Consider the following 122,624-nt stretch of genomic DNA (forward strand, 5'->3'; position numbering starts at 1 on the left):
GGTTTTAAAGGATAACCTGAACATATGTGATTTCTAAAATGGCTATTCTTTTTGTAGTGTGGAGAACTGGGTGGAGAGCAAAAGGTACACGTTAGTGAAACTATTTAGATAGAATCAGTATTAGTCTAAGCAAGAAATGGTGGTTTTTGGCTTAGAGTGAAAGTGGTACTGATGTTGAAAAATATGAATGCCTTTGAGACAGATTTAGAGAGTAAACTTGAAAGATCCCAATGTGAATTATATACAGAAGAGAGGATTAAGGACAAGCATTAAGGACAATGCCTATGTTACTGTCTTATTCAACTGGATTTACTATGGGGTTGTTCATTAAAATGAAAATAGTGAAGAAAAAAAACAGCAAAAGAGAGAGATGAGTTTGGTTTAGGACTGGCTGACTTTGAGTTGGCTTTTATTTATCCATATGTAGATACTGATTAAGCAACTTTTGGTGATGTCTGATTCTCACTAGAGCTACTAATTTGGAGCCTATTTTTCTAGAGATGACATTTACAGCAATAAACGTGGATCAGATTACCAGGACAGAGAATGCAGAGTGAAAAAAAAATGGGGTCTCAGACCAGGTCTTAATTGCTCCGACATGTAACAGCTCAGGAGAAGAGGTAGGATTTTAGCGAAGAAGAGGTAGATCCCCAGCAAAGAAGAATATGAGAAAACACTATAAATAGTGCTGAGAAGAGTACAAAGATGAACATAACCAGATACTTAGGATAGAAAGCAGGATGAAGAGCTGTCAGTGAAACCAAGAAGAGATTGTTTGAAAAGAAAGGCCACAGTGTTGAAAGTTGCTAACAGTTCAAGCAGTTAGAAAAATAAACGAATGGCTCTTGGTGTCAGATATGACCTTAAAAACCAGTTATTCCAAATTTATTGTTGTTAGTGAGATCCAAAGAAATTGAGGAATATGAAATATGTATTTTATACCATGTTATACATAGTGGCCATCATTATTTTCTCATTTAATTATCTAAAACAGTTAAAGTGCTTACATAATCACATTAGGAGGCATATATTGTCCTTTATTAGGAAAAATTATCCACAATTTGCAAATAAGACAAAGGGAATGTGGTATGTCCTTTCAATGTCATGCAGGGGCATTGCTTAAAAGAATCACCCAAAGATTATGTAATTCTCCAGGAAAATGTACTTGAGTTAGATTTAGCTCTTTACTATTTGATTAGTGCCCAGACACCACTGTAAAGCCACGTCTTAGTTTACAGGTTTCTCACCAGCAAAAAAGAAAAGAAAAAAAAACAACATAAACCCAAATTTATGATTTTATTGCCCCAGAGAATTTTAATTAGTGTCATGTCTTTCATGGTATTATTTTTATTATTTCTTATTCCACTATTTATAAATGCCTTAAAATGTTCTTTGAACCAGCTCTACTATCTCTCTGCCCCCCAACAATGAAATAATTTTTAGTTACATTTATATTTGTATAAGTAAGATAATTTTTAAGTTATACTTTCGCATAATCAATTGGTTTACTAGATTAAATCACTGTTTTACTGTAGCAAATAGCCCAGTGGTAGCCTGAAAATTATTGGTTCACTACAGATTATGTGATGAAATATCAAAAAAAGCTTACCTGAGGGCTTCCCTGGTGGCGCAGTGGTTGGGAGTCCACCTGCCGATGCAGGGGACACGGGTTCGTGCCCCAGTCCGGGAAGATCCCACATGCCGCAGAGCGGCTGGTCCCGTGAGCCATGGCCGCTGAGCCTGCGCGTCTGGAGCCTGTGCTCCGCAATGGGAGAGGCCACAGCAGTGAGAGGCCCGCGTACCGCAAAAAAATAAAAAAATAAAAAATAAAAAAACTTACCTGAAAATATTTTTCTAGAAGTTACATTTTATTATGCATAGTAGGATAACAAAATCGAACTATTTCCTTCTCAGACTGAGACTGTAGCACAATAAATGCCAGTTGTTCCCACATCCCAAGTTGAATTGTGATTCGACTATTTGAAATGGAGTAAAGAGCAAACTTTTTTTTTTTTAATCTAAAGCTTCTCAACTACATAGAGACAACAAAAGTGTCAGGATTTAGAGATTAAGAGAAGATTTTAAGGGAGAGTTCTTGAAGTGCTGTGAGTCCCAATCGCAGTCCTCAAGGAAACAAAGTGGAAGGTACTTCCCTCTTCATATAATGTGAAAAAATAACAAGTTTAAGAAGACCACTCAGATAGCTTACCATGGCCCCCCCTTGAGCTTGAGGCGCACAGTGTATTCTTGTCTGACTCATATCCTCCTAAGGAACAAAAGACTGGATAGCTAGGTGGTATTAGGTCAGATCAAGGACAGAGGTGTCTGAGTTGAAATCAGCCTTCTGACAGTTTCTTCACACTGCCACTCTGGAGGCTAGAGGCTTCCAATGATTAGAGCAACATGAGCGCTGTACTTATCCTCTCTCAAAATCGCACAACCAGGTGAGATGTTACAGTGAAAGCAAGGCTTAGACCAAATTCTATCACTCATAGAAAAATGAATTGGCAAATAGACCCCAGACAGTCCTGAGCTGTACTGTTGCAGCCATATTCAGTCCTATATCCCATAAGTTCATCGGTATTCAGTTCTACATTTAGTACCTTTTCCTCTAGTACGATGACAGATTCCTTCATATCATGGTGGCACCGAAGGAATAAACACCTGGGCTAAAACCCCCACTTGGGAAAATGTTACACCTTGAGTTCTCTAGAACTTGTCCAAAGGCCAAGTATCTGTACAAATTTGCTAGTCAATAAACATATCTCAACCACTACCCGTTTAGCAAATACGTACATATTTGTAAATTCCCTTAGGCTGTTTAACAAGTCCTCTGTTGCAGATTGAGGCAATGATAGTCCAATCGTTTTTAGTTGAAATCTACCTCTTTATGATTTTTCCAGGGGTTCCTTATTTCTCTCAGTAGAAATCGAAAGTTCCTAATTTTCAAATGCTGACTCACTACCCTTAGGGTGAATATTCCTGATTAAAGTATTTCAAGTGTCAACCAAATACCTAGAGGGTATAATACAAATATGTATTCCATAAATGTCACACATGTGATGATGAGTTATTTTTAAATAAATTACTGACATTATAAGACCTAAATTTCTATAGGGTTTCCTGGCAATGGATTGGGTAGGCTGTTTGCATAGGACAAGATATAGGCAATGGCTAAAACTAACCATCCAGAATAGAGTTGCTCTTGGTAACCCTAAAGGGAACCACGTGTGAGAAATTCCCAGTGATGGGGCAGTGGGCTCGGAAGAACCCACGCACCATAAGAGAAAGTGTCAGCTTTAAGCATCTACCAGGCACACACAACATTATTAATCTAGTAAGAGCTTTCATGCCACGCTCCAACAACTGGTGTGGATTGAAAACTTCTCCCTTGATGGGGGATGGGTGGAATTTCAACTTTAAATGAAATTCATAATGTTGAAATTAATACAGTGGATTGAACAAAATAATTATTGAACTGAGACTGTGTGTGGAACTGGAAGTTACTGGTGGATTCTTGTTATCTGAAAGTGACCATGGCAGGTATGGGATGTGCACTGCTTTTCACCCAAGGAAGCAAAGGCAAAACAAGTCTCACAGCACAGGGGGAATGGACAGTGGAGGATAAAAATAAGGCTCCTTTATATATGCTCTCAGTGAGTCCCATTCTTCAGTATAATGATTCCTGTCATTCAGATGATTCAGAGTGAGGCACCTTTGAAATAAACTTATTTTTTTATCACTCAGTCTTTTATAGCATAACCATAATGAGTTAAAGGGAGATTCTCTTCCTGTAAGAGTGAGAAAAGGAAAGAAAGATAAAGTAAGTGAGGGAAACTGAAGACACCATCCTGCCTCGTATGTTTTAGGACATTTTATCTGCAGTTGTTCAAAATTTCAGATTTAAGATGATGTATCAACTTGTTGGCTGAATAATGTCATTCAATAAGCCTGCCCCTAGCTACCTATTGCATGTAGGTTTTCTCTGGGCTATAATTCCTCTCTCATAATCTCTAAAATGACCATTCTAAGTGCTTTTGGCTTAAAAGACTATATTCCAGAAAAAAGTATAATTGGAGGAAGGATTGCAGATTGGGTAGGAATTTGAATAATGTTATAATTTCTATATATTTAATTACCTTTTCTTTTTGCATCAGCTCCAATCTTCCACTATTTAACATCATTATGTTCACTTATCATGTACATTTCTGTGCAAATTATCAAATGTGCCAATCAAATTATGGGGAAAAAATTGTCAACTAATTTTAGAGTAAAATAAATGATTTATAAAATATTATACTTAACGTATGATCCTTGATAAATTAAAATTAGTTTTTACTATCCTCAGTGATTCTTTTGTTCACATAACATAGAACTACCTAGAGTGACCTGATTCTGCCATGGAACTAAGAGAATCATTAGATTTTCGAGGAAGAATGATGGCTGTAGGGAGACACAGTTGACTGGCTAAGCTGCTCAGATGTTCACACTACCTCCCAATAGGTGAAAAATTGTGCCCTGGAGTTATCACGTCAGAGCTGCCTAATGCCATCCTGACGTTGTCATAAACCAGTGTCATCAATGATCAAGTTTCCCTCAGTTAAGTATAAAACCCCCAGCTCCCCTCCATAAGCTTACTGAGTCTCACTGTACTCTCTCGCTTTGATATCTGTGATGAATTTAAAACCTTATAATCAGTAGAAAAGTGTGGTTTTGGTTGGGTGAAACAAGTTATAACTAGAGCTGAGTATAAATGCTGTTATACTCAGGATAGCTATCAGTAATACATGAACTATAAATGCACACATGTTTCCTTTGAGATCAACTCAAGGAAGAAAGGAAAAATGTAAATAACCAGATGATGTAATCTCCAAACAGTGCATCCTCAATTAAAATGAATATAGTACATAGCTTACCTTCCGTATAAAAGGATAATCAAGTTCCCTTAAGGAAGACTGCATGTCAACAAAAGCAAAAATTAAAATTGCAAACAGAATGAGCTTTCTCATGAATTTGTAAGATATAAAGGGAATGTGTGTGTGAGTGTGTGGTTGAGAAATATTAAAGGAAAAAGAAGAATCTGTGACCTTCTTGTTTTCCTTTCTAAAAAGAATATATTCAGAACGTTCTGAAGGTTCTGCACTTTAAAAATAGATTGATAGAAAGAACTAGTAATACTCCCAGTTATAGGAAATGTAATTTTTAGGAACTTCCCAGCAGGAACATAATAAGTAGGCGAAAACTTGCAAAAAATACAGAGAGTCAGTCTTGAGGATTAGTAATCATGTGATTTTTCCATGAAGACTTTGAGCTGCTGAAATGAGAAGGTTTGTATTTGTTGTAAATAAAACAAGTAAGTACTTATATTAAAACTTGAGAGAAAAATCACTTTTTCTTACAGCCTAGTAAGTTGCAATCAATAGTCTGCTTGCCTAATTGAAATATTTTTACCAATTTATCTGCAATTACCAAAGAAATATCATGTAGAGGTAATTACGTGCTGTTCTCACTTTTTGAAAAATATGTTTTATCAAATAGTGCTTGTATGTATCAATCGACCCTGCACAAATTCAAAGGGAATCTGGAGAAACTACTGAGGGAAATGCATTGTACTTTGCAGCTCCATTTCAAAGTTATAGAGAGTTAAGGATCCAGCTGCTAGTTATAAAACAGTTATGTGCATCTATTTGTCTGACATTTATTATTTTAACAATATTTCTGTGTAGAAGCAATATCTCTATATTTAAAAGATACATTATTTTACTTTTATTAACTAAGGTCTTTACTCCTTCTTTTTGGTTAATTATAAGCCTTGTCCTTTAGATCCATATAGTTTCATAGTTTATTGGCAAGCACAGAAGACAATATTATTATGGGTAATATCTATTGAGCATTTGCCAGGTGCTATGTGAAGGACTTTACATGAACTAGCTTATTTAATCTACAAAACAAATCTTGGAAGTAGATATTTTGTTATCATCTTAGTTTTTCCAATGAAAAGAAATAAGGCACAGAGAGGTTAAGGCATGCTGTTGGTTGCAGAGCAGGCTGGGAGCAGAGCTAGACTTTGAAGTTAGTAGTTTTCTCTGAAGCCTGATGCCTGACCACAGTGTCATGTTTCCTCTGTTACAAAATACTCAGCCAAATAAAAGGAGAAGAATGTTTCTTATCAACAGTCAGCCTTTCAGGCAAAATCACCAGCGGCTTACAAAAGATGATATTATTTAACATAAATAAGTAAAAATTACTACAAAGCAAAATGTTTCAAGTACCTTAGGAAAAAAAAAAAGGACAGGAGTATAAATAAAAAATTTCTGTAGATGTACCATATACTGAGATAATGCCGAAAGCTCACCAATGGTGTGCTCATAAAGCATTGTTTTAAAACACAATGCATGGAGAACTTAACACATTAGGAGGTTATTGTTCCTTTGACATGATGGCTGAGGGTAGGGCGGGAAGGTGACTTTATCCACAGGCAAACCATTGTTTTCCAAAGACTACAGAATTATTTGTTTCCATGTTATGGCATATAATTATTTTTAAACAAAAATACTCTATTTTTAATCCTGTGTTTGAAAAATGTTGGCACATTTTAGGACTTGAATGCTTTGCAAATATTGGAGAAGTAAGTGTGAGAGCACCTCTCTGTGGTGGGGAGTTATTACCGTTTTAAAAAGAGAAAAACGTTTTTAAAAAAGACTTTTTCAGGAGCTGACAATTATTTTGTGTCTTTTCCAAGCCGTTTGTCTTTCTCCTGACTGCAAAGTTATCCCTCTTTTTCTCTGTTAAGTATTGCTAGCAAATAAGTAACATTTAGGGTGTTATGCTACTTCTGACTTTCAAAGAAAAAGGCACAGCATAATTCTGGATCTTTAGGAAAGTTAAGGATAAGTTAATGACATCATATTTCTTTCTTCTATATTTCTAAGAAAGAATGTCTTAATATTCGTTTCCAGAATACAAAGGGAATATTTCAGTATAGGTCCCCCAGAAGAAGCAGAACTACTAAGAAATGAGGCCCATCTGTCTGTCTTCTCTCCCTGACTTCATGTCCTGTGGACTCCAAGCTCCAGTATCAGACACAGGCAACAGTCTGACCTAGACAATTGTGTAAGGCTGAATTCTTAGGACTGTGTCTGATCCTGGAGCTTGGGGGTCACAAAGTAGGCCGCGAGGGAGAGAATATGGATGTAAAGTAAAGTAGCAACAATCCGGAACCCATACACCAAAAAAAAAAAAAAAAAAGCTAGAGGCCACGAAAACAGAATGAAACCTATGTGAGCCCTTATTGCCTCTGACCTTGACTGTGTAGTTTTCCTGCAGAAGTCAAGCCCCTTCCTCATGGAACTAAATACCCACACTGGTCCCAGAGTAGAAGAAGCTGAAGGAAGGCCCAGTGGAAGGTGGGCAATGGCAGGCCTGGCCACTGTCTCTCACCAATGAGATGAGCCAGCAGACCAGTGAGGACATAAAATGACTGCTGCTTCACTTCCCCTCCAGTCCCCTGTAAGAAACTCTGCTATATCCCACCCTACCCAGAGACATACAGAAAAGGAATGCTGGAAAGTGTGGTAAGGCCTAGCCAAGTGGCCACATCAAAAGGCCACCATAGCTCACCCCTTGTCAACCCATGCAAATCTCCTTAAACTGTATTCATCTCCAAATATTGAAAACAGCCAAGTCGTGCTTCCACCTAACATGGTACAAATATCCCAGGTCCAACTGAAAACAGATGAATCCCTTCCTCAGAAGAGATACAAAGTCCCTTGTTTGTCTTTGCATGATAGTCATTTTCTATTAATTCGTTCATACTCTCTCATTGATATCCTGCAGCTTAAATACAGAGATATAGTTATGTGGCAATGGGTCCATTCTCATGGAATTAATTAGTCTAACCATGGTTTTCCTTACAGAGCCACAGATGTAATGGTGGAATGGTCTAAGGGAGACTCAGTTATGGTGCCAGCTAGATGGCAATACCTTTCAGGGCTGAGGTGATATCTCCAGAGTGTTCTGTATGATCACCATTCCTTCACATATAGTGCTATATCTCCCACAGTCAGAGTTCCTGGGTCAGGGAATCAAGGGAGGAAAATGGGAGAGGCTCCTCCACTATCACTGCAAGTGATCCACTAGCAAAATATTTGCTTCTCATCTCCATGATGTTAAGTCCAGTGAGATCTTAGTACCAAGGAAAATAATGCTTCTGCCAGGGAACCTGACAATACTTTCATTGAAATAGAAGTTGAGAGTTTGACCTAGCCAGATGGGACTTCTGAATTAACAGGCAAAGACTGGGGTTTCTGCACTAGTTGGAGAGATCCTTCTATCAAGATGAAATTGGGTTGCTACCAAATAATGTGGGTAAAGGAGGGTCTGTATGGAATGCAAAAGATCCTCCAGGGTGCCTTTTAATACTTTCATTTCCTATGATTAAAGTCAGTGGAAAACTATCATAATTCAGGTTGGGCTGCTATGGTCCAGTTCCTTCAGGAATAAAGGTTTGGGTAAGTTTAGCAGGCAAGAATCTATGACCAACAGGAGTGCTTGCTGAGGGTATAGGGTGTACAGGATGGTAGTGGAAGAAGCTTGTTATACATACCAGCTATGATCATGTGATCAGCTGGAGAAACGCAGGCTGTAATAGTTATGAGTACTTCTTCCTTATTTTGATATGAATATGTTTGTGTGTATGTGTGTGTGATAAATCTCCCCCCTCCCACATACACACATCACATCACACATTTTTTTTTCTTTTTGTTCTCCTCTTTCTCATACTCTAATCATGTAAAATAAGATATGTTAATAATATCTAACTCTGCATAACACAAAGAGCTATAAATGAGAATCCATAAAAAGTAGTATTTTATTGGCGAATATAAATGATGAAGAAAATTGAATGTTGACGATTTAGCCTATAAAAGAGAAAGCTAAAGGAACTATGTTTTAAGAAGATGTAAAATTTCTTCTAAAGTGAATCTAAAAGAAAAAAAAGGAAATAGAAAGGAAGTATGGAAAGGAGGAAGGAAACTCGGTCCAAGCTGGGGAGGGGAGGACAAGGGGCGAGGGGGACGCCACCCAAGTGGTCTGGGGTTCGAACCCAGATAGGCGAAACGCGCCGGGAATCGGCTGGGGAAACTCGGGCAAACCTTTTTGGGGAATCACCGCTCCGACACCCCACCGCCCAGGCGCTGCAACGGAGGGTGAGCGGAGGCTGAGCGGAGGCTGGGGGAGCTCAAACTTGCGACAGCTGGAGGAGGCGGCGGCGGGCGGGCGGCTGGCTGTCGCCCGAGCGCTGCGCCTGCGGGGGGAGGGGAGGCGGCTGCTGGGAGGGAGGGAGGCCGGGCGGGCGGGCGAGAGGGCGGAGGGAGGGGGAGGAGGAAGAGGAGGGAACCAGGGAGGGGGGACGCGTTGGGATCGCGGCGTGCGGCGGCAGACGGAGCCTGGGCTCCCAGCGGCGAGGGGAGGCAGAGCTACGCTCCTTGCTGAACGCGGACCGAGCTCGGCGGCAGCGGGGAAGACGCGCCGGAGCCCAGACCGCGACCGAGAGCGGGAGCGAGGCGGCAGCGGCGGCGGAGGGGGAGCCCGCGAGCTGCCGGGCGGTGAGCCCAAGCCGCGCTGTCGCCGCGCAGGGAAGACTTGGCCAACACACTCACACACACATACACACCCAGCCCGAGCGGGCGCTCGCGGCTAATCGTCAGCATGGCGCTGGGGCTCCTGCCCGAGCGCGGGCGGCAGCAGCGGCGACGCGAGAGCTGCTGAGCCCGGCCCAGCCGCCGGAGCCCGGAGGATCGCGCGGGGCTGTCGCCACCTGCCCGGAGGCTTTGAGCCCGCCCCCGCCCCCACCCGGCCCAGAGCCCACCCCTCGGCGTGGCCGACCCCGAGGGCAGCCGGCTGGCAGCAGACGGCGAGGGAGGCGAGCGAGCGCGGCGCCGCGAGCGGGTTGCGGGCAGCGGGGGACGGCAAACTTTGCTGTTCGCCGCGCTTCCCCGGCCCGGCCCCTTCTCCCATCGCCAACGTCGCCACCCCACTTTCCTCCAACCCCGCACACCTCTCCCCACCCACCCCACCTCCCGTCGCTCCTCCTCGCCGCCTCGACTCTGCTCCGGGGAAAACTTCAAAGCGCCGGATCGCAGGCTCCCTGCTTACTCCCCGGCTGGGGATTTCAGGTCAGTGCCCGGAACACCTTTCCCCGCGGAGGCCGCGCGGGCTGGCGGGCGTGCGTGCGGCGGGCTGCAGTCGGCCCCCTCCCTCGGGGCCCAGACTAGCGGCGGGTGGCTCCTCTGACTCTCTGGCGTACCCCTCGAAGCTTGTGCCTCGCGCTTCACTTTGGCTGCTTTGCTCGCTTTCGTTTTTATTTCCTAGCTGTAAGTTATTAAAAGTGCAGCCAACCTAAGCGGCCCGGCGTGGGCTTCGGGGAGGGAGGGGCGCGGCGGGGGTGGGGGGGCTGCCGCCCCGCTGGGGGCTGAGAGGAGAGCAGGGAGTTCGCGGATTGGAAGTTTGCAGGCAGTGTGTGTCTGTGTGCGCGGGAGCGCGGTCGTCGCTGAGTGCCGCGAGTCGGGCGGGGGGGTGAGCTGGGCTGGAAGCTGGGAAGCTCGGCTCGGCGTTAGCTCGCTAGCAGGAAGGGGAGGGCGGCGGGTTCCCGTCTGCTTTCTTTTTCGACTCGGGAAAGAACTGTAAAAACCTCCAGCCGCCGCTGCCTCGTCTCACCTCTCCGGGGGCAGCTCGTTCTTGCTCGTGGAACGACGGCGTGTGCGTGCGCGAGGGTGTGTGTGGCGGGCGCCCCGGGCCGAGCCGAGCTCGACCTGCCGCCGCTGCCGCGCGACTCGGGAGGGGAATCCCGGTTTTTTGTTTTTTGTTTTGGATTGCTCCAAAGCGTGAATCACATGGATTTAAAAAAAAATACTAGGAAATCGAGCAGAGCGAGGGGTTCCGACAAGGCCCGCCCGCCCACCAGCCAGTCAGGTCAGACGCTTTGTTTTGTAAATGTTCTTTAAAAATTTTAATCTGCCACCCTGGTCCACCCGCACCTTCCCCGCGACGTCGTGGGGTTGGTTTTAAGTTTAAGATCTACCCCCAGGGGTTGGGGTAGATCGTGCGGGGGCGGGGGCGGCGGCGGGCGCGGGGGCGAGACCTGGGTCCTCCTCTGGGTAGCGTGGAGTCTGGTGGAAAGCCCTGTAGGGCGTGTGCGAGTCTGCGGCCGGAGGAAGTTGGTCCCACTCGGAGGGCGTGCGGCGCAGAGGCTGAGGGCGAAGAGGAACTTGCGCACCCGGGCGCGATCCTCGGCCGAGGCGGGGAGAGCGAGGCGCCGCTGCGCCGCGGGGCCCGCGCTCGGAGCAGGTGGGCGGCTGCGCTGCAGAGCCTCCGCCAGCTAGGGGGCTCGGGGCGGCGGCGACGTGCTCCTGCTGTTGACCAAGCAAGCCCCGGGGCGCCGTGTGCGGAGTAGGGCGGCTCGAGGCACGCGTGGTCCCGACGGGCTTCCCGCCGCCTGCACTCTCGAGTGGGCACGTCCCCGGGTCCCTGAGACGGCTGAGCCTGGCCGCGTGTAGGCCGAAGCCGGGGCGAGGCTTAATTTGCAGTTAATGAATCTTTTCCAGAAAGTCCGCGATCTCCAGCCAGAGGCTGTGAGTGCCCGCGCGCACGAGGGCGCGCGCCGCCGGCGTCTAAAGGGTTGGGGGGTTGCGGGGATGGAAGAGCGAAGGAGGGGGGAGGGTTATGTGTATTTAAAAACAAACCTTAAAAAAAGAAACCAGCGCGCTTCAAATAGGTATTCGTACAGCCTCTTGTGTCTAGAGTAGACAGCTCAGGGTTTTAGCTGGGTTTTTTTGTTTGTTTGTTTCTTTTTTGAGAGAAGGCCAGAGGAGGGGTAGTGGTATTTGATTCTAGGGGTAGTCTCTGGAGAAAAATCCTTAAAATGACTTGGGAATAAAAACGAGGAGGAAATGGCCCACCCCAGAAGGTGGTGGGTGGTGAACGCAGACAGACTTGGGTATTTGTAGCCATCTGACACTTCCTGTGGCACTGGAAACGGACACCGCGGGCCGAAATCAATCCTTACGAGGTGTTGGATTCGGTTTGGCCAACAGAATTGCTTGTGTGGAAGTCATTTTAATTGTCGGCCTCCGAGACTCCTGTACGTGGACACTTGGAAAATACATTTGCTTCTCGACCCTTCCCACTCCACCCCCGACCTGTTATCTGGTCTGGGCTTTGCAGTGTTGGTTCCCGTGTTTATTTTGGGCATGATTTCACCGCGAGGAGGAAGGGGGGAGATGGCGGTGATTAATATGCCGTCCAGGTTTAACCCGAGGCTGGCCTTTAGTGTGCGGGTTTACGCCGCCACTCACCGGGATTGCCTGGGGTAGTGGAGGGGGGGGGGGCGCGCGCGCGGGGTTCGGGCGCCAGGCGCTCCGCGGGCAGGTCGGGGTTGGGGCTCGGACGGCCCCAGCGCTGTCCTTTGAGGCGCTGTCACCAGTAGGTGACTGAGAGTTAATTAGGAAGTGTTCTCCGGATCAATGGGCCGCACAGCTCATTAGCGATTCTCTCCAGCCCTTTGCAGGGCCGGCCGGGCCTGTGCCTCCCACAGAGGCCGGGGCCCCGCGGCCCGGGCTGCGGAGAGCGCCTCTGGGAAGTGGGGAGGGATGGGCGGCGAGGGGCGACCGGGAGGCGAGTGTAACTTGGCCGGGCGGCGCGTTGCGTGCGGCGCCTCGAGGCCCGCACAGCCCGCTCTTTCTTCCTGCTCTCGGTCGCCTCGACTGTGTCTTTAACTCGCTCCCGCTCGCGTCGCTGCCTGGCTGCTCCTCCCCGCCTCCCTCGCCTATCTCTTGTTCTCTAAGCACGACGCCTGTGCTCCCCGCCCAGTTTGGGATTAGACAAGATAAAAATAGGACTGCCCAGCGCACAGAGCTGTGACTGTGCCCCGGCAGCCGGGCTGGCGGGAGCGCTGTGGGCCGGGGCCGGGGCAGACCCGCTGTGCGCTCGGGGCAGCCCGAGCCCGTAGAGTCCCACCCCGACCCTGCAGGCGCGGTCACGCTCCAGCGTTCTGTCCGCCGGGAACCGTGCGGGCAGGGGGTCCTGGGTAGGGTCTCCGCGCTCTCGCGGGTGTTGTTGGTGTGCCTGTGATAGATGGGTCTAGACAGTCATGCAGGCTCCCTCCCGGCTGAAGGACGGGAAGCGGGGGGCGGGCCGCGGAGGCGGCGGCAGACTCCCGTGAGCGAGCGAGCCTTCGGGCCCAGCGACCAGGGTGGAGGGAAGGCTGCGAGGGTTTCTCTTAACCCTTTAAAGACGATAGGGAGAGTGGGGGTGGGGAGTGTAGTAGAAATTCCTGGAGGCAAAGTAGCCCCCTGGGGAGAGGAGGCGGGAGTCTGGGCTTAGGGTTTTCCTTTCTCTTCTGTGTATGCAGTCTCACATCCTGGTACATTGGGCTCGATTCTTCGACGAACCAAACGCAGCTGCTAGGTGATCTAATTTGACCCGATACTTCTCAATGGGGAAGGTGTGAACACACACAGTGGGCACCCTCACTTAAGGAACTGAGTTGGGGAGATGCAGAGGTTAGACCTTACCGTTCCCAGCGGCCCAGTATGTGAAGGTCTGCGCAGAGCTTTAGTCAGTGGGGCCTCTGACCGAGAGTGTTGCCTACCAAAGACCCAAGCCTGAAATGCCTGGCCAGTGCATACAGGTATGCGTCGGAGAGAGCAAAGGGGTCCTTGAGTTGTCTGTGTAAATAAAAACACTTTTAACCATGAACTTGTGGAGAGTTCAAATAAGATATGTGCCGGGAGGCAGCCTCCAAACAGGAGTTGGACAGTGATGTGTACAAGATCGATCATTTGTATACACATCCATGGGGTCAACATTGAATGGGTCTAAAAATTTAATACAACTCCGCAGGCATTGGTCTCGTTCTTTCCCTGAGGTAGAAATTGGTGGGTGGGTTACCCTATAGAGAAATGAATCATTAGTCACACTCCTCTCTCCTTCCCCCTCCTCTTCCTTTTAGGGTTTGGAGTCTTAGGGGATCCTCTAGTTACATTAAACTGCAAACCCATATTGGTCTGGGAACGAGCCCCATTATAGGCAAAGCAAGAATGTAAGTCGTGGGGAGGTGTACGTATTAGACAGGAATGCACAGATTAAGATGTGCGCCTGAATGACATGTGCTGAGACAAATCAAGACACTTGGGCTCTGGTGCCCACATGGAACAAGAGATACAGAAGAGAGAAAGAACTGGCCGCGAGGAATGTAAACATGGGTATGCAAATACTGAGACCTAGAGCGAGATTCTAGGAGAAAATCCCAGAGTTTGTTGAGCTGGAAACTGGAGCAGAATTTCTGTAAGTTCCTTCGAGAGACAAAAGCCCATTTAAAGGTGTGAAGAGGGTCACTTGGAAACACAAAAAGCATTCACATGCATACATCCATGCTTAGATACACAGGCTGAATGACAAAAACTCCTCGATGCCTGATGAAGATTTTCCTGCCCGGTGAGACAGAGCAGGGCACGGAAGTGTGGGCCACACGACCACATTCGCACACTCATTCACTGGGAAATACTGTGTCTTCGGCTAGAGGGAAACTGAGGGCGACGGTGCCTAGCTAAGGGTGGATGGCCCTTGGTTACTAAGATTGCTTCTGGTTATAGTTTCTTCGCATCTAGAGTGGGGAAGAGAGTATGTCTTGAGCAGGTAGGAGGATTTCTGAAAGATTTTTGAGTTCTGGACCCTGAGAGGATGGATGGTGGAGGAAAAAGAGGAGTAGCTTTGCATTCTGGGTCGGAAGCAAGGGATGTTGCGCTCCTCTAAGCCCTGTTTGCTAAGGTGGCGCAGGGCCTAGTGAACTGAGAGAGACTGAACCGAAAGAAGTGCGAAGCTCGGCCTCTGGGCGGAATCAAGGGGGGAGGTATGCTTTCTTTCCCCCCTTGAGGAGACCGTGCGGGGACGGCCAGCGTAGGGAGGATTAGCAGGCGCCTCTGTGACCCCAGACGCGCGCGTAAACTCGGCTTGGGTTTGATTTGCCCGCGGCGTCGATTTGCCGCGGTCCCTCTTTGTCTGAGCCCAGCCGGTAATTCCAGCTTTTATTGGGAAGACCGCACTCGGGTGGAGCCCGCGGGGCTGGGCAGGAGGCTCGCCGGCCTCCGAGCCGCCCGAACCCCAGGACGGTCCTCGGGAGTGCCCAGCAGCCCCGGCAATGCCACCTCGGTGGTTTCCTCGAGGGCGGCGGGCCCGGCAGACCCAGCCCGGCGGGGCGGGGGGCCTCACTTGGGCCGCCGTACCGCCCCTCTCCCCGCTGGCCCCACCGCTCCCCCGCCCGCCCGAGGAGCTCTGAAGGCCCTTTGTTAAGCTCCAGGGTCACACCCGTGCCCCGGGGGCCGCGCGGGGGCGGGAGGACCTTCTCCTGGCTGGAGGAGCCCGGCCCGACCGGGCTGCCTCGCCCGAGTGTAAGGCCGGCAGGATTCCGTCTGTTTGCAAGGCTGGCTGCGCTGCCGGGGCCTAGATGGTGGCGCTGGCTTGAGAAGCAGCCGGGGCAGGAGTGGAAGGTCTTCTCAGGCCACCCCCGTGGCAGCCAAGCCGCCTGTGCCCCGAGCACTTGGCCGTGGACGTCTCCCAACCTCCAGCCCGGCCCGACGGCTTTCGCTGGTTGCCCCCCATGTGTTCCTCCGGAAGGGATAGCTGACTTTCTGTTGGATGGGAATTGACCAACGAACTTCCCCCCCCCGCAACGTTTCTGTAGAAGGCCCCCTTTCCCAGCGCAGGCTCATTTCCGCCGGCCCCTAGTCGAGGGTGTTGGAAATGGGGGGGGGCGCGTCCCCGCACTTTGTTATTTCTTAGAACCATGTCTCCCCGGCCAGCCATCGCCCCTCAGCACCCATGGGCTCTGGCGCCCCGTGATTAGACTAGCGGGGAAGTCCGCTAGGAGAAGATCCTGACAGCATAAAATAGAATTTGATCTAAAAGACAGTTTCCAGTATAATCTCATTATGCATCACAGACTCCCGGTGTTATTTTGTGGAAGGCGGACAATGATCAATTTACATTGACCCGGGGCTGGGCGAGCTTTTAGATGGTAATTGCCATATTGATTTGCATGCAAAAAGGAGACCTGCTAAAATTAAAGACCGGAAGCTAAATGAAACTAAATTTCTTGTCTAGGTGCAAACCAGAGGAACTACTGGGGGGAAGAGGGTGAGTCAGGTCAGGGTGCCAGGGGCAAGAGCAGGTGAGAGGCCCAAGAGCTCCGGGAGGTCACAGATTTGGGAGCGATCTTTGCCCTGGTGATTTCAAAACGTGAGGAGGGGGCTTGTATAGGGTATGGGGACCCAGCAGGGAAAAGTTATAAACAGGCACTATTGCATTGAAGGCACTGGGATCTTTTAATGCTAATAGTAACTGCGAGGGGGGGAGGAGAGGTTTATAGGGTTATAGGGGTCTTCCTGCACCATTTCCGGCACCCCCCATTTCTATTGTTCTACCCGAGCGCTCATAACCGTGCCAAGAGCACCCAAATTCTTGCATCTGAAGAGTTAAATTTTTTTTTAAAGACAGGCCTTAAACTTCCCCCGCCCCCCCTCCCCCCGCGTCTGGTCTTTCGAAGAGAGCGAGAGTAGGGGGCGGTTCTGCATGCCGCTGCGGGCAGGCCTGGACCTTTGGAGGCTGCGGGAGTTCCTGCCCGGACGCAGCAGCAGCCCCAGACTCGGCCGCACGCCGATCGCTTTGGGAAGCGGCTCGCTCCAGGTGGCCCAAGTGGCGGGGGCGGGGGAGGGTCTGCCGGGGCCAGGGACTCACGGTGCCCGGGGGCGGGAGTCACCTCCCTGGAGGTTGGAAGGGCCTGCACGGAGGGTGTGGAGGCGGGAAGGCGGGGGCTGGAAATCCTGTCCCAATCGGCGGTGATGGCCAAGGCCGGAAAGTTTAAAAAAGAGAGAAAGCCACTGGCTGCGAGCCAGGGGCTGCCGGGCCGCCGGGGCGTGTTTGGCTGACTAGAGGGGTGAGGACCCGGCTCCGCCATCGCCTCGGTCCCTCCCGCTGCGGAGGCCCTGGCCTGCCCCAGGCGCTCCTGGAGCCATTTCACACATCCGGAGCCTCGGCCACTGGAGGAGCCACCCGCCCGGGGCCGGGAAGCCGCAGGGGCGGCTGAGTGTCCGGCGCTCCTGCCCGTTCCCCTTCCCACCGAGCTGAGCTGGAGACGGCCCTCGGTCGTGGAGCCTGTGGCGTCTGTGGCATCGGGTGTGGATGGTTCCCGGAGCTTCTGAAAGCCCGGGGCAGACCAGGAAATTGAAGATGGGGTGGGGAGGGGATGTTGAGCGCTGACCCTGCGCTGCTGGGATGAGAAGTTGGGGAGAGGAGAGATAACCCCAACCTCCGGCTTGTCTCGGGACTTGGCTTTTTGGGGGGACCCCCAGGAGTCCAGGAGGGTCCAGCATCTTGCAAGCCGCTTCCCCCTCAGTTGCCTCCCCAGCCCACTTTGGTCCCTGAGTTTTTCATTCAAGTCCTAGGAAAGGTAGATGTAGGCAGTCTTTCCAAAGGGCTTTTGCTCTGTCTAGATAATTTGATTTATTGCTTTATGTGGCAAGCCTTCTTCTAGTTCCAGGTGTCAGCACTTTTTATAGAGACCTAAGAGTAGCACCCACCTCCCACTGCCTGTTCTGGGCTCCTGGAGGAGGGGAAAGTGGAGCCTTGTTGGGAACCCCTGGCCTCACACCAGGGTGTTCCAGTGTAGGGAGATGGGTAGGATGTTGGCAGAAATTTCGAAAGACTTCACATGGACCAAGAGATTTCTGGGTGTAGGAGAAACTAGGGTGCGGGCTCCTTGTGGACCGAATTTCATAGGTGTTAAGTGCTATCCTTTTACTCTGTATTGGAGTACAAGGGCCAAGGAAGGCTTCCGAACTTCTTGTGGATTCTGGATGGCACAATTTGACCAATAATTGGCTCCTCTCCTCAACTCCAGGACTGAGTTTGACCGTGGCCCATTTTTACTAGCTGTGTGACCTTGGGGGCAGGTTATTTATGGCCTCTGAGCCTCAGTAAGTTTCTTCATTTGTAAGACTGGGAATAATTTTCCACCTTTAGGATCAAAGAATACTTGGCACATAGTAGGCCCGGAGGATTAGTAATTGCTTTGAATGACTGGTCAGATTCCTATAGGTTGCTTCTCCATCCCCTGCTGCCCCTGAGATGCCCGAGCCCCCCCCCCGCCGCAAGACCTGCGTAGGCCAGTGTCTGGGGGCCAACCTGCAGGTTAAGCTCCCCTCCAAGGGTATTCCTGAGGCTATTCCTCCAGGTCTGCCTCCGTGGGTTCCTCTTTCCCTTTGTTACAGTTCTTTGCATTCTGGGCTTTAAAGGAATCCATATGAAAAGGCTGGGATTTTTTTTTTCTCCCCCTAAGTGGGATCATTTATATGGTTAGGAATTGATTCCAGAACCGGTATCTAGGTGCTCTTTGGCAAGTCCTCCCGTCATTCTTTCGGGGAGAGGGAACAGCAGCGGCTGGAGGGGAGAGACCTGGTGGGAAGAGGTGAAAGGGTCTGGCCCACTGCAGGGGCCAGAGGTGCTGTGGTTTGTCTGATAGGGATTAAGTCTGGATGTTATGAGGTCTCAGTGTGGTTTTCAATAAAAGTCTGTCAGGGATTGCTTCTTTTCTATCGATATGTATTTTAAAAAATTACTAGCATGAGAAGAAAACCAGACCTGTATGGATCCAGGCCGGTAGTGAGCTACTGTGATCAGGTTTCCTACTAGACTCCCAGAGGGGAAGTCAGCGTTTGATTGAAGCTACACTTGGTTCTTGACTCTCTGGGGATGCCTGCTCTGAAACAGGAGCGCTCCCTTTCTCTCCTCCCCCACCCCATCCCCCTTTTCCCTTCTTCCCCTAAAAGCCTTTGTGCTGAAAGAGCTTCAGTAGGCATGAGTCCCTGGTACCTCTCTAAAGAATGCCTTTCAGCCTTTGCTGACATTGTTTTGTGAACAGTGGGTTTTACCAGGCCAGCAGTTTTCCCCCCATCTTAGCTCACTATTTTAGAGGTTCGAGTATGCGCAGGATGCGCCCAACTGCAGTGCTTTCCAGTGTGTGTAGCCAGGGCCTTGCCTGTAATCTGAAGACACCTTAACCTTTGCCCTAGGTGCCCCCCCCGGGGGTGGGGGTGGTGAAGGTGGGGAGAGCAAGGACAGGGGATCGTTGTTGAGTGTCTGTTTGTTTTCTCCAGCCACAGAGGCAGAGGGGTGGAGTGGGGCGAGGCCGAGAGTACGTTCCAGCCTTGGGTCTGATTTAAAACTTGGTTTAATTGGAGAAACTCTTAGGCATTTAACAGTTCTGTACAAATGCAAACTTGAAATAGCTCTAGGCCTACGTCAACTAGGAAAGAATAAATGAAGTACAGAGATGTCCAAACTATGTAAATCCTAGAGTTGTCTGCCCTCCCATAAACACATGACAAGTGCCAAGGCATTTCCAGTCAAAACACCCATGGAACCAGCAGCCTCCATCCTTTGTATTTATTATTTTATTAACAGCATTTTACACAGCATTTAACAAGCACAGCCTGCCTGCTTTCCACCACGGCTCTCAGCAGACTGAGGGGTGGAAAACAGATGGGGGTGGCGAGGAGTGGTCTCTAGAAGAGACTTCTAAGCTGGAGAGATCTCTTCAGATGGGCAAGGAAAAGGAACATTTGGGGTTCCTTTCTCCTGGCCCCAAAGAGAAGACAAAAGTAATGCTTTGGAGGAAGAAATCCCCTCTCCCTTTTCCGGAGGAAAGTTGTGCAGATGTGGTCTGTCTAGTCTCCACTTGGATTCCAGAAGGTGTGAAGCAGGGTCTTCTTTCCCAACACTCTGCCCATCAGTTATTGGTGCTTTTCAAAGAATAAGTATTTGTCTGCTATCATTATTCTATATCCTGGTGGAAAGTTTATAACGAAAACTGATGCCTTTCTTAAGTCATAAAATGAGCCTTGTATGATTATTTAATTAAAATCTATTTAAGGACCGATCAGGCATGTAATTTGCGCTAATAATGACGATTATGGAAATGTTCGACTTAACCAAAAATCATAAAAGGAGACATTTTGGTCAGTGGGGCGACCAGGAAGGATTCAGGGAGTTGGACGGTTTTCCGAAACGCACGAGGCTTTGGGCTGCAGAAAGTGCCGGGCTGCCTAGCCTCTGGGACCACGGTAGAGAGGGCTGCAGGACCCCAGGCCTGGCCGGGGCAGGCCGACCCACACTTTGCTGAGCAGAGAAACCGACCCTGGGAGTCTGAACAACCTTTATTCCCAGCTGAGGAAATGGGGGAGGGGGCCTGGGAGGAGGAAACTCTGGGAGAGCTGATGAACCGCACAGAACTCTGCGCGAAATGGCTGTGTTCTCTTGCTTTAACAATCAGCAGCGACACACGCATTGCTGCCTCGGCTAGCCTTGGCTGGAGCCTGGAGGGGTGGGGGGAGGGGGGTCTCTTGTTCCGGAGAAACCTGCCAGCTGCTGGGCTTGGTGCGAAGGCAGACACAATGCTGCTGTTGTTGGTTTGATCTCTAACTGGATTGTTAGTCTGGCTTTAACTGTGTGGTAAGGGGGGAATGTGAAGGCTGTTTACAGCGAGTGCAAATAATGTGACAGCTGTTGGTGCACGAGCAGCGCTGTGCCTCCTCGGCGCTCACACAAAGCGCGCACTATGCAGGCCCGCGGAGAGCTGCAGAGGTGGCCGCCCCTTGCTGGCCCGGGAGCCCTCGGATGCGCTGCGAGAGAGCCCTGGGCGGCGGCACCCGCCCCCCCCGCACCCCGCGACATGCATCTTTCTGGCTCCTGGGATCGTGGTGGACGTGCGCGCTGGTTGGTGTGTTGTGGTTTAGGGAACTTGTTAGGCAGAGGTGGCAGGAGAGGGCCTGCGGGGTCATGAGTGTCAACTGTCTGGAGGGGTTTGGCCGGGATCTGTTGACCTGGGGCCTCAGTGGCTTGTGACCGGGTTGTTAAGATTTGGGAAAATAACTTTCCGCCCTAAAGCAAGCCTGTTGGAAAGAATGTATTATTAACTGAAGGCTTTCTGGAAATTGCAGAGGCTCTGAAGGCCGTTGTTCTTCCTCTGAAATGGCCCTGTTATTCAGACAAGTTCAAGAGACGGGCGGCCGCTGTGTTCTATGCCCTCGGCCCTGTTTCCTGGATTGGAAACACAAGTGTGTAGGTTCAGGACCCGAAGGGGGGTGAATGGGGGTGGGGAGGGGTGCAAGTCGGCTTTTGATCACCCGCCTCCCTTTGCCTTCCCGGTTTTTAAGAGCGCGCTTGCCTTTCAGCTGCAGGACCAACGGTGCTGTCTTGAGGTCTGCCCACAGCGCCACCCACTCTGTGACTTAATCAACTAAATGCCCAGAGCCCGGCCTTCTCTGAGTTCCTGGTCCTCTGCCAGGCACTGCGGGGAGGCGCCAGGGTGGGAGGGAGAACAGTTGGTGGGTGGCAGCAATACCCCGCTGGGCCGGTCCAAGCTGGCGGGGCTCAGGATGGTCCAGAAGATGGGCCTGCCCCTGGGCTGTCCTGGGGCAAGCTGGGTGTAAACACCACTCCCCCCAACCTCAAGGTTGAAGGCTTCCGCAGCCCTGGCCCCCGGGCTTTGGAGGATCATTTAGAGCTGACTTAACTCTATATCCTGCCCTTCTGTGTGACTTCGGCCCCTGAGTGTACAGCTTGCAGGATATCTGCAAATTATGGGTCCACCTCCGCCCCACCCTGCCCCCAGATCTACTCTCTGGGTTATAATGTGGACTTCTACATCTAGTTGGGTTCCCTAGTGGGGAGCTGGGAGATGCTTCTGGAATGATACATGAACTTCGGTGCCAGTTCTGTAAACTGGTCTCTTTTTATGACGTGTGCCATTTTCTGTAGGAATGTTGCTTGCAAAACGAGTTTCGCCTTGGAGGAAAAGGGGAAAGATAAACAAGCCTGCAACGCCAAAGCGCTGGCAGTCTTTCCCTCCTTCCAGCTCTCTTAATGCAGCCGGGCTGCATTTCCAGGATAAGACTCGTGCTTGTGAAGAGGGACTCTGGTTGGCTTTTTTTTCCCCCGAAGCAAACGCAAATCAGAGAAAAGTAATTTTCTTTCAACGATATGCAACGTATTAGTCTCTTGTTATCGTGCACCGAGGCAGGCCTCATTTGCGCGTCTGCCAGCTCGCTCACATCTGCTCGGCGCTGTTTGGGGCATTTTAACCTTGGTGGTGTCGTGTCTGGTCCCACGGATCAAGGAGGAGTAATTAAGCTCTGAACAGCTAGAAAAATTCACGGGCCCCCACGTCTACCGCAGTTTTCCCACAGCTTTGTTTGGGGGTGTTCCGGGTTCCAAGATGAACAGACGTGGGGTTCCTATTGTTCCTCGTAAAGAAAGTGGGCGCCCCCGTCCTCCTCTGACCCTCACCCCCAGCCTTCCCAGGACTCCCAGGCTGCACACAATCAGCAGGGAAGCCGGGTGCAGATCACAGGACCCTGTGTTTTATGCATCTTTCATTCGTAAAAAGTTCCTTTGTGCTTCCTGTGTGTACTAATGATAGCTGTCGTTAATAGCTTTCTGGTATAGCGTTCCTTGTGGGGGGAGGAGTTTGCAGTGAGTTCACTTTATTTCTACAAAGCCCTGATGGAGGCTGCAGTGCAGTGACACCCCCTCTAGAGTCGTGGTCTATGGATCGTTTATTCTGGATTTGTTTCCAGGTTGTGTAGACTCCAAGTGGGATCCCAGCCTGTAGGGACCAGACCCGGGGGGGTGTGGAGGGTGGGTGGGCGGGGAGGAGTGGAGTAAGGTCGATTAATTGCATTCAACCGAGGTTTCCTGTCCTGGGCTGCTGCCTCCTGTTGAGGGACACCAGCTTCCAAATGGGGCCCCCTCTTGCATACACGCGTGGTTGTGTGTGGCACAACCGTGAAAGAAAGTGAAAGGAACAAAAAGCCGAGGCCTGGCGTGGGGGGGGGGCGGGTTGGAAGGGGGAAGGGGAAGTGTCTGAGGTTGGTCCAAGAACTGACGGGGGGCCACGGCTCTGTTTTGGGGGAAGGGGGTGTGTGGCGGGCAGCCCCGGTTTGGCAGCGGCTCTCCCGGTCGATCCTTGCTGGTGCCCCCCTCCCCAAGCCCCCGAGCCCCCTTTTACAGTTGGCTACACCTGGCTTGCATCTTTGAATCGGGGAAGGTGGGGGAGGCGTCCACGGAGAGAACACTGCAGACTGGCCGAAGGGAGCGCAGGACGATGGGCTGGAGCGGTCTCCAGTCAGTGCCCACTCCCCTGGGGCGCGCCGCCGCACATCCTGGGTTCTCCGTGCGCCCACCCAAAGTTGCTTTTTGTCAGAGATTCAGCGGCAGGCGCCTGGGAAGGGGGAGCCCAGAGGAGCGCGCGGGCGGGGTGAGCTGGGGTCGGGCTAGCCGAGAGATCCGGGGGTCCTGGAAGGTCGGGCGGGGGGTGCGTGTGGGGGGTCGGCCCCGCGCGGGGACCTGGCGGAGGAGGGGCGAGGAGCCTGCGGCAGCGCGGGTGTGTGTGGTGGGAGAGAAAATCCCTTTGTTGCCGACCAATCCGTGCTCAGGGCTGAGGCGGGGGAGGGGGCGCCCTTCCCCCACTCGCCGCCGCCGCTGCCGGCCAAGTTCACTCCCGACTGACCCGAGTGGCTCGCGGCGCTATCCTGGCGCCCTGGGAGGAGGCAGGGAAGGTTCTGGTTGCTCAAAAGGTCAGGGCCAGCCACGTGAGTTTCCCGTCCCCCACCCCGTCACACCCGCACTCCTGCTCCGCAGCTCTGTTACTAATGCAAAACTTGGGTCGTGAGTGGGGACGCCTCTGGAGGCGGCGACAGCCATGACTTGGAGTGTGCCAAGAGACAGCGCCTGGACAGGCTGGATCACTCCTCCCACCCCCCACTCCCCCCCAGCACCCATGCCCGGCTGCAGGACCCAGTCGGGCGACCTCCTTCAGCCACACCCCAGGAAGCCTGCGACCCTCCCCCCGACCTGGGGGCATCCTTGGGGTTCCCCTCTCCCCACTGCTACACATACTGGGGAAAACATCCCAGGAGGACTTGCCCCAACGCTGCACACCCTGGACCGCTTTTTCTCATCTCCCACCTCCTCGCGGCCCCCAATGCTAAAATAGGAACTTCTTCATCCCTCCCTTCCTTGACGCCAGTAGAGAAGTGCCTGTCTGTGACTCAGTCTGCGCTTGGAGCAGTCCCAGGAAGGGCTCCCGTGCCATCAGTTTTGGGCTTCCATGAAAGCCACACACTCTGCAGAAGATCACCCCTCCCTGGCCCCCTCTGTGTCCCTGCCTCAGCCTTCCCTCTGCCGCAAGGAAACTATATAGCCATTCTGGGGTTTGTTTGTTACGTAGAATGTTTAGTGGAGTCAGATGCTGTTTAATGGGTTAGATGTGGCCTGCACCAGCTATTGCCAGGCAGAACTCAAGTCCATAGTGCAGTTTAATCCTCTGGAAAACACGGTGCCAAAGATTTACAGATGAGGGGGCCAAAGTTGAAGAGGTCCGGCCACCTGCCCAGAGACACGCCATGGATGAGAGTGGGAGCTGGGAGGCTGTGGTGACTGCGCACGCGCGCGCGCGTGTCCTCCACAGAGAACCAGCCATGCCCGTGCAGTGAGAGACACCCCTTCCCCGAAGAGGTCCCCAGCCTACGGAGGGCCGTGGCACATGGCATGCTGGCTGGGAGCCCTGCCGTCTGCCCGGCCTTCTGAGCCAGAAGCTCCCCAAAACCCGTCCAGGTCTTCTTGGTCACTAACTGGATAAGTGCCTGATGCGGCATGGGGTGCCTAGAGAGTGAGGCCCTAGGAAGGGGCACCGTTAGTATTGGAGTGGAGTTGGGATGGTTTGGTGGCGCTGCTTCCCATTCCGACGCTGTCACTTGACAAGCGTGCTGTGCAGACTTGAACCAATCCATCAGCGCCTCAAGGGCGGAGGCAGTGGAAAGTGGCCCGGTGCCAGGAGGAGCTGGGGTGGAGAGAAAGGAGAGGTGGCAGGAGTGGCCTGGTGCTGCCTTCCTCCCTGCGCTCACGCCAGCCTCTCACGGCCACTGCTCCTTCCTTTGCAATCTGTTTGTTGCCTGGCAAGGGAAGTCGCCTTTAAAGAAAAAAAACAAAACAAACGTTCTCTCCTTCTCCTCATTCCATAATGGTGTCTTCATAGCAGGAATCGGCAGAACGGTGGTGGTGGGTACAGCTGGGGACCCGTGTGCCCCCTCGTGTCTTTTCACAGAGGGCCAAGGTGCCCTCACTCAGGGATGCCGAGGTTGGGGGGACAGCTCCTAATCTTGGTCCCTCTGACCTCTTTCTGCCAATCAGGCTCTTCTCCCCAGCGTCCAGGCCAAGCTCGGATGCTAATCATAACTCTTGGCTCCCGGACCAGATGACTGCCCAAGTCTGTCGAGGGAGACTCAAGCTCTCCTGTGCTTGCCCCTAGGGCCAGACCGAAAGCCGGAGACCACGCGGCGAGTCTGCGTTTTGCAAGCCGGGTCTCTCCCAGAACTGGGTGTTCAGCGGGCAGCCACCACAATTCCTGGTCTGTTCTTCAGAAACCAGACCCTCCTCCGTCTCCCCGGCTGACCCCTTCTCTTGGCCACCTTCCCTCTTCATCCCTATCCCACATCCTTGCCCCCTTCTCTCCACTGCTGGAAAAAAGGGTTAAAAGCCAGAGCCAAGGTGTAGCTTAGCAGCTCCCACTGGAAACAGGTTGGTGCTTGTAAAGTGCTTTTCATGGACTTCACACATCTTGGCACTTCCAGAAGCATCACCCACCTGTGGAAGAAAAGGGGGGGGGGTCGTTGAGAAATAAGGGCAGATGAGCCTCTTATATACAGCAGCAAAGCGCCTGCTCTGTCTGTCATCTAAATCACGTCATTTGCCCCCTGCAGCATGACCCACAGCCAAGGGTGAGGGAAGTCACTTTTGAAGAACTTTTCCTTGGAGGTTAAAAAAAGAAGAAGAAGAAAGTAAGAAAGACCCCCAACTATTTCAATAGCCGCTTCTAGAAGAGGAATGGGGTGAGCGTGGCGGTGTCTCTGACCCTATCTGTGTGTCCCTTGTGCCCAAGATCCCCTTAGTTAGTTCTACATCCCAGAGAGATGGGGGGTGGGCCCGTTTCTCAGTGATGGTGGGGTGTACGCAGTACGGCCTTTGCCCAGGATGAGGGTGTTCCTGCCCAGGATTTGGGCTGTCATTCTGGAGAAGGGCCTCACACCAGGCAGGGCCCCCGGCTCCTTGGCCCTTTCCGCTCAGGTCCATCTTTGGCCTGGAACCTGAAGAGTTAAGAGTCTTTAGCTCGTTGCAATGAAATTATGGCTGGCAGTGGCGCCGCTGTTTGTTCAACAGACCTCCAGTTTTAAACAGTTCACAAAAAGTTCATGGGGCAGCTAAAGATTATAAGTGTGTGTGTGGGTGTGTGTGGGTGTGTGTAGTCAGCAGGATCCAGTACTGAGCCTTGCCCCTCCTCCTCTTGTTTCTTCACGGCCAGCCCCCCGCCCCGCCCCCACTCCCGTGACACTGGACCACGCTCGGGGCCTCAACCCTCCATCTGACCCTGTGCACGTAAGAACACTTCATCCTGACACTGGGTGTTATTTATCTGTGCGGCGTTAATATTGAAAACCCCACCAGACAAGACCTGGAAGGGCGGGGAGAGGCTTTGAAAGCACCCCGTGGTCCCAGGTGTCTCTAAACTGCATTCCCCTCTCATGCTAAGTCCAGGCCGCCCTTTCTAAAGAAAAGCCCTTTCAAGGGAAGGGGGCTGCTGGCCCTTTTTGAGGGGAGGGGAGAGGGCTCAGTAGGATGATTGTGGCAGCGGCCTTTCTGTTTCCTCAGTCAGGTGCTCAGAGGTCCTTGTCCCAAGGTGACAACTAAAGGAGACATGTAAGAGGCAGCTTGTGTAAGTTTTGAAGACTGGAGCACCAGAAGATTGGGGCTTCGAGGGCACACATGCTTCGTCCCTCATCCTTTTCTTAAGGGTTTGGTGGAGTGACCCTTTGGCTTCTGGTATAATGTCCAAATTTCATCATGACACCCAGCCAGGGGGTGGCATGGTGTGGTCCTCCCACTGCAGCCACGGCCAGGACACTTGCACCGAGGAATGTTGCTCCTCCACCTTTTAGATGAGGCTTCCCTGGACATCTTCCTTTTGGTCTTCCTTTTGTTAGAAGGGGCTGCAGGGGTTAGGGAGGGGAAACTTTGTTGAACGTGCCTTCTGGTCGGCCCTGCACTAGTGGTGGCCTGCCCCCAACTTGATTTGTATGTTCGAAACACGGAAGAACAGCCCGTGAGCCCCGCACAGAACCTTCCTTGATGCCCAAGTCCATCTGAGTCCACCTTTTCGGGGCACTGTGGCCAGCCACTGGAAATGCCCCAGTCTGTCTGAAGAAAGGGACGCTTCCTAAAGAAATAGCTTCTCTAAAATCCCACCAGGCCGGACACAACTGGGAGATCCCTGCCTCTCCTCCAGCTTCATCGTTGAGCTCTAACTCCGCGCCGTGTGTCTGCGGCGTGGGGCTCTTGATGAACAGACGGTGTTCTCTTCTGTATAGGGGCCGACGGGGATGCTGGTGGACAAAAGCCTGTGTTAGGACAAAGAAATGCAGAGGGATAGCCTGGCTGGCTTTGGGATTCATAACATATCTTTGGGATCATAACATATCTAACAAGATATAGCAATCTTTTTTGATTTTTTTGAAGTTTAAACAAATAGTGTACTCTGCATGAATTTTGTCTTTCAACTGAATCATTCTAATGTGGAATTTATGATGCTATAGTACTAGTTTACAAAGAAAGTGGAGTAGGCTTCACATATCTCCATATCTTATATTGATGGCACTTAAATTCTAATACCAAACTGTTATTGTTTCATAAACTAGGAGAAAATTGAGCTGATAACGAGCAGGAGAAGCTGGCAGAAACAATAGATTTTCTACTCTTTCTTTCTATTGTGTGTAAGCCTAGTTACCCTAGTTGACCAGTTAATGACAACACATAATGAAATTTTCCTGGCTGCTAATTAATTAGCTCTAATTTCACTAGTTTTGTTACTGGTAAGGCTTCCACTAATTCTATGTGTGAATGTCTTCTTACCCTACTCATCCTATTTTCCTCTTTGAGCTTCCTCAAATGTAGAGAACCCATTTGATTGACTTAAGAGTCAGAAGAGACTTACAATCAGAGAAAAAGCAAAAAAGAATGACTATAATGCCAACTAGTATAACTATTAATTAGAACTTATGTTTTGAGGATTTTCAGACAGAAGAGGGGTAGAAATGATAATAGTTTAGTTTTAGGAAAGCTGTAGTACACAAATAGAACCCCAAATCACACCACAGATAATTTTCCAGGAATTTAATATATCTGATATACACTCAATTTGTGCCCATGAATGGTGAGCAACTGGAAGTAAAGGAGAATCACATAGTTACATTTCTGGACAAATCAGGTTATCAGAATGATGCAATAATGACAGTTTACCTCAGTCACTTCTTAGGCTTTCTTATTTACTATGCTAAATGTTAAATGAGATTCCTGAGTAAAAGCATTACAATGACTTCAGCATTGTGGGACACGAAACACAGTGAGAACTCAGAGCAGGGAAGGAAATAAGTCAGGTAAGCAGGAAAAAGAATTGAAAGAGCTGAAAGATGTATTACTTGGCTGTCAGGTGTTAGGAGAGTTTATTTGTGCTTCTTCTTAATCTTCATAACGCTCTTGTCAGAATGGTAGTAACATACCCATTTTTTTAGATGAGCGACCTTTAACTGTAGGTTGCACTTGATTGTCTGCCAGGTTTTCAAGTCTGTGATGGGGACAGTAATGTCAGAAATTTCAATCCCAGTCAAATCAAGAGCTGGTAGAAACACCATTAAGGAAGTGCATAGTTTTGACCCAAATTTAACCACATTAAAATGTTGTCCTTTCTTCTCCAGGATGATAGTCTGTATTTCAAGAAGAATTCTAATTCTTGCCCCATAACAATTTCTCTGAGTTCTTTGTGCCAACTAAAGCCTTTGATTGATTTTCGTATTAGCAAAGCCCTGGAATTCTATGCAAAATGCTATGAATAGTTATCTACCTATCTAATTATTTTTAGCAAAAGGATGCAGAGCCGTTATCAGATTCTCAAAACTCAATCAGATTATCTAACAGTGTACATTAAATGAGGTAATGAATGCCCTTTCTGGATCCAAACATTATAATATTTTTAATCCTTACCGTGGTGCCTGAAATGTCTATTATCTCTAATTATCAGTAAGGGAACTGAGGCGTCGTAAAGTCTAAGTAAGTGAGAGGTCTGGAATTCAAATCCAGGTCAGTTTCAGTCTTGAACACCCCTAATTCTGTAGCCTACACTGCATTCTATACTCTTACTGTAGATAATCAATAAATGTTCATTTATTTCCTTTACCCCAGTTGGGGACAAAGAACATGGGTGTGTGAAAGAAAGTACAGATCAGTTTTAATGTAAATGATATAATAATAATGCTTGTCAGCAGTTATGGAATATTCATATTGTGCTAGGAGTTGACCATTAAGTACTTTACAGGCATTCTTTTATTTAAAATCTCATATATATAATACCTACCTTAGGAAGTAGGTAATATAAATGTTGCCAAGGTGATTGAAATAACGTGGTCACGTACAGGCAATGAAACTGGGAAAGAGTTTTCTGGGCTGATGGTTGAATTTTGGCCAAGACATTAAGGGGAGAAGGGATGAGCACTGGTGGGGAGACTGAAAACTTATTCATCGTAGGGAGAAAGCACTGGTGGAAGCATTGTACTGCTTGCTTAAGAACTGTTACCCTCATAACCCCAAAACTGAGGTTTTGCTGAAAGCTGAAGGCAGATTTCTTGCAGTGTGAAAAAGAATTTACTGATATCTCTTCATCTCTTCACGTTTGAACACGACTGTTTTGCAGATTGGTTGAAATGACTCAAGTTCTCTTTCAGATCTGGACTAAATGTCTGTATCACAGCATCAGGGCCTATGAAGCAGCATTTGCAAGCCCATACTCACCTCCCCCCTTTTTAGTGTTTTGCACTCTGGAAAAGCAAACAACAGCAACAACAATATCTTACTTCCTTTTATCTATAGTTATTATTAATCTTGTCAAGAAACCCAATTTGATATATTTATGCTAAAATATAAATGAGATTTTTCCAGTTTTATTGAGATTGAATTGATATATAATATTCTATCTGTCCAAGGTGTACAATGTGATGATTGATATATATATATATATATATATATATATATATATAGTGTGAAATGACAACCACAATAAGTTTAGTTAACCTTAATTCACATAATTACAAATTTTATTTTTGTGATGAGAACTTTCAAGATCTACTCTCTTAGAAACATTCAAACGTAAAATACGGTATTGTTAACTGTAGTGACCAAGCTGTACATGACATCACCATTACTCACTTATCTTATAACTAGAAGTTTTTATCTTTTGATCATCTTCACTCATTTTCCTCACCTCCAACCCCCAGCTCTGGCAACCATCATTCCATCCTTTCTATCATGAGTTCAGTATTTTAGATTTCACATATGAGATCCTAAAGTATTTATCTTTCTCTGTCTGACATTTCATTTAGCATAATGCCTCCTAAATCCACCCATGTGGTGACAAATAGCCAGATTTCCTTCTTTATCATGGCTGAATAATAGTAGGTTGTATGCACCCCATTGTCTTCATCCATTCATCCACAAAAAAACACTGAGGATGTTTCCATGTCTTGGCTACTGTATTGGGTTGGCCAGAAAGTTCATACAGTTAATGAATACACTGTTCAATAAAACTAGGTAAAAATGAAAATTGTGTCTTTTATTTTTACTTCAAATAAATCTTTGACAAAGCCAGCTAGGCATCCCTTTGAGTAATGACTTATATCATGTTGAAATATTTTAAACATATGAACAGTAATAGCTTAAATGACAAATGTTACTAATATTGACACAATTGATCAAGGAGAATATGTTAGAATATGTTAAAATGCAGATGGACAGTGAAAGAACAAATATAACTTTTTTTTTTTTTTTTTTGCGATATGCGGACCTCTCACTGTTGTGGCCTCTCCCGTTGCGGAGCACAGGCTCTGGACACGCAGGCCCAGCAGCCATGGCTCACGGGCCCAGCCGCTCCGCGGCATGTGGGATCTTCCTGGACCGGGGCACGAACGCGTGTCCCCTGCATCGGCAGGCGGACTCTCAACCACTGCGCCACCAGGGAAGCCCCCAAATATAACTTTTAACTAAATATTGTCTTGATATTTAGACCATTGGTTAAGAACATGATAACAGGTTTCATCCATTTCAAGAAAGCAGAATATTTGCAGATCACTTAACATTTACTAGGTATGTTAGTCTGGAAGGATATATTTCATTTACATGTGTCATTTAATTTAACCCCATCCCTCTGTAATAGATAGTGTTATCCCTATTTGCAGATAGGAAACAGGCTCAGAAAGATTAAGAATGTTACCTAATTCTAGTAAGTAGCCAAACCTAAACTGATCTAATTCCGGGGCAAAGCTCCTTCTGACACATCAGTGTGGGTCTTTATCTCTTTGAGAATTGTTGAACATTAAAAACCTTCTTCCAGGTAAATGCATAAAGAAACAACATGAGCAATGATATAACAATACAAGTCTCACTAAATAATTAGTGTGTTTGGCCTTGCTTTTGCTGATAGATCTTTTGCAAAATTGCTTTTCTCTGAGATAGTGGACTTCAAATATTTTCTTTGAAGACTTTCCTAAATTATACCTATCAGAAAGCTACTTTGCTTTAAGGCTAAAGAAAAATGAAAGCTTACTTAACTACACTTAGGTACCAGAGTCATACTATGAACTCTACACCTGCCAGGATTCACGCTAAGATAGGGTGGCTCCACAAACTGTCCATAGTACTGTGATTTCTTTCTGATATTTTGAAGTAGAAATAATTTAATAACTATTCACAAAAGAGAGAAACACTGTTTCTTGGTCCTCAGTATCATACTGCTGTAGGCTAATTCTCTCTTGTTACCCCTTAGTATAGAGAGTGTGTTTTGGGGACCCTCCTTCACGATCTTCTCCATTGCAAGAGCATCTTACATAAATCCAGGACTTCTCAAGCAGCCAGTTTTGCCAGATGGTCTTAGGGTTGGTTGTACCCATATATGGATAATCCTGAACTTCTCGAGTAAGGTCCTTATAGAGCATAATGGCTAAGAGAATTGGTGCTGATACCAGACCTGAGTCCAAATACTGCCTATGCCCCTAACTAGCTGTGTAACCTTGGAGAAGTAACTTAAGCCCCTTAAATGGATTAGATTTCTCACCCGGAAAATGGTATAATAAATGCATCTACCCTATATGGTCAGTGTGTAAATTAATCTAACTTGAGATGGTGCATGTTAAGCATTAGCACAGTGCCTGTCTCTTATTAGGAATACCTGCTTTTATTATTAATTATTCTCTATATTCCCAGGTTCAGCAAGGTGCCTAACATATAATAGTTGTTCAGCAAATATTTACTGGATTGAACGAGCTCTGAAATTTAAGCATTGGGTCAACAGCAAAGTAGTCACCCCACCATCATTTCTCCCACAGAAAGGGAGAATAGATGGAAGCCAGCCATCATACTTTCTTTTCTTATTCTAAACTTCCCATCCAGGCCCAGCAATAAAATAATCTTCCTGAACCCCAACAATTTCGAGAATTTTTCAAATCACTATTTGAAAATAGTTGGGTTTCCCTAATCTAATATGCCCCAGGACCCCAAGGTCACCAAGCTTATATTAATGAAGTCTAGTTAAGAGAAATGATTACAGTTAGTAAACCAACTACTTATGAGCTCATTGGGCTTTTTAAAATTTACTATCTGCACTTCATAGAGACACAAGTAGTTTGCTTTTGTAGGACACTCAACAGTCAAAGTAGTCTTTTAAAAAGTACAAATCAGATGCTATTATTGCACTGCTTCTAACCTCTAAAGGCTGTCTATTGTAAAGAGATTAAAATTTCAACTACTTAGCCAGGCTCACAGGGACCATGTGGTCTGGTCACTTACTACATCTTTCCCTGACCTTCATGGGGTTCGAGGCACAGTTATCTTTTTCAGTCCCTCAGATGCAACAAGCTCTACTTCTTGCTCTCCCAGCTTTAGATTGGCTAATCCTTCTACCCAGACCAATTTCCCTCTGATCACTAAGGCCTCGGTTCAAACGCCACCACTACTATCTTGACCAAAGAGACCTGCCTCCTCACTGCCTCTCCGTCCCATTGTCCAGTCGTATTTCTGTCGCTGTACAAAATTTATTTACATGTTGACTCTGTCTTCCTCCACCACTGGACATTTGCTTAAGAGCAAGGACTTTGTAATTTTTTGCTCACCACTGAATCTTCCAAGGCTTGCAGCAGACACTGGCACATAGAAGGTGTGTAGGAAATGTGTGTCTAATAAATGAATAAATATGTGAATGGAAGAAAACTGTAAAACACTAACACAAGAATATTCTTCTTTCAAAAGAATAATGAAAAATAATTTCATTCAATAAGAATTATTCTTAGTTACTGATACATGACTTAGTAGTTCCCATTCAATTTAAAATGTTCCATTTTTTCCTGATACTTCACAAGTCATTAATTAAATGTTGCTCACATTTAAGGCCAATCTGTGAGACATTATTTAACTTGTCCAGCATTAACCCAGCATTAACTTAGGTGGGGCTCCACCAAGTACTGATCATGTGACCTTGGCCTTTCATTGCCTCAGTTTTCTCATTTGTAACATGGGTATAATAATAGGCTGATTTCATAGGCCTATGAGGAGGAAAACCTCATATATATATATATATATATGTGTGTGTGTATATATATATGTATTTAAACAGTGTCTTAGAATAGTGTCTGGCACATGATAAGCTTTATAGAGTATTGACTGCTGTTACTAGTACTGTTATTATGAGAACTAACTGTTGAGAATAATCCTTCATATACTGGTTTATTCCACTGAAGATAAAGGAAACTAATAGAATATTAGAAATCTGATTAAATACAGAAAGCCAGTAAAATATACCAAGACAGAAGATGATGAGAGTGTAAAAGCATAGAAGAAAAAAAACGGTTTTTGTTTTTCTTTTTCTTTTGTAAAGAAGGAAAAAGCCTAGAAATAGGACAAAAACTATTCATTGGCTATACTGACATGGAGATCGCTGGTGACCTTCATAAGTAAAATTTCAGGACAGTGGGCAAAGAGCTTACGGTGAGAGAAGTCAGATGGATGTAAATTCTAGAGTAAATGGGACGTGAGGACATGGAAACAGTATATGAAGATAACAATTTTGAAAAGTTCAGACAGGAATTGGCTAAAGAAGATATGCAGGGATTAGGGGAGGAGGGAGGCTTTCATGTTACACGTATAGTTTTTAACATTTTAAGTTGGAGTTACTAGTCTAGAATGAGGTTGAATTTTGGCAAGAATCATTCATAAGGAGTAGATGGGTTGTAGAAAATGCAGTGCTGTGAAGTACTTGAGAAGATGAGAGAAAATGAAATGCTATCTGTAGTGCACATGGCCTTTTAACTTTCACTCGTGTAGTAAAAGGGAATACAAAGATCAGCGCAAATGCTAATGAATTAATGGATTTGGCAGTGGACTATTTACTGACTTCTGAGTTCTTAATGAGCTGTGAAGCACCTCACCAGCTCAGAATGAAGGAAGTAGAGAGGATGGAGGGACATTTGAGGAGGGCAGGTAAAGCTTCTCAAAAAAATAGTCCTTAAGGAGAATTAGAAAGAACGTACTGTAAGTCAGAGCAGTATTTCCAGTCTTGAAAATCCATTTGAAGTTGGTGATTATTAATTTATTGGAATACCAATTTGCCCTGCCACATGATTTTTCTCCAGCTACCTGGATATAAGTTACACAGAGGCAGAAAAGAGTGAGAGATAACAATCGAGGGAAAATACAATTAGTATTTTTTTAAGCTTTTTCCACTTCCCCGCTCCAACTCTGGGGAGCCTTCCCGGACATGGCTGCCCTCCCAGCCTCCAGTGGCACTCTGTTATCAAAGAATTCAAAGAAATGGAACATAGGTTTCCAACTTATTAATTTAGCAAAATCGAAAATTATATATAATGTCTTCTGTTGGCAAAGTTTCTTGCAATATAATTTGGTTCCATCTTTTGACAAGTAATTTGGCAATGTCTAGCAAGATAAAAATGTTAATAGCTTTTTACACATTAATTCTAATTCTGGAAGCTTATGCCAATAAATAATTTATAATCCAGAAAATTATTATATAAAGATGCTCATTGTTATGTCATTTGTAATAACAAAAAATTGGAAACACCTTTAATTGTTAACAGTAGGAAAACAGTTTAGGAAATTATATCCACTTAGTAGAAAATTACACAGTTACTATATTATAATTACAAGATGATGGAGCAAAATAGAATAATGCTTAATAAAGAAAGAATGAAGAAAGCTGACCTAAATTTGTGTCTTCCTTATGACAGTAATTATGTAAACATATTTATTAAAACTTAAAACCAAAGTAAAGTTTTAAAAGCTCTGTACCAGTAATGGGGATTTTATGTTTGTTTCAAAATATTTTTTAACATAACTCTTATAATTATATTTTTTCTACTCCTTTTCTTAAGAATTTCTGATTATTACCTCATTTTTCATTTCATAGTTTCAAATAAAGTCAGCAATTTTATCATCAGAGAAGATTAGACTTATTTGACAGTTCATAATTCCAAGTTTTTTGGTATAAAAAGACCATATACACTTGTAGGTACTTTCAAAAAATAAGATTTTGAGAATTTTTTTTTTTTTTTTGCTTAGTCTTTCCTAGTATGGAGATTAAGCAAACTACCTAAAATTACCAGCCATTCTTTTTTCGTTTTTCTCATTTTATTTACAGAAATGATAACAAATGAGTCTGCAGTTGCCTCTGCCAATTTCTTAAATCCTCTATTATCCACATTATGAAATCATACTAATATGAATGCTTCCAGTATTTTCAGAGCTCTTTAGTTATTATACTTTAGCATTCTGTATGAAGTATCTTATGTAAGTGTAAAATTTAGACTCAACTTCTGGAAGCTTTTGATTTCTTGGTTCAAAAGTGAGAGATCCTTAGTTCAGCCATATGATTAACAATTACTTGTATAGTAGGAATCTCCTAAATTATTGTTTTATGGATACCTGGCAGTTTTCTTGCCATTTCTCAGAAGTTCTCTATTAAACACATTCTCTCTCTCTCTCTCTCTCTCTCTCTCTCTCTCTCTCTCTCATACACACACACACACACATTGTGATTAAAAGCACAGACTTTGGCATTATGAAGTCTAAGGTTCAATTTCTAGTTCTGTAGTTTCTGGGCCACCTCACTTTAGGCAAGTAACCTAATATCTCTTAACCTTGTTATTTTCATCTGTAAAATGGAGATTACAATTATATCCGACAATGCTCAAAACATCCGTAATGATTTTAGAGTTTCAGAGTCAGGTACAAGCAGGCACTCAGTAAATGGCTAGTGCTTTTATTACTTTATTATTATTTAGGTCTTGATTTTCCTTGAGTCTGTGAGTCCCCATAATGAAATGTAATTTCCAGTAGATTGAGTAACACCTGTGTTCACCAAAAATTGTAACTGAGTTCATTACTTTCTGTGCAACCCAGATTAGTTTTCTGCCTTTTTTTCTGTGCTGTATGTAGGTGTTCAATCGATTTATTTAATAAATGTGTGAATGCATGCGTGCGTAGATGAATTTTTAAATGTTTCTTTTTGAGAAGGTAGAACAGATGTGACACAGTTGAACAGATAAGAAAATAGTCCATGGAAAAAATGGCAAAGTCACGTATGTGCCCAGGGCCAGCCTAAGGAGAATTACTTTTTTTTTTTTAAGGGGAAATGTGTTGAATAGCTTATTTTAATTATTTTTAAAAGTTAAGTACAGGGACTTCCCTGGCGGTCCAGTGGTTAAGACTTCGCCTTCCAATGCAGTGAGTGTGGGTTCAATCTCTAGTCGGGGAGCTATGGTCCCACATGCCTCACAGCCAAAAATCCAAAACATAAAACAGAAGCAGTATTGTAACAAATTCAATAAAGACTTTAAAAAGTGGTCCACATCAAAAAAAAAAAAGTTAAGTACAAAAATTTGCTGATGATTAACATATTTAGCACCAATAAAATAATGTGAGATTAGCTGTACTAAAACAGAATGTTGAGCTACATTCACATTAAGTGACATTATATAGTCTAAATTTGTGGAAAACTTCTGAAATGGCTGATAAAAAGGAAGATGGTGAGTGATCTTTGAGCAGAAAAAGACAGAAAGAGAAATGGCCTTTTCTACATCCTATTGTGCCTCTAAGTAAAATGCTTGGTAATCTAGCTACAAAGCTATATGTCATTTGGCTTTAGGCACCTACTGTGATTTACCTTGTGAAGATCAGATTTTGCCATGGATAGGATCTGTAAAAGTATCACACATTCCAGTACCATTGGCAACCACAGCTACCAAAAACTCCAATTTAAATTGATGAACCTAATATCAGATGATAGTATCATTTCCTTGTGGGTGTTTTGGGAAAAGGTGGGTAGGAAATGTATAAAAGTGAATACTTTATCAACTGAAAAAACAATTCATCATTTTGAAAACATAAAATACATTAAAGTTGTTATAGCATCAGGCATTAATATTTCACTGTACTTTAGACATTGCCTACAATCAACATTTTCTGCTCTTTGAAACAAAATCATGCTTGTGGTATGCATTAATCATATAAAAGATTAAACACTGAAAAGAAATTCAGCCTTTAAAGACAATTTGCTTTGATTTATTCAGTGGGTTCTTCCAAAAAGTTTATACCAAGAATTATTGCTTGTTGCATTGGAGTTACAAATTCTTTCAGAGTTACTTAGTATTTTCTGTAATATCAGTATCAAGGAAGGTTAATCAAATTTACGTATTTATTAGGAAATACAGGCACATAATCATAAAACAAGAAAACACAGCCGTTTTTATAGACTTTATTTTTTAGAAGTGTTTTAATTTTACAGAAAAATTGAGAAGATAGTATAAAGTGTTTCCATATACACTATACCCATTTCCCTCTATGATGATCCACTTACATTAGTATGTTACATTGTTACAATCAATTAACAAATATTGATACATTATCATTTACTATAGCCCATCCATTAGTCCAGTTCCTTAGTTTTTACCTAATGTCCTTTTTCTATTCCAGGATTTCATCCAAAACATCACATTACATTTAGTTGCCGTGTTTCCTTAGGCTCCTCTTGGGTTTGATAGCTTCTCAGATTTTCCTTGGATGACCTTGACAATTTTGAGTCGTTAGGTTTTTGTAGGATGCCTACTACTAGAATTTGTTTGATGCATTTTTCATGATAATATTGGGATTATGTGTTTTGGGGAGGAAGACCACAGAGTAGAAGGGTTATTTTGTCAGATCACATCAAGTGTACAAAGTATCAATATGCATTATGAATGCTGAGGTGGACCTTGATCACCAGGCTGAGGTAGTGTTTTTCAGGTTTCTCCATCGTAAGATTACTGTTTTCCCTTTTTCATACTGTACTTGTTTGGAAGGAAGTCAATATGCTCAGCCCACAACTAAGGAATAGGGAGTTATGCTTCAGATGGAGTACTACATAAACTATTTGGAATTCCTTTGCACTGGAGATTTATCTATTCTCCTGCGTTTATGTATCCAATTATTTATTTATATCAGAAGAACTCATGGATTTTTATTTTATACTTTGGGTTATAATCGAATTCTACTTTAGTTACTTTGTTCCTCAAATTGCTCTAGTCCTGACCCTTGTGAACTCTTTTCAGTTGGCTCTTGTGCCACTCTGAGGTATCCCCATCCTATATTTTTTTTGGAACTTCCTTACTTTCTGACACTATAAGATGGTCTTGCATATAAATCTTGTATATTTACTGCCCCAGTCCTAGAATCAGCTATTTCTTCAAGGATAACTAGGTCTTTTTAGTGGAGAACGGTATTAGACAGCAGGATCTGGGTGTGGGGTGTGCTAATTGCTGCTAGGATGTCATTGCTTCTAGATCTTCTCAGCTGACAGAGCAAAGAGATAATATGTGTGCACATTACCCATGTATATGCACATATCTGTAAGTATCTCTCTACATGACCATGTGTATTAAGGTAATATGAAGCAATATTAAGCTAAACATGAATGTATATTGATGTTTCCAACTTTAATCTGTTACCACATAGATCATCTTAGCCTCATCTCTTGCTTATCTTTAAATTTCAACTCCAGCACAACACTTGGCTTTTAGAAGTATGAAAATCAAATTGTAGCAACTTTGGGAAGCCACATCATCTAGCAAAATAATTCTTAAAGGGCAAGGTGTATATCATCAAATTTTAATTTACAGTCAGCAGTACTTTTTAACATCAAAAGGCCTCCAGACCTCTGCTTCCAAGAAGATGAAGTAGCCCATTTCTCCCAGGTTCTCCCACTTAAAACTAAAACCCTGAACATAACAACAAACAAACAGGAAGACGCTGAAAGGTGGAAATGAGAAGGCAGACTTAACTAAGGACTTTGGGACTTGAGGAATGACATGGTGATGAGTCCCCTGTGTTTCCTGTTGCTTCCCATACATCCTGGAGAGGGTATTACAGGACCCCCAATCAATAACCACCAACAGAACAACAGACAAAAAAGCTTCAAAAAAACCCCTACAAAACCCTGTTCCCCCTAGCCAAAGTATGAGGAAAGGGGTTGCTAAAGACAGAAGACCATTTGGGCAATAATATACACACCACTCGAGCCAAGTGCCAGTGGAATATACACACTACTCGAGCCAAGTGCCAGTGGAATATTGCACCCATCCCCTACGTCCTGTTGTTTCAGTTGGGCCAAGGTAGGATTTGATCTTCCACACCACCCCACTCCTGCCTTCCAGAAGAGCCAGCGCTCTGATTCCCCACCAGGGTTGTTTCAGTGTGGTCCAGTGGTGAGCTGAGCTTCCAACCCTTTCCATGAGCAAACAGACTTTAAAAGGTGGTGCCTGACAGGCTAGTTAACACTGGGCTGCCCTCACACAGTCGTGGGGTCCACTGGTGGGACTTAGCATTCATCTCTCCCTGACATCAATAAGAATAGGGTGTTACAGATTGGAGGGAGTAGGCACCCCACTAACCCCCAACACATGATGTCAGTGAGACCCACTGGGGTGCTGAATCCCCATAACCGTCCTGAGGCAGTAAGACAGAATGAGGTGGCACAAGCAGGGCTAGTTGGCACTTCTCTTCCTCTTACCCTGGTGTCAGTGGGGCCAGCAGGTAGCTGACCATCTACCCACACCCGGCATCAACAAGAAGGAATGAAGCGGGAGGAAGGACAGCAAACAGTTCACTTCTCCCCTCCCCTGGTGTCAAGAAAACTACTGGGGAGATGAACTTCCACTCCTACTAAAAGGCAACACAATGATATTAATGTTCCCACTTTTGGGGGGAAGGTGTCAGAAGGGCCATAGGCTAGCTGAACTTCTACTTGATCTGTCTGCAGTGAGACAATGTAAGTGCCCACTTTTGCTGGGGTATTGTCAGTAGGGCCCAATGGAAATCTGTACGTCACCCCCCAGTCCTCATACTACGCCTCAAATAGGATGACTTCCATCTAAAAAGTAATAATAAAATTAAATGGGATACAGAGTCATATAATAACTCCCAATGTTTAGAATACAATGGAAAAATACTCATGACACCAAGAACCAGGAAATCACAGAATAAATGAGAAAAGACAATAAACATACACCAACACTGAGATAAAACGTCTATTGATATGATCAGACAAGGATTTTAAATAAGCTGTCACTTAAATGCTTCAATTAGCAATTATGCGTTCCTTGACAGAAATGGGAAAAATAGAAAATGTAAACAAAAGACGAAGTTATAACAATAAAAACAAATGAGAACAGTAGAACTGAAAAATACAACAATGAAAAAACTTTGCTCAAGAGTAGAGTGGAGATTACAAAGCATAGAATCATGAACTTAGAAGAGATTAGTACAGTGTACCATATGTACAGAGAAAAATAGACTGAGGGGTAGAGATGGGAGAAAGAACAGGATCTCAAGAACGTGTAAATAGTAACAAAAGCACTAACGTTCATATCATCAAAGTTCCAGAATGGAAAAAGAGAGCAAGTAGGACTGACAAAGTATTCAAAGAAATCATGACTAAAAAGTTCCCAGTTTTTTAGAAGACATAAACACAAATTCAAGAATCCGAACAAACCCAAAGAGGAAAAACGCAAAGATATCCTTGCCAAGACGCATCATAATTAAACTTCTGAAAAGTGGAGACAAAAAAAATCTCGCAAGTGGACAGGCAGAAACAATGCATCACTTATTGAGAAACACCAATTCCAATGACAGCATATTTCTTGTCTAAAACTCTGGAGTCAGAAGCATTGACATAACATTTTTCAAGTGCTCACAGAAAAGAACGCTCAGCCACAAATTCACACTTTTATCTCCACTTTCCTGTTTGACTTACATTAATGGACTACTAACTCATCTTTCTATATCCGGGACTGCCGTCACCCTTCTCCAAAAATCTAGTCACAGTATTTCCAGAGTGATCGTTCTGAAAATGAAACAAATGTTTCTTATAAAAATACCTGATTGTGTTATGAAACTTGTCTCTCTTCTAAGTTACCAGTTAAAATCCTTCAGTGGATTCCCATCTTTCTGGGAGTAAAATCTCACATCCAAACTCTCTTTGTCCTTTTGGGCTGCTGTAAGATTATACTGCAGGTTGGGTGGCTCATAAACAACAGGCATTTTTTTCTCACAGTTCTGGAGGCTGCAAGTGCAAGAATAGGGTGCCAGTACGGTCAGATGAGGGCCCTCTTGAGTTCCAGACTTCTCACTGCAACCTCACACGGCAGAAGAGCTTCAGGAGCTCTGTGGGGTCTCCTGTGTAAGAGCACTAATACCGTAATCATTTCCCAAAGGCCCCACCTACTAATACTATCACCTCCGGAAATTAAGATTGCAACGTATACATTTGGAGGGGAACACAAAGACTAGACCGTAGCACTTAGTGTACATGCAGGGACCATTCATGGTCTGGCTTCTACCACCCTCTCCATTGTCTTCTTTTCTTACACTCCAGTGAGCATTTCTTTTTTTTTTTTTTTTTGCGGTACGCGGGCCTCTCACTGTTGGGGCCTCTCCCGTTGCGGAGCACAGGCTCCGGACACGCAGGCTCAGCGGCCGTGGCTCACGGGCCCAGCCGCTCTGTGGCATGTGGGATCTTCCCAGACCGGGGCACGAACCCGTGTCCCCTGCATCGGCAGGCGGACTCTCAACCACTGCGCCACCAGGGAAGCCCCAGTGAGCATTTCTTATACTGATTATGAATGGAACTCCTTTCTGGACTGATCCTTAACCATTCATTTTCTGGCAAACATGAATTTATCTTCTCTTTTCCTCAAAAATTCACCCTTCTTTCGTGTTACATATCCATTTCAATTGCCTTCTACAGGAAGCCCTACTGATATCCCCCATATACTACTCTCCACAGCATGCATTAAGGTCTTACCGTGTCCTCCTATAGCACTCTATAATAATTTTTACGGTAACTATGGATTTTCTTATTTGAGTGTCACAATACATTGACTTCTAGGTGGCACGATAATGATTTTAGTAACAGTAACACTGGTGCCTAGTTTAACCCATGGCATACTTTAGGTGTTCAATAAATGTTGGTTGAATTAGTGAATGAATGAATGAATGAATGGTCAGTTTGAAATCTTAATCATGTTACTTTTCAAAAATCTGTTAAAAAGATACCCACATTTTTCCAGACGATTAGGGACTTAGGATCTTCAACTTGATTTAATAGAGGAAATTTTTACTCATACATCATGCTTAAATACCTCAAAGTAAAACCATTAACCCAGGAATTTAAGGTTATCCAGTTGGACTTGCAAGCCAGTAATTAATATCTCCTGCCCCGACTGTATTAGATGGTTTCACTGTTCCACTCATATCTCCCCAGCACTCATCATTCCACTATATGCTGATAGACTCATGCTACCACCTGCAATTATCCACCTTAAGGCAGGCCAGAAATGTACAGGAGTTAATGTATCTGGGTGTAGCTTTCAACCAAGGACAGAGGGGACTGGAAGATAAGTACTTCAAGTTTCTCACCGATTCTTGGGATAACTCTGAGACATGTTCTGTAGAGTTTCACAGAACTCCCCTGAAGTACTGGCAGCAGTTCCCTGCAGGAGTAATTTATTCAGCAATGCACCTCTGTTGTCTTCCTTCCATGCCTCCATTCTCAATTCCCGCTCCACTTCTGAGTTTTCTGGAAGCACCTCCCAGATGAACAGTTTACATTCAAATTATTGCCTCAGGTTCTGCTTCTAGGGGAATTCAATTTATAGCCTCCTACCAATCCAGTGCTCCTTACAGAGCCATCACTGGTACAAGTACCAAGGCATGGCACATTTGTATCACTCCTCCTAAATCCTAATATTTTTAAACAGATAGAAAAGAGCGTGACCTTGAAGAGAAAAATAATTTATATGAGAATAGCCAATGGATAAAGGGAAGGAGAGACAGTGCCATTTGTTTTCCATTAATGATAGTGTGAAATTTATGGGCAGATGGTCTAACAGGTGTGACTATAATTTGAGGAGCCTGCTCCCTTGGTTACAGAAGACTGCTATTGTTATTATTATGGAGGCACAACCTCATGACTTTATTGCTTCACTTGATGTAGCCTTTTCCTTTACCCTTAAATCTTTCTACATCACTGAATTGCAGCCAATAGCTTTATTTTCTCCCTATGGCTCCATCACAAAAAAGACACACATGTGCACACACACACACACACACACACACAGAGTTTTGTGTATGCCAGTGCTTGAAAAGACAAGCTCATGGTGCATGTATGCAATGGATATTGTACATTACAGGTCTCTGTGAAATAGTCTTCTGCAGGTTCCTATGTTTATTTTATGAATAATTAACTTTAGTAAAGTTAATTTCCTGAAGATCTTGATGAAGACTGAAGAAAGGAAGTAAATTTTAAAGAAAAAGACTTAGAAACTTGCCCTTTTTGCCCTCTCTTTGTATCTTAATGAACAAAGGATAACTGGGCCTTTTTTGAAGTCTTTGCTTGAGTTGAAGACACAAAATGCAACCTGTACTCTTATAATATGTTCAGTTCATGAGTACACAAACTTAGAAACCGTGAATTTCCCTAAAGTTATTATACCATTTAGAAGATGTTTGCTTGGACGTTTACTTAAAACCAAACAATTGAGGTCTATATGTCCAAATAATTTCCTTCTCTCTTGCTGTTTCCATTTCAGTTTCCTGAGTTTCTGGGAAGGCCTTGTTTCCCCAAAGGAACGATTTCTGGTAGAAGTCTGAAGGTCTGACCCAAGAAAAATAATCCAGTATAGCCAATGAATTGAGGACAAGAAAGTTTCCAATCAGGTAGGAACATTTAATCTCATACATTACAATCACCTTAAGTAAAGTGTGCTGATAGCTGGATATGATTTAACTTCTTGGAAAAAGATGCATATATAACCTACCTCACAAGGAAGCTGGTCTCAATTCCCTTAGAGGTTGTGGTGTTTATCAGAGAGTGCCTTGGGGGAAGACGAATACAATAACAGTATGATGCTTTGTTTTTTCATTTTTAGCTCATTGTTGCCACGTACACTTGGTGATCTTGGTGCCTGTGGTTTAATCCCAGGAGGTTAGACATGTGGAACAGCACATTAACCCTTTTTAGTATTTTCTCCCAAGACAAATCATTTTTATAGGTTGTCTCCATGGTCTTCTAGTTCCTTATCAAAATTAAGCATCAAGTCTTCTAAGTGAGCAAAGCCCCAGTCAGTGTGAGGAAATCAGCTTAGTTCTTATTGGGGCACATCTTCTTGGTCTTGGCACAAAGTGAGTTCACATAGGGAGTTAGAAGGAGGAGAATGGGGCATGCGAAAGGGGAGTTCTCTGTTCTCATTTACCTATGCATGTTGAAACTCCACTAACAGTTTTATTTTCATTAGCAATTTGTGATAAAAACTTAGGGTAAAGGGAATAATGAAGCTGTCCCATTATATGGCAGGACAAAAGATAGTAGTGACATCAAAATCAGGGCCTATCCATCTCATTTGCAGCTATATACTCAGTGTTTAGCATGGCATTTGACCCCTCATCAGTATTCAATAAGAAGATGCGTGTTGAATGACTTAAGGATGAATTAATGAATGAAGAAAGTTAATATGGTAGAAAATGTGTTTTATCCTTGTATTTTCGTGTGTTGACTTCTATATTCCAAGACCCAGAACTGTACGTGACACATAGCATATAATCAATAAAATTTTGTTGAAAGAATGAATGAGTCCCCACAATTCTAAGAATAATTTTAAGACCAACACAGACCCCATATCTGCCAAGGTCTATGACAGAAGTATCCAGAGATGAAAGCCTGGATCTCAGCTAGTGGTAGAGCTGACAGAATTTATCTAGTTTTAATAATTTACAGCTCATCCCATTACATCTAGGCATAGTACCTACGTGAGCCATACAATTAAATGTTGACTGAAAAAAAATGCACAACCTGAAAGTTGAGAATTATGTTTTATTTGGAGGACATACTGAGGACTTAAATCAGGAGACAGCCTCTCAGATAGCTCTGAGGGACCCTTCTGAAAAGGTAAGGGAGGGCACAGGATATTTAGGGGTTGTTGCAAAAAAAAACCCAGGTAGTTGGAACATCAAAAGATTACTGTTAATTAAAGAAACTAAGTTAAGTTAATAAATTTAGCACTTTCCTATATATGGTGAGATGCAGGAATCTGGTCTCATGGAAATCTTTCCCTTGATATGCACTTTAATTATCTAGGGCCAGTATCCTGTTTTCTCCATCCTGAATCCCCTCAGGGTGCTGATGGCTTGATGGCTGTAACATCCTTTGTTTCTGATACCGCAGGCTACATTCTTTGTCCACGTAAATGACTTGAATATGGATAGTAAATCTGTGGATTTGCAAAACGTAATTCTTGGAGCATTTTTAGAAGGGCAAAGTTAAGGGCAATTTCAGAATCACTAGCAGCTAAAATTGCTGTTTATACTTTTCCACCGGTAGGTAGTAATCTGCTGTTGCTATCTTCAGTATTCCCAAGGGATAACAAAAGCCATTTAATTCAAGAAAGAAATGTAAAATTTAGCACAATGCAACTTCCACAAAACCAAACACACAAACACACACCCAACTCTCGCAGATATGAAGTAATAATCTAAAATAGAATCCTGGAACTAATTGCAAAAAAAGAGCAAATGTACTCATATTGGATAATTTTATTCTTTTATTAATGTTTGATATATATACATATATGTATTTATTAATAAAATTCAGAGTTGCTATATGGAGAAATAGCTCTGTACCAATATTGTCTTTGTATGTGTTTATCAATAATGTATGAGATTGCCTCCTATGCTCCTTTTCCTTTATTCTCTTGCAGGCAGTAGATGTAGTTATCAGTTGTTTTTAAAATTTCTAGGCAGCCAAAGGACTAGTATCACTTAAATAAAGAAGGCAAATTGTCCCAAAGTAGGAACAATTTTCCTTCATTATGGAACATAAAGTCCTCATATGAAGGGGGAAGAATTTCATAGCTAAAAGCTTTCAACTACAGAAGATTTATGAGTAACTATGTATGTTGTTTCAAAGTGGACTCGCTATAATTAATGTCTAAGGGTTATCTTTGGTATACAATGGATTTTGATTTTTTAAATATTATTAGATAATATACAAAAGAATATATTTAATTGTATGTAAGTTATGATAAATAATAAAAACTCCTGCAAACACACCACCGAAACTAAGAACTACAATCAAAACTGCTGAGTCTTCTCTCTGTTCTCTACCCTGATCCCACCTTCCTGCTTTCACCCAAGAAATCACTCTGATCTTGGCTTTATGTTCAACATCCACATAATTTTTATCTGATTTTGCTTATTATTGAGATTTATAAAATTGATATCATACTTTAGTCTTCTGTGCTTGCTTTTTTTACTCAACCTTATATTTCTAAGGTTCACCCACTTTACTTTAACTAGTGTTCATTCATTTGTACTACTGTATAATATTTTATTGTATAAATACAAGAAAATGTCTTTATTATTCTATTAATGATATTTGGGTTGTTTTGGGCCTATTACGGACAGTACTTCCATGAACATTTATTTTAATGTTTCCTGGTAGACATGTGCAAGATTTAACATAAGTAAAAGAGTAGACATACTAAGAGTAGAATTGCTGAGTTGTAGGGAATTCAAATATTCAACTTTAAAAAATAACGTCAAAATGTTTTCCAAAGATATGGAATCAATTTTCAGCCCTTTTGCTCTATAGCTTCACCAGTTAGAATGGCCATTCTAGTCTTTTGTTCCTTGTATTAGTCTGCTCAGGTTGTCCTAGCAAAATACCTCAGATTCAGTGGGTTAAAAAACGAGATTTATCTTCTCACAGTTCTGGAGGCTGGAAGTCCAGGATCAAGATGTTGGCAGTTTTGGGTCCTCCTGAGGCCTCTTTCCTTGACTTGCAGGTGACCACTGCTTTCTTGCTATGTCCTCACATGGCCTTTTCTCTGTGTGTATACATCCCTCGTATCTCTTCCTCTTCTTACAAGGACACCAGTCATATCAGTTAGGGCCCCACCATTATGACCTCATTTAACCATAATTATGTTTTTCAAGTTCCTGTCTCCAAACAGCCACATTGGGAGATGGGGCATCAACATACCAATTTTAGGGAACACAATTCAGTCCATAACAATTTGTATTTGTATTTCCCTAATTACCGATAGGTTGAGAATCCTTTCATTTGTTTAATAGTTGCCTATGTTTCCTATTCTATGAAAGTCCAGAGAATATCTTTTGTCCATTTTTCTACTGTTTATCTTTTTCTTACTTATTTCTATTGTTTTTTAAATACAAGCAAATAATCCTTGGTCAGCTATATATGACACAAATAAGTTACTTCATGCCTTCTCACTTTTTCAATGTTGTCTTGTGATAAATAGCGGCTCTCAATTTTAATGAAATCAAATTTATCTTTTAGCTTAGTGTCTTTTTGTTCTACTTAAAATGTCCTTCCCTAGTTTAATGCTACCCAGATATAGTATATTTTCTTCTGAAAGTTCTAGTGTATCTTTGTTTTATATTCAAGCCATTAATTCACTTACAATCGACTTGTCTGTATTATCCAATTTCTTTGTTTTCTTATGAATAATTAAGTTTTCCAGGACCATTTTGGAATGAATGGATTTTTTAGGTGTGTCTGAGCTGTTCTTAAGCATTCACATAAATTTCAGAATTGGAAATCCTGTAAAACCTCTATTAAGTATTTTTATTGTAATTGTATTGACTATATAAATTAAGTTGGGGAAAATTTTACATCATTATGATGAGTCTTTTCTCTCCATAAACAAGATGTACCTCTCCATTTATTTAAGACTTCTTTAATATCTTTCAATAAGGTTTTATTTTCTCCATAAATGTCTTGCACATTTTTATTTAGATTTATTCCTAGATAGTTTTTTTTCCATTTTAAATAATTTTTAAGCTCTCTCTTTGTTCCTGGATTATAGAAATCCAATAGACTTTTGCATCTTGAGCTTATATCTAGCCATCTTGCTAATATTGTTTTTTAGTAAGAGAGAGGATTTTCTTAGCAAAGAGGAATAAATGTAAAATTAAATAAAAATGTTATGGGTCAGCTCTGGTCAATAGAACTTTCCATGATAATGGAAATGTTCTTAGTGCTGTCAAAAACTATAGCCATTAGTCACATATGTTTTTAAATTTTTAAATGTAAGTTCAATAAAATTAAAATTTAAGTTCCTAAGTCAAACTTGCCCACATTTCAAGTATTTAATAGCCACTTGTGACTAATGGACACTATACTGGACATTGTATCTCTAGACTATTAGACTGTGAAGCCATGGCGTCCCGGGATTTTATCTTTGTCAATGGCATAGTGAGATCTTTCATGTGACAGTTATTCTGTTATTAAAAAGAGAAGTTACTTAACCTAGTCATCCCTAACTTTTTGAAATAATCCAACATAGCTTTCACCATCCATGAATTTCTTGAATCATATTTATGTTTCTAAGCTATTTCTTGTGTCAAGTGTTCACTTTGTAGCAAGTTCATTGTCCTAAAATGGCACAAGAGGTTCCCTTATTCCTGATAAGCTGTGATTGGATGAAGAAGACCTTGTTACCCTGCCTATCTGGTTTTTATTATAATCAGATGTTAATCTGTATCAGTCTCCATATTCAAAATTCACCATCAAAATTATATGTTATTCACATGATGGTTGTCTTTATTTCATTTAGCTAGTATCATGACCTTATAAATGCAGTTTGGGTCATTTTCTCCTAAAATATCATATTTATCCATGTGGAAATACATCTCCTACTTCTTTGCCCCCTTTAAACTCTTCCTGTAATTTAACCCTCATGAGCTTTATTTCCCCTAATTTTAATTACTTAATATTTTGTAAACCATTTAAGAGATCACTGGTATGCTCTTTTTTTCAATCATCTATACATTTAAACAGTGTGTTGCAATAAGAAATAGTACTGGTAATCAGAAGACTAGAGTCCTAGTTTTACCCATAAAAATGAACTATATGTGCATTTAAATAAGGCTTGTATAAGTTTTATTCTGATTCTAAAATTGTTATGATTATTTAGAAAATTATGTTTGAAATATGACATTATTCAAAACCAATAGAGGTTTGAAATCTATTAAAAATCTACAAAGAATTCAACTATTTCACCTTTTTCCCTGATTTGATATTCAACTGTAATCCTTCATCTTTCACTTACAGCATGCTGTAGCTGCTGTTGACACAAAGACAAAATATAATGTCTAAATATTGTGTACTTGTTTTTTAAATGAAGACTTTTGTTTAAAGTTGTCTTTTACATAAATTCTTGATTCCCTTTTCACAACTTTTCCATTCCCCATGCTACTGCAATCAATCACTCATGATAGAAAATTATTCTCTTTTCTGTTTGCTAAAGCTCTTTTTAAAATACCAAGTTTCAAATGATCATCAATTCAAGAAACTTTGGAAAATGAACTTCATAATTTCCAGAATGAATATTTTGTTTCACTGGCTACCAGGACACCATCCTCTCCTAGATTTCTCCCCTCCTCACTCACCATTCCTTGGAAGTCTCCCTTGGTGATGCCTCCCATCCCTCAAAGTCTGTTAGAATGCCCTAAGGCTCATTCCTGGCCCCCTTCACTCTCCATCTACCTTAACTACTCATGAGTTTTAACCTAGTCCCATTACTTTAATGGGAAGATGACTTATGACTCCCCAATTCATACTTCTAGCCCTAACCACTCACCTAACCTCCAGACTCCTAATTCCAATTTCCCACTAAACATCTCCAATCTATGCATAATAGACATTTCAAACTTAGCAAATAAAACTAAATATTTTGCTTTGATCCATCCATTGCACTCCAGTTTTTCCTGGCTCCATAACTCATCCAGTTGCTCAGGCCAAAAATGTTAGATTCATCCTTAAACTCTCACTTTCCCACAATTCCTATGTCCAGTCCATCAGAAATTCTTGCCAGTCTAACTTGAAAATACATCCTGAATCCACCTACCTCTCACCTTACTCTTGCCATCTTTACTTACTCCAAGCCATCATTGCTTGCCTCATCTAATGCAATAGGTAGCCTCTTCCACAACCTCCTTGCTTCTTCCCCTCTTGCCCCAATCCTTATAGTCTATAAGCAATACAATAGCCAGAATAATAAAAAAACCCATAAATCATATCACATTATTTTGCAAAACCCGTTCCCATCACTTTAGAATAAAAATTAAACTTCTTACGTGTCCTACATGCTTTATTCAGTATTTCTTCTGCCCTACTCTCCAAGCTCGTTTACTACTACTATTCTCTCACACACATATCCAGATTTTCTTTCTGCAGTGGCTTTCCCAACATCAGCGCCTTTGCACTTGCTATTCCCTACAACCTGGAAGATTTTAAAAATCTGTAAGATTCCTCCAAGCAAGATCTTAGAAGGTATTTACATTTCATTTTGTAGAGATATTTGGTAGAAGACATATTTGCAGAAGATAGATAAATTTTACTTTGGCGGCTATCACACATCTAGCGATTTCCAAGTTGGTTAAATAACAAATGTGAATTGATGAAGCTAAAATAAAAGAACTGTAGTTGGTGAGACCTATGTGTTTTAAACCGTGAACTTTGAGGAATTGTAGACATGCAAACTACACCATGGTTTCAGTGTTAATGTGTGAGAATTAGCTAAGGTATTTTCCAAATACTCATTACTCTCTAAAGAGCTTCTGAGCAGGAAATCAGAACAGGGCCTGTGGACCTGAATTTTATCTAGTACCACAGTTGATTCTGTTGCAGATGGTTTTCAGTCAGCCCTTTGAGAGACACCAAGCTGGGGTATTTGCCCAGATATGATTAGCAAAGGTCATGCAAGTCACCAATGAGATACAATGGAGAATCAACAAATGACCGAAAAGAGTGACAAAAGAAGAAGAGGATCCAGTAGGACCAGTAGAGACGCTATCCCAAGCACTCTTGGCTAGGAGTTTTACAAATCCATTCATATAAATGGACTGATAGTTAACAGCCAAATGGCACTGCATATTTTTTTAAGTTGCTGAGTATTAAAGTGTATGGCTAAGCATCATAAGTTTCGTTAAATTATATTTTGGTTGCTATAAAATTAGGTGTACATTGTGTGTCATAGATGTAGGGATATAGATGTGTAAATATATGTCGTTGTTTCAGTTCTTCAGCTGATACTTCATAATGTCTTTGTAACTTCTAAATGAAGGACCTCTTCAAATATTGTTTAGAAAAAAAAGATACCTGTCCATCCCTGTCCACCTCCCTTCATCCCCTTCCTTGTCCCTTCCCTTCTTTTTTTTATATCTTTATTGGAGTATAATTGCTTTATAGTGTTGTGATCCCTTCCCTTCTTGAACAAATTAGTCCATTAAGTGAGGTAAAATAACCTTTGTCAACATGGGGTAGGTGGGCATTCAAGGAACCACATGACTTGGCATTGGGTCTCAGAGTCTGAGAAAGGGGAGAGGATGTCTGCATAAGGGAGCCTGGAGTTGACTGCTGAAGTCTGATTCGTGTGAAAGGGCATCCACGTGAGGAAGTGGCCTTGGCAACCACTCTGTACAGATAGTCATAACCCGTGCCAGGTGGAGAAAATGTGTGGATGGGAAAGTGGCAGCTACAAGAATTTACTTAAATACAGGAAGATTGATCAAATAAGTAAGGATATTAAGGATATGGTAATCAGTGTTATTTTAATATCTGTGGAGGGAGTTAAAATATGAAAAGGGCAAAAACTAGAATGAAAGGGTGTTGAAAGGGAATGGAGGATGTTAATGTGAACACATGATTTTCAATACAGAGACATTATAGAAATAAACATAGACAATATGTTTGCATATGTTTATGAATGTGTTTGTGAATATGTGTAAGTGGTTATGAATATGTGTTTTCATATGTGTGTATGTATATATGTACCTAAATCCCCTAGCTCTGCCTATTGAGAGTACCTGGGACCACTACTTCCCAAGAGCAATGAATACACCTAGTGTCCAGATCTTGGTTTCTAAATACAGCTCTCCAACTGAAGGAACAAAAGCTCTTTGGAGAAATGGCTGATTCTAGAACCACTACAGGGAAAATATAAGATGACCCTAGAACATATTATTGTTTCAAGAAGTAAGGGATCAGCCATAAAAAGAAACGAAATTGAGTTATTTGTAGTGAGGTGGATGGACCTAGAGTCTGTCATACAGAGTGAAGTAAGTCAGAAAGAGAAAGACAAATACCGTATGCTAACACATATATATGGAATCTAAAAACAAAAAATTGTCATGAAGAACCTAAGGGTAAGACAAGAATAAAGACACAGACCTACTAGAGAATGGACTTGAGGATATGGGCAGGGGGAAGGGTAAGCTGTGACAAAGTGAGAAAGTGGCATGGACATATATACACTACCAAACGTAAAATAGATAGCTAGTGGGAAGAAGCCACATAGCACAGGGAGATCAGTTCGGTGCTTTGTGACCTAGAGGGGTGGGATTGGGAGGGTGGGAAGGAGAGCGATGCAAGAGGGAAGAGGTATGAGGATACATGTATAACTGCTTCACTTTGTTATAAAGCAGAAACTAACACACCATTGTAAAGCAATTATACTCCAATAAAGATGTTAAAAAAAAAAAGAAGGGAGATATCACAGAATAATTGGGAAACATCAAAGGATATAGAAGCCAAACTGAAGGGGTTTCCACTGGACAAATCTTGAACAATCTAAGCCTCAAAATAAATAATGGTAGAAACGTATTATAGTCAATTGAATAAAATAGGAGTCTATGAGTTCATACTGATTTAAATAATTAAATTGAATAAATTATGTTTGATGAGGAACAGGATATTTACATAATTACAAAGTGCCTTACCACAAAAATTATTAATAATGAAGGAGAAAAAAATAACTTTACAATGGAGAAGACTGGGTGATACACCTTAATCAAAAGAGTAACATAATATTCCAGTAAGGTTACAAGTTAAAAGTTTGCCGAAATTGTTTGATAGGAAGCAGTGAGAAGAGCAGAGCTTCACCACTGTGTTATTCCTGCCAACGACACATATCCTGAATAATCATGAGACAAATACAAACAGCTAAGTCCTACAAAATAACTGATCCATATTCTTTAAAATTTTCTAGTTCATGAAATTCAAGGGAAGCCTGAGAAAATTTTCCAGATTAAAAAACTAAAGAGACAGGACAGCTAAATGCAACATGTGACACTGGGCTGATCCTTTTATTATGAAGGACATGATGGGGATAATTGACAAAACTTGAAAGGGGTCTGAGGATTAGTAGCTCTGTGGTCATGTGTCAGTGTTAATTTCCTGATTTTCATGATTATATTTGGATATATGTTTGTAGGAAATACTAGAGGATTTGGAGGAGACATTGCATTGTGTTGGCAACTACTCTCAAATGGTTTGGGAAATAAATTATTTTTATTGTCATTTCAATCTTTCTTTAATTTTCTAGATCGTTAAAAGAAGGCAAAGAAAGAGGAGAAGACCCCTGAGTCAGGTAACCCTCCTTTTCCTGGCGACTCCCATAGTTAAAAGCTCAGTTTACAATGGTGGTCAGTTTTTCAGTCTATTTGTGCTAATTTCTGTTACTAACAACATAGCATCTTATTTTCTCTTTGAGGTTTTTGGATTTTTCCTAATTATGCTTTTGCTTTTTATTCTATCAAATGTCTATGAATTTGATAAAGTCCTCGGTATTAACACAAAATCAGAAAGATTCATAAAAATAAAAATAAGTTCTTGGAGAAATTTATAAATTTCTACCTGCATTCAAATTGGAGTAAGTTGGCAAGAAATTTATAAGGGGAAAATACTATAAGGAGCACTCCCATTCAGAAACTCAAAATGGTTGCACATGTTTATCTTGTAAGAGGTCTGTGATGAAACAGCAGGATGAAGGCTATATGTCCAAACTTAAATGCAATCTTTTAAATCACCTTTCATGTCAGGCCATGTAAGAACTGGGCAATTCAAGAAGTAAATTAGAACAATTCTTACTTTCAATAATTTCTTAGGTCAACACTTAGAACAATGAAAAACTTATCTTTAACTCCAAGAAATCTGGACAGTTATTAAAGCAAATGTGTTGTCCTACTGGCCTACACCTGGTTATAAACAGCAGTACGACTTCAGAAAACCTTGGACACTGAGTGAACCTTCTAAATATAGCTTTTTCTTTCTATAAAGGTGTTTTACAAGAATGCTATTTTTTGTGAAAATGTGGCCTTTATAAAGGGTACACTAAGGTCTGTGACTTTTAGACCTGGAAAAGATTTGAAATATTTTCTTAACCTGGGAATCCACATTTTAGAGGCATAGAAAGAGAAACCCAATGAAATTAAATATTTTGCCCACCATCAAATGGCAAACAAGTAATAACGACAGCACTCAAGCCTCTGTCTTCTAAATCCATCAAATGCAGCATAAATAGATTGCAATAACTGCTTATTTTCATTGTCCTCAACACTACATTTCTTCTGTGCCTTATCCCTCTTCTTTTAAGAGGGATGACAACATTATCTGCAAACTTTATAACTATTTTTTTTTAATTTTGCTGTTTTGTAACTCATTTTTGAAAAATTCTGTTTCTATGTTGAAAATGTGTAAGGACATTTACCTTCTTTCTTGAAACACCTTTGCCTGCATTTATCACATTTTATTGTTGAACTATTGTGTAGCAATAAGTACAAAAGGGCGTCTAGTAGAGGAGATAATGTCGGAGGCAACAAGGTGTATGTATGGGGGGGTCGGGGTTAGAGTTGACATACCTTAAGGGAGATGAGGAGAGAGGGAAGAGAATAGAAATTTTATTTATTTGAAAAAATATGATGGCAAGTTAGACAATGTTTGGCTAAACTTAATACAATATAGCTTTCCTTAACTTAAATTCCGGGTTAACTTCCACTGTTTACATTGCCACAGACTAGGGAATAAACAAAGCCAAAAGATTTTTGGTACCACCATTTTGTGTTAATTTCATAAAGATTTCTACAAGACTTTTTAAAAATAAATTGAAAAACGAAAGTCTTGTCTTTAGCTTATTTTCCCTGCATGCTTGCACTTTAATAAGTTGATAAATGACATTTAAACTCAATAGTTATGATTAATTCTGTCCCACAATTTTTAAAAGCACTGGGGATTGTGTGCGCGTGCATGCACGCACCTTTACAACCAGTAAAATAAAGTTCTTGATCAAAAAATTATTATCACTTAGACTATTGAATAAAATCAGATATGATAGAGGGGCCAGCTGTTGGTAGGTTTAAAAGTCACCCTAGGTGATTAATTCATGCAGCAGTGTTGCACGTCTCTCTTTAGATGAAGCACTTAGAAATATAACCAAGCATGGCTCTAATTTCATATCTGAGACCTGTTTTATTTAGAGTTCTTTGGCAAGTGCTTGCTCGATGTGTTTTTATAGTCTTTGGTTGTGCTATAAAAATGTCAAAATTATGAATTAACAGATATGCAAAAGTGAAATCCTAGAAGATAGGATAAACATGAAGTCCTCTAATTATCACTCAAATAAGTTTGGTTGACACAGAACTGGGAATCAGATAAAGACATTAATAATTCATAATGCTGAAGTTAAAATCTTCTTGTTACAGTACAAAAGAAATCCTAATTTGTACCACAAGGTAACGAATTCAGTACTTTTCATTTGTTAAATATTTGCTTATTACCCTGCACCGTGCATATAACACTATTTCCAAATTTGGAGGGCAAACAGGAAAAACAAACACTCTCTACCCTCAAGTTGTTTATACTGCAGTCAGTGAAATTTCTCTACTTTGAGATCTTTTAATTCCTCAGTTCATTGTAACATCTTCTTCAGATGAATTGTTTTTTGTTACAACCAATGTTTAGCACTTTAGTTTCTTCAATGTTCCTGATAGTGAAATAGTCATTATGCTAATTTCCAATATTAATTATAGAGTTGATAGGAGAAATGCTCAAGATTGATAGTAAAGTGATTTCGATAATCTACAAAATGTCTTGAGGTTTCCCAGATAACAACTTGTCTCCCAGACAAAAATGCACTTATTATTTATATTCCAAGCTTATAAAAATTTTTGTACTTTAATCATATAGAGATTTTACAACATCTTTTCATTCTCATTTTAAGATATTTTGTTCAATAGATTATCTCATTTTGAAACTATTGATTTATATATACATACTATGTAAATATTATATATTTCTCAATGACTAGATTAGTGCTTTCTTAACTACTTAATTTTGTTTAATTCATATTGTTCTTCAGCATTTCTTTTACTCAGTGGAGCCTATCCTACTGACTTCAAAAAGCCTGAAAAATCTGAAAATCCCATTTGAAGTAACTGTATGGAAAATCGTTAAAATAACATATAATAATGGTAGAGAAGAAGAGTATTTAACATTGTGCTGAGATCATTCCATTCATAAAGAGATTAATCAATAATTCTAACATTCAGACATATAATAAAAATGAAAAATAATCATAATACTGAGCAATGACATTTTCAATAAAGGGAGATATTAAATATTGTATAGGAAACGAGTATGTGCAAAGCAGATAAGTTGGCAATGATTATACATATATTTAAAATATGTTGAAGCAGTCATAGACAGTTTTTCTTTTTGGCTGAAAAGAGGCATATTGCAGTGTTTAAGCACTACTTCAACTGGAATAGATATTTAGACACTATACAGAAAACACATGATTGCAGAAGAGCAGATATTAGCAGGTGTGTGAACGTGTATGTCTTTAATTAATGCATTTTCATTCATTCAAAAAGAAGAATGCCAAATTTACTTTAAAGGTGGCATTGTGATATGTTAAAGTTCCATTCTTAGACTTTTGCTGCTGTTGCTGTTCCTTTAGTATTCACCAACGAGTACCGTCCTGTCATTTATCCAAGTTAGAAATCTAGGAGCAATCCTAGGATTCTCATTATAGGGTCCACTACCTTCATGCTCCCCACTCAATAAGTAACAAATTCTTGGCTCTCCTATATAGGAAAGCTCTCTCCAATGTACGCCTGCTCTGTAACTCTCTGGGTCCAGCATCTCTGCCTCAGCCTCCCATTCAAGTCACTTCTAGTTCATTCTGTGCAGGGCCATTTTTAAACCTTCCTCAGTCCTAGGCAATTGCCCTTTTAGAAGCTTTACCCTAAATGTTATCAAATGCATTAATATGTGCCCAAGTCACATATCCAATATAATTTATAGATAACTATATGAAAGCTGAGTAACATTGCTGTTGTAGTAATATTAGTTGAAAATATTAATTACACAAGTTTTGATCTCAATTTTGCAGATTTTTTTTCATATTCTGGAGCCATTTTTTTCAGGTGTCAAACAATTTTCTAAGTCCTTCTCAAACTCCTAGTCCCTAGTGAGTGTGCTTTTACTGTCACAGGGTTGAACAGCTCAGACAGCAAGATGTCTGAAGATGAAGACCATCACATGGTTGAGTAAATAAGATACGTGGAAGATGGAATGCAAAGTGTTTGTAGAAAAAATATACAAATCAAGGAAGAAATTGCAGTGTCAATTAATATGATGTATATCAGATGATAGTATTAAAAAGCCAGGTTAAAATAAAATAACTTAATAATGTACATATTTGTCAGATTGTTCACTAGTGATATACTGCTCAGTGTAGGGTGAGAACCACAGATATTATCTTCTGGAAAAAAACCCTTTAAGCCCTAACAGATTCAGTTTATAAATTTCCTCTCTAATAAATGAGGAATAAAATAATTTACAATAAATTAGTTATTTCCTCTTCTGAAGGTACTAATAACACAAATTCAGTCAGAAGATGGATCAAGTTTTTCATACATTTCTCTCATTTCACATTTTTTAAATAAATGAGACTATATTTTGTCTAATGACTACCAGAACAACTATCTGGAAACTGTGCCTTCATTATATGTGAGACAGTATTTTAGGAGATATAGATGTATATTTAGATGGAGATATAAATACATAGCACATATACACAATATTTAATAAGACACAGGAAATGTGGGATAGCTCCAGACTGCTACACCCTATGTTCTGAGCTGCTCCGAAATGCAGTTCCTTTTTTTTTTTTTTCTTAACATCTTTATTGGAGTATAATTGCTTTACAATAGTGTGTTAGTTTCTGCTTTATAACAAAGTGAATCAGTTATACATATACACATGTTCCCATATCACTTCCCTCTTGCGTCTCCCTCCCTCCCACCCTCCCTATCCCACCCCTCTAGGTGGTCACAAAGCACCCAGCTGATCTCCCTGTGCTATGTGGCTGCTTCCCACTAGCTATCTGTTCTAATGGGAGTTCTCTGGGCACAAAGAGCAGTATTTTCTGTAATGAGATTAGAAGAAAGGATTTGCTAATAATTGCTTCTATAGCAACTAAAAATCTTGGAATCCCACCTTTCAGCATTTTGAAAATCTTAAAGGGGATGTTGTCAGTAACAGAAAAATTGAAGACTGATAATGTATTTAAATTAATCATTCTTTAAATTCATCTGCCCATTCGCCTTTTAAATTGATTCATGCTTCTCAGAAAATAAAATATGCTAATCCGTATATCATTTTTCCACTGCGTAGAGCAACTATATCTAAAAACAAAAATACTATTTTACTTTCCTTTACTATATTCCTCCACAACTTGTGGTGTACTTTCATATCTTCTTTTCATTCTGCTAGTGAGATATATATACATATATGTATATATACACATAATATTTAGATTTTAGATATTTGCATTATGCAGGGCAATCCATAAGATGGATAGATGCTTAATATTAATACCATTGAATACAATTTTCATAATTTTATACTTTAATTATTTTTGAAAGGGTAAAGCAAGGGTAAAGCAAATTCGAAATGAAAAAAGGTGACCAAGCTGGCATTTTTCATTTCAGACTTTATATTTGGACTACTCAGTGGGACAGATTATAATAACAAAATTTTGCTTTTGCAGGGAGGTCAATCTTTGCTTCTGCATTGCCTCATCTCTTTTAATCCCATCCAGTTTATTTTTCATCTCAGAAACTATATTTTTCATCTCTAGGAACTCAATTTGGGTTATTTTTATATCCTCTATATGTCTATTTAACCTTTTTGAACCTATGAAAATTAGTTATAATAACTGTTTGAATGTCTTTGTTTACTGATTGTACCATTTTTCAGTGTCTTTTCATTAATTAATTTTTCTCCTTGTTATGGGTTATATTTTCCTTTGTCTTTGCATCCCTGGTAATTCTAGATTGCATGTCAGATATTGTGAATTTTACTTTACTGGTTGCAGGGCGTTTTTGTATTTTTTAAAATATTTGTAACTTTGCTCAAAGAGGTAGTTAAGAAATAGTTTGATCATTTTGAGGCTTCCTTGTAAGCCTTATTAGATTGCAACTGAAACAATTTAGTCTAGGGCTAATTTGGTCCCACTACTAAGGCTATACCCATTGAATACTCTGTGTATTGAATACTCTAGTTGACGCTGCATGTATTAAATTATATCAAAACATATTTGTATAATCTTAAAGCAATAAATGCAACACATACAAATATTAAAAAAATTTTTAATTAACTTTTATTAAATAAAACAAAAATGTTTTCTTCTAGTAACTGTAGTATTTTAACATATTTAAATACTGTATCCCTATGAAATTCATTTTGTTAATAAATATGAAAAGAGAATCCACCTTTATTTTTTACAGGTGACCAGGGACTTGTTCAAACACCAACATTTAACTGTATTACACAAAACATTATGCCACTGGTTTTTATGGGTTATCATTATAATTAACAGCTTTATACAACCGTTGTCTTGTGCTGTTTGTTGTTCAATGTCTAAAATTATTGTTTAATATATATATATATTTTACTTTTAGCAGTTTAAGCCAGGAGAGTAAATCCAGTTCCTATTACTCCATCCTGTCCAGAAGCACAGGTCTTAAGTGAAATTAAATACCAAAGAAACAGTTCCAAATTTTACAACGGATCTATCACTGGTTGTTAGCATATCTTCCCACACCCAAGACACCAAGATAACTTCTACTCACTGTTAAAGCTTTATGATGAGCAAAACTTCCACCACTGTGCTTCCTTAACATGTGAGTATATTTTTAATTTACTGGTTATATATATTCTCTAATTATCCATTATTTTGTCCTTCTTTTTGATTAGATATTGATATCCACATGTTCTTTTCTAATAGCTCACAGAAATTTCTCTCATTAACAACACCAATAGAAATCACAATAAAAATCGCCTTGGGGGACCAAATTTATATCACATTACCAAGTTTTTAATTTGCTCCCATAAAACTTCTGCAAAATACAACCACTATCATCAGTATCATTAGAACAAAAACAAGGCATTCTAATCTCAAAAGCAAAATATTTTATTTAACTTAATAAATTTCACATTATAAAAATTTTCTCATAGCAGCATCCTTAATTCCTCAGTATTCACTAATATTGGGGGATTTTTCTTTCAGTTATTTGAGACTAAGGATGATTTTATTCATCTCTACAGCCTGGTACATATATGTACAATGTTTGTCAAAAGGTGGATATTCAAAAAAATTCTTGACTAAATTATGGTAATTCATGTGATCAGTTCTGCAGTTCTTAAAACTTTAAATTACTTGTTAATTCTAAGAGAAAGTCAGATAATTTTTAGAAGGATTTCCAAACCATGCTAAAGTGTCAGCCTTCATTTCCTTGTCTGAGAGAAACAGGATAGAAATAGATGGTTTTAAAGTTCTCCAAGCTTCTGTGTCCTTTATACATCCACAATTTTAATCCTTATCATTTTCAAGATTTGCTAAATTATTTGAGGTGATCCATTCTCTTATTAAAGTTACATATTTTATGGCACATACTGAGCATATTAACAAATAACTTACTGATAAATGACAATGCCCATAACACCAGGTTAATCTGATTTCCATGAAATGAGCTGTAACTTCAAGAATATTAATTCATCTAATAAGGGTGATGATTTACATAATGTTGCCTAAAATATTTCTCTTGATTATTTAAGAGAGTTTTCCTAGGGGTAAATAGCTGGGAAGTCAATAGAAAAAAAATACAACCATGATTAATTTAATTCCAGTCTAAAGGACTCCATATATAATGTATTTGAGAAAACCAAGTCACTATTATAGATTCAGATAAATGGCTGTATATATGAGATATTTTTAATGTAACCCAAATTATAAGAAATAGTTTTTTGGTATAGAAGCAACCACTCTTTTACCTAAAGGAAAATATAAAATCTGAGTTCATTGTAAATTTGCCTCATTGCCCTCTGTTAGTTTGTGCCTGCCCCATCCTTAGGGGCCCAGTTAAGGACTATTGTATCATCCATACATCAGAAGAGAATGTCTGTGTTCTATGTTGATAGTCAGTCTAAACAAATATTTATACAGTTGAGATCAGAGATATAAAATGTCAGTTCCAAATCCACCCATGATGGCACATATACCAGACAGATGACAAAGGTTATAAAGGCCTGTGAAATACTTGAATCATATTTTGCAACCCTTGAAAGAATTCAAGTCGGAGATTAGCAGAAACCAGGCTCAGTTCTGTCCATAATCCCCTTTATCTGTCTTCTAGCCAACAAAATGAAAACCTGAAGCCAAGCTGACAAATAGAGTGTGAAGGGCCTTCTACTGCATTTAAGAAAAAACTGACACTTGCTATAGGTAAAAATTATCTTTTCTATTACTATTATTGTTGATGTTGTTGTTATTCATAGAAATAATGAAAAAAAACCTAAATAACATTATTCTGCTGGATTCTTTACTATATGTAACACAATAAATTAACTCGCTTCATATTACACTGGGCATATAACATGAAAACATGTGCAGAGAACAGAAATCAGTATCTGTAAAGACAAATTCCCCTGTGATAGAGAAATCTATTATTTTAAGTCCAGACAATTAGATCTATTAAGGTGTAAGAGTGTTTCAGTACAGTCCTGCTAAAAGTAAAGCTTAGAAGTAAATCGAAAAAAAAACCGGAAAACTGATGCCAGTTAGATACAAAATATAAGATTATGCTATGTATATGGGACAGGATAGAACTCTGAATGAGGTCACATGTAGGGAAAGCAATATTAGTGACAAATCAACTAATGTCCTTATTGAGCATAGACATTCCAAGAAGGGTGAAGAGTACTGTATATTAGATGTAACACTCATAATATTCAAGTTAGTTGTAAAAGAAACAAGGTAAATGCTTTCAGTCAATACGATAGGCTGAACTGATATTGAGAATCCTTTCTTCCAATCTGAACACACAGTTTGTTATACTTGTGTTTTCTTTTATATGTTGCTTTTACATGTAGGAACACATAAAAAGCAAATGAACAAGCTTACAAAAAAGGGGGAGGATCCCCAGTCTCAGGATTTAAGGGGAAAAAACAAATTCAACATTAGAATAGTGAGGAGGAGTTGAAACCAAGAAATTCAAGGGGGCCCTGGAAATAATAAGCCTTGTTTTTGAGGGCTGGCTTTAAATATTCGTTGTCTTATCAGAAAACAGGTAGATGCCGTTGTCTTATCAGAAAACAGGTAGATGCTGGAAAACAATAGAATAATATCTTCAAAGTACTGAAGACATATAGCTGTCCAAATTAAAATTCTACACCTCTACACCTCATTTTAAAAAACTACTCAAGAACAAGAAGTAAAGAAATTTTCATTCATAGACAAAGAGGAATTACCACCCACAAACTGTAACAACAACAACAAAAAATGATTAAAGCAGTAGCAGCAGCTATTGGAATTGTCTGAAGGCATTAAAAAATATTCTGATGCCTAAAGCCAATACTTTGAGATTTTTTTTTTTAACCAAAGTGATCTAGGCGGTGTTTCAATAATGGGAGCTTTAAAAAGTTCTCACATAATTCTCATGTGTTTTAGGCAAGATTGGAGACCATTGTACAAAGAATGTCCTTCAGTAAGAAAGAAAATAAGCATAAAAAGAAGTAGGAAGGTGCACTGAACAGTGACCAGCAAAGAAATTTGTAATGTTGGAATGAATCTGAATAACGGTTGAGTGTAAAAAATAATAGCCAATGGGGGTATATACAAAGTCAAACTAAAACACTAGATAATATACTGAAATACTGGAGATCAGATTTAAAATTTGAGGGGTCCATGAACCGCTTAGGAGGAAGATGAGATAATTAGTTTTAGACTTTTTAAAGTTAGAAATATATGTCAAATTTTTCAGAAAACACTAAAAATGAATACTTCATATATGATTCATAAAAAGGTAGACCATAAAAAGAGAATGAAAAATGTGTTTAAACGAAGTTAGTACCGGGAGGGATAAAACATGGAAAAATAAAGGAGAAATAGATCAATAATCACAATACATTTGATCACAGAGACAATAAAAATAAATTCAAAAATTCCAGTTTTTGCTGCTTACAAAAGACATATATAAACTATTTTTAAGATGCAATGCAATACTTCACTCGAAATAATTAATTATATACATGATAAATGATTTTCAAGATTACATGTTTGGCATGATGACATGTATACAAATTTTTAAAACTCAAAGCAATCATGTATTTTTCATGGATTCATTTGCATATAGTAAAAACTTCAAGCATGGATTCAAAGTATTTATATTAAATTCATGATACCAGTTACCTAAGAAAAGGAAAAATGGGACTGAAATGAGAATAGAGAGGAGAGAAAAGAAATGTGTGTGTATCTGTGTGTTTGTGTGTGTGCGTGTGTGTGAACACATGTACAACAGTCAAATATGTGCTTCTTTCACAGCATGATTCACTGTATTCCATCACAATATTAATAAGATTTCATACGATATGGGCATCTCTGCAGAAATTAAAATTGTCACATGCTTATGTGTATTGGGCAATGAGCTCACCTTACTATTTCCATCCATTCTTCAATTAAAATCTAGAAATGTGAATGGGCTGTTAGAATTTAGTTAGTGAGCCAATTATCTTTACGGAACATGCTAGTTATGCATAGCTTTTCCTTGGCTTAATTATGTTTTAAAATAGCAGGCATTCATTTTACATCTTTAATTGATGGCTATCACACACAATTAGTTTGAAATTTCTTATCAATATGCTTGAAATATATTTGGTTGAATCATTGGAGTAATCTTTCTTGAACTTACCCAAAAGTATGTGTTTAGCCTTCCTAAACACAGTGGCACATTTCCAAATACAAAGTAGTTGCATTAGAATTATTCCTAATATGAAGACATTCAATATTTGTGGAAACAAATTTTCTCTTGAAAACTTAGCTTCCAGATGGAAGAAAAATAGGGGTAGAAATGTATTTAAAGGCAAATTTGAAGATGAGAAATCAACATTCACATTCCATAGTGAAAGAAAAAGGGTTAGTAATTACAGAGAGAAAGGCAAATACAGTGCAAAAATTATTGGAACATATTTTGCTCAATTACAAACAAACTTACATGGTAAGTTGTAGCTTCCATTATTGCACCAATTTGTAGCATATTTTAATATTTTCATTTTGAAATGAAAATTTTAAAAAGTCATCTATTGTTTTTTTAGAAAATCTCTAGAGTGGTTGAAGTGAAATAACTTTCAGAAAATGTGTTAAAATGGGGCTACAAAAGACTTAGGAGGACATAAGCTTGGTTCTTATTATTGACAGTTTGCAAATCAGCCATGGGGATACACATTATTTGCAATTTAAAATGAATGACGATTCTATATACATATAGATGCATCTTATCATATTGATTATAAACCAAGTAAAATCTCATGAAATCTAAGTATGTTTGAAAAACTTAAACCTATTTTTATGTTTTTCCAAACACTAGAAAATGAAAGCAATTTCTGTTGTTTATCATTTTCTTTTGGACTCTCTTGGCTTCCTGAAAATGATTATGTCAAGATATTGGAGAAATATTCATAGGAAGCAACAGAGGCCATGAGAATAGAGACCTACACTGCTTCCTCATTAGAAAAAATAAAATAAAAATTCCTGTCTATCCATTTCAAATTACACTCAGGGATGCTTATAATATAGAATTTGAAAGTTGAATACATGCTAGTTGTCAAGTAGTCAGCCCCGTTGATTACTCATGCATTCCCTCCTAAGTATGTTGTTCTTAGAATTCAGAGGGGTCCTTTAATCACACCCCCCATCTTGACCACTCACATCTCCAGATTTTCCTACTTCACGGCATATTGGTGTTTAACTTATTAAACAAATATTTGTTGAACAATTACTATGCATGCTAAGCAATGGGGATCAAAGATGAATGAATATTCATTTGTCTTTAAGGAGACACAGTCTACTGGAGAGAGGCAGAACTGTGAACAGATGACTGCATAAAGAGGCAAAGTCAAGTCTTATTTATTCAGAGGAAGAAGTCCCCATGATCAAGCAACAAGTAAAATCATTTCATTGTGCAAGACATGGATTTGTGATTGAAAATGCACAAGCATATTTATCTTATTATCCATCATAGATGATCACCTATTATAATCAGTGAGATTTCTTAATGGCACAGCATCTAGAGGAGGACGTCATGCATGAACCTGTCATATTCAGAAAGTAAGGAAGTGGCACAGTGGGAACAATTGAGGAAAGTAAATAAACATGACAGTAGATTTAAAATCTACTTTAACTGTTCTTACTATTATTAATCTATTTGGGCAAGTAGTAGTTTTCATTGATGTTAGCATTTTTTCATCCACGACTTGAAATCAGACATTAAATATTAATATTATAAAAAATGTTACTAATTGAATTCATTCACAAATTTATAAAAAGAGATCAGCACCAGAGACCTATTTATTGGAAACAAAGTAGGTAGAACAATTAAACTCACTTATAGTTCCTTCTCAACCAAAGTGGACAGAAGTTTTATATGTAGAGGTCAATCCTGGGCCAGAGGCTATTTAGTATTTTCATCAAGTCTAGGATGATAGAAACGCATGTGGATTTAGTAATTTACAGTTCTCTTTAGTTGATAAGACTGATGAATACTTTGTCAAGATCAAAATTCAACATGACCATAATATGACCTTGACAAATTGGAGAAGTGGTTTAAAACAATGCAATTTAATAAGTCTAAGGGTCAGATATGGGCTTTAAAGGGATTGGGAAGGAAATGGAATTTATAATAATGTAGGTGATACCATGCCAGTGAGAATGCATTTGTGTGTGTAATATAATATGTAACAAATAATATTGAGTATGACTTGAGTCAAGAATATAGCAATAGCTTTTTTTTTTCTCTCTCTCACCATGGCATAGTGCTTACTCACTCACAAATATTTCTAACACATTTCATCAAAATTTCATCATTTAATCCTGTATCCCTGCTGATAAAATTAAAAGTAATTCTAAGATATATAAATGAAGAGAAGGGTATAAAGGTACAAATAAGTGGGTGAATATTATGAAATTACTTTGTATTGTGCTTTACAAATACGATTTATGCATTTATCTTGTTACTAACACATTCGTTCATTCATTCATTCATCAATCATTACATATTTATAGAACTTCTACTATGTCCCAGGCACTGCATTAGGTGCTGGTAATACAAGGTGTGGAAAAGCAAGCATTGTCCATATTTCTTAGAGCCTGCAGTCTAAAGAATAATTACTAATTGTAGTAAATATAGACAGGGTACTATGAGCCATGGAACAGGGAGCCTTTCTCACCTGGAAGGATGAGGAAAGGCATCCCTTGTGAAATGTCTTCTTAACTGATGTATGACGTAGGTAGCCTAAGGGGACAAGGGAGTAAAGGAGTAAGTATTTCTTGCAAAGGGGAAAGCAAGTATTAAGAATTTGAGCTTCAAAAAAGGAATGCTTGGGCCTCCCTGGTGGCGCAGTGGTTGAGAGTCCGCCTGCCGATGCAGGGGATACGGGTTCGTGCCCCGGTCTGGGAGGATCCCATATGCCGCGGAGCGGCTGGGCCCGTGAGCCGTGGCCGCTGGGCCTGCGCGTCCGGAGCCTGTGCTCCGCAACGGGAGAGGCCACAACAGTGAGAGGCCCGCATACCACAAAAAAAAGAAAAAAAAAAAAAAAAAGGAATGCTTCACGTTGATATTACAGTCTCAACAAATACAATTAAATTTCTGGTTGTTAATACATTGCATAAAAGTGGAGGAGTGGATTTCTGCCAAAATTAGGGCATATAGTTAGGATTAGAAATGTGCTCTGTGATATCAGTGACTTTAACATTGCAGTGAGACTGGGAGAAAAAAACGTACAAAGAGGCTATCCTCTGGACCCAATGGCACTGATGTACATCAAGGCTTTTGCTGAAGTAGAAAACCTGCTATTGATATTGAGATGCTCTTGAATGAAACAATGACTTCAAATAAGAGCTCCAAACTGAAACTCAGAAAGACCACCAATCTGACATGACTTAAATTTGAACTGCTTCTCAGATAGGCGATTTATACTTTGGGGTAAATGGAAACTGGGCTTGGTTTCACTAATGATATCAATGACATTTTGCTATTAAATTTGGTTTAATATTTTCATTTTACAAATCCCTAACTTCAAAGACTCTCTAAGGGAAAGTAAGGGGAAAAGGATAGGACTAACTTGTTTAGTTACATTACCTTGAATTTTAAATTTAAATTGAGCTGCGCTATCTCCACCAATGCTTGACTAGAAGCCTGCACAGTGAGTAGCTGTAATGGAGGAGATTGGCTCATTTTAATGGCCACATCTGATGGATCTCAAAGAAATTCAGGTAAAACAACTCTCTGCATAGTTCATAGTCAATTATTTATACTTACAGAAAAATGCCAAAGCCTAGAAAACTTTAAATGGTGGATAATCAGCAACATTCACATTTTTCCTTGAGTTTTCAGGCTTGTACAAACACATTTAGGCTTTGAAAGACACGTTTTGGAACTTTACTGGAGGTATTCTAAGAAATATCTTCATGTTAAAACAATCTCCAAATATTTTAGGAATAACTAGTATCTCTCCGTAAATAATTCATGCCTTAATTAATTATTATCATTGTTAGAAATTAATACTGAAGTATTTCAGAAAAAGATGACATATTAAGAATGTGACACTGCTTCCATGTCGTATAAGAGCATGAGGATATCTCTTATGAAACTTACTGCATTTTGCTACAACATTTTTGTCTATCTTCTCTTCCAGATTACAAGCTTCTTAAAAAATAGACTGTGCACAGATCTAACTTTCTGGCCTATATTTGCAGCACTGGAGACTACTATGGAAATATTAATTCAAAGGATATTTTAGAAAACATTATAGACAGAACTCTACCATAAAAGAGCATATATAAATATAGCATATTTTCTGATGTTATTGAATCATCTTAAGTATTGGTTAATGCAAATTTCAATCTCTAAGGCACTTCTACAACATACCTGAAAAATGATCGTCATCTTGTACTTGAGTGTCCTCACTGAGAAAGAAATTGCAACTCAAAATAAGTTTATTTCATTTTTAGGAAGCTCTAATTGTTAGAAAACTCACTCTTAAAATAAGTTAAAATCTCTATTCCTCAACTTCTATGCATTTTCTTGGTTTTTAAATTAGGGGCAACTTGATCTTTTTTTGATTTTACAGCTCTAACATAGCTAAAGCTGGCGTTCAGGTCCTTTGCCCACTTACCTACTCTTCATAATTATTTTTATTAAAAGAAATATATTGTGGTATAATATAAAAAATATACTAACTTGAATGTACACTTTAATGAATTTTGACAAATGTAAATATTTTGTAACTCTGTTTCCATCAAGGTAGACAATTTTCCTATTACCCCCCTTTGCAGTTTTCCCTTTCCTCTTTGCAGTCACTCTCTACTCCATCTTTGATACAGGCAACTGCTGATATGTTTTCTGTCACCATAGATTCATTTTTCCTTTTCTAGAAAGTCATATAAACAGAAACATAAAGTACATACTCTTGTGTGTCTAGCTTTTTTCTCAGCATAGCGTTTCTGAGATTCATCCTTGTTGCATTCCTCATAATTCTATCCTTCTACTGCTGTATGATATGACATTGTATGGATATACCAAACTGGTTCACCCATATAAATCTTGTTGGAGATTTTCTGATGATGGCCATTCTGACCGGTGTGAGGTGATACCTCAATGTAGTTTTGATTTGCATTTCTCTAATGATTAGTGATGTTGAGCATCCTTTCATGTGTTTGTTGGCAGTCTGTATATCTTCTTTGGAGAAATGTCTATTTAGGTCTTTTGTCCATTTTTAGATTGGGTTGTTTGTTTCTTTGATATTGAGCTGCATGAGCTGCTTCTAAATTTGGGAGATAAACCCTTTGTCAGTTGCTTCATTTGCAAATATTTTCTCCCATTCTGAGGGTTGTCTTTTCGTCTTGTTTATGGTTTCCTTTGCTGTGCAAAAGTTTTTAAGTTTCATGAGATCCCATTTGTTTATTTTTGTTTTCATTTCCATTTCTCTAGGAGGTGGGTCCAAAAGGATCTTTCTGTGATTTATGTCATAGAGTGTTCTGCCTATGTTTTCTCTAGGAGTTTGATAGTGTCTGGCTTTACATTTAGGACTTTAATCTATTTAGAGTTTATTTTTGTGTATGGTGTCAGGGAGTGTTCTAATTTCATACTTTTACATGTACCTGTCCAGTTTTCCCAGCACCACTTATTGAAGAGGCTGTCTTTTCTCCACTGTATATTCTTGCCTCCTTTATCAAAGATAAGGTGACCATATGTGTGTGGGGTTATCTCTGGGCTTTCTATCCTGTTCCATTGATCTATATTTCTGTTTTTGTGCCAGTACCATATAGATGCTGGAGAGGGTGTGGAGAAAAGGGAACCCTATTGCACTGTTGGTGGGAATGTAAATTGATACAGCCACCATGGAGAACTGTATGGAGGTTCCTTGAAAAACTAAAAATAGAACTACCATACGACCCCACAATCCCAGTACTGGGCCTATACCCTGAGAAAACCATAATTCAAAGAGTCATGTACCAAAATGTTCACTGCAGCTCTATTTACAATAGCCAGGACATGGAAGCAACATAAGTGTCCATCATCGGATGAATGGATAAAGAAGATTTGGCACATATATACAATGGAATATTACTCAGCCATAAAGAGAAACGAAATTGATGTATTTGTAGTGAGGTGGATGGACCTAGAGTCTGTCATACAGAGTGAAGTAAGTCAGAAAGAGAAAAACAAATACCGTATGCTAACACATATATATGGAATCTAAGAAGAAAAAAAAAGGTCATGAAGAACCTAGGGGTAAGATGGGAATAAAGACACAGACCTACTAGAGAATGGACTTGAGGATATGGGGAGGGGGAAGGGGAAGCTGCGACAAACTGAGAGAGTGGCATGGACATATATACACTACCAAATGTAAAATAGATAGCTAGTGGGAAGCAGCCGCATAGCACAGGGAAATCAGCTCGGTGCTTTGTGACCACCTAGAGGGGTGGGATAGGGAGGGTGGGAGGGAGGGAGATGCAAGAGGGAAGAGATATGGGAACATATGTATATGTATAACTGATTCACTTTGTTATAAAGCAGAAACTAACACACCACTGTAAAGCAATTATACTCCAATAAAGATGTTTAAAAAAAAATCTTGGATATTTTGGTCATATCCAGTTTTACCTATTATGAATAATGGTGTTACACATTTTTGTGAACAAATTTGTGTGACATAAGACTTCATATCTCTTGGATAAGTATGAACTATTAGGTAATTGCTTGGTCATATGTAAATGTATATTTAACTTTAAAGCTTTCATGCTACAAGCCCATTCACAATGTATTCATGTTTCTCTAGGTCCACACCAAAACTTGACATTAACAGTTTTTTAAATTTTAGACATTATAGTGGTATGTAGTGGTATCTCATTATAATTATAATTTATACGTCTTTGATGGAGCAATCTCTAAATATATATAAATTATATATACTTAATATATATGTTGTATACAATATATGTAAATATTTTAATTAATTTTTATTGGAGTATAGTTGATTTACAATGTTGTGTTAGTTTCTGCTGTACAGCAAAGTGAGTCTGTTATACTATACATATATCCACTCTTTTTTAGTTTCTGTTCCCATATAGGTCATTACAGAGTACTGAATAGAGTTCCCTGTGCTATACAGTAGGTTCTTATTAGTTATCTATTTTATATGTAATAGTGTGTATACATATAAAAAATATAATTAGGCACTTAAAAATAAAAGGAAGACATGCAAATAGCCAATAGGCATATATTCATAGATACATATACTTTACATTTATATATATAACATATCCATAAATATATTTTTGCCATTTTCTCCCATTGGATTGTCTTTTTATTTTTGAAGTGTAAAAATTCTTTAATCTGTATATAAGTTCTTTGCCAGATATTGATATTGCAAACATTTTCCAAGTTTGATCTTTCCTGTTGATTTTCTTAATTTTGATTTTTATTCAGCAGAAATTTCCCTTTCCTCTGTGGTTGTCACTGCCTTGTCAGGGTTGGGTTCTGACCCCTAGTCGTTGGAGTAGAGGCCGTCAGATCTGTTTCTTAGCTGTGTTTCTGATCTGCGGTGTGAGGTCGGGAGGACTGGAGCACTCCCACTGGGATAGAAGCCATTGAGTATTCCTCCTCTGGAGGTGTTCACCTGTGGGTATGCTCTGTTTTGTCTCCTTTCGCCCATTGTGTGGGCTTACAAAGTACACGGCTGTTGGTACTGCTCTCAGTCCCACCTTAACCATGGTTATGCCGGCAACTGGCCCTGGTGACTCAGGCATCATTTTCACCAGGCCACTGGCTCAGATCCACTGAGGTCAGGTCCCAGGACTGCAGTAGTTATGTACCTGGACCCACTATGTGAGATATGGAGGCAGCTCAGACTCTGGCCTGGCCAAACCCCAGCATGTATGTGCCCACAAAACCCACAGCTGCTAAAGCCAGACCTGTCTCAGCTGCAGGAGCACTTGTCCATTGGGATGTTCCCAAGTGCTGAATTTAGGAAGCCATCAGAGGAAGTGTAATGCCATGATTTGCACAGCCATGAGGAGAGATTTCAGCTCTTCTTCCTTAGTTGCATGTTCCCTGGAACTCAGCTGTGGTTTCAGCCCCATCTCTGCATGTGGGCCACCCACTGGCGTCTGCTCCCAAGGGTGCTGGAGCACACGAGCTTGTCAGGCAGGAGGATGTAGAAGCGGCAATCAGGGCAGGCAGGCTGCCCAGGTGAGAGGGTGCTGGGTGGCTATGGGATGTACGAGCCTGTCAGGCAGGAGGGAGTCAAGGTGGCAAGCTGGGCAAATGGGCCACCCAAGCAGGAGAGTGCTGAGGTGATGATGGCTGGGGGCATGTGAGCCACTCTGGCAGGAGCCCTTCCTAGTGCCTGTGGAGGCAGGGGCCGGTGTGTGAGGAGAGAGGCTGCAATGGGGGCCCCGCCCTTTGTGCATCACTCAGCAGTGGCACTTTGCTTCTATGCTGGTCTGGGCTTCCTCCAGGAGCATTCCTTGTTGTGGAGCTCCTCACTCCTATCCCCTTGAGCTGTCTCCTCACAGCCAACATCATTCCCCTTCCTGGGTCTGCTCTTCAAACCCCACATTCCAACACTCAGCCCCCGTGTGCACCAGTGGTCACCAGTGGCTGGGGCATGCAGAGCTGTGGCCAGACCATCTGTGTAGGCCTCACTCTCTCCTGCCTGCCACAGACTGGCTGCTGCACTGTTCTCTGAGCCACCAAATTTCTCCTTCTGCCCCAGCTTCTCTCCCCGCTGCTTCCCCAGATGCGGGAACCTCTTCTCACCTTCAGCTCCGCTCCCCTGCCCAGGGTCACAGGTCACGTCCCACTTCATCTGCTCTTCCTTTTCCCTTCTTCTTTCTTTCGTCCTACCTGGTTACGTGGGGATCTTTCTTGTCCTTTCAGGTGCCTGAGGTCCTCTGCTAGTGTTTATCAGGCGCTCTGGGAGAATTGTTCCATTGTAGATGTTTTCTTGATGCATTTGTGGGGAGATATGAACTCCACATCTTCCTACTCCTCCGTCTTCTTGACTGACTAATCAGCAGTTTGAGTTTTAAAAGGCCACTTTTCCCCCTTTTTTAACCTTGGTTTCAGGTTCTACCTAATTTAGCTAATTAGGCTCAGTCTCAGGTCATTGTGGTCTGTATTTACATTTCTGATTTGTACCGATTTGCAAGACAAAGACAGTTGCTTTTAATTCCCCAAAGAACTGGCCTGTCACCTAAATAATATTGAAAGATTGATTTGCCCAACTACGTTTTCTTTAATTTGCTTTTCTGTATCAGTGAGAAGATTTCCAACTAGACTGAAATTTCAGAATTCTATAGTCTAGAACTTTATGGTTTAATTTATCATACCTTCAAAACTTGCATAAGGCATTCAACAAAGACCCTCTTTCTGAGTGCACAGATTAGACCCAGAGTAAAGTCTCCATTCTTTATTTTTATTATCCCTTAAATATTAGCTGTCAGTTTTTACTTTATATTGTATAGGCTCAGGTAATCCCACTGGTTTCCTTTAGTATGTTTAATTAATATTTCCTTCATATGCCGTCTTGTAATATCAAGCAGGGGAAGAATTTGCCAGTGAAACATGTCTATCCCACACAATATAATTAGGCAAAAGAGAGGTAATTATCTTATACAATGCCCATTTAAACATACCAATTTTTATAAAGACTCTGGGGTCCCCAGAGAGTGGTTGAGCCAAGGGACTCAGGCACTTTTGTCAATCTTTTAACTTGATTAATTGGTCTAACTTTTGCCCCAAGTAATTGTTGGTCAGGTATCTCAGTGTAATTTTACATGTATAAAATTTATATGTAATAAAATATACTTATTTTAAACTGGGGTAAATAGGGCAGACTTGTTTGGGTCTGGCCCTTTAATGTTGATGACAAGTAGGAGATCCCTTTGGCCCATCCAATCTTAGGTAGTATTGTATCCAATCTTTGATTTATCTCATTAATGTCTGTTTTATTTATCCCACTTTAAAATAACCATCTAAAGATTTCTTATTCATTTAGAAGTCCCTTTAAAATTTTCACCTTGTTGGGAAAAAGTTTTTAGACTTTTCCTTCAGTTTTTTTCCCTGTTACTTAACCTAATTAACAATAATTATTCTAATGTTTTTATTAGCATCTGTAAGACCCATTTAGGGGAAGCAGAGACCACAAATAAGGTTTCCCAAACCAATTTTTTGGGTTTGTTTGAAACTAAAGGAGTTTTTAGGTTAACCATTATATGTCTAATTTCCCACATTTCCCCCCATAGGAGCCAATGAAACAGCTGTTTATAATGAGAGCTCTCTAAAAATTTACCAATTTAGAAGTTTCTCCAATTTGAAGGATCCATGATCTGCCCATAAATGAGGTATACCTTAATAGTGACTCAAACCAATAAGACGCAAGAGGCTTCCCCACAAAAGAGTGTAAAGGATGCTGTCTAAATAAGATCCAGAAAGTTTACTCCCAAAAGTAGTTTAAGAAAGTAATGGTCTTTGTTGTACAGGCTGACACAATGAAGGTTAAGATGGCAAAAAGCCCCTGAGAGTCGTACAGTCAGACAAAAGACTGCTCAGAATCCCAGTCTATTTGACTGGCTGCCAAATGTACACCATATAAGTACTTTTGGATGGTAGTGACCAAGTTCTCAAAACACACACACACACACACACACACACACACACACACACACACACACTCTGAAGAATATCAGAACACTTACATTTCAAAGACACAGGAAGAGAAATGCAAGTTTCCCCTAGAAAGCCTTTTGTTTTTTTGAAGTCAGAATTCTGAAAAGATGTTTTTATCAAGCCAGCTTTTTCTAACTTAACTGCATATGCAATAAAAGAGTCCTATCTTAGTCATTTTTAGGGCAAGATTTTCTTTAAGTCCCAAGTAAGTAAGCACTTGTAAATGTAAATTTTGTATGTACATAAACCTGGCCAGGATATCCGTTGGAGGCTGGAAATCTGTTGTTCCTTTTTCTTTTGTATTGAAAGCTAAGTTCCCCATTCTGAGTTCAATTTGTGAAGATCACTTTTATTTTGACAAACTCTATTAAAGTAGCCAATTCAAGGAAGACAGGTTAGTCTTCCACCTAATTACCCAGTCCAACTTTACTCAGTGTCTTTCACCTGAGCAAAGTCTCCCCAGTGTTTCAACTGAGGATAAACCACACAGTGTCTAAACTGGGCAAGATCTTCCCAGTGTCTTTTAAGTGAGGCTAACCCACTTGAGCAAAAGTCTTCCTAGTGTTTTTCTACTGAGGATAAGCTCTCAGTGTTTAAAGTGAGTAAAAATCTTCCCAGTGTCTTTCACTGAGGGTGACCCAGGTACTTCTTCTTGAAACCAAGTTTCAAGGATAACCTACTACTCAAGAGAAGAGTTTAACACCACTGAATAAAACTTAGGATCATCAACCAAAACTGGAGATCCAAGAACCAGGAGATACTCACCCAAATTCGTCTGGACACTCTGAGAAAGCGGACAGGCCCAAGAAGCCTCTGCTGGCGCCAGGACTCTGGATCCTCATAGAGTTCAGGCAAAGAAGAAAAGTCTGCTCTGGGCCCCTTCATTGGTTGCCAAGACTGCTGACTGAAAAATATGCACAACCCAAAAGGAGAATTATGTTTTATTTGGCAGATTTTCTGAGGACTTAAGCCCAGAACACAGCCTGTCAGATCACTCTGAGGAACTGCTCAGAAGACCTAAGGGAGGAGTCAACCAAAACCAGGTAGTCAGAACATCAAAAGATTACTATTAATTAAAGAAAACTAGACCTCTCAAGTTAAGGACTTTAGCACTTTTCTATGTATGAGAAGATGAAAGAATCTGGGCTCCGTGAAATCATTCCTTTGAGATGCACCTTAACTCTAGAATCAGTACCCTGTTTTTCTCCATCCCGAATCCCCTCAAGGTGCTCAGTTGAGGGTTCCTGCTTTGACGTCTGACTTGATGACTGCAACATCCTTTGTCTACGGATATGGCAGGGAATATTTTTCATCCACGGGTAAGAAATTGAGGAGAAAATTAACATAATTCAAGATATAAAACCATTACAATATTAAAAATTCCCAAATGTCAAACAAACATAAGTACCCTTGACCTGTAAAATGGAAGATGCCAAAGAAGGGGAAAAAAGAAACACTAAAGAAAATGTAGAAAATAAAGCATAAAATAAGATGGCAGAAATCAATAACAGTAGAACAATAATTAAATAAATCAAGATAAATGTTATCATAAGATTTTTAAATTTCAAAAAAAACCCCCATCAAACAAAACATATTGAAAATAAAGTCATAGAGAAAATTTAGAGAGCAAATATGAATGCAAAGAAGACCTGTTAGGTAGTTAGTGAGACGTTAGCAGCAAGGAGGTGACAGTGGTGAGAAAGACAAGAAGAAATTGAGTCACACGCAGCCACCTGGGGACCCTCCCTTGACTCCACCCAGAACGGGAGAAACTATGGTCGGGTGGTGGGCAGCTTATCCTGATAAAGAGAGGCACAGCAACACCAGGGGACTTCTCCAGGCTGTGCATGCCCAGACCAGACAGGCGCATAACCTACAGTAAATCCAAACTCATTATACCATAATTACAATAAATTACATGTGGTTTTGCCCCTCCCCCCACCCAGTAGGAATCTCTTGGGGATTCAAGGATGAGAGCATGTGCAGCAGAAAGCTTGTTACATAGCTCAGGACTGTCAATCAAATAATGATCCTTGTCACTCACCCCCACCTCTCTGCAAAATGCTCCTTAAAAGCACTCGTAAGCCTTTCTAGGAATGTGCTTTCAATTTGCAGAAACAGTACACCCATCCCCCCCCCCACCCTGAGAGTGTACCTTTGCTTCGATATACTTTGCTTTGGGCCTGCTTCACTTCGCTGAAATAGCCTGTTCTCAGAAACAGCCTGCTCTTTCTCTCTCCTCTCTCTCCCTCTCTGAGAGTGTACCTATGCTTAAATAAACTTTGCTTTGTGCTTAAGCTTAACATGGTAGTTTGCGATCCTTTGCTTACTATCATGGAACCAAGATAGCTGGTCCAGGCCTTCCACTGACCTCCTCGGTTGAAGCTATTTTGTTACAAAGCATGTCCACATGGTGACAGACCTAAGTCTAAATTTTGATAAAAGGTTGAATTAAGGTGAGAATATCATATGGGAGGAAAAGACTGTAGGAAAAATAGTAGATGTAGGAGATATGTTTGTGAAAGTGCACATTCATGGCAATATAGCCAAATAAACTCACATGCTCACGTTCCCACTAAAACTGTATAAAATTATGACCAAGAAGCAGAGAATACACATTATTGTAAAGCCCTCATGGGGCATTAAGACATATTTACCATGTGAATCCTTCAGTGAATCTTGTGTTACTGCTAAGGGATAGAAAGTGGTGTCATAAGGGAATTTTGTGTAAGACTCAAAGCTCCCTTTCTATATGGTTCAGGCTGGACTTGAAGCTTCAGGGGCCTGGGAGGATGGGGCAGGAAAGGCAAGGCACACTCAGAAAAGAGAATACATACATAACACACTAGGAATATCTGAAGAGGCTGCTCAAGACCTGGCTCAGCCCCAAGGGTTTGACTCCTAGTCCTACTCTTCACCCTACAGCCCGTTAGGGTCAGGACCTTGGCTCCCCTAACCCATTCCTAGCTTCCGGGTATAGAATGAGTGCACGTCTGAATGTTAATGTTCTCTCAAAATTTACATGTTGAAATCCTACCTCTTAAAGATAGGAGGCGGGGCCATGCAAAAGTGCTTATGAGCTTTCATGAATGGGATTAGTGCCTTATAAAAGAGACTCCAGAGATATCTCTAGCCTCCTCCCATCATATGAGGATACAGAGAGAAGGCTCCAGCTGTGAACCAGGAAGAGAGCTCTCACTACGAGGTGGCCATACTGGTGACTTGATCTTGGGCTTCCCAGCCTCCAGAACTGTAATAATAAATGTCTGTTGTTTTTAATCTACCCAGTCTATGGTATATTGTTATAGCAGCCTTAATGGATTAAGACCACATATTTCAAAATTTATCTGGAGAGTGGGGACTGTCTTATCGTTGCAAACTAAGAAGTTGGGTTGAGACAACATATGAAAGATTTTTTTTTAAGTAGAAAATTATGGATTATTGGATTTGAAAGTACTAGATTGGTTAAGGAAAATGAGTACGTGTGTGTGTGCGTGTTTGCAGTGTGTCCCAAAAGTTTTTGTGCAGTTTAAAGATTTACTAACTCCAGAATTATAAACACTATAAACTTACAAAAACATCATTTGAAGGTTTAACTGTTACCAGATGCAAGTCTGTGTGCCTGATGCACAGTGAGGCTAAATACTGAAACATCAGAATTTGGAGCAGAGAAAGGTTTACACAGTGCCATGCAAGAAGACACGTGGCTCATGCCCAGGAAAAACCCCAAACTTCCTGAAGGCTTTCAGCAAAGCCTTTTTAAAGGCAAGGTGAGGGAGGGGCATGGCTAATTGTTGCAAATATCTTGGTGTTGGATCCTTTGTTCTAGCAGCTGGCCAGATGGGTCAGATCCTGGTCAGGTCACGTGTTCCTGTAAACCTCCAACAAAACAATTATTATTCTCTGTTCTGCAACTTTTTATCTCCATGAATGGGCTCTTAAAAGTCAGAGCCTTAGCAATAGGCTATCCTGTATATTTCAGGCTATAGGCAACATTGTTTTCCAAAAAGTGCAGAGCCAGCCTGGGTCACAGGGATGGACAGAGTTAGCTCCGGCAACAAAGCATAAAGATTAAAGTAAAAAAGATCTAATGTGGAGTCAGATTTGTTCTTCCCTATTACATAACTATTTATCATTCTTTCATACTTATGAATTTTGAAAAATAAATTATTTTAATTTTTGTGTGTAGTTCCCTCTGATAGAAAATGAGGCAAAACATACACTATTCAAAATTCACAAAACTAAATAAGTGTAAAAGAAATTCAAGTTCTATCCCTGGGTTTACACAAGACACAAACATGATGTGGGAAAGTTGGAGCTGAGGACAAAGGAAATCCTGAGTAAAAATGTCTGTGAAACAGCCAGTCTTCCAGGGTCAGCTTAAGATGTTCAAGAGTTATCAAATTGGTGGGCCTCAAGTAAAGGTCTCTAATGGATGAAGGAACCAGGTTCCAGATGCAATGAACAGAAAATTGGCTAAGGTCTCTCTGACAGGATGAGAGTAGTTGGAAGGAGGGATCTGGAAGCCCCAGGAGGGTGCAGGTGTCTGTGGGTCTGGATGGGAAGGCGGGGCAGTGATTCAGCCTGTTTCTCTTATTGCCCCTCCCCCACACTCAGGAGCCCTTTGTGACAAGGCCACAGCTCTGTGATGCAGGCCTGGGGTTCTGCCATCAAGTGAACTCCCAGTGCTCTGTTGCCTGAGGGCAGCAATGCAATTCAGAAGATGGAGAATCTCTTTTCTTCGAAAAACATTGTTGCTATCTGGCTGAGATGCAGCCCAACTTCCTGGGTGATTAATATCATCCTTGGGTTCCTGTGTGGACTGGTGCTCTTCCTAATGTTACTCCCCTGCTTCCAGAGTAATCCATTCTTAGCACCACCTAGGAAACATAGAAACATCAGGAAGGTAAGAAACCTTTGGCTTAATCCCAGCAGAGATTATCTCTTTTTTTCTTATTCTTGTTTCCACTTTTCTAAACCACCTAGAGAGACTCCTGAGATGGGAACTCTCAGAAAAGTATAGAACATCATCCTTCTAGGGAAAAGCCAGGCCAGAGAGGGGTTAGAGTGGGCATGAGGATTTCTAGCCTAAGATCGTAGACCAGGAGTTCAGGTATGGTAGAGGGCTCCAGGGCAAGTCCCAAATGCAGTGACTAATAATGGTCAAGGACTGGATTACTAAGAGTTCAATCTCTGCAGGAAGGCTGACCCCTGAGCCCTGGTTCACCAGCCACCTACCCACAGCGGGTGTCACAAGTGAGACCTTCCTCTGTGTTGGGGCTGAGCCCCTGAGAGCCTGAGAGAAGAGGCTGGAGTGGAGGTCTGGCCTTGGGAAGCAGAATCCTATCTGACAAAGCTCACGTGGACATTTAGGTCTGAGAATGTGTGTGTTTCTTGATCAGAGGAACAGTGACAGAAGAAATCTATGGTGATTAAAACTTAAAAAATCCTTCTTGGGCTTCCCTGGTGGTGCAGTGGTTGAGAGTCCCCCTGCCAATGCAGGGGACGCGGGTTCGTGCCCCTGTCCGGGAAGATCCCACGTGCCACGGAGCGGCTGGGTCTGTGAGCCATGGCCGTTGGGCCTATGCGTCCGGAGCCTGTGCTCCGCAACGGGAGAGGCCACAGCAGTGAGAGGCCCGCGTACCGCAAAAAAAAAAACAAACCTTTGCACGCTTCAAAGAAGAAAAACTGAAAATATTGTTATCCACTTTAAAAATAAGTAAAAGGGGAAGAAAACCCACAGAGTTTTAGTTAAATGTAGAAAGTCATGTTGTTCATGAACACAGCTTGCCTAGATAGAGGACAGTGAGAGTTGGGTGTTCGCCCCTCATTTTTTCTTCTCTCTCAGCATCAAGTAGAGCTGAAGGGGAGGAGCAGGAGTAGGAAGAAAAGTGGATCTTTGAAAGGTAAGCCTTTGCCATTCAGCCCTGCGCGCCCCCGAGAGTTAGCTTCCATCTCTCCTAACCCTGAGGGCCCAGCTTCACGGTCTCTGAGGATGCCAGTGGCAGAGCTTATTCCTCAGGAAACAGAGCCTGAGCCTAATTAACGTGGAAGCACTTTGCAAAGGACAAACCCTTTTCAAATGAGACTTACCATCACTGTCAGGGACATGTGGCCTTGGACACTGATACTTGGGCTCCAGAGTCTAATCCTCCAAAGATTTCCCTTAAAGGGCCATTGCACTCAGCCTCCTGAAAGACTCTTAGGCCTCTGCCTTCACCACCATGACCCAGTCTCCTGATTTCCAGCTTGCAGAGATTGCCTGGAAGAACTGGAGGGGACTCACAACCTGGTTTCACTTCTGCAAAGGTAAAGAATCTTTCCCCTTCTCTCCTGGGTCGTCCTTCCTCCCAGAGCCTATAATGTGACCCCAGCCCTGGGAGGGGGAGCCATGGGAGGGCGTGGCTAAGGCCCTAGAGTGAGGGAGAGCAGGAGCTTTATGAAGTCAGTGTGGGGGCAGAGGAGGGTTCTTGGGCTGCAGGTGCCCACCCCTGCCTGTCCTGTCCAGCCATCCTGGCCCCATCTGCTCTCCTACAGCTGCCTGGGGAGGCTTCCTGGCAAGGACAACTTTCATCAGCTCTCATGTCAAGACCCTCCTGGTGAGGCGTGCAAAGCAGTGCCTGCTGGAGCCTGTGGAAGACACTGCTTGAAGGGTCGGGAACCCTGCGTGAACACCTCCTGTAGGGTTTCCTTCCTTGATCCAGACACTCGAGAGGTGCTGGAAGCACATATTATACGGTTTGGGGTAAAGCACAGGTGGACCCTACCCCTCAAGGTCCTCAAGGCCATAAATGTCTTTAAGTTGAAAAAGTTCCAACCCTCCACCGTTCTGCAGTTTGCCTCTTCCCCTGCAGCTACCTGTGTGTCTGGGTCCCACTCAACAGTCCAGTTTGCTGAGTTCCTGGAGAAACCTCCTCAGGCTCATTCAGGAGAGAAGGTGATAACAGAAGAGTCAGTTCCTACCCTGAAGAGGCCTCTCCTTGTCCCCTCAACTGTGTGTAAGGAAATCCAGAGTGCCCTGGGAGCGATTCCATCTGGTGACTGCCATGGGCCCTCAAAGGCTTCTCTGACTGGACAGGAGGGCAGGCCACCTTCTCAGTCCCTCACACTCAGCCTTGTGGGCAGAACCTGGAAGAGTGAGACTGTGGAATGGGTCAAGAGGGACAGCCTAGAGCCAGGTCCAAGTTCAGCAATGGTCAGGAATGAGCCAAGAGAGGAGAGTGGTGGTCAGGCCTCAGGAGACCCCTGCCATAGGGTAACAGTGATGGAGGTGAACTTAGGATCCCAGTCTTTGAGAGGTGAAGAGGCCAGGGAGGCTGTGGAGGCCAAGGAGTCTCCTGCTCTTCAACCACAGTCTCGTGTTATCTTGGAAACCAAAGTGTTGACAAAATCCCAAACCACAAATGTACATATGAGGAGTTTAGAGGTGCCAGGGGCCAGTAAAAGTTTCCTACTACCTAGAATGTCTGTTTTCCAACATCCAGGTGAGCCATGCCTTAACATGGAGGTTGCTAGTGAGTTTAACTCCAAAGTAAAGGTACAGTCAGACAACCAGCTTCAGGACTTTCCCAAACACAGGTTCCCTGCTGCAGACAACTTGGCTTCTCAGGTGCCTCAGTGCCATCCCCAGAGAGTCCCCACCAGAGACAGGTTAGCTTCCCAGGAGCCAAGTGGCCTTATGGAAGCCCAAAGGAGCAACCTAGGGCAGCAGGAGCCCAAAACTTCAAAACTCCAAGACTCATGGAAGAGCCAGAGCAAGATGATTGCCCCTACTTACAAAAGAGAGGACTGTAGGGGGCATAAACCAGGAGAGCATGAAGAAAGGTTTAAAGAATTAGGGACCTCTCAAGCTGGAAGTATGCGCCACCCTGCCCAGGTCAGGGGAATAACGGACTCTATTGGGAGCAGATGTCTCCAGCGCATGCCAGAGAAGAAACATAGCCCTCCAGAAAGCCTCTTCAGAAAAAGGATGAGGCTATTTTTAAAGTGGATTTTCCCCAAGAAAAAAGTCAATGGTCGAGATGCTCTGCAAAAAAAAAAGCCCATATCAGCCACTGCCCGGAGTCACGGATCAGTCAAAAGCAGATCAATCTTGAAGAGTGAGACTGCTGAGGGTCAGGCACGCATGGCAGCTGTTGGACAGATCCTAGAAGAAAAAAGAGCAATTCACCATGGACTTCATGCCACAAAGTTAAATGAACACAAACTGGAATTCCAAGTCCCAGTATGTGGGTGTTTCTGCTACCATAGGCTTACCTCCTACCCAGAGCAAGGGAGAATGATGGGTTATACAGCCTGTAGTCATAAAGCCACCTCCAAGGGCCAGAGTTGTTCTATGAGGGAAAGGAAAGTCAGACACCAACATAGTTTGAAAAGTGTAAGGTTCGAAGATGAGCAGCTGGGCCTAAGGTGCCTCCCATCCTTGCCCCCCAAGAAGGGTTTGTTTCCAGTTAGTACCTGCCAGTATGGGCCAAGGATTCCAGGTGCCCCAGCCCGCCATCAACACTGTCCAAGGCATTGTCATCTTTGGGGAGGTGTCTTGCCTGGTCGACAGTAAAATCCTTCTTTAGTCTTCCCTTTAGTAGGAAAACATGTCTCCAAGTAAAAATTCAGTCCATGTAGAGAAAATGATTTTCTCATTAGCACATCCAAGATATTTAGTGTTCCCCAATACATGTATATATATATATATTTTTTTTTTTTCCTAATAAAAGCATAGTGTAATGGCTGCTGTCTGTGCTGTGCACTTTGTCTTCTAGAAGGGATGGGCATGGAGGGAGGTGGACAGTAGCATCACAAGCTTGCTCCTTGTCTCGTGTCCCTTCATTGCACCTTATAATACTGTCATTACACAAACCAAAATTACTCTAACAATGAGACGGGAAAAACCTATGAAACCCACACCCAAGGATCTGGTTCAACCAATCTTTCTCCTTCTTCTATGCTACTTTGAACTTTATGCAACTGTAGTGGATAGGTTTACACGATAGGGCTGGAGATTCCAATTCAGTCTCCAGGAAGTGTCAGAGCCAAGTGGATGGAAGTTTGGGGGGAATAGAGTATGGGCTCTGAGTTCAGAAACAGGAGAAAGCTTGCCCCTGGATCTCTTGGTAGGGAATATACAACATCTGCTCTTAAGAGTTCCTTCTCTCTCTGATGAAGGCTGGGATTGAGATATGCCCTATGAACCCCTTTTAGCTTAGCCATAATAAAATGTACAGCATCACCCTCCCCCACCTCTGTTTTTCCTACTTTAGAGCAGCAGCAAGGATGGCATTTCCAGCTCTGTGTGTGTAGGTGAGGGGAGTATCAGGGAGGCTGCTGAGGGCTGTGTTGAGTCCAGTCCCATATAAATGAATGGCTATGTTCATGGGTCACCTACCTTCCACTCTATGTTAACCCCAGAGAAGGAGTTTTGGATGAATGGAATAGGGGTGTGACTGTGGGTAGTAACTACCTGATGGTCAAACACTGTGAATTTAGGGTGGGATGTAGGTGTAGAAAAATCACTGGATCCAAGGAAGGAGGCAAAGTGGTACCAGATTCCCATAAATGTGCAGTTCTGAAAGAGCAGCCCCCTGACATACAACCACCATCTAAAGGCCTAAAGGGGAGGAAAAGTTAAGGGTCCAGTAGCTCATCATGGCCCCACCCCAGGGTCTCTACCCTATTCCAACTCTAAGATCACAGACCTAGAGAAACCACCTTTAGGTCAAAACAGAAAGTCAAACTTATAGAAGTAAAGCAAATCAGGGAAGGTTAATCTCTTAATACTATATTTAATAAGCTTACACATCATCTCCTCTTGACTTTTAGAAAGGATAACTTAACAATAGGTGTAAAAGCCAGGACTAGGGAACTTGGGATGTGACTCCTAGTCTGGTGACCTTCACATAAACACATGGCCCAAGGACTGCTCCAGGGGAGAGGTGGGGACTGGCTTGTGATTGTGTAGTAAGCCTTGCCTGTCTCCCAGTCCTTGATCACCCCAGAGCCTGGCAGGTGAAGAAGCAATCAGACAGGATTTGTGGTGGTGTGGAGGTGACCTGTGCAAAGTGGATGGGGCCGGGTGCAATCCAGGAGTGTTCCACTGATCTGCTTCTGGCACAGCTTTTCTTGTCTCCTGACCCCCATCCATATGGAAAAGCAGGGAGATGAGGAAGAATTTCTCTAGAGTGATTTGGTGCTTTCTGCCATGTGCAGGGCGCATGGTGGACACAGCTCCAGGTGGTGTCTTTCTCAGTGTGGAGATTTCTGTTCCAGCTGATGCCCCTGATCCAGATGACAACAGAAATGGACCCCATCCCCCATCCCTGTCAGGCCCCTCAACACGTGGAAATGCTGTGACCTGGGGTGGAGGGGGCAGAGTGAGCACAGGACTGCTCACACCCCTGGTTTCTCCCTGGAGCCAGGCCCTACCTCTGGGCCCCAATTCCCAAGGCAGCCTCCAGAATGGGCACAGCAGTGAGAGTGGAGCCAGGACTTGTGGGAGAGGTCGGTACCCAGAGGAAAGAGTTGACAGGGCTGGGACCTGAGCCTGGCTGCTGCTGGGTCCTCTCAGGGGCACCCAGAAGTGAGTTCTGGGAATATGGGGAAGCTGGACTTGGACCTCTCGGCTCCTGCTGGGAGAGTGCCACAGACAGGTGATGCTGATGGAACAGCAAGAAAACAGAAAGAAGCAAGTCCCTTTGCCCTTCTCTTGCTGCTCCATCTTCCATAAGGTACAGTAAGACAAGAAATTGAGAGACCAAAAGAAAAAAAGAAATGGAGAGACCCAGAGACAATACACAAAGACTTCACAGACACACCTCTCAAGAGAGACTTCTCACGCAAACACCTTTCTCAGAGATCACATACTGAGACCTCACACAGGGACCTCATGTTGCTTCACAGACCCTCAGACAGAAACCTAGCACAGATTTAACAGATTTCCCAGAGATACCTTCCAAAGGGACCTCATACAGAGACTTCACACAGAGATCTCACCCAGAGACAACACACAGAGACTTGGCACAAAGACCTCACAGAGACCTCACATCTATTCTTCAGTATCCATTGACAAGTCTTTCTTAGTGAATAGGAAACCACTTAGCAAACTGGCAGCATGATAAATATATCATCAGTTGTGCCCCTCTGAGATCCACCAGACACTCACTGTCAGCATTACTCTAAATGGGGAAATGTTTGAGAAGTTTTGTTCTTTTGTAATGTCACTGCCTCTGAACAAAAGAATTATACATTCCAAATGTAGATTTGCAAATTTCATTGTTAGGTGTTCATTAGCTTGAAAATCACAAATTACATTTTTTTATTTTTATTTATTTTAGAAGAATGAAGAAAATAATGTTTATTTCTTAGAAATGCATGTAGTACTCTATTTTTTATTTTTAAAAATTTTTATTGGAGTATAGTTGATTTACAAATTTGTGTTAGTTTCAGGTGTACAGCAAAGTGAGCCAGTTATACATATACATATGTCCACTTTTTTTAAAGATTCTTTTCCCATATAGGCCATTACAGAGTATTGAGTAGAGTTCCCTGTGCTATACAGTAAGTTATTATTATCTATTTTATATATAGTAGTGTGTATATGTCAATCCCAATCTCCCAATTTATCCTTCCCCCCTTATCTCCTGGTAACCATAAGTTTTCATTTGTACCCTTTTTTTTTAGGAGAATCACAAATTTTAAGCACAACTAGAACACTGTCAGTCTCCAGTGAGGGAAAATATTTGTCCAGTTTTAGTTATCATCCAGTCAAATGGTATCTGGCACATTTTTTACTTTATTGAGGACAAAACTTAAACTTGAGATGGCTTACTTGTTTCCTTTGGAAACATAAGAAAAACCTGCAACAAAGGTACTCTAGGAATGAAATAAACCAAGAAAGAAGCATCCGGACTCACATTCACTTCCCAGAGGGCTGTGTAACTAGCACATTATTTTGCACATAATAGCTTGCATCAGGTTTGTGGGGTTTGCTTTATTTTTTAACAGGCCAATAATCATGTGAGGATTTTTCACAAGTCAAATTTCTGGTTTTAAATTTTACATTCTGGCAAAATTATGCTTCTGAATATTATTTTATTTCTTAAAATGTGGTAATGCCCTAAAATGATATTACACAATCATAACGTTCAGCTAACATACTTAAAAAGATGGGCTATTAAGGCTTCATTCTTAAATAATTCTATGAAATGCACATTTTCTAAGACATGCAGTTAGGATCCATTTTATATTCATTATAGGGTTAACACATTGCTTTAAAAATTTTTGAAGGATTATAAAATATATGACTTAGCCTATGCTTGACATTATACATGTTACCTCATAAAATTACTGAGGGAAGGATACCTGAATATCTGAATTGAAGGTAGTCTACATTTAATCTACATTTGGCTTATAACAATGAATAATGAAAGGCTTTCATTTATTATATATCTCACACTTTCCAAAGGGTACACTTCTAAAACACTACTGATTTCTCACTGCTAATAAGCAACCTATTGTCCTTGCCTTGGTAAAATCTATTTTAATGACAGCTGGTTGTCTCCCAGATTATCCATTGGTATTACAGCATCACGGTCTTTTAAGAGGAGCAGGGCTGACACGAGGACTCTGGGCTTATTTCTACAAGAAATTTAGTTTTTCTATTCTCCTAATTAACAAATGTATAAGTATTAATTTTTCACTTTACTCCCTTTCGTCGTTGAATCAGAAAACAATGGACTGTGGTCACGTATGTCATCTAATACTCTATCAGATCACTTTGTTTTAATAGTGCAGCTTACTCAGGTAACTTTACTGATCCGAACCAAATGGAATCAATTAGGAAAAAGTTCATACAGGAAAATATCCTTTTCAAAGTTGACTATTTTAACACAGTTAAATAAGCGATTATTTTTTAATCCTTTGAGTTAAAATTGTTCAGGGTGGCCAAGAAAGTCTGGAAACATGAAAAATGTCCATAAAAGCACTTTATTACTATAATACGTTGAATGTGTTGCTCCTCATTATTAATTCACAGTTCATTAAGCTGGGCAAAATCACAATGAGCAATGTGCATTAAAGCAAAATTCCCATCAATCATTTTCCATCTGCCATACATTGTGTCAGATGATTTGTGTGTCTAATTTTCATGGAAAAACTTGTACTTTTACTCCAGAATAAGAAATCAAGGGGGATCAATCTATTAAAAAGATATTAATATTCCCAGACTCTGTGGCCTTCAGTATTTTCTTTTTAAGAAGATTCACCTACTGCAAATCTTATAAATATTTTTACCATTTAATATGCCCAGACAAAATGGATACAAAAATTAGATAAAAGAGAAAACAACAAAAACAGATCCCCTTTGTTTTCAAAACATTTGATGTTTACATCAAAATATTTTGTTGAAAATGAAGTGATTTTTAATCTATAGTTAAAAGACACTCTAATGATATTTAGAACATATTACAGATCTGGATTTTTACAAATAGATTTTTATTTAAAACAGGTCTCACACTGATATCAATAAACCAGGCACTCTAGAACAAAATGTGGAGATGGCAATTATGCGATGACTTTTTAATACTCCAAGGGAAAAAGAGTTTTTCCAAAGTAGTCCATCTACAATATTAACCCTTAAGATCTACTCCCCTTGATAGGTTTCAATATTATTTTCTGTTTTATACACATTTACTTTATAATTAACTCCTACAGGAGGACATTTCTGGAAATGTTCCCAGATATCTACAGCCACACTTTCTGTCATGATCACACCATGGAAAAAGTAGGGAACATCCAGATCCTGATGATCCAGGGGTTTCATAATTACCCCTTTGAGGTCAGTCAGAATCACAATCATTCCCAGAACAGGGTCGGTCTTTACATTTGTGCCCCTAGACATGCAGATTGTAACACTACCCACCCAAAGGCAAGTTGTCTTCCTTACTCAGGTTTGCAGGGGCACCACTCACTGTGGTAGCTAGAAGAGTCCGTTGCCCCCACCCCGGACCTGCATTCTGTACTCTCCACAGACACATCGTACTACAAATATACAAGTGGTGCTGATGAAACTTCCAGAAAGCTATAAAATAATGCATGCCAGGCATGGTAGATGAGGATTTAGAAAATGCTAACATCTTCTCTAGGAAATAAAGGTGACATACCTATGTGGCTTTAAGCATTTTTGTGCATTAGCTGGCCCCCTGGATCTGGGAAACAGCATCTGATTTTGAAGTTTCTCAGCCTCATTCTCTGCAGTGAAATCTGAAGCTCTTCCTTCCTTCTCTGAGTCCAGAAGCTGGAATTGATACAGTCTGCTCTCTGTGATTTCTCTCTACCATTTGTTTCCAATGACCACTTCAACTCAGATATCTCTCAAATCAGGGATCACTCCTAAACTTCAGGAGGAAGGTCACTGCCCTTTTTATTCCCACCACAATTTTATGCTAGTAACCCTTTACAGTGTCAATAAACTTATTTTGTAGAATGTGCCCCCTGGACTCCACCTGCTAAATCTGTTTTTTGGGCAAATCATTTGTTACTTACCTAAACAAATTTTATAAAATCATATTTCATAAAATTGTATTTTATAAAATGTTATTTTCTTATTTTATAAAATTGGTAAATCTAGGGATTTAGGCTTAATTATTATTTTTAAAAATGTTGGTACTCATTTTGCCAATTTTTCTCTTTTTACATATATCAGAAAATGTGTTAAGAACTCAACTGTGAAGATACCACTATTTTTATTTTTTTTCACTTTTCGTACTTAACTTTTATAACAAACCTTTATTATTGCACAGGAAACATGAAAGTTTGTTCCTTGGAAAACATCAGTCTTAAGAACGTAAAGCTTAGCATGTTAGATCTGCGAGTAGCCTTGCCTTTTTTTTTTTTTTTTTTTGCGGTACGTGGGCCTCTCACTGTTGTGGCCTCTCCCGTTGCGGAGCACAGGCTCCGGACGCACAGGCTCAGCGGCCATGGCTCATGGGCCCAGCCACTCTGCGGCACGTGGGATCTTCCCGGACCGCGGCACGAACCCGTGTCCCCTGCATCGGCAGGCGGACTCTCAACCACTGTCCCACCAGGGAAGCCCAACCTTGTCTTTTTTTTAATGTTTTTTTCTGAATTGTTAAAAAAAAAAAAAGCCTTAAGAGCTTAGGAACAGAAGCAAATTGAGAATTAAAATCCAACTCATTCAAATGAAGTTTGTCAGAATAGTTTGTGTGTGGAGAGGACAGCTTCTAGGCACTTCAGAGAAACCAGCAGGACAGAATTGAGAATATCCAGCACCTTACAGGGCTTCTCACAGAAATGCTTTAATGCAAAGAGGTGACTAGATTTCACAGGGAGACCAGGGAGAGGATGCAGAGATAATTAAATCACATTCAAGCACCTGTTTACCTGGGAGGTAAGTTCCTTCATATTGTGGTCAGATGCTGTTTAGGGGGACACTGGTGCAGGGGAGGTGTTGGGAGGATGAACTCTTTTCTGAGTGATTTTGCAAGTGTGAAAATTCATCCAACAGAGATGCTAGAAAATTTTGCTCCTAGTAGCGAGCGTCCAACATGATATTTTGGGACAAAAATATGTATTTGGAAGAATTTTTCACAAAAGAGCAGTGATGGGAGGAAAAGATACATATGGGCCTGGCTAGTAATATTCTTCCTTCACAATTTTCTTGTGGGTTCCTGAGGCCTGTTGTGACTGCTTGGAGACCTGGTCCCCAAGCAATGGCCCTCTTTGTCATACTCAGGGTAACCCAGGAAGTTGCTTGTCTGAAGCAGAAAAGGTTCTCCCTTCCACTCATGTCCTCTTGCTGATCAGATGAACACATGGCATAATCTACAGCTGAGAGGTGTTTGTTAACTAGCTTTGTTTCATAGGACACAACTCATATATACTCTACAGTAATGTTTATCACTGTCTTTTATAATCTCAAGGTAAGAAGTAATCAGTGTTAAAATCATTCTACTGGAATAACAAAGCACATGATTTTTTTCCCCTAATAGTGATTGTATTTGTTTGCTAGGGCTGCCATAACAAAATACCACACTGGCTACTAGGTGGCTTAAACAACAAAAGTATATTTTCTCATAGTTCTAGAGGCTAGAAGTCCAAGATCAAAGTATCAAGTTTAGTTTCCTTGAGGTCTCTCTCCTTTGATGGCTACCTTCTCGCTGTGTCCTCACATGGTTGCCCCTCAGTCTGTGCATGTCTGTGTTCTAAAATTCCCCCCTTATAAAGATACAAGTCATATTGGATTAGAGTCCATCCATATGATCATTTTACCTTAATTTTCTCTTCCAAAGCAGTATTTCCAAGTAGAAGTTAAGCTTACTGTACAAGCAATCAGGTATTTAATAAGAGGCATTGCTATGGAGACAAAAAAACAATGGTTAATAATTGAGGCAAATTTCGGATCAGTTTTTGAGTTCTGAGGGTAGACAGTTGAGAAGATCTCTAAATGTCAGGGTTAAAGCATCTTTTGTAGTTTGAATGTCCATCAGATGTTCAGGTAAACTTTCTGAGTGGTCCATATAGCAACAGGAACGAAGAAGATTGTCTAAACATGAGCTGCTGTGGAGATTTCTCTGAAGTTTATATTAAGGTATCTACCTTCAGTATGCAGGACTTCAGAAAAAAAGGCAGTTTTAGTTGCAATGATTCCAAGTCAAAAGGGTGGGAGAAAATTTGGAAACACTAGTTTGGAGAGTTGTAGTCAGGTAGTGGAGGAAACTAGAAAAATTCAGGATACAGTTCAGTTTTCAGGTAATTAACAAAACTTCAAGGAAAATTAATAGCACTAGAATCTAATATCCACAATACGTATTTTGGTTTCTATTGAAAGATAATTTTTCCCTCTAAAATCACCCTCATTTCTATCAAAGATAGCCAAATTAAGACAAATTTGTTTGCAAAATAAGTCTAGATTCAATAAACTTGGTCTTATTTATATAAGTATAGCAAGGATTGTGACTGACCATATAGGCTTGTTTTTTATTTTTATTTTTTGCTTTTATTAAGAGAATTTATTGCCTCTCTCTCCTCCCAATAGCTCAAACGTGAAGAAGCAACATCAGAGGAAGACAGACAGACAAATGGCTCTTTGAGTTTGTCCTTCTTGGCACTGGTGAAGGAAGAGGCAGCTTTCTCGAAGTTTTTATCTGCTTAATTGGATGTAGTGGAGAAAGGCAAGGAAAGTCAGAGGATAAGTGAACAGGCTCTGCACCTACCAAGGATGTGTTATCCTCCTAATTGTCCCAGTAGGAATATTCCATTCATGTTCTTTGATCTGATCCTTGCATTGGAAGACACTTCTTTTTTTAATCTCTTTTTTAAATTTAATTTTTATTTTATATTGAAGTATAGTTGATTTACAATGTTGAATTAGTTTCAGGTGTACAGCAAAATGATTCAGTTATACATATACATATATCCATTCTTTTTCAGATTCTTTTGCCATATAGGTTATTACAGAATACTGAGTAGAGTTCCCTTTGCTATACAGTAGGGTCTTGTGGATTATCTATTTTATATATAGTAGTGTGTATATGTGAATCCAAACTCCTAATTTATCCCTCCCCATACCTTTTCCCTTTAGTAACCATAAGTTTGTTTTTTAAGTCTGTGAGTCTGTTTCTCTTTTGTAATTAAGTTCATTTGTATCATTTGTTTAGATTCCACAGATAAGTGATATCATATGATATTTGTCTTTCTCTGAATTACTTCACTTAGTATGATAATCTCTACATCAATTCATGTTACTGCAAATGGCATGATTTCATTCATTTTTATGGCTGAGTAATATTCCATTGTATATATGTTCCACATCTTCTTTATCCATTCATCTGTCAATGGACATTTAAATTGCTTTCATATCCTGGTTATTGTGAATAGTGCTGCACTGAACACTGGGGTGCATGTATCTTTTGGAAGTATAATTTTCTCCAGATACATGCCTAAGAGTAGGATTGCTAGATCATATGGTAGTTCTATTTTTAGTTTTTTAAGGAATCCCATAATATTCTCCATAGTGGTTGAATCAATTTACATTCCCACCAACAGTGTAGGAGGACTCCTTTTCTCCACACCCTCTCCAACATTTTTGTAGTCTACAGTTTGTAGACTTTTTGATGATGGTTACTCTGACTGGTGTGAGGTGATACCTCATTGTAGTTTTGATTTGCATTTCTCTAATAATTAGCGATGTTGAGCAGATTTTCATGTGCTTTTTGCCCATCAGTATGTCTTCTTTGGAGAAATGTCTGTTTAGATCTTCTGTCCATTTTTTGATTGGGTTGTTTGCTTTTTTGATATTGAGCTGCATAAGCTATTTGCATACTTTGGAGATTATTCCATTGTCAGTCCCATCATTTGCAAATATTTTCTCCCATTCTGTAGGTTGTCTTTTTGTTTTGTTTATGGTTTCCTTTGCTGGGCAAAAGCTTTTAAGTTTTATTAGGTCCCATTTGTTTATTTTAGTTTTTGTTTTCTTTCCTCTAGGAGGTGGATCCAAAAAGATATTGCTGCTGTGAAAGAGTGTTCTGCTTGGATTTTCCTCTAAGAGTTTTATAATATCCCATCTTACATTTAGGTCTTTAATGCATTTTGAGTTTATTTTTGTCTGTGGTGTTAGAAAATTGTTCTAATTTCATTTTTTTTACATGTAGCTGTCCAGTTTTCCCAGCACCACTTATTGAAGAGACTGTCTTTTCTACATTGTATATTCTTGCCTCCTTTGTCATAGATTAATTGACCATAGTTGTGTGGGTTTATTTCTGGGCTCTCTATTCTGTTCCATTGATCTATATTTCTGTTTTTGTGCAAGTACCATACTGATTACTGTAGCTTTGTAATATAGTCTGAAGACAGTGAGCCTGATTCCTCCAGCTCCATTTTGCTTTCATAGTATGCTTTGGCTATTTGGGGGTTTGTGTTTCTATACAAATTTTAAATTTTTCTGTTCTAGTTCTGTGAAAAATGCCATTGGTGGGGGCTTCCCTGGCGGTCCGGTGTTTGGGACTTCACCTTCCAATGAGGAGGATGCGGCTTCGATCCCTGGTCAGGGAGTTGGGATCCCACATGCCATGCAACCAAAAAAAACCCAAAAAAACCCAAAAAACAAAAACCAAAAATCAAAGCATAAAACAGAAGCAATATTGTAACAAATTCAATAAAGACTTTAAAAATGGTCCACATGAAAAAAGTCTAAAAAAAAAATTCCACTGGTAATTTAACAGGGATTGCATTGAATCTGTAGATTGCCTTAAGTAGTATAGTCATTTTGACAGTATTGATTCTTCCAATCCAAGCACATGGTATATCTCTCCATCTGTTTGTGTCACTTTCGATTTCTTTCATCAGCATCTTAGAGTTTTCAGAGTACAGGTCTTTTGTCTCCTTAGGTAGATTTATTCATAGGTATTTTTTTCTTTTTGATGTGATGGTAAATGGGATTCCTTCCATAATTTCTCTTTCTGATCTTTTGTTTTTAGTGTATAGGAATGAAAGAGATTTCTGTGTATTAATTTTGTATTCTGTGACTTTACTGAATTCATTGATGTGGTGTATCACACTGATTGATATGTGGATATTGAAAAATCCTTGCATCCTTGGGATGAATCCCACTTGATCATGGTGTCTGATCCTTTTAATGTGTTGTTGGATTCACTTTGCTAGTATTTTGTAAATAATTTTTGAGTCTATGTTCATCAGTGATATTGACTTCTTTTTCTTTTTTTACAGTACCTTTGTTTGGTTTTGGTATCAGGGTGATTATGGCCTCATAGGATGAGTTTGGGAATGTTTCTTCTTCTGAAATTTTATGGAATAGTTTCAGAAGAACAGGTGTTTAGTGTTCTCTAAATGCTTGAGAGAATTCACCTGGGAAGCCATCTGATCTTGGACTTCTGTTTGTTGGGAGTTTCTTTTTTTTAAATAAATTTTTAAAAATAAATTTATTTATTTATTTTATTTTTGGCTGCATTGGGTGTTTGTTGCTGTATGTAGGCTTTCTTTTTTTAGTTGTGGCAAGAGGGGGCTACTCTTCATTGCGGTGCATGGGCTTCTCATTGCGGTGGCTTCTCTTGTTGCAGAGCATGGGATCTAGGCATGTGAGCTTCAGTAGTTGTGGCATGCAGGCTCAGCAGCTGTGGTTTGTGGGCTCTAGAGAGCAGGCTTAGTAGTTGTGACCCATGGGCTTAGTTGCTCTGTGACATGTGGGATCTTCCTGGACCAGGGTTCAAACCCATGTCCCCTGCCTTGGCAGGTGGTTTCTTAACAACTGCGCCACCAGGGATGCCCTGTTGGAGTTTCTTAATCACAGTTTCAATTTCAGTACTTGTGATTTGTCTGTTCGTATTTTCTATTTCTTCCTGCTTCAGTCTTCGAAGGTTGTACCTTTCTAAGAATTTGTCCATTTCTTCTAGGTTGTGCATTTTACAGGCATATAGTTTCTTGTAGTAGTCTCTTATGAGCTTTTGTATTTCTGTGGTGTCCATTGTAACTTCTTTTTTATTTCTAATTTTATTGATTTGAGCTCTCCCCATTTTTTTCTTGATGATGCTGGCTAATGGTTTATCAATTTTATCTTTTCAAAGAACCAGCTACTAGTTTCATTGATCTTTCCTACTGTTTTCTTTGTCTCTCATTTATTTCTGCTCTGATCTATATGATTTCTTTCCTTCTACTAAATTTGGGTTTTGTTTGTTCTCCTTTCTCTAGTTGCTTTACTTATAAGGTTAGGTTGTTTATTTGAGATTTTTCTTGTTTCCTGAGGTAAGATTTTATCACTATAAACTTCCCTTTTAGAAATGCTTCTGCTGCATCCCATAGGTTTTGGATCTTCGTGTTTTTGTTTTCATTTGTAGGTATATTTTTAATTTTTGCTTTGATTTCTTCAGTGATACATTGGTTGCTTATAGCATATTGTTTAGCCTCCATGTATTTGTGTTTTTTACAGTTTTTTTCTTGTAGTTGATTTCTAATCTCATAGCATTGTGTTTGGAATAGGTGCTTCATATGATTTCAATTTTCTTAAATTTACCAAGGCTCACTTTGTGGCCCAGTGTGTGATCTATCCTGGAGAATGTTTCGTGTGCACTTGAGAAGAATGTGTATTCTGCTGCTTTCAGATGGAATGCTCTATAAATATCAATTAAGTCCTTCTGGTCTAATGTGTCATTCAAGGCCTGTGTTTTCATATTGATTTTCTGTCTGGATGATCCGTCCATTGATGAAAGTGGGGTGTTAACATCCCCCAATACTATTGTGTTACTGTCAATTTCTCCTTTTATGGCTATTAGCATTAGCCTTATATATTGAGGCGTTCCTGTGTTGGGTGAATATATATTTACAATTGTTGTATCTTCTTCTTGGATTGATTCCTTGATCATTATGCAGTGTCCTTCTTGGTCCTTGTTACAGTCTTTATTTTAGAGTCTATTTTGTCTGATATGACTATTGCTACTCTGGCTTTCCTTTGATTTCCATTTGTATGGAATACCTTTCTTTTACCCTCCCACTTTCAGTCTGTGTGGGTGTCTAGATCTAAAGTGAGTTTCTAGTAGGCAGCATATATATGGTTCTTGCTTTTGTATCTATTCAGCCAGTCTATGTCTTTTGGTTGGAGCATTTAGTCTATTTACTTTTAATGTAATTATCACTATGTATGTTCTTATTGTCATTTTGTTCATTGTTTTGGGTTTGTTTTTGTAGCTCTTTTTTCTTCCCTTCCTCTTTTGTTCTCTTCCCTTGTGGTTTGATGACCATCTTTAGTGTTGCATTTGGGTTGCTTTTTCTTTGTGTATCTATTGTAGATATCTGGTTTGCATTTCCCATGAGGTTTTGATATAGCAGAGTATATATATATATATATATATATATATATATATATATATATATATATATATATACACACACACACGAAAAGTTGTTTTAAGCTGCTGGTCTCTTAATTTCAAATGCATTTCCAATATCCTGCATTTGTACTCTCCTCTTCTCATGATTGCTTGTTTTGATATCATATTTGTGAGTAGATGATTTCCTACCTTTACTGTATGTTTGCCTTTAATGGTGAGCTTTCCCATTCATAATTTTCTTTTTTTCTAGTTGTGGCATTTTCTTTTTCATCTAGAGAAGTTCCTTTAGCATTTGTTGTAAAGCTGGTTTGATGGTGCTGAATTCTCTTAGCTTTTGTTTGTCTATAAAGCTTTTGATTTCTCTGTCAGGTCTGAATAAGAGCCTTGCTGGGTAGAGTATTTTTGGTCGTAGGTTTTTGCCTTTCATCACTGTAAATATAGTGGGCCACTCCCTTCTGGCCTGCAGAGTTTCTGCTGAAAAAATCAGCTGATAACCTTACTGGGGTTTCCTTGTATGTTATTTGTTGTTTCTCTCTTGTTGCTTTTAATGTTTTCTTTGTCTTTAATTTTTGTCAATTTGATTCATGTGTGTTGGCATGTTCCTCTTTGGGTTTGTCCTGTATTTGACTCTCGGTGCTTCCTGGACTTGAGTGACTGTTCCTTTTCCATGTTAGGGAAGTTTATGGCTATTATCTCTTCAAATATTTTTTCAGCCCCTCTGTCTCTCTCTTCTCCTTCTGGGACCCCTATAATGTGAATGTTGGCACATTTAATGTTGTCCCAGAGGTCTCTTAGACTGTCCTCATTTGTTTTCATTTTTTTTCTTTATTCAGTTCCAAAGCAGTGATTTTCACCAATCTGTCTACCAGCTCACTTATTTATTCTTCTGCCTCATTTATTCTGCTGTTGATTACTTGTAGGCTATTTTTCATTTCAGTTATTGTTTATCTCTGTTTTTTAAAACTTCTAGCTCTTTGTTAAAAATTTCATCTATGTTCTTGGTCTGTGCCTCCATTCTTTTTCCAGTTACTTGTATCATCTTTACTATCATTACTCTGAATTCTTTTTCTGGAAGATTGCCTATCTCCACTCCACTTAGTTGTTCTTCTGGAGTTTGATGATGTTCCTTCATCTGGAACACATTTCTCTGCCTTCCGTGTTTGTAGCCTCCTTTCCTCAGGCTGCAGGATCATGGCTCCTCTCACTTCTGGTGCCTGCCCCCTGATGGGTGAGGTTGGTTCAGGAGCTTGTGAAGTCTTCCTGGTGGTAGGGACTGGTGCCTGCCCACTGGTGGGTGGAGCTGGGTCTTCTCCCTCTTGTGGGCAGGGCTGTGTCAAGTGGTGTTTAGAGGCGGCTGTGGGATCAGAATAACTTTAGGCAGCCTGTCTGCTCATGGGAGGGTCTGTGTTCCCACCCTGTTGGTTGTTTGCCCTGAGGCATCCCAGAACTGGAGACTGCAGGCTATTGGGTGGGGCCGGGTCTCAGTGCCCAAATGGTGACCTCCAGGAGAGCTCACAACAAAAAATATTCCCTGGGTCCTCTGCCACCAGTGTCCTTGCCCCCACAGTGAGCCACAGCCAACTTCTTCCTCCCCAGGAGACCCTCCAAGACCCTCAGGTAGGTCTGACCCAGGCTTTTACAGAGTTACTGCTTTGCCCTGGGTCCCAGTACACATGAAACCTTGTGTGCACCCTCCGAAAGTGGAGTCTCTGTTTCCCCCAATCCTGTGGAGCTCCTGCCCTCAAGTCCCACTGGCCTTCAAGATCAAATGCTCTGGGATCTCCTCCTCTCATTGCCATGTCCCCAGGCTGAGGAGCCTCACGTGGGTCTCAGAACTCTCACTCCTGTGGGAGAACCTCTGTGATATGATGATTATTTTCCACTTTCTGGGTCGCCCACCCAGTAGGTATGAGATTTGATTATATCACGAAAGCACCCCTCCTACCATCTAGTTGTAGCTTCTTCTTTGTCTTTGGATGTAGAATGTCTTTTTTGTATGTTCAAGTCTTTTTTGTTGATGGTTGTTCAGCAGTTAGTTGTGATTTGGGTGGTTTCATGAGAGGAGGTGAGCTCACGTCCTTCTACTCTGCCATCTTTGTCTCTACCCTCTCTCCTGAATGTCACTGTGAGGAGTTCTGGCTTCTTAAAGTCCAATTTTGATTGAAATTCATGAAGGACTTCAGGCTTGACCTCTGGTCAACCACTGTCTATGCAGAATATCTCCAGGGTTAGAGGGAAATCTCCCATATAGGCTCTTTTAAATCTGCTTTGCTGGAACTTTTTATAAGGAATCTCCAGATTAAACTTTTAATAGTCCCTTGAGGCTAAGAAGCCAAGCCAATCATTTGACATCCATAGATTTGGGGGAATTTTTCTCCTCAATGTCCCCCAAATATTCTGAGGTTCTTGCATTTGCCAGGAAGTGACCTTCCTTACTCAGCTAGTAAGGTTGCTGGGAACTCTGTAAGCAAGGTACCACACTATTTTCCCAAGGGGCTTTATTGGCTCCATGAAGTCAACCTTAGTTTCTTAAAGCTGTTTGGTCAAATCTAAGTTTATGTATATCTCTCTCAAATATGACATTCTAGGCAAAACTTTAGTAATATAATCAATGTTTGCAATTATGTGCTATTATAAGGAGAACAGATTCTTATTGAAATTATGCAAATAACTATATTGCCAAGAAAATAAGAATGTTCACTGAAAGCCTCTGAATTCTGGAGGAATCGGGTAGGGAGAAAAAGACAAATGATTCAATTTTGCTTACAAGGGTATAATTTACCAAATTGCTCTAAGCTTCCGAGAGAAAAACAGGGCTTCCCTTGTGGCGCACTGGTGGAGAGTCCACCTGCTGATGAAGGGGACACGGGTTCGTGCCCCGGTCCGGGAAGATCCCACATGCCGCGGAGTGGCTAGGCCTGTGAGCCATGGCTGCTGAGCCTGCGTGTCCGGAGCCTATGCTCCGCAACAGGAGAGGCCACAACAGTGAGAGGCCCACATACCGCAAAAAAAAAAAAAAAAAAAAAGAGAAAAACAAATTTTCCTAAATTTGGAGAAACAAAACTTAAAAAAAAGAACCAGCAATGTTTCAAATTTAAAAATCATAGGGCTTCCCTGGTGGTGCAGTGGTTGAGAGTCTGCCTGCTGGTGCAGGGGACACGGGTTCGTGCCCTGGTCCGGGAAGATCCCACATGCCGCTGAGTGGCTGGGCCCGTGAGCCATGGCCGCTGAGCCTGCTCGTGCAGAGCCTATGCTCCGCAACAGGAGAGGCCACAACAGTGAGAGGCCCGTGTACTACGAAAAAGAAATCATAAAATGGGGCTTTCCTGGTGGCACAGTGGTTAAGAATCTGCCTGCCAGTGCAGGGGACATGGGTTCGAGCCATGGTCCAGGAAGATCCCACAAGCCCCAGAGCAACTAAGCCCACACGCCACAACTACTGAGCCTGTGTTCTAGAGCCCATGAGCCACAACTACTGAAGTCCACGAGCCACAACTACTGAAGCCCATGCACGTAGAGCCCACGCTCCACAACATGAGAAGGCCACGCACCACAACGAAGAGTAGCTGCCGTTCGCCGCAACTAGAGAAAGCCCACACACAGCAACAAAGACCCAACGCAACCAAAGATAAATAAAATAAATAAATTTATTTTTAAAATCATAAAACATTATAACCATCTTCTTCAGTTTACTTAGTCCCATGTAATTAATTCTTGTTTTGTTTGATCTTTTGTTAGAAGTTTTATGAAACCATCAATTTCTCCGTTAGGGTTTTGTAAATTCTTACTCAGTTCAGTGTAATGATTTGAAATTCATCAGAAACTTGTGCTCTAGAATACTTGTTAGATCCTTTTCCAAGAATTTCTCTGAACATGAAACACATTTTCAGGAAGCTTTTGTAAAAGCATCTGAGTGAAACCATTGTCTAAGTAATAAAAGACAAATATCCATTACTAAAAATTTGATTCATTCTAATGGAATTGACAAGAAAATTTATCTGTGACACAAAACATTTAAGATAATAACTAGAATTATGACTGATAACATTATACTAGGACATATCCAATTTTAGGAATTTCATATACTTTCTAGAACATTTATATTAATAACATTCACCCTTATGATATAACCTAGAGTTTATGATCATTTATTTAGCAATGCTTCCCATGTAAGTAACATACCAAATAAGCCTAATGAGTTTCATAGCTCTCTTTTCTAATAAGATAAAACAAATCTTTTTTTTTTTTTTTTTTTTGCTGTACGCGGGTCTCTCACTGCTGTGGCCTCTCCCGTTGCGGAGCACAGGCTCCGGACACACAGGCTCCGCGGCCATGGCTCGCGGGCCCAGCTGCTGCGCGGCATGTGGGATCCTCCGGGACAGGGGCACGAACCCGTGTCCCCTGCATCGGCAGGCGGACTCTCAACCACTGCGCCACCAGGGAAGCCCAAAACAAATCTTTTAAGGTGTTCCAGGGGGCCTCTGGAAAACCTGAACGTTATTTCCAGGTCAATAAGATTTCATTTAGAATTTGGTTTGGGGGAAAATCTACTTTTTCAAAAATAAAAATGTTTTAAAACACTTTGTCAAATACGATCATATGTCACTGTGAATTAATATTTAGTTATCAATTTAATCAAAGTGACAAAGATTCACATGTAAATACAGATAGTTAAATAGTTGTACAAAGACTTAGCTCTTTTAATATTGAAAGCACTCAGTTTTTCTTCAAAATTATCAAAGACTCATAAAGACAAAATGAACAATATTTGTTTTGCTAGACAGATTACATTAAATGTAAAAAAAAGTCTTTGTTTACAATTTCTCATTAAGAGCAGACTAATAATTAAGAAAATTTTGCAAAAAGAGAGAAAAAACAAATTTTAATTTTCTACCAGCTTACATTGGATATTAAAACTCAATCATCCGCCTGCTGATGCAGGGGACACGGGTTCGCGCCCCGATCCCGGAGGATCCCGCGTGCCGCGGAGCGGCTGGGCCCGCGAGCCATGGCCGCGGAGCCTGTGTGTCCGGAGCCTGTGCTCCGCAACGGGAGAGGCCACAGCAGTGAGAGGCCCGCGTACAGCAAAAAAAAAACAAAAAAAAAAAACTCAATCAATCACTTTATTAAATTCATTCCAATCTTAGACCTGACTACACATAAAATTCCTTTCTAAAGATTCCTTTTTAACAAACCTCTTACAACTTTCTATGTCCATTTTGGTTTGTCCCTTGTTCTCTTTCCCATTTAGAAGTAACCGGCTTTAGGACAAAAATCACTTAACAAAGTTTTTACATTAACAAAAACATCTCCATACCTTACACTTTTTCTTACCCCAGAACACATTCTAATTTCCTTATAATTCCTAGCAGCTTGAACCACATATATTATTTACAATTCTTAATCCTTTGAAGCTTTAATTTTTTTGTAAAGATAAAGTTAAAATTATTAACTGTGTAAGTATTTTGTGGCTTGGCAAACTTATAAATACATTTCATAATTTCTAGAAACATATTCTACTTCATAGTACAAGCTTTTAATGAAGCACAAGACATGTTTACTAATAGAACCAAACATATTTAGTGTGTAATAAGAGGTCAAAAGTAGGTAAACTTAGACTCGTTCAGCAATTAATATTTCAGTATTTTGTCTTAGTTGGAAATGATCTAGACATTCAATTCATTTAATTTAACTTAGCAAAACTCTAAGGGTACAATTTATCAAAGACATTTAGAAAACTATTTAAGTTGACATAGCAAAAACAATTATTGCTAAAAAAAGTTTACCTAAAAGAATTCTTATCTTATGTCTATTTAATTAATTTGTTCTTAACAATCACTCAGATTACTCATGACAATTTCATAAGATGTTAAAGTAGTGTTAGCCATCATCTTAAATTATTATTATTATTACTTTTTTCTGAGAAATTTTGTAAAAGAGATAACATGAGCTTATTTGACTTTTAGTAAAACTACATAGAATAAAGCTATTATACTTAATGCTGATAACTCTTAAGATATGTCTGTATTAATTAAACCTAAACCTGAACTAGATTTTACTTACCAAAAATTATCCTAGATCATGTGAATTTGAAAAATATTTGTATTTGTTTTTGTTATATTTTTGAGAATTTTTATATTGCTTGTTGGAATAAATTAAGTTTACTCACTCAGATAGCTACAGTCTTTTATTATTTATGGAGAAGACTTTTAAGTCTTCTTGCCCTTTAAGTGTACTTGCCCTTGATAAACAATTTTAAGGAGACTGTCATTTAGAGTTTGAGCAAGAGAGGGTTTTTGTTTAAAAAAAAAACCTCTTTCTTTTTTTCTTTAAATTTTAGTTTCAGGTTCTAACAATTGAGCTAATCTGGGCTCAGTCTCAGGCAATGTGGCTGTGTTTACATTTCAAAGACATGGTAAGATTTATAACTTTAAGGGACAGAGGAAAAAAAATGCAAATTTTCTTCTATGAGTTTTGGAGTGTATTTTTCTATTATCATAAGTCTCAGGGTAATTATTATTTAAAAAACTTTTTCTTCTTAAGTACAGGACAATTTTGTTCCAATTATCCTCAACTTTTATAATATCTACAAGAATTTGAGAGGAATAGGTTTCAGGGTTGGTGAAGATAAATGGGCCTTGACTCGTTCCTAAGTTGCATTTCTGGTTTTGTAGAGATTTGGAAGACAAACATAATTGTTTCTATTAGCTCTTGAATATTGGCTTCCAACTGATCTTTTCCTAATTATTTGTAGGAGGGCCTAAGGAATTGCTGAGGAGATGGGGCAATTTTTAAAATTTTTCTTAAAAAGAGGAATTCATGTTGGATCTTTAAGTCTAATTTCTGTTATTTCATCTTAATAACGATTCCCTAAGGCTAGCTGTTATACATTATTTTTCCTTTCAATTTGATCCTTCCATAAATATCAATATGACAGCTGTTTATGATGAGAGCTCTCAAAAAGGCAATCTTTTAAATACAGCAAATTTAAAGGATCCATCATCTGGCCATTGAGGAGTAAGACCTTACATTAATTTCAAATAGTGACTCAAATCAGTAAGCCTTTTTATGGAACGACCCAGAGGTAACTTTTCAGGCTTAGAATAAATCCTTACCATGGATAAAATAAGCAGACTTTCAGATGGAGAGGGCACAGATGATATAGCCCCTATAATGTGAAAATTCATTTCCAAGGATAATCTAAGAAAGCAAAGGCCTTCATTGCACAGGCAGTAAGGGTGGTATAATGCAAACTGTGTCCCTGGTCTCTCCTGGGAATTTGAGGCACCTCTGATCCCAAACCTACTAATCTGTGACATCAGGCATATGCTACTGGAATGGGACTTTTCCAACACTAACAAGGCAATGAAGGTTGAAACAACAAAGGCCCCTTATGGACTGGGTCCCCTTAGGACAAACTCCTCTGACAGCTGGCACAACAAGACTAGAGTGTGCTGTTTATGACTTTGTGTCTCAGAACCCCAGTCAATTCAACGGGTTACCAGATGCACCCCAGTAAATACACCATCCAGATGGTGGAGACCAGAGATAATATTCTCACTGGACAAAAAGCCAAACTCTCAGGACATAGAAAAATACAGAAGGAAAAATCTCATCCAGTTTTTATACAGAGGACTGACAGCAAAGTTTGTCTTAATAGGCACTGGACTGGAGAGAACTGTTAACTCACCAGTCTGTGAGGCTGTCTCAAACAGCAGGCTTATAGGGCCTATGCCTGTCTTCTGCCCTATGGTTCTTTCTTCTTATGAAACATGACTCAGGAGACAGAGACAAAGAAAAACAGTGACTGTCTCTGGGAGGAAAGGATTAAGAAAAACTGAGATGAGATTACTCATTTCCAAATACCAGATTTTCTATGTCACAAGGATCTTGCTCCATAAGTATTTTCTTCTGCTAATCTAAATTTAGAGATAGAGAAAAGGAGACTCTTAAGCACTTTCCCTCCCACCAGACCTTAAAGGCCTGGGAAGTTGAGGAGATAAGAAATTTTACCTTCTGCTGGCCTTTGTCATGTGTCCTAGGATCTCTCAGCTGCAGCAGTCTTGTGGTGGGAAGCAGGGTTTAGCCAGCCTTCTGGTTGTCTTGTCAGCTGTTGAGGAGGAAGAAATGTCCCTGCCAACCTTCTTGAGTTAAAGAAGTAACAAGGTTTATACAGTCTTCTTGACCCTGCATTCCCTATCTCTGGTGCTAATGATGTCTTTCTACCTCCTGGTACAGGGAGGGCACCATTCACATGAGATATTAATTTCCTGCTTTCATGGAGACAGATAGGAAGGTCAGTGTGTCTCTCTTGCATCAGTCATTTCTTCAGTAACTTTAACTCAAAGTAATATTCCACTGAGGCATACTTTGGAGCATCCTGCCCTGGGCACCAACAAAGTCAAATGGTTTAGAGAGAAAGCAAGTCCCTATGTCAGCAGTGACCTGTGCTCATGGTGATTGTTATTCCATCTCCACAATACCATTGGGCTGGGTGCTCAAGAAACAGAGCTGTGAAAACATAGCTCCTGTCTCTTACAATTTATAGTACCAATGTTTCAAAGAAAAAGTTTTATTTAGTGCTTCCTTTGTGTTAGACAATAATGCTGGTATATTTTCAGGATATACAAATAATAGAAAGAGACATCTATGGTACTTGAATTGTAGTGAGACATTAAAAATTTCCCCCAAAAAAATCTTTTTCTTTATACTTATAAGAAAAAAAAATGTAGATTCATTTTGGATAAGATAAAGAAAATTTATGAAGTGATAAATCTAACCTGAGAAAGTAGAAAAGAACACAGTACACAGGCTCTGAGCATTCTACTCACAGAAAATATTGTCCTGTTCTTTTGCAATATGGACTTGTTCCCCTGTCCCTATGTCTGTCTCTTCCCCTCTCTGTTTCTGCCCCTCTTCTCTCTCTCCCTCACACATACACACATTCACTCCCCTACAAAAAAACCCATTGACTAAATGCTAATTGGCAGGCACTGTGCTCAAACTGAGGCTACAGTGGTGAGTTAAAAAAAGAGATAATTTTTCCATCCTCATCAAACTTATATTCCAAGATGGAGAAAGTGAATACTAACCAAAGAGTCACACAACCATAATATTGCAACCACAACTAACAACCATAACCACTGAGTTAAGCTAAGCAAGCCACTATTGTCAGCTTTCTCTCAACCCTCAGTAGAGTGTGTTCCACTTAAAGGCCTTGAGTAAGTCAATATTCTGTTGAGAAAATCCAGGAAATTTCTCAGTCTTCCACATCTGAAATTATACAGTTTGGAATGTCAGGAACAAGAGTGAGGGGAAAGGTCATTCAGAACTGCAACTAACCAGTTTCTCTCTTTCTGACTGCTGCAATAACCTCCTAGTCTATCCTGTGTTTACTCCCATTCCTCTGGCCTGTTCACAGAGCTGCCAAAGTGGTCCCTTAAAATTTAAGCCTGATTGTGCCACTCTATACTCAAAATCATCCAGTGAATTCAATTTAATTACAATAAATCCAAAGTTCGCACCAAGGCCTCAAAGTCCTTTTTGATCTGTTCTCCCCTTCTCCCATGTCTCTCTTGGCCTCATTCCTACCACTCTCCCCCTTGTTTTCTGTAATCCAGCCAAACTTGCTTCTTCTCCAGCTTTTACTAAAACACTACTTAGTAGACAAACAATTCAATTTAAATTGGGCAAAAAATTTAATAAGACACTTAACCAAAGAAGATACATGAATGGTAAATAAGCAACTTTTTAAAATGTTCAGCATTATTAGTCATCAAAGAAAAATTAAAACCACAATGCAAATAACTTCACATCTACTAGAATGACTAAAATTAAAAAGATTGATAGCATCAAATGTTAGTAAGGATGGAGAACAACCAGAAGTCCCATACGTTCCTGAAGAAAACGTGAAATAATGTACTATTTTCGAAAACAGTTTAGCATTAATACAAACCCCTAATTTCACCCCCTAGGAATTTAAATGAGAAAAATACGTCCACACAAAATTTGTACATGAACGTTCATAGAAACAACTTTATTCATGATTGTGAAACTGAGTAGAATCCTGTGGGGCCTTCCCAGTGACAGACTCCCAGTGTTCCCTGCTTCTTGTTTGTAGAAAAAAGCTTTAGTCTCCTAGGCCTCCCTTGATTTCCAAAGAGCAGTTAATGATTATAGACCTGACAAAACTCAGAAACAAAGGAAAAGCAGTCAAGCAAGAAAAGTAACAATAGATTGAAAAACAGTGTTATCTATATCCCTTTCTCCTCAAGGGATATAGATAACAGTCTGACACATATCCTTGATGTGGTGCTCCAAGGACAATGGTGCTTCAAGGACAAAGGACAACCCTCTCTGAAAAAGTGTCAGCGTTACACCCCTTATCAGACCCTTAATTGCCCTCCCCACCATGTTGTGATGGTTATGAAATTCCTGAGCCCAGCTGGGCCATGAGACCTGTCCCAAATAAGAAAAGGCATCTTCCCTGTCCCACTGCCACCCTACAGAAGGAAAGTATATGTGCCTCCACCAATTAGTAAACGAAATTTTCCCCTTGGACCATTCCTTTGTTTTCTGGCTATAAAAACTGATCAATAGCACATGTTTGGGGTCGACTCCCCCAGACTACTAGGAAGTCAGCCTGCTGTTCTGGCAGAGACACTTTCCTCTAATAAATTCTATCTTCTTTACATTCTGCCTTGTGTCTGGAAATTCTTTTCCAACCCACGTTTGGACCACGACACTTGAGCGTTTTTTGTAGACACTAAGGCTCTCCACCTGATGGAGGATTTGACTACATGCTGATCATGTAGGTCCCAGACTGGTTGGAACAAGAAGGCTGATGGTTAAGGTTCCCAAAACATCACCCTGTCACCTCTCCACCAACTAATCAAAAGAATGTCCATGAACTGATAATTCACCCTGAGACCCTCACTCCTAATGTTGTCTTTAGAAACACTTGCCCAAAAGTCTTCAGGGAGTTTGGGTCTTTTGAGCATTAGCTGCTTGTTATCCTTGCTTGGCATCCTGCAAATAAAACCCTTCACCACAACTGGTATCAGTAGATTGGCTTTGCTCTGTATTGGGTGAGTGAATCTGTGTTTGGTTTGGCAATAATTTTGGCAACCATGAAGGGGCCACCATCCCTAGTGGGCATCTCAACCATAGCACACTGGCCCCTGACCAGTGGCAGCTCATGGATACTACTCAGCAGCTGCTTGAGCACCTTTGTCTCAGAGATGGCCCTGAACACTTGCCACTGACCAGGCATCATTGGCCCATGGCACTTTTCATTTCTGTGGTAAAGGGAAAAAGACACATGCTTTGCTGGTTGAGATTTCTCTAGTAAGTAGTGGAACTTGTGTGTGATAATACCAGGGTATTCATTCTCTTAGCCATTTGGGTCTGTCAGTGGCTAAACATTTTTGGGATTTTCCCTTTTGGGCTGAGGAGTTTGCAACACTGAGAGACTACATTTGTTTGTTTGTTTGAGATTTTAAGATTACCAGCCATAAACAACTGAGAATGGGTAATCAGAGCTCTGTTTCATCTTATATTCCCTACAGTGTATTTTGCAGAATTGGGAAATTCTTAGCTCTTCGTTTCATGGGCTCATACCCATGAAAAGGAGAAGGTGATATTTTTCTAAAATCATGTGGTCACAGTATTCTTTAGGCTCTGGAGAATAATGACCCAGATGGGGCACTTTTTGACATTCTAAAACTTGTTTTTGCATATGAAAAAGCTGGCTTGTTAAAAGTATCTCTTCACTATTCTGACCAGAAGGAAACGAATCTTACTAGGAGGAACTTACATTTTTCTCCCTGTGCCTTTGAAATGTAAATGTTCTACCCTGGGCTCTAATGTACTCTCACTCACTCTTGTCTATACCATCGCCAATTCCTGAGACTGAGGGGGGAAAAAAGGGGAGAAGAGTCCTTTTTAAACTCAGGCAGGAAAACTGTGAGATCTCTGTTTGTCTGGATGTATGTATGTCCATGTGTACATTACAAATATGTCTCTTTTCCTTTGGATGGTATTATCAAAGTTAGTTTGTAAATGAGCTCTATTTAATTGACTTAAAGGAAATTAAGCACTTATAGAAATTCTCAGAAATATAAAAGAAACTAACTTGAATGAATTTCAGATTCATGTGATCTGAAAAATATTCAATATTAAATGTGGGATAATGGCTGACTTGGTCTAATGTCTCATAAAGTTTTCTTGGGTAATCTAAACATAATTTTTGAGAACAAGTGAATAAAACAGAGGTAAATGAGACAAGAGTTTTTAGGTGAACTCTGGGAATAATTATGTTTTAGGAATGTCTACTTAAAAATAGCTTTTCTGGAAGTTTTAGTAACTTGAAATTTTAGAGTTTAACTAAATTAAGCTAAATGACGAGAATTCATTGAATATCGAGGTCATTTCCAAATAAAATAATATACTGAAATATTAATTACTAAACATTGGCTTCCTTTTACAGAGGAAGTAAAGATATTTAAGACTATTAATAAATATGTTTGCTGTCACACTGAGACATTTTCCATAAGAAAGCACATATTTTTAGAAATTATAAATAGCATTTATTTATAAATTTGCCCATCTACAGAATGCTAATGTAAAGAACAGCTCATAATTGCTTACTTCTTAATTTTCACTAGGAATTTAGGTTTTTAAGACTTGAGAATTCTAATTAAATATGTAATTAAAGCTACTAGAAATAAAGAGAACATTTTAGTATACAGGGTATTAGGATGTGTGTTTTCATTAAAAGAAGGTATGAAGAATAGAAATTTATTTTGTTAAAGAAAAAGGAAGTAATTTTGTCTTAATGCTGGTTATTTCTAAATAGGAAATAAAATAAAGGGCAAGTTAATATGAATATAGAAAGTTGTAGATTTCTGGGGAAAAAGTAATCTTTAGAAAGAAATTCTATGTGTTGTCAGGACTCACTAAGATTAGAATGAATTTAATTGAGTAAATGAATTTTAAGATTAAAAGTAAAGTGGTACAAAAACTTGAAATTTTTTTCTCTCTCTGTTAAGAGAAAAAAGTTTTCTTGGAGTACTGATTTGCTTTTGATTACAGATTGTAAATTTTCTTTACCTTTTAAATAATCTGTTATAACTTTCTGTATTTGCTTTTAACATCTTTCATTGTCACTTTGGTTAAATGGATAAGCATTGTTTCACAGTGATCTGTAATCCTATTTGACCAAGTGTTTTGAAACTTTTTAACATTTTGGATAAACTTCTCAAGGATAGAATCCTAATTACAGTTAGTTTGACCTCTAGATAGCTTTGGGATGTTTCAGAGGACCCCTAAGTCATCTCAAAGAGAGATATTAAACTAATTAGGATTATTTGGTATGTTATAGGAGGCACTGTCAATTGATTAGAGATAAATGTATCTCCAACCTTCTTAGGTTATACACTTAGATTATACTAAATATCATTAATATAGATATTCTTATAAGTTATATGAAATTAAATAAAATTTCTAAAATTTGAATATGTCAAATTTGTATGTTACAGCAGTAAACAAATTTTTTTTTGTCAATTGCATTTTAACCAGATCTTTAACTGTGTCTTTTTAAATCTTTTTATCATTCATAGATGCTTTTGCAAAAATGCTTCATCTTCAGGAAGATTCATACTAAAGACTTTCTGACAAGTGCAGGTTTCTGATAACTTTCAAATCATACTGTTGAATTGGGTAAGAAATTAAAGAATTCTAATGGAAATCCCAGTGGTTTCATAAAGGTTAAGGCTGCAAACTGTAAACAGCTCAAATGTTCATCATCAAGTGAATGAGTAATTCACATCCGCAGTAAAGGGCAATGAAATATTAATATACATAACATGGATGAATCTCAAAACATGCTGAGTGAAAGAAAACAGGAACCAAATACATACTGTTAGATTCTATTTATGTAAATTTGAGAATGGGAAAACTACAGTCACTGGAAGCAAATCATCATATCACTTTTGTAGGAAGGTGAGGATTGACCACAAAGGAGCCTAAGGAAACTTTCTGGGTAATGGAAATTTTCTGTAGCATGACTGTGGTAGTGATTACACAACTGTATATATTTGTCAAAATTCATCTAACTGTGCTATACACTTAACATGAGTACTATTAGTTGTATGTAAATTGTACCCCAATAGGGGTGATTAAAAAGAAATATATATTATGTATGACATATAAATAAATGTTTACATATATTACATATATATCATGACAATAGAATAAAATATGTTCTTAGTGATTAAATTGCCATTTAGCCAACATCCAGAATGCCAAACATCCTTATTTTTTTCTTGTTTTTCCTTTCCCTAACCTTTCAAAAAGCATCATTTTTAATAGTCACATCAACATTGCTGATTAGGTTTGCAGTAATTTGAAAACACAGAAGACATTCCTTTTAAAAATATACACAAAAGCTTCTTTCATCTGCTCTCTAGATCTTTTTATTCTTATGCCACATTCTTTACACCAGTTGATCAATTGAGTTAGGCACTCATTTACTTTTCCACAAATCTTTGTTGTGCTTCTGCTAGTTCTACATTAGGGACTATTAAGGAGGAAAACCACTGACACAAAATGGTTTCATTTGTGCTAAAGCCCATGACACCACGCATATATTTAATACTTAACCTACTTGCAATTTCGACCTTCACCCGAAATGTTATCTTAATTCTGAAATCTGGAATTTTCTGGTCAGCACCAATGTGGTAATCTGTCACAGGGGCCCTCTCCATCTCCCCCAACCCAAGAAGAAGAGGCAATCTGCATGATAAAACTCAAGGCTTCCCTTCCCTCCAAAGAGAAGATAGTACTGGTCCCAAATAACCTTTTTTCTTTTGCTAATGACTTTCTCGCCCACCCTCCTTTCTATAAAAACCTTCCATTCTGTATAACTTCTCAAAGTGCCCTTCTATTTACTAGATGGGATGCTGCCCAATTCATAAAGCATCAAATAAGGCCAATCAGATTTTCAAATTGACTCAGTTGAATTTTGTTTTTTAACAAGACATGACCTTAAACAAGATAAACATTGCCCCTGTTTTCATCTCAGGTGGCCTCAGCCTGCAGCTGCTTGAAGCAGGATTTTGGTTCCTGACCAGAGATTGAAGTCAGGCCGGGGCAGTGAAAGCACTAAATCCTAGCCACTAGACCACTAGGAACTAGTGGCCAGTGACAAGGTCCTGGCCTGTCTGCTGTGTAGAAATGAATTTCCACAGAGATGGAAAGTAGTGAAACAAGTAAAGTGTTTATTAGGAGGACAAAGAATACATGTGGATAGACACATGGGCGGGCTCAGAGAGAGAGTTGCGCTCGCATGGTAGTTTGAATCACTTTTATGGGGAATTTCTTCCAGGTTTCCTTTGACCAATCATCTTGCTTTGCCTGGTTCTGAGTTCATATTTGGTATACCTCAGGGTCCTCCCGTGTTCATGTGCATCTCTTAGCCAAGATGGATTCTAGCGAAGAGGCCTATGGGTAGTTGACATCACTTACTATGGGGTGGTGCCCTCTCCCTTTTTGACCTCCAAGGAACCCTTCTGCACATGTGTAGCTGGGAAGGTCTCCTTGACTTGAGAATGAGGAATATCTAGTCTTTTATCTCTTATCTGGGCAGGGCACAGCCTCCTTTCTCGATTGTCCTGTTATTGATATTTTGGAGTTTCTGTCCAGAGGGAATGAACTCCTGCTGCTTACCCTGGGGCCCATCTATCTCCTGCCTCACTTTCACAAAACTCACAATCTGCTGGGAGAGACAGTCAGAATATGAGCACACACACACAAATATTTTAAAGCCCGATAGACTTGAAGTCAATAGAAAAGACATTGAAAAAGAAATGGGCCTCCTTTTGATAAGGAAGTCAGAGGTTTCTCTGTAACTTCTTTTGAGAACAATAAGCCATGTCTTTTCTTTCTTCTACATTTTCTCTCCCCACTGCTGACCCCAACAAAATGCTGAAGACAGAATTTGCACTCAACAGATTACTTTTTAAATTGATGTAAAAGTATAAAGTATATTTATGTGCATTAAAGTATGGAAGGGCATACATTTGGAGCATAAAAGCTCAGGACCTGCTGGAAATATCACATAATTGATGAATATAACACTAATTATATAATAGGGAAATTAAAAAGAAATTTCAGGCTGTGTAGAGACTAAATTAAGAGAACAATAACAGATATAATAGCTGAATATTTTGACATTTGAAATTGGAATTTAAAAAATAGATAAGAGAGGAAGAAATAGGAGTCTTAATTAATAACTGAAGGACAGAGGGGGGATAGGTAGCTTATTTAGCTTATTTCTGCCTTTTTAGTTGCAGAAAATATCAATTTTGAAACCAGATATGGTTGCAATGTATTAGTTCTGCACAAAGTGCTAGGATGAGTTTCCCCACACCCACAGTTTGGGGATAGTGCTTTACTCATAACTCATCTTTCATGCATTTGCCTAAATTCTTGTGTAATACAGTTGGACTTGCAGCTCATAAATATGACCTTTGGATGTGTTTTAAACACTACTGAACTCCATTTTAATTCTACATATTAAAGCCTCTGGGCTCTATTTACTCTTTCATTATATAACATTCATTTATCTTATGAAAAACGCTGTGATTCACTGTTGGTCTAGCATTTTTTTTTCACTTATTTGGATGATTTTTAGAATCCAAACTGTATTGTTATTTATCTTGGAAAACAGAAACACTTTCGGGAGTCAATTCTCTGAGTCCCAAACCCCTCACCTGACAGCCTCTTGTGGTGCTGGGCCCTGGAGGGAGGAGACAGCAGGATCTGCAGGTGGAGAGGCCTAGAGAGCTGAGGGTATTATGTGTCTGGTTTATCGCCAAGATTAGTCAAGCCCCAAATTAGAGTGTTGAGGGAGAAATTTTTCACGTAGTGAGGTATGGGGAAGTCATTTAGGCTTATACATGGTTCAGTCTAAACTTTGTGTGAACTGAAAGAGCCTGTCAAACACACACAGCACATCTGCTTTAACCATTAAGGAAAAGAAATGTGTGATTCAAAAATAAGGAGAAATGACTCCCTTCTTACGATGTCCATGTTAACACCCTCTCGAAGACGAGCTTCCTTTCCCAGGTACCAGGATCCTACTGTCTCACTAGATATGTCCTCAATCTGTCTCTTTTGAAATCTTTAAGGAATAGACCCCTGTCATGTTTGACGTATGTTCTTTGTTCTGATAAAGTATAAGACTACCATGCTTCAGCGGAGAAGTTCCTTAGAGCCTTTTGAGGGGCTGCCTCCTAGATTATAGCCCTCAGCTTGGCTCAAATAAAACTGTTTTCTGTTCCTATTATAAATTCTTTATTATTTCCCTCCACAGTGTGTTACTCCTTATGAAGTCCAGCTGTTCTAGGCTGACACCAAGCCACCCTGAAGCAACCATCGTGTCTTCATTGCCTCTTTCTTACATCTGGGTCCTTGAAGGTTGCTGAGATCATACTTGCTTGTCTGTGTCCATGCAACCCAGGGCAGAGCCCAGGTCCTCCCACCAGGGCCCTGGATTCTGGTACCAAACCCAGGAGAAGGTGTGCTCTAGTTATATCAGCCTCACCTGGCACCAAGGCCAACATCGTCATGTGTTTTTTCCCAGACTTCTTCTGTGGGAAAGGGTTTTGTGATGTCTTGTTTTCCCTAGTTCACCCTAGAGAGATGCAAGGAGGAAGTCTGACGCAGACTTTCCAGCTTACAAACATCTGAGGGCTGTGTCTCAGGTCAGGATCAAAGTTCCCTTTTCCATGGGCATTCAAGTCAGTGAGGCAGCCTGACTTGAGGGCTAGGACTCTGCCTCTGTAGTCCTGGAGTTGATGGCTGAAGGCTGGGGACAGGGGCGCTGCAGTTCTGCCCAAGGGGAATTAAAGGCCAGAACGCCCTGGTTTCTGCAGGAGTCTGATAATCTCCTGGAATGTATGCCAGTTAACATATAATTTCTTTATCCTATTTATTCATTATTGTTATTTCTCATTGTACTTTGGGACTCAATTTTTTATTGTTATAGAAATCCAATGTTTTCAAAGATTCTCCCTCAAGGATTCTACTGTTAACATTTTTCATTAAGAGAAATGCCTGTCTATTCCAATCTTTTTTTCCCTCCATTATTTACTGTGTCTTTTCTAGGTCTTGTCCTTGTCTCCTGGGCCACAGTCAGCAATGTCTCCACTTATGTATTCTGAGTGTGTGATCATTTGGTCCAAGGGATTCTGCTGAATGAAGTATAAATTCTGATATCTTTCTCTTGCAAACTTTCAAAAACTACAAATAAAATGAAGATATGGGCAATATAAAATGAAAATATGATTTTCCATTCTTATTAATATCTATCTCTATATTTCAATAGAATTCAATTATCGGCCCCTGATGACTATATTTTTCAAAAGAATTCCCTAAATAATTATCAGTAATTCACTACTCCAATGTAATGTAGAAGATATTCTTAGTGTATTCTTCAAATTCCTGTTGATGGAATGCTCAAGTTCCCTATAACAAATTGAGCTCCTATATTCCCTCTGAATAATAAAACTAAGATATGTTTGCTAAAGATTGTTGAAAAACAACATTTTAGCTTGACATGGACAGTACAAGTATAGTATCACTAAGCGTGAAAATTTAGTATATGTCCTGTGGACTACCAATTTCATGTTCCACAATCACAATCTAACCATTTAAATACAGAATTATTTCCTAATTCTCTGTTATATAAATCTCATTATAAATAACAAGCATTTTGAAAGCTTTAAATTTTTAACTATAGCTAATTAATTTGTACCTTTTCTTTCCTATCAACAAAAATTGACTTTCATGGTTAACTCAGTTAGAAAATAAAACAGCACAATAGGAAAGAAGTAAAATATCTCCATTGCCTACAATATATAATAATATATATATAAATATGCTGATGAAGAAAACGTGGGTCTGCTCTCCCATGTGCAGTAAAGCAAATCTACTGACACCAGGTTATGGCAAAGGAAAGTGCAGCGTTTACTGCAGGTGCCAGGCAGGGAGTTCAGGTCAGCTAGTGCTCAAAACCCCTGAACTCCCTTTCCTGATGGGTTTCATGAAAGCATTTTTAAATACCAGGTGAGAGAGGGGAATCACAGGGTATGTGATCAGCTCCTGCACCATTCTTTGATTGGTTGATGTGAGGTAACAGAGCAGTGTCACAGTGGTTAACATTATCAAACCGCAGGCTCCAGTAAAAGACCTCCTACTTAAAACAGTTTTAAAACTTAATAAAAATAAACATTAACTGAGTAGAGGGAAGGTATCCTCAATTTCAGAACAGTGTAAAGTCAGCAAATATCACAACTGGTGCACCCCTTGAAGATACTGATCTTGACTGGTTGCAATTTTTAAGAAAACACATTTGGGTAAAATTAACTCTGCACTTAAAAAAATTGAGTCACAGGTTTTAGGTTTTCTAAATGCTCTAAAAGGACTTATTTTTCCTTTCCAAGAAGGGACTTTCAACCTCCCCCAAAGTAAAAGGGCAGTGCCTCTTGTATTGCTTTCTCTCACTGAACACACCGAAGAAAAATTGCATCATGTTGGTGTCTATCTGAATAATGTGCTCAGGGCCCTCCCTGAGTCATTGCATGGTTCTCATTTGCACGTGGGAGCCAATGGGTCTAAGTGCAGGCCACCACAAGATGTGCCACTATGGCATGTGGATTATTTTGAGCTGAAAACAATCAAGGCCCAAAAGACACAGGAAGAGCCTTTGAACTTCCCCCTTATTCCCTAAAATAATTTAAGACAGGAGGCCTGTCCCAGGAAGAAGCTATCACTAGAGATAAATGTAGTATAATACTAGGTGTGGTAGAACAGGAGGAACATTGAAAAGCCCATTTGATCAAAATCCTCTCTGTGGGGCTTCCCTGGTGGCGCAGTGGTTGAGAGTCCGCCTGCCGATGCAGGGGACACGGGTTCGTGCCCCGGTCTGGGAAGATCCCACATGCCGTGGAGCGGCTGGGCCTGTGAGCCATGGCCGCTGGGCCTGCGCGTCCGGAGCCTGTGCTCCGCAATGGGAGGGGCCACAACAGTGAGAGGCCTGCATACCGCAAAAAAAAAAAAAAAAAAAAAAAAAATTCTTCTGAAAATATCTAACTATCTGAAGGCCTGTTCTGCCGGGTTTTCCCAGAGCATAGACTGCCTCATTCCTGATCTCTGTCCTGAATTCCATTCAGGGTGTGTTGAAGGTTGTGAAACAAAATTTATATTTTATGGCAAGACAAGAGAAATTTAAACATAAATTCTTCTCTGCCCTTTGGTCTCCTCTCTCCACTGTGCATGTGCATCTGCATTACACATTGACCAAAACTCCCCCATAGGCAGGAACACTTGCTCAACCATAAAGAGCAACATTCTCCTAACATCAACAAGACAACTCCCTCCTTAAGAGATAACATTTCTTCTTGACCTTGTAAGGGGTTACATGACCAGCAGGATGGCACTTAGATCTGAATTATGTAAACGTTCAATAAAATGTCATTTGATGTACAGCCCTCTGTCTCAAAAAAAAAACTTATACACCTCCCTGGATTTCTAATGGGCAGAACAGTTTTCAGAGTTTTCTGAGATGCTCTTCCCAGGTTATAATCCTCAAATTTGGCTCAAAGAAAAATTTCCAGTTCTCTTTTAGATCAAGTGATTACTTTTTGTCAAGGTCAGAGACTACAGTGGCTAGTGACTTCATTCTTATAGAACCAGATGGTAAGGGACAATTTTATTTCACAAGATCATTAATTACTGAGACCTGTTCAAGAGCAAGCATCATGACCAGGCTGAGATCACAAATGATTTAGGCTTAAAATGGCTTCTCTTATGTCAAAAAGTTATATTTGATTCTTTTTCTTTGGGGACCCCCTACTCCCTTTGCCTACAGAAGGGCAGAGGAAAAGTTCTTCCTCTCTGACAGTCTTCATGACTGCCTTGAGAAACAATGATGGACTCAGGAGTTCTGCTCAGCCTCGATGTGCACAGAAATCTTTATGCCTATGGTAAAGGGGCATGGAAAGGAGAGGGTTCTCAATGTGTATAAGTTCAGATGCTTTCAAAGGCAGGCAATGTGCCCTGCACTATAATGCCTGTTGGGCAGGAAGAAAGTTTCCTGTACCCTTCTAGGTTTTTCTGGTTAGTCTAGGAATTAAATTGATATGAGACCGATTAAGATTAACAGGAGAAAATCAAACAAAATTTAATAATATGTATACATGGAAGAGACCCAGGAGAACTCAGTAAATCTCCCAAATAGCTGAAATCCTCACCTTAAATACCACTTTCAACTAAAGACAAAGATGTTGGGTGTAGTGGTTTGGGACTTCAAAGGGGAGGAAGGCAATTCTTCCTCGGACCTCATACATGAAGTCACCATACCTCAAGGGGAAATTCAGCTTGCACTGCAACTTCAACTAAACAACAGTTCTTCATGTAACACTGCCGGATATTGGAAGATACACAGGCCCCTCGGCCGACCGAAGGCATCCCTTCATTGAGGCAGTTCGCTAGTCGCAGAACACCCTGCTTTAAAAAGTTGATTCAGTTTAGGGCACAGTGGGTAGTTTGTGTCTCTTTTACTTGTTAGAAAACACACGTATTTAGGCTGTGTGTCAATCTAGACATGGCGTCTATAGCGAAAAGCCTGGTTTTCCCATTTTGAAAGTTCCATTCTTGCGGCCAGAAAGAAACTGAAAAACACTGTTGTTGCCGTGTTTCTAGTCCCTGCAGGCGTGGCTCTGAGAAAAAAAAGAGTTTTAAAGAAAGAAACACAGTGCTTCCTGTTCCTGGTTGGGAGCTCATCCTCCCTGCTCTATAGCTAAAGGGAAATTCAACTGAGCAGCAGCCCCGAAATAAGGCCCTGAACTGCATGCTGAATGAAAGGCGTGCAGCAGTTTCCATTAGGCAGTAGTCGCCGTTCTGCTTTAGTCGAACTGTAGTAAGATTTTCAGGACTCCTAGACTCCTCGCGAAAGCACCCGTTTCCGTGCCAGGGCCCTGAGTACCCCCAGGCTCTCCTCAGTTGAGGAGCGACATTCAGACACGGAGACACTTCGGAGCACCCGTGTGTGCGCCGAGTGAACGGCAGCATGTTGCACACGTCCTCGGGGGAGCTAGATTTCCTCAGCTCACCAGCAGCCTCAGGAAGATGACTGTAGCAGCTGCAGCAGGCCATGGAAGTCTGCTTCATTGTCATCGCTGGCCCCGTTGCCACAGTCGGAGCTATACTGAGAAAAACACTTTGCTTACAATTCCTCCCAGTACTTCATACCTGAAGTCAACCTGCCTCAAGGAGAAAGTCGGCTTGCGGTCCAAGTGCATCTAGAGCACAGTGTCTACTGTAACGCTGCAGGCTTTTGGAAGATTCGCAGGACCCTAGGAGCCCTAGCGCATTCTTTCGTTTAGGCAGTTCACCTCAGGAAGAACACGCTGCCTAGAAAAGTTGATTGTGGAAGGACTCAGTGAGAAGCTTGGTCTTTTTGGCTTGGTACAAGCCACTGAAGATTCTGCCCCATGTCAACCTGGAAATGTCGGCCGTTTGAGACAGGCCTTGTTTTCCCACCTTGAAAGCTGCATTTATGCGGCCTTGAAGCTACGTGAAAAACACTGATGTGGCCCGGATGCTCATCCGTGTAGGCATGGCTCTGAGAAGAAAAAGAGTTTTCTCGAAAGAAAGAGGGTGCTTCCAGGTCCTGGGTGGGAGCTCTTCCTGCCCTGCTCTAGAGCTAAGGGGAATCTCAACGTGGGCCCTAGCCTCGACGTAAGGTCTTGATTTGCCATCCAGAAGGGCAGGCGTGAAGCAGGTTCCCTGAGGCCTTAGTCGCAGTTCTGCATTCGTTTAACGGCAGTAAGCGTCTAGAGATTCGTGGCCCCGTCGCGTCAGCGCCAGTTTCAGGACAAGAACTCTGAGGACCTGCCAGCTCCCCTGGGCTTGCTGGGCCACACTCAGACCCGTAGGCCCTTCAGGGTGCCCCAAGGTAGGCCGAGGAAAGGGTAACACACTGCAGTCTACCTTGGGGGAGCTAGATGTTGATGTTCCAACTACCTGTTTTTTTGGGTTTTTTTGCAAAACCCCCTAAATATCCTGTGCCCTCCCTTACCTTTTCAGAACGGTCCCTCAGAGCTATCTGAGAGGTTGTCTCCTGACTTAAGTCCTCAGTATGTCCTCCAAATAAAACATAATTCTTTTTTTTTAAATAAAACAATTCTCAACTTTTAGGTTGTGCATTTTTTTCAGTCAACATTTAATTGCATGGCTCATGTAGGTACTATGCCTAAATGTAATGGGATGAGCTGTAAATTATTAAAACTAGATAAATTCTGTCAGCTCTACCACTAGCTGAGATCAGGCTTTCTTCTCTGGATACTTCTGTCATAGGCCTTGGCAGATATGGGGTCTGTGTTGGTCTTAAAATTATTCTTAGAATTGTGGGGACTCATTCATTCTTTCAACAAATTTTATTGCTTATATTCTATGTGTCAGTTACAGTGCTGGGTCTTGAAATACAGAAGTCAACACACGAAAATACAAGGATAAAACACATTTTCTACCATATTAACTTTTTTCATTCATTAATTCATCCTTAAGTCATTCAACACGCATCTTCTTATTGAATACTGATGAGGGGTCAAATGCTATGCTAAACACTGAGTATATAACTGCAAATGAGATGGATAGGCCCTGATTTTGATGTCACTACTATCTTTTGTCCTGCCATATAATGGGACAGCTTCATTATTCCCTTTACCTTAAGTTTTTTTTTTTTTTTTTTTTGCGGTACGCGGGCCTCTCACAGTTATGGCCTCTCCCGTTGCGGAGCACAGGCTCCGGACACGCAGGCTCAGCGGCCATGGCTCACGGGCCCAGCTGCTCCACGGCATATGGGATCTTCCCAGACCGGGGCACGAACCCGTGTCCCCTGCATCGGCAGGCGGACTCTCAACCACTGAGCCACCAGGGAAGCCCTACCCTAGGTTTTTAGCACAAATTGCTAATGAAAATAAAACTGTTAGTGGAGGTTCAACATGCATAGGTAAATGAGAACAGAGAACTCCCCTTTCGCATGCCCCATTCTCCTCCTTCTAACTCCCTATGTGAACTCACTTTGTGCCAAGACCAAGAAGATGTGCCCCAGTAAGAACCAAGCTGATTTCCGCACACTGACTGGGGCTATTGCTCACTTAGAAGACTTGATGCTTAATTTTGATAAGGAACTAGAAGACCATGGAGACAACCTATAAAAATGATTTGTCTTGGGAGAAAACACTAAAAAGGGTTAATGTGCTGTTCCACATATCTAACCTCCTGGGATTAAACCACAGGCACCAAGATCACCATGTGTACTTGGCAACAATGAGCTAAAAATGAAAAAAAAAGCATCATACTGTTATTGTATTCATCTTCCCCCAAGGCACTCTCCGATAAACACCACAACCACTAAGGGAATTGAGAACAGCTTCCTTGTGGGGTAGGTTATATATGCATCTTTTTCCAAGCAGTTAAATCATATCCAGCTATCAGCACACCTTACTTAAGGTGATTGTAATGTAAGAGATTAAATGTTCCTACCTGATTGGAAACCTTCTTGTCCTCAGTTCATTGGCTATACTGGATTATTTTTCTTGGGTCAGACCTTCAGACTTCTACCAGAAATCGTTCCTTTGGGGAAACCAGGCCTTCCCAGAAACTCAGGAAACTGAAATGGAGACAGCAAGAGAGAAGGAAATTATTTGGACATATAGATCTCAATTGTTTGGTTTTAAGTAAACGTCCAAGCAAACATCTTCTAAATGGTATAATAACTTTAGGGAAATTCACGGTTTCTAAGTTTGTGTACTCATAAACTGTACATATTATGATAAGAGTACAGGTTGCATTTTGTGTCTTCAACTCAAGCAAAGACTTCAAAAAAGGCCCAGTTATCCTTTGTTCATTAAGATACAAAGAGAGGGCAAAAAGGGCAAGTTTCTAAGTCTTTTTCTTTAAAATTTACTTCCTTTCTTCAGTCTTCATCAAGATCTTCAGGAAATTAACTTTACTAAAGTTAATTATTCATAAAATAAACATAGGAACCTGCAGAAGACTATTTCACAGAGACCTGTAATGTACAATATCCATTGCATACATGCACCATGAGCCTGTCTTTTCAAGCACTGGCATACACAAAACTCTGTGTGTGTGTGTGTGTGTGTGTGCACATGTGCGTCTTTTTTGTGATGGAGCCATAGGGAGAAAATAAAGCTATTGGCTGCAATTCAGTGATGTAGAAAGATT

At 40.9% G+C, this 122,624-nt stretch overlaps 2 protein-coding genes and 1 long non-coding RNA gene across 4 annotated transcripts; 2 read left to right on the top strand and 1 right to left on the bottom strand.

Annotated features, from left to right (window-relative positions):
• Positions 1-3,536: 3,536 nt before the first annotated feature.
• Positions 3,537-58,216, top strand: LOC308610067 (uncharacterized protein; the record flags this gene model as incomplete). The annotated part of the gene is made up of 3 exons (XM_081259336.1): positions 3,537-3,543; positions 9,223-10,175; positions 58,155-58,216. 3 exons carry the CDS (start codon positions 3,537-3,539, stop codon positions 58,158-58,160), a joined length of 966 nt encoding a protein of 321 aa, XP_081115462.1. The 3' UTR covers positions 58,161-58,216.
• Positions 58,217-60,688: 2,472 nt separating this feature from the next.
• LOC308610071 (spermatogenesis-associated protein 31A6-like) lies at positions 60,689-84,013 on the top strand (the record flags this gene model as incomplete). Of its 2 annotated transcripts, XM_081259340.1 has the most annotated exons (7): positions 60,689-60,849; positions 62,362-62,450; positions 66,057-66,329; positions 80,074-80,362; positions 81,305-81,362; positions 81,705-81,765; positions 82,311-82,396. In XM_081259340.1, the coding sequence occupies exons 4-7, from the start codon at positions 80,180-80,182 to the stop codon at positions 82,351-82,353; spliced, it is 345 nt and encodes a 114-aa protein (XP_081115466.1). In that variant the 5' UTR covers positions 60,689-60,849; positions 62,362-62,450; positions 66,057-66,329; positions 80,074-80,179. The 2 variants fall into 2 exon arrangements, with proteins under 2 accessions (XP_081115466.1, XP_081115465.1); XM_081259339.1 differs by lacking the exons at positions 60,689-60,849; positions 62,362-62,450; positions 66,057-66,329; positions 80,074-80,362; positions 81,305-81,362 and having other exon boundaries at positions 81,654-81,765; positions 82,311-84,013.
• On the bottom strand, positions 76,070-107,034 carry LOC308610072. Its single transcript, XR_014014419.1, has 3 exons — positions 105,321-107,034; positions 91,738-91,821; positions 76,070-76,360 (listed from the first exon to the last, which is right to left on the bottom strand). It is a non-coding gene; the product is annotated as an uncharacterized lncRNA (long non-coding RNA).
• Between the last annotated feature and the right edge of the window lie 15,590 nt (positions 107,035-122,624).

The sequence above is a fragment of the Mesoplodon bidens genome (assembly GCF_964165515.1).
Source record: "Mesoplodon bidens genome assembly, contig: HAP1_SCAFFOLD_401, whole genome shotgun sequence".
Taxonomy (NCBI): domain Eukaryota; kingdom Metazoa; phylum Chordata; class Mammalia; order Artiodactyla; family Ziphiidae; genus Mesoplodon; species Mesoplodon bidens.